The sequence below is a fragment of the Tyto alba genome, unplaced genomic scaffold (assembly GCF_018691265.1).
Source record: "Tyto alba isolate M040663 unplaced genomic scaffold, T.alba_DEE_v4.0 Super-Scaffold_100000100066, whole genome shotgun sequence".
In the NCBI taxonomy this organism is placed as follows: domain Eukaryota; kingdom Metazoa; phylum Chordata; class Aves; order Strigiformes; family Tytonidae; genus Tyto; species Tyto alba.
In genome coordinates, this window is record NW_024881266.1 from 1,085,065 (window position 1) to 1,207,178 (window position 122,114).

A 122,114-nucleotide genomic window follows, 5' to 3' on the forward strand; every position below is an offset into this window, starting at 1 on the left:
AGCCATCAACCCAAATGAGAATTCCACTTTAGAACATAATAGGTGGATGTGATGCCGTGATATTTTTATATTTCTGGGCACTACCATGAGATATAATTAAAATCTTGTTGCTAATATTTTTAGGATTCCTGAAAAGATCACTCACTGCATTATAAAGTCCTGCCCTATTTGACTTTTGTTGTGATCATAAATATAATAAAATCTATTTTAAAATTAAATAGGAATATATAGCTTACAAAAAGACCTCCACCATTCTCAAAAAAGATTTAAGTTCCATTAGTTATTCCAATTGTATAATTCTTCAGTGACCTTTCTTCAACATGTGTCAAGATTTGCAGCATTCCATCTCTTTTCTTTCTCAGGCTTTTTCATCATATATCTACAGAATAACTGTGAGTCACTAACAGCACGAGCACTGTTCACTCACACCATGATCTTTAAGACATTCAAATAATAAAAGATGGTAAACTTTCCCTCCCATTCATGTCTTCTCCTTTATCTAAGTTCTTAATAATAAGCAATATTGAAAATGCAATCAAGCCAAATGCAACAAGGAAAAGTTCTTATCAAGTCTATAGAGAACACGAATTGCAAAGACAACGATAAGTATAAATGAGTTTGGAAAAAATCAAGAGAGCCAGACTTTGGGCAACCTGTTCCTATAAATTAAAATCATAGGAACACAGGATCTGAATTTATCTTTTCAAAATTCCATTCAGTTTGGTTTTGATGCCAGTGGAACCACATAGGTTTAATTAATTAAAAAAAATATTTATTCTAAGGCTCCAAAGAAAGCTTCCAACTTATAGAATCAAATATAAGAATCGGTTTATCAGTTATCAAAAAATTAACATCAGTCTGTTGGTATAAAAAGACGATTTAAAAAATGACAAGCATGAACAGAAAGTGTTTTGAGACATCTGGTCAGTAAGAACGATGAAAATTAAGTAAGAGCAATAGGCAGATGAAGCATTTTCAAGCATCATTAAAGCTTCTTTCCTTTTGAGGGCTCATCTTCCTCAAAGAAGATTCACAAATAAATATCCTTAGTATCATCTAAAGAATACTTTTGTCATTATAGATTAAAGCAAGATTTTTCCCACACAAAAACACAAACATCATGCTATTCTACACCACTATCTGTCTTGTTCTTATTGTTAAATAAAAGTTTGTTTACTGAAGGATTTTCAGTCTTTGTGTATTAATAGTCACAGTGTCTAATCTCACTTGGATTTGCGGGACAAGATCAAGTGGTAAGCATGCAGCTCTCAGTCTGGAAGCAAAAAGTCTGTAAAATCACATCTTAGAATCATTCAAGTTGTGCGTACACTTGGTATAATGGGTAATGAACTCAAAGAGGCTAAGAGTATGTTTCATTATTGCTATGGCACCTGTCCTAGTTTCACTTTCCTCCTGTTTCGCTTTTGTTTAGTTTACAATATAACCTTGATAGTAACCATCATGCTTCATAAGTGACCTATTTCTTCTCTTCATTCATAAACACAGGATTTTTAAACAGTTCTACAGTTAATATTTATGCCAGTTGTCCAAACTCAGATTAAAAAAAAAAAAAAAAAAGGGGATTGTGGCCATCCAGTGAATAAACTGAATGACAATATCTTTGACAGGACTGAATAACCTGAAACAGTCTAACAGTTTGCTGGTTAAAGAGATCACCAATATTACTCAGTACTGCATTATCAAAACCTTATCCACCCCAAATTAAACTTAAAGTAAATATACTTCAACACTGACAAGGTAATTTAATGCCCTTAAACTAGGCAATAAGCCAGTTGTCAGCAGTTCACACTGGACATTTGTGCATCTCCAACTTGTTACTTCCCACTTCAAAATATTACACAAGTAAGTTCAGTGCTTTGCTGAAAAGATAAAAACAAGGCTTTAAATATTCTGTTTCAGCTTCACAGTTCAGTTTTGCCAATTTATACAGATAAATCAGCTCTAAGCCACTGACTGTGAGATTCAATAAGGTTCTTTCTTTAGAAAGATATAGGCCCTTAAAGTCTACTTCATGATTTACAAAAGCATCACTAATAAGTGTTCCTGTTAGAGCCTTTGACTGCGACTTTTATATGATGGGATTTGTTGTCTTCAGTGAAAGGTGATAATAACAACCGGGGACTGTAGGCATGCAAGGATTTAATTGACAGCCTGCCCTAAACACAAAGGGCTGCATGCAGTTTACTTATATAGTAGAAGCAGCAGACAGTAATTATAAATTTAATTGGAGCTCCAGTCAGGTTTCATACATGAGCCAGTATTTACAATCAGAACTGAGAACCACTCTCAGTTCAGACGATACGAGTCAGGCAGACCTCTTATCTGAGTAATTATGTTTTTGCTCCATCTCCCACTTTCACAGACACCATATTTTGGTGAATTCTGGAACATATTCTGATATTTTTTCTCCTGTTATGCATTTATGACTCATTAAACTAGATTTCCAAAGTTATTCATGTTTACAGTTATACAGATGTTCTGAAACATGCGAGTCAGTTATCTGACTACCACCACAATCAATGTCAGGTAGGCATCTTCTTGCTTAGTGTTGTTTACATTAATAGGTGCTCATCTACATATGTAAAACATTGAAATACAATTGAAAATTTGTCTCACTTTTAGGGGATGTGGGAGGAAAAGGGTAGGTTGATGTAGGCTTGTTGGATTTAAGTGAGGGATAAATTTAGTAAGAGTGTGTTCTAGCCCGTACTCAGAGACTAGAGATGGCTGGACTTATCCCTTAACAGGTAGGCCAATTACTGTCATGACTGTAGTCCTGACACCAGATACAGAAACAGCCTGTCTGCTGTAGGTTGGGTTGCATTCAAAAAGAGCAGTCAGGTTCATGAATAGTAAGCTTTATTCTTATGCAACACCTGCAGATTCTTTGAGATTGCCAGCAATAAATGCACTGAACTGCAGAAGAGCTATATAGGTCTACAGACAAAACCAATAGCAATCACAGGCTCAGTTTCCCAGGTAGGCTCTTGGCGTAGCCAAGGTCACAAATCCTACCAGAAGGCATCCTTTCTGAGTAGGGGTGAGGAGAACAAACCATTGATCTGTCCCTGCAATTTGGTATCAAATTCTCATCCCTCTAAGTTAGGCATGAACTCAGGTTGATATACAGCCACCATACTGCCAAGCATGTCAAGTGTGTGTGTGTGGGGGGACTGTGGTCAAGCCACCATTCCTTGAGCAACATCACAAAACATTTCTAGGTATAACTTCTGAGCAGTTGTGCAAAATTTTTATTGAGAAAAGCAAAACGGACTGCATGGCTTTCACCTCACTTGGTGTTTCTCCCCAGTGCATGACAGTACAAATTACTGGATCTTCACCCTATCTTGTGTCTCTGCTCTGGGCACCAGGTGTTCAGCAACATTGGGCTTTGCAATTTTCCACTGCTTTGTGCCTCCAACACTTCCAACAAGGTTCTATTATTTTAAAGAGGAAAATCACAGATACTTTAACAACTATGGAAAAGCCGCTGAAAAACACCCAATCCCCAAAACGAGAAAATCCTCTGGTAACAGTATAGCCTATTGATGGCACCAAGAATTTACCTTCTTTTCTTTTTTATTTTCTTCTGTAGGTGTGTTGAATTGTGGTTGTGAACAGTAAGAACATTCATACATCTAGAAGCAGAGCCAGGATATCATTGAAGAACAGGTGGAAGTGCTATTCAAATATTAATTAGCATACTCCACTACTTAGTAGTGTGATTATTTTCACAGACTGGGAAAGCACATGTGCGTATTTTTCACAACACAATTCAACACATTCACATAGACGTATTTGTGATTCCTAATGTTATCAATAGACTACATGATTTTCAGTGTTCTAAAACCATACAACTCCAGTTATTACTGCCTAGTAATTAGTACTGGTTAACATTCCTCCCAACATCTGCTGCTTGTTGAAATATCTGCCTTTCCCCTCATGTAGGCATTTTTTCAGCTACTGGTACCAAAGAGCTTGTAGATAGACCTACTACAGCACCAGCAAGAGGGACATATATAACATAGGTAGAATTGTCACTTTTGAGTGTGTTTTCAATAGCTCTCTTCTGGGTCTTCACCATGCAGTTCCTTCTACAAAAGTTTTTCTTCAGAAGTGTTACTGATTTTTACAAGCCCTTCTTCTTTCCCTTTGGAGTGAAGAACCATAGCATGTTAGGAATTTCCTCTGTTTTCAATTGACTTTTCTGTAATATTCAGAGTTTTTATACAATTTGCTTCTGACTGAGACTGGGGCAACCATATGACTGCTGTACTTAGTGAAAAAGGAAACATTACATACACACAGAATTACAGACAACAGAGCTCCATTAGGTCTGTTGATGCCTTCCCATGTCCATGCAGATTTACTCTCTATGGTACATGTTCTTCGTCATTTTTTGCTATTTCTTGGTTTTAAATGCCAATATGAGAAAAGAAAATGTATTGAAAAATGTGTTATTCTCTTATCTGATGCACACAGAAATTTGCTCTAGTTCTTGCAAGAAAACAAAGCAAAAGAGATTAATTTCCTTCACTTTATTTATCTGAGAAACTTCTAGATATATACTCTGTGGCTAACATCTTCAGGTTAGCAAGAGATTCATGTTGTGTAACAAGCACAGCATATCTCAAATGTTCATTCATTCATTTTTCAGTGAGCAGATATTTCTCATCTCTAATAGGCCTTTGCTAAAAAGCTAAAGTCATTCCAGAAAGTCTCATGCTCCCATATACACATTCCTAAACTCACATTATCATATATTTGAACTTTTATTTGCTTGCACAAAGTATCAGTTTTCTGTCTGCACCTGTTTTTCTTTGGCAGATCAATCTATCTCCTGTATTTCTGCTTGTACTGTTGTATAGAATGTGTTGGTGGATTGACATATTATAACATCACTAACAATACTACAGACTTTACTAAAACTAACTACAGAATGTCACCATTATTTTACCTGGTCTCATTTGTCTAACATTCAAATTATCTGAATGAAATAAATAAAACTTTAAACATGATGAAAAAAGCATATAAAGAGTTAATGGGCAATGTTGATCAACTCCAATTCTGGCAGTTGTATAAAAGGAGTGTGAATTCAGATGATGTTCATAGCTGAAAAGAGCAGATAAAGAACCCGAATCATGTATTAAATAGCAGCGAGAGGCTTAGGTGCCTATAATTGCCTGTCTTTTGTTTTGTTTTTGCTTTTAATTACTATACCACCACTTCCTTGCTTTGCTCAGGTTTATACATTCTGTACATCTGCATTCTTCACTCATCTACTGGTTTATAAACACTCTGGATTTAAAAATTCATGCAATGTACAAGGGCTGTTAAAAATTACAAGCTATTCTAATTCTCTTATTTCAATTTCTTGTGTTTATCATTATTTTGTAGGACTGACCTTGGAGGATTCCTAAAGATACTCAATATCACATTATACTCTGAGTTATTTTGAACTTGCTTTGTGTTCTCATGGATTTATATTTGAGCTTATAGTAGGGCTATGATCATGAGGAGAAAGATTTCAAATCACACCCTTTCCACAATAGATGTAAACTTGACCATCTAGTCTTGTGTTCGTACACAGAAAAGAAAGAAGTGGCCACCAATACTGAAGCCCTGACACATTAAAAATCTGATCAACCTGCAGAAATGTAAATACAACCAAACATCATCGTTACTGAGATGTGAGAAGATGTAGGCTTGAGAAAATAATGTCAGCAGTGACTTTAATTTCCTTTATTAGGTAACAGACAACCTGAGCTGCCATTGGTTGAGTCTTGTTCATTTGTCGTGTAACATCAATAACTCAACTTCAGTTTTGCGGAACACATTTGAATTTTAGTAACAAAAAAATCCCCTGACTCTTTTCTATCTGATAATACTTGAACTTACGATAGCCTGAGTACTTTTGAGATCCCAGTGACACTACCTAGGAAGTCTGAGCCTGACTATAACAGCTGTTAATGACCATGTTTGCACAATGATAACAATGGATAACTTGATAAAAAAATGTAAGCACACCGTTCAAAGGCTTTGGTTGTAGACTACAGGTTTTAAGAAGGGAAGATTCCCACATGGAAGAGCAGAGAACATATAAATATAAGGAAGGCATTTTTTCTCTTTCGCTTGACTTCCTTCCTCCCACCTCCTTCTGCCACTTCTAATTCTATGGGATTTTAGCCCAACACAACTTTCAGAAACAAATTAATTCTATTACAGGAGCAAGATGTGATACAGAGTGCGTTTGTATAGTTGTAGAGAAAAGAAGGATTTTCTATATGCCATAGATGGGTGTCCCACAGGAAACTTACTGCATAGGCCATTCATCTTTGCTTGTCAGAAAAAGCAGCACACAGTGGATTGACAGATGCTCACTGCATACCTTTGTTCTCAGTGAAGATTTATCACTCATACTAAAAACTCCCCCATCCTTAAACCGGTGAAAATGAAAGGGAAAATAAACACAATTAAAAAGAAATGCTGTAAAATAGAAACGAGTCAAAATTACATCTCTAATCAAATATTTCCTCCTGGACACTAGGCAGCTATTAGGTGTTTTGGTGCAAGCTTAAGATGCCTCACAAAAGCCCTTTATCTCCAAAAGTGCAAATAAGGTTAATGGACTCATTTTCACTCTGTAATTCTCTGTTCTTCTTTTCTGTTTTATGCAGATAATTGGAAACAACAAAGAAACATCATTCTCTAGAGCTTAGTAGGGAAAGGAAGTTCACTTCTTTCCAAAAATCCAAATTCAAGACAAGGAAGAGAAGGAATATAAAACCAGTGGGAAGAGAAGAATAGTTATACAGAAGGGCAATAGGCAATTAGCACCCACACTCCCACATACACCAGCACTCATTCATGCAGTCTACAGAAATGCCTGATCTACAGCTTCCCCTAACTCTTAGGCTTGAATAAAACATCATTGCTGTCTGTCCTTTGGGAGAATCTTAGTAGTACTGGGAGACAGTACAGGCTAGGCACAAAGGAAGAAAAAACCCCACAAATATAACAGTACTGAGCATAATTTATTCTCTAACAGAGAAATAAAGAGTCTTCATTATTTATTTTTATGGTTTACTTATGATTTTTCAAAACTAGAAAAGTCAGTCCTATGAGCAGAAGTCACAAAAGATTCCAATTTCCACATCTCCGTTATTCAAATATTGCTGTACATGATGTAAATCTCTGGATTTGGTGGTCAGTGATGAGCATTTCTATTCAAATGAATGAATAAACTAAGGAATAACCAGAATATATTTAGGAACTAGTTTGACGGAAACTGAGTGTCAATCAGGTCTGGCTTCTCTAAAAAGCCAACTTTTACAAATTGGTAGTTGGAGGCTGCTGCTAGACAGCGAGGCTGACTTTCGAGGCCTAGCATACCATTCGGTGTCTAAGCAAGTTATTCTTTAGTTAAGGCCTTCAGTGTCCACACAGTGTTTAACTGGCTCTTATTGTACCCGTTTGCCTGTACAGAAGAGGGAGGGAACACTCTGACTCAGGCTTGTTCCTGCCTGTGCCAAATTTTCTGATGTCAGGAATAAACACACAACTGTCTAAAGTCTCTGCATTCCCCCTATTATTTATGTAGTTATAACGGACTGAGTCATAATCAAATTCTAATCAAAATACTGCGAATAATATTACGGACTTTTTCAGATATCACTGCAAACCAATCTTTGTAAAAGTCAGTTTAATATTTCCAATATGTCTGGAATTTTCATCATTACATTTGGCATACATTTGGTTCTTCTTGCCCACTCAATCTTTAATCCATTTCCAATTTTGATAGATTGTCTACTTTATAATAAAACTAATATTATGGGATATATCCAGTGCAAAGTTATGACAACAACATATGAAAATTATAATTTTCCTTAAAAACAGACACTGTCTCAAAAATTCACATTCAAATATGTGGTAATCATCTTACAATAAAAGCTGTAGTTATTTTCACATAAAAGCTCTATCAAGTGTCTGCCTTAATACTTTGAAGCAGTACCCATTTTACCATAATTATTTTTCTCTTTAAATTCTCCAGTATATTTTTGAGAAAATATTGCACTGCAGCAGTGAAATGCAACCTTTACACCTTTTCTTCAGTAAAGACAACACCATTGCCTATAGTATCTATTTGCTATATTGACACCAGGAGACCAGAATACAGAGACACATACTTATTTTGAAATTAGGGAAAGGTAAAGTTTGGAGAACAAAATATTTGCATACGTGTGGTATCTCTTTCAAAGATGAAATGGGAAAATTTAAATCAGAAGAGTGTTCAGAGACTTCTAGAAATGCTACAAACACTAATTCAATGGACTGCGCTTTCTCAGTGTTTTGCAAGATCAAGAAATATGGCAGTGGGATAGGATTAATATCACAACATTGATCTTTAAAACTGATCATTTAACTTCTGCATCTGTGATGTATGTTTGAATTTTAATAATACAAAGGTTTGATATACAAAATATCTGTAACTATTGTATTCAGACCTCTAGCAAAGAAATCTACTGGATTCCTTTTCACATTTAAAATTTATCATCAGAGATTGATAATTCTTTCTGCTAGCCACCTAGCAGTTTGCAAAAAACCCCAAATTTCTACCCTCTGAATTCAAGAGGCAGTTGTCCCTTTCCTAACCAATTATACATATTCGCAGAAAAAGAATATTTGACACTTTCTTATCTGAGCTTACTCCTAATGAAACTAATGAGAACATCTCCTTTGATGACAATTACCAAGCGGTGCAAAGGTTTGAAGTTCCCCACTATTCTCACCTCTACATCCTCTTCTTGCAAATGTTACTTATTAACAGCCATAACTTGGAATGCTTATGAAGAAAAATAAGGAGGAACACATATGTGTAGAGGGAATACAACAAAAATACATTTGCCTCATAAGATGCAGATCATGAGTATAAAAATTTGGTTTCTAATATGTATCCAAAAGACTGTCTTTAAATTGCAAGTATCTTTAGTTAACAGATATATATAGCAAAATAACTAGCATATATATATATAGCAATATTTATGTGAGAGCATACTAAAATAAATCCATTCCTCAGATCCAACTCAGAAATAAAGCTTTGTCAGATTCACAGCTACAGTCAACTAAAACATAAAAGCACAGTGTTGCAAATGCAGACGTCTTATTTTGAAATAAAATTGGACATGAAGGTGAGGACAGTGCTAGAGTTTTGATATAGCTTTAGAAGAGCTTTCAGATTATAAAAGATAATAAGGAAAAAATTTACCATAATTTACACAATGGGACCATATATTTGGGTGAACAGATCTCGGAAAAACACTTCAGTGAATTCATGATTGACTTTCATACCCCATTGGAACAATATCTGCATGCACACTTTTTTTATGGAAGGAAGGTAGAATTATAAAATACAGGTCAACAATTACAGATCAAACAGATTTCAGAATACAACTGAAATAACAAGAAATCAACCAATATTTTGATTGACAAAGGGTATAAAAACGACCTGGAGAAATTAAACAATTTGTCCCTTGCAATCAAAGAGTCAGAGGTAAAAGGCATTTCAGAAGAAATCAATCAATCTTTCTCCAGAAATGTAATAATGGTCTGGGGGTTTTACTTATCAAAATTAACAGAACTTAACACTGGATGTATTATGTATGGCATTTATTTTCATTTTCTCCTATGTGTGCTTAATAACTTATTGAGAATGTCTCAGACTGTTCTGACAAATTGAAGGTACTATATTTTGACAACAGAATAATCTTCATGCTTTAGCATGTGGCAACTGGCTATGCTAGAACTCTTATTTGAAGCAATATGCTAAAAAACCCTATTCAGGATATTAGCTGAATTAAGGATATTGGAAAAGATGTAATATTATTACTAATTATAGCATCACAGTTATATTTTATTTTGATTAGATATTCACCTTGTGAGTTTGGGAAAAAAAGAAAAAACAAACAGTTTTCAATACTGATAAATTCTACATTTAAAATTTTTATTTTCTGCCTGAAGCTTTCAGATGCAACTTCACATGCGTGAGATACTTCAAAAGTACAATTTACAACTCATTTTTTGATCTTAGCACATTTGAGCTTGCTGAGAATACTGCCCAAGATTGCAGGTCATTGTTGCATTGGATGCTTTTTAAAAAACCTGTCTAGCACTACAAAAAGTAATACATCTAAGTTAAAAAACACTTAACAACCTTCCCCCTTAAGTTAGTAGTGTAACAAAAATATTCTTGGCATGCTAAATATTTTTCTTTACTATAGAAATTTAAATATATATTTTAAAAATCCAAGAGTTTTGATGGCCTTTTTTTCATTTTCAAAAATGCTAACATAGAAGAGCAAGAGGAATAAATATTAAAGCTACAATTTGCAAGAACTCTTGATTATATGGACTGCCAACAGATAGAAATACTGAACAATCTAAGGCTTCAATTTATAAGAGCTTCTTAATTACCCATAGTCATGACAGCTGTTAAAGAAATCAGCAAAAAGTTAAGACCAGATGTTTTTGTTCTCAGGATTCCAAACATTAAAAGATAAAGTTTATCCCTCTTCTCAGTTCATATAATTGAACTACTAATGGGAGGTTCCCCTTTCAGTTCAGAGATCTGAGAAATCATTGCAAGCTAGATTGACTCTTGTTACAGAACTTCTCAGAGTTTCTTTTGCAAGGATGAGGAGGTGTAGAAAGATTCTTAAAAGTGAAATAAAGTTTAGTGTTTTATGTTTTGATGAGCAGCACCCAGCCATTTTAGACATATTAAGACCTACGTGAATTAATTACATCCTGATCTCCATTTCACCTATTAAGTAGATTAAAAGAGAACAGCACTTTAAGCAGGTACTTGTTTTGATATTTTTTTACCTCCAAATAAATATTTCTCTCCAGTCTTAACTTGTAGAGGGCTGTTTGTTCGAACAGCTGAAGCTTCATCGCCATCAATGGTGAGGACGGCAAAATTTTCCTTAGCTAGGAATCGCACTTCATGCCACTGCCTGTCACTGAGACCAGAGCCTATGAAGAACAAAAAAACATTGGAACATTTTACTTAGTCCAGTATTTATTATCTTTAAGTGTTTTGTGTGTCTCAGGCTCATTATGCAAGCTTTAATGAAGGCTATTGCAGAAATGAAATCATTTTGGTGTGATAACAAGGAATTGTTATTAAAGTAAATATTACAAAAAAAAATAACATTATATCATAAATACAAGTCTTGGAACTACCAAGGAGTCCACATTTTCAGGTATAATTGTATCTAACTACAGATATTATCACTCACCTTTCCCATCAAAAGGCCATATGCCACAAGTTAGTAGTAAAGAATGTCTTAACTATTTCTATGATCAAGTTCGGAAAGAAAAATACTAATTAATCCATTTAAATATAGTAACAAGCCCAAAGGGCACATTATGCTTGTGATTGCTGCCTTTTTAAAAAGCTAGATATTTCCAAGAAAATGGAAATCAATAATAGGAAGGAGAAAGGCTCATGTGGAAGGTGAGCTCACAACTAATCCTGTCATTGTGGTGTGAGGCTAGTCACCAAAGATGAAGACATCATCACAGAGGCACTGCAAAATCAGCAAATGTCTGCCAAAACCCATAATCTTAGGGGAGCACCATCCTCCCAATACTGACAGCAGTGAAGCATATGGATATGTTCATTCACCCAGATCTTTTAAAACGAAAGCAGAATTTATATACTTCTTGTACTTCCTGTAGCATCTGGCAGGAGGACAGCTTGCCTGACATGATAAGCTGTCATTGAAGAACTGTGAAAGAGTGTTTGTTCTGGTCATTACTGTGTAGGCAAGTTATGTTGAGTCGACAAGTAAGTAGCAAACACTCTACTAAAAGCAAATTCCAAATTATAACACCTCTTAGGCATGATGTTTTCTCCACCTAGATAAAGGTGCTAAGTCACCTTACCAAAATGTCATTTGCCAGAATAAACCACAGAGCAATACAATAAGCTGTTTCTAAAATTAGGGGGAATACACAATATCAGTAGAAGTATCATGAAAGATAAACTTTCCATATATTCAAAAGAATGTTATCTTCTATGAACAAGGAATAATATTAATGGCAAACAGATATATCTCAACATTTAATTAATATTTTTTTCCCACTGCTTCCACATATTTGTCTAAGATACAAGATCAAGTCCTGAAATAACATGGAGCATTATACCTTAGAATACTCTTGGAATATTCATCAGTGTGAATAAAAGACTCAGAAGCCTCTTAAAAAATGTATCAGTAAGAAATGTTTCTACCAAAGCTTGTTCAATCTGGTGTAAGAGTAGATGAAAAACCTAATATACTAAACATGAGAAAAGTTTTCTTAATTTATAAGCTCTTTTTTCACTTTCATTACATTTGACAAACAAAGAAGAAAAAGAAACCCACATAATTAAAACCCAGATAAAATGAATTTCTACTGATAATACACTCAGAAAGGAAGATACACCTTTTTATAGACTTCCAAACAAAAATTGTTACAGTATGTGTTACTGCAACTGAAGTTTATCAGAAAATACTTAAAATGCCCTTGTATTTTGCCCATATTAAAGCATATTTGCTTCTACAAGTTGGCATTGTTCCTGTGCATTCCTGAAAAATCACACTGTTTCTGCTTTATGAACTCTTCACTGTATTAACTACAAAATGAACACGAGTTAAGTCTGTTGTCCTCTTAGCTACAGGTATTAACCATCCCTATGGATCTCTATAGTATGACAGTAACATTCTCAACTGTTCTGGTACAAAGTTGACACAAAAATTCAAGTGCAATTTTATGTTTGTTTAGCAAACCTTTTACTGCTACATTTTACTGTGGAATTTACTTATGAATGCTGATGAGGATTGCTCACTATCACTCAGCAAGTGCTCACTGTTGTCTTTACAGAACTGTGCTCCTCAGCACCTTCTATCTCTGCCACTCTTTTTATCTGCTTTTTACTTACACATGTTTTAGAGGTAGTAGTGTCAACCTTCCTTGCTTAATGGGGTAATGCTCTGTTCCAGGGACTTACATTGTTATTGGGATACATGGTATATTCTACTATAGGGTGTAAGTTTGTACAGCTGCATGAGTTAATTTTATTTTAATATTTTATTACATACCTCATATATATTGAGGAATTATTTCTGTTTGAACTTAAAAAAAGTCAAGCTTAACAGATCTTTCCATAAACCAAGACTGAGTATTAAGGCTAGAATATAGCTCTATTCAAAGAATTTTCAGCTGGAATGTTTAGAATGGAGAACATCCCAAATGCACAACAATGACTTCTCATTGCAGTTTGATTTCTCTCATCTAAGATGATCAATATATTTATCTGCATTCTTTTTTTTTTTTTTTTTTTTCTACTGTAACTTTCTGGTATACAAGTTGAGAAATAAAAGAAACATACTGCTGCCACTACAAATTCCCTGCTGAGTTCTGGAAAAGCTGGTTTCATATGCAAATTAAATATGTTAACAAAATGCATTCTCTCCATCTAGGATTTCTATTTAAATGACATTATTTTAAAAGTAGGACTCTTGAGGTAAGCACTTTGATTGAACAAGAAGGAACAGATGTTTTGCTTATTACAGACATGGAAGAAGGACTAGATTAACAAATACCAAAAAAGTACAAGAGTTTAACACATAATGGAGAATTTAGAAAGATAACATCTGGTCGAGTTATGCACTGAAGAAAACTACAAAAACTAGCAAAATACAGTTAATCTTGTGTGATCAAATCTTCCTGTAAAAGGCACTGACTCATTCAGTGGCTATTAATGAGTGCTAGATTACATAGTCTGCTGATATACATTGACAAAATTATTCTGAAGTTAACAACATAACATCTGCTACATCAGATCAGAACCTTGTAATTTTGATGTGTGAATGTAACCCAAAATTCAGTTACAATGTTTAAGAATAAAATAGGGAAAGAATAATATCATTACCAATCCATGAAGCACTAAAGCAATGTAGGGCTATAAAGCTGCATACTGGTCTTTAGTTCCTACTGTTGTAGTAAATATTTTATATTGTAGTTTCTTATAAATTCTGATTAGGAGATGAAACCCTTAATAGTCAAGGTGGGAAGACTCTAGAGAAGAGCAGAGAGTGGACACATGAACAAGCTTCAGAGGTGCTGGAAGAGAGGAGGTTTTCCTGGGTATTCAGCAATGACTGTGTGGATTCCCTGTAATCCAGGAATCCTGAAATCCAGTCAAATTTTCTCTGCCAATGGCAATACCCACCCTGTCTGGGGCTCACTGTCACTGTTTTCATTTTAGCCAGCTAGCACTATGGTTCATCTGTGGATGATGGTGTAGTTGGTATTCCTGCCTAATGGCTCTAATTCAGTACAAGTTTGCACTGGTATTTCTGACTATAGCAAAATAAACCAGCAATATTTTGTTTGAAACATTCAGCTGTGCTCAAATATACAGCAATATATGCCATTAATATTCAGTCAAAAGAAAAAAATCACCAGGCTTTAATTACTAGAGCTGTGCTTTTCTGTATTTAGCTAATCGTATTTTTAAACTGGAAAAAAAAAAACCACAGCTCTTCCTATGGTAATATTTTAGATACTATATGCAATAAGCTATCTAACTATATAATCTGTTTTAGGATTTATGATTCAGAAAAGCCCTTTTCATTTTTAATTTTATTCAGTTTTCAGCTATCCAGATGATCAATAAGATAAAAAAGTGGGAAATGAAGCCCTTGAAGGGATTTTAATGATGGAAAACTGTGTTCTCCAACAAAACCTAAACAGTTATGACAAATTTTGTCTTCATGTTTAGGCTCAGGGTTCTTTTTTAAGGTGAACAGTTGGAAGCATGCCAAAATCTTGCCCATTGGTGATTATTTATTTATACTGAGTTTTCTCTGCAAATTAATGACAGCACAAAAAGATCAACGTTCAGCTTTAAATAAATCTATAGATTTTTATATATAGGCTGTATTAAAACAAACAAACACACACACAGGAAGGTAGGTTGTTGGAGAATGGCTCAGAGACAAGGGTCCTGTGCCTTTAGCCAGTAGATTGTAAGCCTGCATGCCTCAGTTGTGCCTTGTCATGTATTAAGAAAATCTTTGAATGAACGTTAGCGCAGGCTCTGCTCATACAAAAAGAAAAAGGGGGAATTGTTGGAGAATGGCTCAGAGACAAGGGTCCTGAGCCCACTGAGCAATTGTATGATCAGAGCCTGCTCTAGCTGCTGATGCTGAGCCTCACTAGGGTTTGCCTGCAGCTGCTGATACAGGAGGAATGTCAAGGACGCTTCAGCCCTGTGTACCGTGGTGTGTCGAAAGCAGGTTAAGAGGAATTAGGAATAGTGGTCTGAGAAACCTAGTGTTACGATAACGGTGGTCTGAGAAACATTGTGTTACGGTACTGTCGTGTATTGAAAACAAGTCAACAGGAATCAGAAATAGTAGCATGAGAAACTTAGTGTTATGAGAAGCTTGTGCTGTTAGCTAACTGCAAGTAGGTGGACCGTGCGAATACGACCTTTAGAGCTTAAGCCAATCAGCTAGTGACTAGTAGGCATAATAATTATCATTGTCTATATAAATATATGTACCCTGGACCAATAAAGACACACCTAGATTGATGCTCTATCACCCACACTGAACCCGTCTCGGCGTGTCGTTCGTCCGCGGCTCCGCAAGATGGCGCCCGAACAGGGACCTGCATAGAAGAATAACACAGACGGAGCGGCGGACCCAGAAAAAAAACAGCAACGACCGAGGAATTTGAGAACGGACCCGGAGAAACACCAAATACAGCAGCGTTCAGGGTCCACGAGCTGAGACGGAGAGGTGCCGGCCCCAGCAGCCCCGGGGGAGTACGCGGAGAGAAGCCGGCTGGACCGGCCCCGAGAGCCGAGGTGGAGCGGCCCCGAGAAACGGAGGCAGAGCGTCCCCGAGAGTGGAGGTGACCAGCCCCGCAGAGCAGAGGCAGACCGGCCCCGCAGAACGGAGGTGATTGGCCCCGGAGAGCGGAGGCGGAGCGGTCCCGAGACCAGAAGTGAGTGGCCCCACGAACGGAAGCAGAAAGACACCGGAGCTGACGTGGTAAGGAGCCGACTGCGGCAGCCCCGGGGGAGGACGCGAAGGGATGCCACAGGTGGACACTGAGCGGCCCCGGGGGAGGACGCGAGGGGGCGCTGGAGGCGAGCGCAGGGTGGCCCCGGAAGTGGAAGCGGGGGGGCGCCAGAACTGACGCAGAGGGGCGACGGAAGCTGACATGGAAAGGCACTGCATACAGCGGCGGCAGAAACAAACACGGGGAAACATCAGAGACAGCAGCGCCTAGCCGAATCAAGAACGATTGGACAGTGGGCCTCCGACAGGTCGTTCCGAGGACGTGAACCGAGACAGAGGGTCGCTCTCTGCAAGGACTGCTGGCAAGAGCTGCAACTGGTGCCTTAGTCACGGAGCATCAGCAACATATCAAAGTAAGGGGGTAATTTTAGTGCCTTAAACAGGGAGCACAGGCCGGCGGGAGTATTTTTTAGTGCCTTAAACAGGGAGCACAAGCCAGCGGGAGTATTTTTAGTGCCTTAAACAGGTAGCACAAGCCAGCGGGAGTTTTTTTTAGTGCCTTAAACAGGGAGCACAAGCCAGCGGGAGTATTTTTTAGTGCCTTAAACAGGGAGCACAAGCCGGCGGGAGTATTTTTTAGTGCCTTAAACAGGGAGCACAGGCCGGCGGGAGTATTTTTAGTGCCTTAAACAGGGAGCACAGGCCGGTGGGAGTATTTTTTAGTGCCTTAAGCAGGGAGCAAAGGGCCGACGGTGCCTTAATTAGGGGTGGGTCGGCAGTAACAGTACTGTGCCTTATCCAGGGAGCACAGGACTGGAGGTGCCTTAAACAAGGAGCACCAGGTTGACGAGATGGAATAGGAGGTAGCCCTGGATTTATTACAGCGCTTTATAGAAAAGCAGGGAGTGGATTGTATAAAATCACTCGCAGGTTTAGTAGCATTAGGATGGGTCAAATGATGTTTTCAGGACCCTAATTCTCTTTTTGATGTCGACGAGTGGAGACGATTAGGTGATGTTTTGTGGGATATGGTAATAGACGAGGATAAAGCTGCAAGGAAAATGATGAAACCATGGCGGGAGGTGGTGAATAATAGTAAGCGGTGTCAGCTTGAAAAGAACCTTGCAGCTGTGGCAACTGCAAAGTTGGGGGGGGAAAGTTCCACTGTTACCCCAGATAGTGAGGCATCCGGATCTATGCTTTTTGACAGTGATCGTATTCCTGTACCATCAACAGGAGGGCCAGTTACAGTTAATGTGAATAGGGAAAGTCCGGAGGCCAGCCCCCCCCCAGTATCTTTACAGTCATGCCCCCCCCCACTCCCCCCTACCTCAGAGGCGGAGGGGCAGAGGGACGATGGCCCCTCGCTAATATGTAGCCAACAGGAGTGGCGCAAAGTAGGTGATTTATTGTGGGACGAGACTGTCACTGGAGGCAATAAAGGCAGTGAAGCATGACAGCACGGGGTGGTCTGGCGAACGATCGTAAAAGCTCTGGGGGAGATGCCAGCAGAAAAGAAAGTAGCTGCTGCTGCAATGGCGGCTGTCAGCGCTGTACCATCCCCACTGGTCCCTGCCGAAACCAACCGTCCGTCCCGATTAGCCATCTTCTTCGGGTGTAATCAACAGCTCTGCTCTATTAAGGACATGTCACCAAGTGTTCCTGTTTGCTCCGCCGTGCAAGAAGCGGCAGAGAAATCAGGCGGCGCGGGGGGACAGGTGGGAGCAGCGTGCCACCATAAACTCTGCCCGCACCCTCACCCTTCAGATGGTTCCGCCCCTGACGGCGCGTCAGCGTCTGGCTCAGAGAGAAAAGCAGCGGCTCTGTCCAAATTAAAGCAACAGGGTCACACATCGGTAATGGACAGTGACAAAGTCCAAGAACTTGAAAGAAAATTACAGAAGTTGAGCTACAGAACAGAACTCTGCATTTACAATTACAAGAAGAGGAAGCGCTGCCGGCAGCCCCACCACACCCACTCCCATCACCTTTCTCAGAACCAGCTCTGCTTTTAGCTCAGTCCCGATGGAGTGCAGTGATTCGTGATGCCTTGTTAGAAGGGGACTGGCATGCTGCTGGGGCGTTGGCCTGCCCGGTAGTGACAACAAATGGGGGACACCTGGGAACTCAAGATCACAAAATTCTCCTCGGGGGGTCTGGAGACTCCTTACGAACTTTACAACTCTGAACTGTCATTGTATGTTGTTCAACATCAACACTGGTATCAAAAACTTGTTCATGTAGTATCAGGTTCATTGTATGTTGTGGGTTCATTGCAATGTTTAGAACATAGCATGGTGAAACCTGTATTACATTCTGTATTGCATATGCTGTTGTTACAGTTGCTGACACTTTTAAAACTGTAAGGATGGTTTTCTTGCTACATAAGACTGCATAAGATTGGAACACGGACTGACAGACTGGTTACGAGACTTGGGAATTTGGATAATGGACTGATAATGGTTGCAAATCTACAAAACTTGGAAATTACTGGGTGGCTGAAAGCTTTGTTGATGCATGGACTGGTAATGCTGATTGTCATTATGATTGTCATGATGGTATTGGGGTCTGTGTGGAAATGCTTTATGAATGCTATGATTCAAACGTCAAAAGGAGTCTGGATTGTCCAAAAAAGAAAAAGGGGAAAAACCTGGTAGGAATTTTTTTTGTGGGGGGATCAGGGTTATGCACTGATCCTACAGGGTTTGGACAATCCAGGCTGGGTCTCTGATCAGAAAACTGCCACATGGTAATCCTGCCCTTGGGGTCACCTGGAAGGGCAAGAAGGAGGAAGTCAATCTAGTGCTTCCTCCCTGTTTTAATGCCTGGATGCACTAACCATAAAGTAGATTTAGTTTGTTCACGCGTGCTAACGATGCAGACCTATCACAGCACTTCCGGGTGCGTGATAAGTGCCTTTAGCCAACACATTGTAAGCTTCCATGCTTAAGTTGTGCCTTGTCATGTATTAAGAATATCTTTGAATGAACGTTAGCGCAGGCTCTGCTCATACAAAAAGAAAAAGGGGGAATTGTTGGAGAATGGCTCAGAGACAAGGGTCCTGAGCCCACCGAGCAATTGTATGATCAGAGCCTGCTCTAGCTGCTGATGCTGAGCCTCACTAGGGTTTGCCTGCAGCTGCTGATACAGGAGGAATGTCAAGGACGCTTCAGCCCTGTGTACCGTGGTGTGTCGAAAGCAGGTTAAGGGGAATTAGGAATAGTGGTCTGAGAAACCTAGTGTTACGATAACGGTGGTCTGAGAAACATTGTGTTACGGTACTGTCGTGTATTGAAAACAAGTCAACAGGAATCAGAAATAGTAGCATGAGAAACTTAGTGTTATGAGAAGCTTGTGCTGTTAGCTAACTGCAAGTAGGTGGACCGTGCGAATACGACCTTTAGAGCTTAAGCCAATCAGCTAGTGACTAGTAGGCATAATAATTATCATTGTCTATATAAATATATGTACCCTGGACCAATAACGACACACGTAGATTGATGCTCTATCACCCACACTGAACCCGTCTCGGCGTGTCGTTCGTCCGCGGCTCTGCAATCCCCCTTTACCAGACAGTCGTCCTGCTCTTCCTCCATGGGATCATTTGACTTGATGGGGTACACGGCCGTCCCTTCTTGGGTCCTTTGAAAGTCTGGAGGCCTCTGCCTCTTGGCCTGCTGTTCTCCTCTTGGATCTTTTGAAAGTGGCGGGGTTTCTAAAAAGCGGTTCTGTTGTTCCCAGCAAGAAGCACGCTCGTCTATATTTTATGCTTGCATATTCTCAATTTGATCCCAACATTCATCCCAATTATTATACAGCTTATAGCGATCACACATCATTTCAGATCCACACAGGGTACAACAATTACACTTATCACACCATATACTATTTTGACACCAATCATGCCTATGTTTTCCACACCCACAAATATCCCTGCCCAGTATGGAAAACTGAAGCATGTTACTTGAGATTACATCTGAAACATTCATTAAGACAGCACAGTGCTCTTCCTTTGACAGCAGTTAAGAACTGACCACTGCTATTAACACAGTGGTGCTGCCTCCACCATCTCATCCTCTTGTACCATAAGGAGGACTGTCCCTTTGCAAAGGGCTTAGAAATTATACCCTAAAGAACCTCTTTGGCCATTTAATAATTTACTCATTCACATAGGACATATATTTTCCTAATTCAGTACACCAAGTGACAACTTCCACAAATATTTTTTGAAAAACTGTTTTGACAGAGAATACTTCTATTTTAAAGCCATACAAACTAGCAAAGTTAATGGAGGTGAACAACTTCCTTAATAAAAACATGAGCTCTAATGTTAGATGAAAACTCTCACAGACTGTTTTGAGTTGCCACAGTTACTTGTACAAACTTCTTTGTATCCTGAAAGCTCCATCCACGGTGCTATACATGAAGGTTTTGGTTATCTATAATCCAGTTTAAAACTAGTGATTGAAAACCTAGGGAAATCCTTCAAGCTCCACAACTAAATTGTAAAATGGCAATTCCTACCTCGTACTCAACCACAATTTAGTAATCAGAACCCATACATGTAAAGAGTTATGACTAGTGTGGTACTGAAAATCTGTTTTCTGAAATGGTCTATTCCTAGTCCAGTTCCTGAACCTTCTTCTGCAAGCACTGGGAAACAAAAACAGACTTCCCACCCCATCCCCAGTCTTACTTTGTGGAAGTCTCATAAGAATTAAAGTCCTAGTCAATAGCGCAGAGAGAGACAATTTTCAGGACTAGCTGTTTCCTAAATTAAATTAAATTGTAAATTAGGACAGATAGCTTCAAGTCAAAACCAAAAAAATCAGCTGATTAGCTTATCCATTGCTGCAATATAGCAAAGTGCTGACTTTTGACATGATGAGATAAACTGCAGCACATAATCAGACATTCAAAATGACATACATAAAGCTTCACAGAAGACTGAAGCACCAAAGCCCTGTTACAGCAGCTTGCCAACTAGGTCATGCAGTGGACTACCACCAGTCCACTTAACTGTAAAAACAAAGTCTGATACACGTAGCAAAAAAAAGCTGTAAATATCTACACAGTGATTTCCTTTAAATGTTTGTTTTTCTACCTCTTAAAAAAAAAAAAAAAAATCAGGAAAAGAGCAAATTAAGAAAATGGTATTTCATTCCTTGCCTGGAAAGAAGCTCCTAGAAAGTTACTGGAATGGCAAGAAGAAGGTTACTCCTGAAGACATGACAAACTTGCCATCCCCAGGCTTACAGAGCATCACATTCACAGCTGGCATGACTTAAATTGACAGAAATACTGCAAAAGTCAGCTACTTCCTGCCCAGCCGGTATAACCTGTTTATCAGGTAGAAGGTGAATGGCACAGGGAGGGAGAGGGCGTGGCAATAAAAATAGCCAGGAGGAAAAGGACCATGATAGCAGAAACCAAGCATTTCCTTACACCAAAGATGGAAGAAGAACTGGAGACCCAGTAACTTTCCCCAGCTCTTGGAAATGCCTCATTGATTCAGTGCTAAATGTCAGAGGTGCTTTCCAGCACCTAACCCAGGGACTGCTCCCTTGGCTCACACTGTCTTGATGGCTAAGGTCAGTCTGTAAAGAAGTCAACCAAACATTTAAACTTGCTAGTTCACCAGCTGAGTTTAAGCAAACCCTCAACCCTGGTTTTAATCTAGGAAAAAAAAAAAAAAAAAAAGTCTGTGGCTCCCTGTTGCTCATCTCTCTACTTAAATATACTTCCAGCCCTTCAACCTCATTCATACACAGAAACACAATCATCTCACAAGCCATAAAACCCTCAGCAACCATTCTTACCGTCAAAACCTTGATTTGTACCATTCTAGCTTATGAATTATACTTGAAGCAATTAAAACAGTATTACCTACCTCCAGTACACAAAACCCCGGACACCCTGCTTTTCATGAACTGTAAGGTTTTTCAAAGATGTAGTAAAAATTTATATGTGCCTTTTAACACGCTCAGCTTTTAGGATGACAGTTGCAGGACTGTCACTTCTGCAGCTGTTGCAAAACAAAGGATGTTTGGGTGCTCCCCTCCTCCCCACACCCCCTTCCAGTCTTTGTATGTTGAACTGTTACAAAACTATTTCCAAATGTAACCATGCTGAATCGCCTATGTATCCAGGACACAGGCTGAACAGTTCATAACCTTCTTATATCCTGCTTAGCACAGGATATAAGGGACAGTTAAGCTGTGGGTAGTGGCAAGGCTTGAAAACATCGCCGGAGATACACTGTCATTCCAAATCCCTCCTAAGCACTCAACACAAGCAGCTGCCTTGTTCAGCACTCACACTCACTCCAAGAAACCTGACTTCCCCTCTCAGTTGTTTAAGGAGTTCAAACGCTTCAATTACTGCAGTTACACTCCAGGGCCAGGGTGACTCGAGCAGCATTCAGTTCTTTTGAACGTTAGCAATTCCTATCACAGGAGCAATCTCTTAAGAGCAAGCAGCTTGCAGACACTGGAATTCAAGGAGAAGTTTCAAGTAACATACTGAGAGCCAAAAAACAGGTGGTTCCCAGATACGTCCAGCAAAGTATCACCATGAATTTTAAAGACTGCAAAGTCTCTAGTCATAAGACACATTGCTGACAAGTTGTTGAGTGACAAGCTGAACGTCCTTCCTAGACTAAAACCTAAACAGTAGGTGAAATAGCAAGCTCCTTCTGTATACCAAGAGGACTTAAGAGAGCCTTCTCCCAGGTTTCCCCCTCTCTAATTGTACCTTCTCACACATAATTTCAGGGAAATTGCTCCCAGCAGCAGCAAACTAGCTCATATACATCAGCTGATTATGCATTACCATCCAGTACATAATTATTTAACCCAACAGGATGAGGGTGGTAATCACTAGGGGTGTCAGGAGCTCTATCTCCTGGGGGGGGGGTATACCAACAGAAGAGCCCTTGATAAATTTGAAATTAAGTCCCCAGGAGGAAGATTATGTAAAAGATACAGCCTGGGCTTTATGGGCCAAAGGCAAAGGGTTTTCAGTCCCAGTTATAAAGAATGTGTTAATACAAGGGGAAGATCAATATGCTGTTAATGATCTGCTGTTAATGCCAGGGGTAGGATGTAATTTGCTAGGTAGAGATTTACAAGTGAAGTTAGTAATAGGTGTGGTGCTGGATGAAGGAAAACTGGTGGTTAAATTACTAGAATTATGGGAGGAGAATCAGGGAGGATACTCAGGAACCAGAGCGTAAGTGTTTGGATTTTATAAGTTATCAAATGAAAATAAGAGAAGATCTGTTAGATGAACCTTTGCCCTATAGGGAAAAAACTATTTATTGATGGGTCCTCTCGATGCCTAGAAGGGAAAAGAATATTGGGTTATGCAATTATCGAGGGGCAGAAGATGGAAGTGTTTGAAAAGGGGAAATTACCTGCTGGGTGGTCAGCACAAGCCTGTGAAGTCTATGCCCTAAAACAAGCATTGGTATATTTGAGAGATAAGGAAGGGACAGTGTACACAGACACAAAGTATGCATTTGGAGTGGTCCACACATTTGGAAAAACATGGGAAGGAAGAGGCCTTATAAATACAAAAGGGAAGGAGCTAGTACACGAGCGGCTGATCAGAGAAGTTTTAGAAGCCCTGAAGCTCCCTACAGAAACTGCAGTTGTGCATGTGAAAGGACATCGGAGGGGAGCATCGATGGAAATAAGGGGGATGATTTATGGATGAAAGACTTCACAACTAAGGGTTGTAAAGCAGGTATGTTTATTCGGCGCTGGGCACATGGGGGATCGCTCCGCCACAACAAGCCTGTGTTCCCCGCCCCCCCCCCCCCCCCCCCGCTGCTCCCGCCTTGCTTATATGTTACAAAGTGTTGCATATTCATGAGACATCTATACATATTCATAACCTATCCCCGCCTGCCCTCACTTCTTATTATAATTAGGTCTCCTCCTCCTTGCGGCTGCGCAGTGAGTTCCTTTGGTCCTGGGCAGGGGTCGTGGGAGGAAGTATCTCCTCTACCTCAGTGCTGAACTTTTCATCTTGAATTCCTGCGCAGTCTTTGTCGCCTCCTGGACCCGGGCCAAACCACAGAGCTAGTTTGTGCTGGTTGTGAGGTGATCTTTTGCTAATACACACTTATTTAAGGAAAGAAAGGGGGGGGGGGGCTTTGTTTTGAACAGGTAATAGAGGTAGAGCAATACAAACAATGTATCTTGTCTCGTGCAAGCATAATACCAAATTTGATTAATATCCCATTTCAGGGAATAATTTAGCAGATGAAGTAGCCAGAAAAGCAGCTACAGAATCATCATCAGTAGTTTTATTGGTAATAACAATGGGGGATTATGAGAATTTAGCCCCAAATTTCACAGAACAAGAGAAGGTTATACTTAAAAATAGTGGGGAAAAAGATCCAGAAGGAAAATGGACTTTACCAGATGGAAGGTAGATGTTAAACAAAACATTATCATGAGAAATTCTCTCATTAATACATCAGAAAATACACTGGGGAACGCAATCGCTTTGTGATCATTTTCTTAGACAATATGGGTGTATAGGAATATATACGGAGGCTAAACAACTAGTTGATCGATGTCTGATTTGTTAAAAAGTGAACCACAAGGTAATGAGAAAAAGGTGGCTGGGGAACAGGAGCTAGCCATACAAAGCCCCCAGGTAGACTTAACAGAGCTACCTCAAATACAAGGGTGTGATACAGGGCCTAGATAGGAACAGGGGATGTAAGGGTTAATATGGGAATAGCAAGAAGGGGATGACAAGGGAAATAGTCGAGATAAGAGTTTGCTTAGATCGAACAAGATAGATAGTGCTGTGTTTGTGTTGCTCGACCACTATCTCCTGTTTAAGTAAAAAGCCTCCTCCACCCCTGAGTAAGTGAAGATTACCCCACAACCGGCACAAACCTGCTCTGCGGGTCCAGGGGGTGACAGAGACTGCGCAGGAATTCGGGGTGAAAAGTTCAGCACTGAGGAAGAGGAGATACTTCCTCCCACGACCACCGCCCAGTCCTTCACAACCCCTGCCCAGGACCAAAGGAACTCACTGCGCAGACTCAACTGGGAGGAGACCATGGAAATGCTAATTTTAATACGAAGCGGGGATAGGTGATGCATATGTATAGGCGTATTGCGAAATATTATGAATATGTAATCATTTGCTCTATAAATCTAAGGCAACGGTGCCACATGTCAGCATACACATTCGGAGGAGCGATCCCCTGTGTGCCCAGCGCTGAATAAACATACCTACTTTACAATCTACCAGATTGTGGAGTCTGTTTTCCGCACGTCAGGTGGAAGTATTTGTTGGTATTAGTGGCTCACTTAACTCACTGGGTGGAAGCAATCCCCCACACCGAGGGCAATGGCAACCATGGTATCCAAGGTGTTACTGGAAAACATTATCCCAGATATGGATTAATAGAAAGCACAGACTTGGACAGAGGAACACATTTCATTTCAAAAATTATGCAACAACTACCTGAAGCCTTACGGATCGCATGGCCGTGGCACCCCCGATGGCACCCTCGGAGCTCTGGGAGAGTTCTGCTCTGTGTCCCGGCAGGGGGAGAGCGCAGGGCGAGCTGCCTCCCGGGGCATGCCGGGAGCTGCAGTCTGCCGGCACCGGACGGCGGGCGCCATGCTGTGCTTGCCCCAGGGCATGCCGGGAGCTGTAGTTTTCGCGGGCCCGGCCGCCGGACAGCTGCGCTGCTCTCTGTGGTGCGTGGCCCGGCGCAGCCCTCTCTACCGCCGCGGCCCCCGCAGCGCGGCTCGAGGTGCAGTTTTGGTGCCGGTTTTGGGTGTTTTCCTGCGGGCTCCCGGCTGCTCCCCGAAAATGCGGTCCTGCAGCCCCGGGGCCGCGCATGCGCGGTGGGGGCGCCCTCTGCAGCGATCGCTGCTGCCTCCGCGGTTACCGGCACCGTGACGCGGCGGTGCTTGCGGAGCGGCGCCGCCTCGCCCGTCGCTTCCTCCCGGTAAGGAGCCGCCGCCGCCGCCCCGTGCGCGGTGCCGCCGGGCGCTCTGCGCGCCGATCGCGGTCCTGCAGCCCGGCGTTCGCGCGCCGGCTCTGGCCCCTCCGGCGCAGGCGCGGTGCGCGGGAGAGAGAGGGGCGCGGCGGCGGCGGCGGCGGCGGCGAGGCGAGCGAGCCCCTTGGGCTACATGGATACATTACCTGTAGTTATAGAGAAGACAGAGCCAGGTAGAGGCATGTCAAAATGTCATGAGGAAAAAAGTATAAGAGGTTGCATGAAGAGAAATTTCAATTGGCCTTAGAATAAAAAAAAATACAATTAAAGTGTTTAAACAGCAGAATATGTTGCCTACAAAATGAAAATATTAATATCTCCCTTTCTGAGGATATTTGAAATTTGACTGGATAAAGTGTTCAAAACTCAACTGAAAAACTCCTGAGCAGCCTGAGCTAATTGGACCTGCTTTCAGTAGGGCTTTGGATTAAATGACCCTGGATATTCCTCTCGATCTAAATTACTCTGTGAATCTACAAAATAATACAGGCACTTAAGATTCTTCTTACAAAAAAACACACATGGTATTATAATGATTCTTTCTTCGATGCTCAAACATGATCCAGATCTGGAGAAGGAAAGACACATGCAACAAAATATTTCTAAACCTACTAAAATAACTTTTCTATCAGACTATCTAAAAAAGATTTTAGAAAAAAAAAAAGGGGTTAGAAATGGGTTTCTCCTTCCATAATGTTTCTTTATTCACTGACACTTTATTTTATTGATTTCTAGCCTTCCAGTAATTTGAATGATTTTTTCAGCGGGCCAATATGACATCTCACTCCAAACAGCAATTTTATTTTACTCAGGAAAGAGAAATTGAATTAGCAGTTAGATCAGATTTCAAAGCCTAAAGTAAACGATACCCCATTTTAAGGTTTAGGTTCTCAGACAATGCCCAGCTGTAATTTATTGTCCATGGTTAAACTTCAGTCAAGACTTAGGTAATATTTTGCCACTTCAGGAATTTTCAGCTCAACTTAGGTGTTGGAGCCTTTGTTCCTACAGAGGGGACGTTTCTGCTGAGTCAGGGACATAAATCAGACTTTAAATTCAGAGCATTCTCAGGACTACCTGTCCTCCTGAAAAGATTTATTAGCTTTTAGTACTACCACACAGTTAGCCAAACTGCATTGGCAGTTACTTGAGGAAGTGCAACTCTGACGGACAGCCTGCATAGAAGAAAAATAATGGAAAATTTGATGAATTCAGGTAAGATAAGTGATCTTAACAGATGAAGCAAGATTGTAACAAGTGATCAAAAGGGTATGTTAGCTCATACCTGAAGGAATATACTTTAACAATTTGCTATATTTTTTGGAAATAAGTGTTCCCAAGGTGTCTGTCCCTTTACAATGAATGGGAGATCAGGGTGGTTTCCTTACAGATACCATTTTAGCATAACAGAAGGTGAGAATTTGAAACCAGCAAGTAGTTTCTCTTGAATCAATTTCTATTTTTTATCTTATTTATGGTTACATGTTTCCTATAGTTTAACCTTCTAAAATGCCTTTTGTTATCTACCAAAAAAATGCTGGTGATAAGGCTATCTTCTACATTCAAAGAAAAAAATATTCTTCAGAGAGAGGTAAGGAGAAATAGTTCATACAGGCAGGCAAGAAGGGGAAGAAAGTAATGTGGGTTGACAACAGTAATGCAGGAACATGGAAGGCTGCATGATTGATCCATTGCATTTCTTATCTGACAACATTAAGGTTTTGACCAGAGTACAGAGGACACAATTCTGAGAGCTGCATAAAAACTGCAGATATTTTGAGAAGGAACATTTACCCAGATTATGGATATTTATTTATTCATACATATTCAAATTGATATATTTAAGCAATCACTGTAATGTGCTAGTATGCACAAAATATAGATACTTAAAGGCGGCCCATGCTTTTAGGAAAACACCAGCATGTTCTGCAACACACTTTATTTCATAAATTGTCAGTGTCCAGCAGTGAGAATAGCAATCACTTGCTCTATGAAAGATCTAGAATGCACTAGTCAAACAGGTTACCCAGCATGATACTCTAGTTTTTAGTGCAAGAAAACAGATCACAAATTTTTGCCTGTCATATTTGTTGTCATTTCTAAGATTTGAAGTTCCTTTTTTCTTAAGACAAAACTCTTGCATGTTAGTGAGAAGTAAATGTTTTGACCTGAAGCAAGACATAATAATCAAACTGGACTCATATCCACAGTTTTGAAGTTGTGTTGCATTACTCGAATTGTATTTTTTCTGTTGCAGTTTTTACATGACCTATAGCTACCAGCATTTGCATCACTGCAGAAACTAATATACCCTCTCTGTGCATGATCAGTGCTTCCTGCAGCAGAACATAGTCTGAGAGTGCTTAGTGCCTGAATGGGTAACAGCAAAAAGGGAGTCGGAAGACGACACATTTATCACCCCTGATTCTTAGATGGCACAGAGGTATTTATCAAAGGTCATATAAAAGCTCCCTGGGGGACGAAAAAAACTGAACTCATTTAGGCCATATGCTGAATTTAATGCTTTGCCAACACAATACCTTTTCCTCAATTCAGTAAGGAAAATTATAACCTTTAAACCAGTGACATGAATATACACTGGACTGGGAACCATATAAACATCTCCAAGCATTATGTATATTCCTGTCAGAAATGGTGTAGTGACTTGTTGGAGAATGGCTCAGAGACAAGGGTCCTGAGCCCACCGAGCAATTGTATGATCAGAGCCTGCTCTAGCTGCTGATGCTGAGCCTCACTAGGGTTTGCCTGCAGCTGCTCGCAGCTGCTGATACATGAGGAATGTCAAGGACGCTTCAGCCCTGTGTACCGTGGTGTGTCGAAAACAGGTTAAGGGGGATTAGGAATAGTGGTCTGAGAAACCTAGTGTTACGATAACGGTGGTCTGAGAAACATTGTGTTACGGTACTGTCGTGTATCGAAAACAAGTCAACAGGAATCAGAAATAGTAGCATGAGAAACTTAGTGTTATGAGAAGCTTGTGCTGTAAGCTAACTGCAAGTAGTTGGACCGTGCGAACACGACCTTTAGAGCTTAAGCCAATCAGCTAGTGACTAGTAGGCATAATAATTATCATTGTCTGTATAAATATATGTACCCTGGACCAATAAAGACACACCTAGATTGATGCTCTATCACCCACACTGAACCCGTCTCGGCGTGTCGTTCGTCCGCGGCTCCGCAAGATGGCGCCCGAACAGGGACCTGCATAGAAGAATAACACAGACGGAGCGGCGGACCCAGAAAGAAAAAACAGCAACGACCGAGGAATTTGAGAACGGACCCAGAGAAACACCAAATACAGCAGCGTTCAGGGTCCACGAGCTGAGACGGAGAGGTGCCGGCCCCAGCAGCCCCGGGGGAGTACGCGGAGAGAAGCCGGCTGGACCGGCCCCGAGAGCCGAGGTGGAGCGGCCCCGAGAAACGGAGGCAGAGCGGCCCCGAGAGTGGAGGTGACCAGCCCCGCAGAGCAGAGGCAGACCGGCCCCGCAGAACGGAGGTGATTGGCCCCGGAGAGCGGAGGCGGAGCGGTCCCGAGACCAGAAGTGAGTGGCCCCACGAACGGAAGCAGAAAGACACCGGAGCTGACGTGGTAAGGAGCTGACTGCGGCAGCCCCGGGGGAGGACGCGAAGGGATGCCACAGGTGGACACTGAGCGGCCCCGGGGGCGGACGCGAGGGGGCGCTGGAGGCGAGCGCAGGGTGGCCCCGGAAGTGGAAGTGGGGGGGCGCCAGAACTGACGCAGAGGGGCGACGGAAGCTGACATGGAAAGGCACTGCATACAGCGGCGGCAGAAACAAACACGGGGAAACATCAGAGACAGCAGCGCCTAGCCGAATCAAGAACGATTGGACAGTGGGCCTCCGACAGGTCGTTCCGAGGACGTGAACCGAGACAGAGGGTCGCTCTCTGCAAGGACTGCTGGCAAGAGCTGCAACTGGTGCCTTAGTCACGGAGCATCAGCAACATATCAAAGGGAGTATTTTAGTGCCTTAAACAGGGAGCACAAGCCGGCGGGAGTATTTTTTAGCGCCTTAAACAGGGAGCACAAGCCGGTGGGAGTATTTTTAGTGCCTTAAACAGGGAGCACAAGCCGGCGGGAGTATTTTTTAGTGCCTTAAACAGGGAGCACAAGCCGGCGGGAGTATTTTTAGTGCCTTAAACAGGGAGCACAAGCCGGCGGGAGTATTTTTTAGTGCCTTAAACAGGGAGCACAAGCCGGCGGGAGTATTTTTTAGTGCCTTAAGCAGGGAGCACAAGCCGGCGGGAGTATTTTTTTAGTGCCTTAAAGAGGGAGCACATGCCAGCGGGAGTAATTTTTAGTGCCTTAAACAGGGAGCACAAGCCGGCGGGAGTATTTTTTAGTGCCTTAAACAGGGAGCACATGCCGCCGGGAGTATTTTTTAGTGCCTTAAACAGGGAGCACAGGCCAGCGGGAGTATTTTTAGTGCCTTAAACAGGGAGCACAAGCCGGCGGGAGTTTTTTTAGTGCCTTAATCAGGGAGCACAAGCCGGCGGGAGTATTTTTTAGTGCCTTAAACAGGGAGCACATGCCGCCGGGAGTATTTTTTAGTGCCTTAAACAGGGAGCACAAGCCGGCGGGAGTATTTTAAGTGCCTTAAACAGGGAGCACAAGCCGGCGGGAGTATTTTAAGTGCCTTAAACAGGGAGCACAAGCCGGCGGGAGTAATTTTTAGTGCCTTAAACAGGGAGCACAAGCCGGCGGGAGTAATTTTTAGTGCCTTAAACAGGGAGCACAAGCCGGCGGGAGTATTTTTTAGTGCCTTAAACAGGGAGCACAAGCCAGCGGGAGTTTTTTTTAGTGCCTTAAACAGGGAGCACAAGCCGGCGGGAGTATTTTTTAGTGCCTTAAACAGGGAGCACAAGCCAGCGGGAGTAATTTTTAGTGCCTTAAACAGGGAGCACAGGCCGGCGGGAGTATTTTTTAGTGCCTTAAGCAGGGAGCACAAGCCGGCGGGAGTATTTTTTAGTGCCTTAAGCAGGGAGCAAAGGGCCGACGGTGCCTTAATTAGGGGTGGGTCGGCAGTAACGGTACTGTGCCTTATCCAGGGAGCACAGGACCGGAGGTGCCTTAAACAAGGAGCACCAGGTTGCCGAGATGGGACAGGAGGTAGCCCTGGATTTATTACAGCGTTTTTTAGAAAAGCGGGGAGTGGATTGTATAAAATCACTCGCAGGTTTAGTAGCATTAGGATGGGTCAAAGGATGTTTTCAGGACCCTAATTCTCTTTTTGATGTCGGAGAGTGGAGATGGTTAGGTGATATTTTATGGGATATGGCAATTGATGAGTATAAAGCTGCAAGGAAAATGATGAAACCATGGCGGGAGGTGGTGAATAATAGTAAGCGGTGTCAGCTTGAAAAGAACCTTGCAGCTGTGGCAACTGCAAAGTTGGGGGGGGAAAGTTCCACTGTTACCCCAGATAGTGAGGCATCCGGATCTATGCCTTTTGACAGTGATTGTATTCCTGTACCATCAACAGGAGGGCCAGTTACAGTTAATGTGAATAGGGAAAGTCCGGAGGCCAGCCGCCCCCCAGTATCTTTACAGTCATGCCCCTCCCCCCCCCCCCCCACCTCAGAGGCAGAGGGGGAGAGGGACTATGACCCCTCGCTAATATGTAGCCAACAGGATTGGCGCGAAGTAGGTGATTTATTGTGGGACGAGACTATCACTGGAGGCAATAAAGGCAGTGAAGCTCGACAGCACAGGGTGGTCTGGTGAACGATCGTAAAAGCCCTGAGGGAGATGCAAGCAGAAAAGAAAGTAGCTGCTGCTGCTATTGCAGCTATCGGAGCTATACCATCCCCACCGGTACCTGCCGAAACCACTTGTCCGTCACGATTAGCCACCTTCTTCGGGTGTAATCAACAGCTCTGCTCTATTAAGGGCATGTCACCAAGTATTCCTGTTTGCTCCACCGCGCAAGAAGCGGCAGAGAAATCAGGCGGCGCGGGGGGACAGGGGGGAGCAGGGTGCCACCATAAACTCTGCCCCCCCCCCCCCCCCCTTCGGATGGTTCCGCCCCTGACGGCGCGTCAGCGTCTGGCTCAGAGAGAAAAGCGGCGGCTCTGTCCGAATTAAAGCAACAGGGTCACACATCGGTAAGGGACAGTGACAGAGTCCAAGAACTTGAAAGAAAATTACAGAAGTTGAGCTACAGAACAGAACTCTGCATTTACAATTACAAGATGAGGAAACGCTGTCGGCAGCCCCCACCACACCCACTCCCATCACCTTTATCAGAACCAGCTCTGCTTTTAGCTCAGTCCCGATGGAGTGTGGTGATTCGTGATGCCTTGTTAGAAGGGGACTGGCATGCTGCTGGGGCGTTGGCCTGCCCGGTAGTGACAACAAATGGGGGACACCTGGGAACTCAAGATCACAAAATTCTCCTCGGGAGGTCTGGAGACTCCTTACGAACTTTACAACTCTGAACTGTCATTTTGGTGTTTCAACATAACACTGGTATCAAAAACTTGTTCATGTAGTATCAGGTTCATTGTATGGTGTTTCAACATCGACACTGGTATCAAAAACTTGTTCATATACTATCAGGTTCATTGTATGTTGTGGGTTCATTGCAATGTTTAGAACATAGCATGGTGAAACCTGTATTACATTCTGTATTGCATACTCTGTTGTTACAGTTGCGGACACTTTTCAAACTGTAAGGATGGTTTTCTTGCTACATAAGACTGCATAAGATTGGAACATGGACTGACAGACTGGTTACGAGACTTGGGAATTTGGATAATGGACTGATGATGGTTGCAAATCTACAAAACTTGGAAATTACGGGGTGGCTGAAAGCTTTGTTGATGCACAGACTGGCAATGCTGATTGTCATTGTGATTGTCATGATGGTATTGGGGTCTGTGTGGAAATGCTTTATGAATGCTATGATTCAAACGTCAAAAGGATTCTGGATTGTCCAAAAAAGAAAAAGGGGGAAAACCTGGTAGGAATTTTTTTTTGGGGGGGGGATCAGGGTTATGCACTGATCCTACAGGGTTTGGACAATCCAGGCTGGGTCTCTGAGCAGAAAACTGCCACGTGGTAAGCCTGCCCTTGAGGTCACCTGGAAGGGCAAGAAGGAGGAAGTCAATCTAGTGCTTCCTCCCTGTTTGAATGCCTGGATGCACTAACCATAAAGTAGATTTAGTTTGTTCACGCGTACTAATGATGCAGACCTATCACAGCACTTCCGGGTGCGTGATAAGTGCCTTTAGCCAACACATTGTAAGCTTGCATGCTTAAGTTGTGCCTTCTCATGTATTAAGAAAATCTTTGAACGAACGTTAGGGCAGGTTCTGCCCCTACAAAAAGAAAAAGGGGGAATTGTTGGAGAATGGCTCAGAGACAAGGGTCCTGAGCCCACCGAGCAATTGTATGATCAGAGCCTGCTCTAGCTGCTGATGCTGAGCCTCACTAGGGTTTGCCTGCAGCTGCTCGCAGCTGCTGATACATGAGGAATGTCAAGGACGCTTCAGCCCTGTGTACCGTGGTGTGTCGAAAACAGGTTAAGGGGGATTAGGAATAGTGGTCTGAGAAACCTAGTGTTACGATAACGGTGGTCTGAGAAACATTGTGTTACGGTACTGTCGTGTATCGAAAACAAATAGCATGAGAAACTTAGTGTTATGAGAAGCTTGTGCTGTAAGCTAACTGCAAGTAGGTGGACCGTGCGAATACGACCTTTAGAGCTTAAGCCAATCAGCTAGTGACTAGTAGGCATAATAATTATCATTGTCTGTATAAATATATGTACCCTGGACCAATAAAGACACACGTAGATTGATGCTCTATCACCCACACTGAACCCGTCTCGGCGTGTCGTTCGTCCGCGGCTCCGCAGTGACTCACATGCAATCATCTGTTTTAAATATGTTTATTTAAAGAGTATGTAAACAGCCTGTTTATATTTACGAAATGCTCTATAGTTCTGCAAGACATGAAAGCAGTTTTATTTGAAGGACAGGTTTGCATCATTGCTTACTAGGAAAAATTCTGGAATATTTGGGCGCTCTTTTGTGTCATCAGCTATTTGGGGAAAATGGTTAATTTGGAGCAATAAGGTAACAGTGAATGGATATAAATTTGTACATGTAGGAATGCTGACCAAAATTTAGCTCAGTAAGAATAACTAAATAAAATTCTGATACTGCAAATTGCATGCAACTGGTTCACTTCCAACACAGAGATTAAGAAAATACTTTTTTGCCACAGTAAGAATTCAAAAAATCTGTGCTAAATTATCAACAAAATCAACAATTCAAGTCTTCAGGTAACTTGCAAGAAAGTGGCAAGACTTCACACAAATATGCAATTAAAATAAAGATAAAAGAGAGAAATCGTTCTTATTGGTGTCATTTTTGTTTCATTAGAGTAGTTAGTTTTCAAGGTTAATGAAGGATAGATATGCTCTCCTAATAGTCTTGGATTATACACCCAAAAAGACACGCAGAAAATGAGTCACAAATCTTTGTCAGATAGCTGGAGTTTAAACCATGAATCCACAAGGTTATAAAATAATCTGAGAAAAATATTTATAAACAATCCTTCAGGACACAATTTATCTTTAAAAATCATTGATGCAGCTGAATTTCCAAAACACTAATGATACCCTCAAAATCGACACGGAAAGTCTGTAATTTTCACAGAAAGCTTCCTAAAATGAATAGATTTAATTATTTTCATTTCAACAGCTCTTTTAGTTTAATATTGGACCATAAAAAAAAAAAAAAATCAGAATAAGTAAGTTTTTAAAAAGGCAGGGTTTGGTTTAGCTTTCTGTTTGAGATCGTGATAAGGGACAAATACATTCAGGAGTAAATCATGAGCTTGCAGAGGGTATGATGACTTGGAAGTTACCTGTGCTATAGCATAAATATATATTCATCCACTATAAATAAAAACATCTAGGAATCTTTGGCAGCAGGCTGGCCGACATGGTGAGGTAGGATTTAAACTGAGGGACTTGGGGGGTGGTGTCCAAAGTGGTAACACTCATGCCGTTGTGACCAACTGGGAAATAAAGCAGGCCAACCGGAGCAGTGACAAATGTTCCTCAGCTGCCTCCCAAGATGACAACTGGAAGACCAACCACCTCAAGTGTATGTATACCAACACATGCAGCCTGGAGAACAAACAGGAGGAACTGGAACTCCATGTCCAATCATAAAATTATGATATCATAAGAATGACTGAAACATGGTGCGACAACTCAAATGACTGGAGGATCACAATGGATGACTATAAGTTGTTTTGTAGTGACAGGCAGTGCAGAGCCACGGACGAACGACACGCCGAGACGGGTTCAGTGTGGGTGATAGAGCATCAATCTACGTGTGTCTTTATTGGTCCAGGGTACATATATTTATACAGACAATGATAATTATTATGCCTACTAGTCACTAGCTGATTGGCTTAAGCTCTAAAGGTCGTATTCGCACGGTCCAACTACTTGCAGTTAGCTTACAGCACAAGCTTCTCATAACACTAAGTTTCTCATGCTACTATTTCTGATTCCCGTTGACTTGTTTTCGATAAACGACAGTACCGTAACACAATGTTTCTCAGACCACCGTTATCGTAACACTAGGTTTCTCAGACCACTATTCTAATCCCCCTTAACCTGTTTTCGACACACCACGGTACACAGGGCTGAAGCGTCCTTGACATTCCTCATGTATCAGCAGCTGCGAGCAGCTGCAGGCAAACCCTAGTGAGGCTCAGCATCAGCAGCTAGAGCAGGCTCTGATCATACAATTGCTCGGTGGGCTCAGGACCCTTGTCTCTGAGCCATTCTCCAACAATTCCCCCTTTTTCTTTTTGTATGAGCAGAGCCTGCGCTAACGTTCATTCAAAGATTTTCTTAATACATGACAAGGCACAACTGAGGCATGCAGGCTTACAATCTACTGGCTAAAGGCACAGGACCCTTGTCTCTGAGCCATTCTCCAACAATTCCCCCTTTTTCTTTTTGTAGGGGCAGAACCTGCCCTAACGTTCGTTCAAAGATTTTCTTAATACATGAGAAGGCACAACTTAAGCATGCAAGCTTACAATGTGTTGGCTAAAGGCACTTATCACGCACCCGGAAGTGCTGTGATAGGTCTGCATCATTAGTACGCGTGAACAAACTAAATCTACTTTATGGTTAGTGCATCCAGGCATTCAAACAGGGAGGAAGCACTAGATTGACTTCCTCCTTCTTGCCCTTCCAGGTGACCTCAAGGGCAGGCTTACCACGTGGCAGTTTTCTGCTCAGAGACCCAGCCTGGATTGTCCAAACCCTGTAGGATCAGTGCATAACCCTGATCCCCCCCCAAAAAAAAATTCCTACCAGGTTTTCCCCCTTTTTCTTTTTTGGACAATCCAGAATCCTTTTGACGTTTGAATCATAGCATTCATAAAGCATTTCCACACAGACCCCAATACCATCATGACAATCACAATGACAATCAGCATTGCCAGTCTGTGCATCAACAAAGCTTTCAGCCACCCCGTAATTTCCAAGTTTTGTAGATTTGCAACCATCATCAGTCCATTATCCAAATTCCCAAGTCTCGTAACCAGTCTGTCAGTCCATGTTCCAATCTTATGCAGTCTTATGTAGCAAGAAAACCATCCTTACAGTTTGAAAAGTGTCCGCAACTGTAACAACAGAGTATGCAATACAGAATGTAATACAGGTTTCACCATGCTATGTTCTAAACATTGCAATGAACCCACAACATACAATGAAACTGATAGTATATGAACAAGTTTTTGATACCAGTGTCGATGTTGAAACACCATACAATGAACCTGATACTACATGAACAAGTTTTTGATACCAGTGTTATGTTGAAACACCAAAATGACAGTTCAGAGTTGTAAAGTTCGTAAGGAGTCTCCAGACCCCCCGAGGAGAATTTTGTGATCTTGAGTTCCCAGGTGTCCCCCATTTGTTGTCACTACCGGGCAGGCCAACGCCCCAGCAGCATGCCAGTCCCCTTCTAACAAGGCATCACGAATCACCACACTCCATCGGGACTGAGCTAAAAGCAGAGCTGGTTCTGATAAAGGTGATGGGAGTGGGTGTGGTGGGGGCTGCCGACAGCGTTTCCTCATCTTGTAATTGTAAATGCAGAGTTCTGTTCTGTAGCTCAACTTCTGTAATTTTCTTTCAAGTTCTTGGACTCTGTCACTGTCCCTTACCGATGTGTGACCCTGTTGCTTTAATTCGGACAGAGCCGCCGCTTTTCTCTCTGAGCCAGACGCTGACGCGCCGTCAGGGGCGGAACCATCCGAAGGGGGGGGGGGGGGGGCAGAGTTTATGGTGGCACCCTGCTCCCCCCTGTCCCCCCGCGCCGCCTGATTTCTCTGCCGCTTCTTGCGCGGTGGAGCAAACAGGAATACTTGGTGACATGCCCTTAATAGAGCAGAGCTGTTGATTACACCCGAAGAAGGTGGCTAATCGTGACGGACAAGTGGTTTCGGCAGGTACCGGTGGGGATGGTATAGCTCCGATAGCTGCAATAGCAGCAGCAGCTACTTTCTTTTCTGCTTGCATCTCCCTCAGGGCTTTTACGATCGTTCACCAGACCACCCTGTGCTGTCGAGCTTCACTGCCTTTATTGCCTCCAGTGATAGTCTCGTCCCACAATAAATCACCTACTTCGCGCCAATCCTGTTGGCTACATATTAGCGAGGGGTCATAGTCCCTCTCCCCCTCTGCCTCTGAGGTGGGGGGGGGGGGGGAGGGGCATGACTGTAAAGATACTGGGGGGCGGCTGGCCTCCGGACTTTCCCTATTCACATTAACTGTAACTGGCCCTCCTGTTGATGGTACAGGAATACAATCACTGTCAAAAGGCATAGATCCGGATGCCTCACTATCTGGGGTAACAGTGGAACTTTCCCCCCCCAACTTTGCAGTTGCCACAGCTGCAAGGTTCTTTTCAAGCTGACACCGCTTACTATTATTCACCACCTCCCGCCATGGTTTCATCATTTTCCTTGCAGCTTTATACTCATCAATTGCCATATCCCATAAAATATCACCTAACCATCTCCACTCTCCGACATCAAAAAGAGAATTAGGGTCCTGAAAACATCCTTTGACCCATCCTAATGCTACTAAACCTGCGAGTGATTTTATACAATCCACTCCCCGCTTTTCTAAAAAACGCTGTAATAAATCCAGGGCTACCTCCTGTCCCATCTCGGCAACCTGGTGCTCCTTGTTTAAGGCACCTCCGGTCCTGTGCTCCCTGGATAAGGCACAGTACCGTTACTGCCGACCCACCCCTAATTAAGGCACCGTCGGCCCTTTGCTCCCTGCTTAAGGCACTAAAAAATACTCCCGCCGGCTTGTGCTCCCTGCTTAAGGCACTAAAAAATACTCCCGCCGGCCTGTGCTCCCTGTTTAAGGCACTAAAAATTACTCCCGCTGGCTTGTGCTCCCTGTTTAAGGCACTAAAAAATACTCCCGCCGGCTTGTGCTCCCTGTTTAAGGCACTAAAAAATACTCCCGCCGGCTTGTGCTCCCTGTTTAAGGCACTAAAAATACTCCCGCCGGCTTGTGCTCCCTGTTTAAGGCACTAAAAAATACTCCCGCCGGCTTGTGCTCCCTGTTTAAGGCACTTAAAATACTCCCGCCGGCTTGTGCTCCCTGTTTAAGGCACTTAAAAATACTCCCGCCGGCTTGTGCTCCCTGTTTAAGGCACTAAAAAATACTCCCGCCGGCTTGTGCTCCCTGTTTAAGGCACTAAAAATTACTCCCGCCGGCTTGTGCTCCCTGATTAAGGCACTAAAAATACTCCCGCCGGCATGTGCTCCCTCTTTAAGGCACTAAAAATACTCCCGCTGGCCTGTGCTCCCTGTTTAAGGCACTAAAAAATACTCCCGGCGGCATGTGCTCCCTGTTTAAGGCACTAAAAAATACTCCCGCCGGCTTGTGCTCCCTGTTTAAGGCACTAAAAATTACTCCCGCTGGCATATGCTCCCTCTTTAAGGCACTAAAAAAAACTCCCGCCGGCTTGTGCTCCCTGCTTAAGGCACTAAAAAATACTCCCGCCGGCTTGTGCTCCCTGCTTAAGGCACTAAAAAATACTCCCGCCGGCTTGTGCTCCCTGTTTAAGGCACTAAAAAATACTCCCGCCGGCTTGTGCTCCCTGTTTAAGGCACTAAAAATACTCCCGCCGGCTTGTGCTCCCTGTTTAAGGCACTAAAAAATACTCCCGCCGGCCTGTGCTCCCTGTTTAAGGCACTAAAAATACTCCCACCGGCTTGTGCTCCCTGTTTAAGGCGCTAAAAAATACTCCCGCCGGCTTGTGCTCCCTGTTTAAGGCACTAAAAATACTCCCGCCGGCTTGTGCTCCCTGTTTAAGGCACTAAAAAATACTCCCGCCGGCTTGTGCTCCCTGTTTAAGGCACTAAAAATACTCCCACCGGCTTGTGCTCCCTGTTTAAGGCGCTAAAAAATACTCCCGCCGGCTTGTGCTCCCTGTTTAAGGCACTAAAATACTCCCTTTGATATGTTGCTGATGCTCCGTGACTAAGGCACCAGTTGCAGCTCTTGCCAGCAGTCCTTGCAGAGAGCGACCCTCTGTCTCGGTTCACGTCCTCGGAACGACCTGTCGGAGGCCCACTGTCCAATCGTTCTTGATTCGGCTAGGCGCTGCTGTCTCTGATGTTTCCCCGTGTTTGTTTCTGCCGCCGCTGTCTGCAGTGCCTTTCCATGTCAGCTTCCGTCGCCCCTCTGCGTCAGTTCTGGCGCCCCCCCGCTTCCACTTCCGGGGCCACCCTGCGCTCGCCTCCAGCGCCCCCTCGCGTCCGCCCCCGGGGCCGCTCAGTGTCCACCTGTGGCATCCCTTCGCATCCACCCCCGGGGCTGCCGCAGTCGGCTCCTTACCACGTCAGCTCCGGTGTCTTTCTGCTTCCGTTCGTGGGGCCACTCACTTCTGGTCTCGGGACCGCTCCGCCTCCGCTCTCCGGGGCCAATCACCTCCGTTCTGCGGGGCCGGTCTGCCTCTGCTCTGCGGGGCTGGTCACCTCCACTCTCGGGGCCGCTCTGCCTCCGTTTCTCGGGGCCGCTCCACCTCGGCTCTCGGGGCCGGTCCAGCCGGCTTCTCTCCGCGTACTCCCCCGGGGCTGCTGGGGCCGGCACCTCTCCGTCTCAGCTCGTGGACCCTGAACGCTGCTGTATTTGGTGTTTCTCCGGGTCCGTTCTCAAATTCCTCGGTCGTTGCTGTTTTTTCTTTCTGGGTCCGCCGCTCCGTCTGTGTTATTCTTCTATGCAGGTCCCTGTTCGGGCGCCATCTTGCGGAGCCGCGGACGAACGACACGCCGAGACGGGTTCAGTGTGGGTGATAGAGCATCAATCTAGGTGTGTCTTTATTGGTCCAGGGTACATATATTTATACAGACAATGATAATTATTATGCCTACTAGTCACTAGCTGATTGGCTTAAGCTCTAAAGGTCGTGTTCGCACGGTCCAACTACTTGCAGTTAGCTTACAGCACAAGCTTCTCATAACACTAAGTTTCTCATGCTACTATTTCTGATTCCTGTTGACTTGTTTTCGATACACGACAGTACCGTAACACAATGTTTCTCAGACCACCGTTATCGTAACACTAGGTTTCTCAGACCACTATTCCTAATCCCCCTTAACCTGTTTTCGACACACCACGGTACACAGGGCTGAAGCGTCCTTGACATTCCTCATGTATCAGCAGCTGCGAGCAGCTGCAGGCAAACCCTAGTGAGGCTCAGCATCAGCAGCTAGAGCAGGCTCTGATCATACAATTGCTCGGTGGGCTCAGGACCCTTGTCTCTGAGCCATTCTCCAACAAGTCACTACACCATTTCTGACAGGAATATACATAATGCTTGGAGATGTTTATATGGTTCCCAGTCCAGTGTATATTCATGTCACTGGTTTAAAGGTTATAATTTTCCTTACTGAATTGAGGAAAAGGTATTGTGTTGGCAAAGCATTAAATTCAGCATATGGCCTAAATGAGTTCAGTTTTTTTCGTCCCCCAGGGAGCTTTTATATGACCTTTGATAAATACCTCTGTGCCATCTAAGAATCAGGGGTGATAAATGTGTCGTCTTCCGACTCCCTTTTTGCTGTTACCCATTCAGGCACTAAGCACTCTCAGACTATGTTCTGCTGCAGGAAGCACTGATCATGCACAGAGAGGGTATATTAGTTTCTGCAGTGATGCAAATGCTGGTAGCTATAGGTCATGTAAAAACTGCAACAGAAAAAATACAATTCGAGTAATGCAACACAACTTCAAAACTGTGGATATGAGTCCAGTTTGATTATTATGTCTTGCTTCAGGTCAAAACATTTACTTCTCACTAACATGCAAGAGTTTTGTCTTAAGAAAAAAGGAACTTCAAATCTTAGAAATGACAACAAATATGACAGGCAAAAATTTGTGATCTGTTTTCTTGCACTAAAAACTAGAGTATCATGCTGGGTAACCTGTTTGACTAGTGCATTCTAGATCTTTCATAGAGCAAGTGATTGCTATTCTCACTGCTGGACACTGACAATTTATGAAATAAAGTGTGTTGCAGAACATGCTGGTGTTTTCCTAAAAGCATGGGCCGCCTTTAAGTATCTATATTTTGTGCATACTAGCACATTACAGTGATTGCTTAAATATATCAATTTGAATATGTATGAATAAATAAATATCCATAATCTGGGTAAATGTTCCTTCTCAAAATATCTGCAGTTTTTATGCAGCTCTCAGAATTGTGTCCTCTGTACTCTGGTCAAAACCTTAATGTTGTCAGATAAGAAATGCAATGGATCAATCATGCAGCCTTCCATGTTCCTGCATTACTGTTGTCAACCCACATTACTTTCTTCCCCTTCTTGCCTGCCTGTATGAACTATTTCTCCTTACCTCTCTCTGAAGAATATTTTTTTCTTTGAATGTAGAAGATAGCCTTATCACCAGCATTTTTTTGGTAGATAACAAAAGGCATTTTAGAAGGTTAAACTATAGGAAACATGTAACCATAAATAAGATAAAAAATAGAAATTGATTCAAGAGAAACTACTTGCTGGTTTCAAATTCTCACCTTCTGTTATGCTAAAATGGTATCTGTAAGGAAACCACCCTGATCTCCCATTCATTGTAAAGGGACAGACACCTTGGGAACACTTATTTCCAAAAAATATAGCAAATTGTTAAAGTATATTCCTTCAGGTATGAGCTAACATACCCTTTTGATCACTTGTTACAATCTTGCTTCATCTGTTAAGATCACTTATCTTACCTGAATTCATCAAATTTTCCATTATTTTTCTTCTATGCAGGCTGTCCGTCAGAGTTGCACTTCCTCAAGTAACTGCCAATGCAGTTTGGCTAACTGTGTGGTAGTACTAAAAGCTAATAAATCTTTTCAGGAGGACAGGTAGTCCTGAGAATGCTCTGAATTTAAAGTCTGATTTATGTCCCTGACTCAGCAGAAACGTCCCCTCTGTAGGAACAAAGGCTCCAACACCTAAGTTGAGCTGAAAATTCCTGAAGTGGCAAAATATTACCTAAGTCTTGACTGAAGTTTAACCATGGACAATAAATTACAGCTGGGCATTGTCTGAGAACCTAAACCTTAAAATGGGGTATCGTTTACTTTAGGCTTTGAAATCTGATCTAACTGCTAATTCAATTTCTCTTTCCTGAGTAAAATAAAATTGCTGTTTGGAGTGAGATGTCATATTGGCCCGCTGAAAAAATCATTCAAATTACTGGAAGGCTAGAAATCAATAAAATAAAGTGTCAGTGAATAAAGAAACATTATGGAAGGAGAAACCCATTTCTAACCCCTTTTTTTTTTTCTAAAATCTTTTTTAGATAGTCTGATAGAAAAGTTATTTTAGTAGGTTTAGAAATATTTTGTTGCATGTGTCTTTCCTTCTCCAGATCTGGATCATGTTTGAGCATCGAAGAAAGAATCATTATAATACCATGTGTGTTTTTTTGTAAGAAGAATCTTAAGTGCCTGTATTATTTTGTAGATTCACAGAGTAATTTAGATCGAGAGGAATATCCAGGGTCATTTAATCCAAAGCCCTACTGAAAGCAGGTCCAATTAGCTCAGGCTGCTCAGGAGTTTTTCAGTTGAGTTTTGAACACTTTATCCAGTCAAATTTCAAATATCCTCAGAAAGGGAGATATTAATATTTTCATTTTGTAGGCAACATATTCTGCTGTTTAAACACTTTAATTGTATTTTTTTTTATTCTAAGGCCAATTGAAATTTCTCTTCATGCAACCTCTTATACTTTTTTCCTCATGACATTTTGACATGCCTCTACCTGGCTCTGTCTTCTCTATAACTACAGGTAATGTATCCATGTAGCCCAAGGGGCTCGCTCGCCTCGCCGCCGCCGCCGCCGCCGCCGCGCCCCTCTCTCTCCCGCGCACCGCGCCTGCGCCGGAGGGGCCAGAGCCGGCGCGCGAACGCCGGGCTGCAGGACCGCGATCGGCGCGCAGAGCGCCCGGCGGCACCGCGCACGGGGCGGCGGCGGCGGCTCCTTACCGGGAGGAAGCGACGGGCGAGGCGGCGCCGCTCCGCAAGCACCGCCGCGTCACGGTGCCGGTAACCGCGGAGGCAGCAGCGATCGCTGCAGAGGGCGCCCCCACCGCGCATGCGCGGCCCCGGGGCTGCAGGACCGCATTTTCGGGGAGCAGCCGGGAGCCCGCAGGAAAACACCCAAAACCGGCACCAAAACTGCACCTCGAGCCGCGCTGCGGGGGCCGCGGCGGTAGAGAGGGCTGCGCCGGGCCACGCACCACAGAGAGCAGCGCAGCTGTCCGGCGGCCGGGCCCGCGAAAACTACAGCTCCCGGCATGCCCTGGGGCAAGCACAGCATGGCGCCCGCCGTCCGGTGCCGGCAGACTGCAGCTCCCGGCATGCCCCGGGAGGCAGCTCGCCCTGCGCTCTCCCCCTGCCGGGACACAGAGCAGAACTCTCCCAGAGCTCCGAGGGTGCCATCGGGGGTGCCACGGCCATGCGATCCGTAAGGCTTCAGGTAGTTGTTGCATAATTTTTGAAATGAAATGTGTTCCTCTGTCCAAGTCTGTGCTTTCTATTAATCCATATCTGGGATAATGTTTTCCAGTAACACCTTGGATACCATGGTTGCCATTGCCCTCGGTGTGGGGGATTGCTTCCACCCAGTGAGTTAAGTGAGCCACTAATACCAACAAATACTTCCACCTGACGTGCGGAAAACAGACTCCACAATCTGGTAGATTGTAAAGTAGGTATGTTTATTCAGCGCTGGGCACACAGGGGATCGCTCCTCCGAATGTGTATGCTGACATGTGGCACCGTTGCCTTAGATTTATAGAGCAAATGATTACATATTCATAATATTTCGCAATACGCCTATACATATGCATCACCTATCCCCGCTTCGTATTAAAATTAGCATTTCCATGGTCTCCTCCCAGTTGAGTCTGCGCAGTGAGTTCCTTTGGTCCTGGGCAGGGGTTGTGAAGGACTGGGCGGTGGTCGTGGGAGGAAGTATCTCCTCTTCCTCAGTGCTGAACTTTTCACCCCGAATTCCTGCGCAGTCTCTGTCACCCCCTGGACCCGCAGAGCAGGTTTGTGCCGGTTGTGGGGTAATCTTCACTTACTCAGGGGTGGAGGAGGCTTTTTACTTAAACAGGAGATAGTGGTCGAGCAACACAAACACAGCACTATCTATCTTGTTCGATCTAAGCAAACTCTTATCTCGACTATTTCCCTTGTCATCCCCTTCTTGCTATTCCCATATTAACCCTTACATCCCCTGTTCCTATCTAGGCCCTGTATCACACCCTTGTATTTGAGGTAGCTCTGTTAAGTCTACCTGGGGGCTTTGTATGGCTAGCTCCTGTTCCCCAGCCACCTTTTTCTCATTACCTTGTGGTTCACTTTTTAACAAATCAGACATCGATCAACTAGTTGTTTAGCCTCCGTATATATTCCTATACACCCATATTGTCTAAGAAAATGATCACAAAGCGATTGCGTTCCCCAGTGTATTTTCTGATGTATTAATGAGAGAATTTCTCATGATAATGTTTTGTTTAACATCTACCTTCCATCTGGTAAAGTCCATTTTCCTTCTGGATCTTTTTCCCCACTATTTTTAAGTATAACCTTCTCTTGTTCTGTGAAATTTGGGGCTAAATTCTCATAATCCCCCATTGTTATTACCAATAAAACTACTGATGATGATTCTGTAGCTGCTTTTCTGGCTACTTCATCTGCTAAATTATTCCCTGAAATGGGATATTAATCAAATTTGGTATTATGCTTGCACGAGACAAGATACATTGTTTGTATTGCTCTACCTCTATTACCTGTTCAAAACAAAGCCCCCCCCCCCCTTTCTTTCCTTAAATAAGTGTGTATTAGCAAAAGATCACCTCACAACCAGCACAAACTAGCTCTGTGGTTTGGCCCGGGTCCAGGAGGCGACAAAGACTGCGCAGGAATTCAAGATGAAAAGTTCAGCACTGAGGTAGAGGAGATACTTCCTCCCACGACCCCTGCCCAGGACCAAAGGAACTCACTGCGCAGCCGCAAGGAGGAGGAGACCTAATTATAATAAGAAGTGAGGGCAGGCGGGGATAGGTTATGAATATGTATAGATGTCTCATGAATATGCAACACTTTGTAACATATAAGCAAGGCGGGAGCAGCGGGGGGGGGGGGGGGGGGGCGGGGAACACAGGCTTGTTGTGGCGGAGCGATCCCCCATGTGCCCAGCGCCGAATAAACATACCTGCTTTACAACCCTTAGTTGTGAAGTCTTTCATCCATAAATCATCCCCCTTATTTCCATCGATGCTCCCCTCCGATGTCCTTTCACATGCACAACTGCAGTTTCTGTAGGGAGCTTCAGGGCTTCTAAAACTTCTCTGATCAGCCGCTCGTGTACTAGCTCCTTCCCTTTTGTATTTATAAGGCCTCTTCCTTCCCATGTTTTTCCAAATGTGTGGACCACTCCAAATGCATACTTTGTGTCTGTGTACACTGTCCCTTCCTTATCTCTCAAATATACCAATGCTTGTTTTAGGGCATAGACTTCACAGGCTTGTGCTGACCACCCAGCAGGTAATTTCCCCTTTTCAAACACTTCCATCTTCTGCCCCTCGATAATTGCATAACCCAATATTCTTTTCCCTTCTAGGCATCGAGAGGACCCATCAATAAATAGTTTTTCCCTATAGGGCAAAGGTTCATCTAACAGATCTTCTCTTATTTTCATTTGATAACTTATAAAATCCAAACACTTACGCTCTGGTTCCTGAGTATCCTCCCTGATTCTCCTCCCATAATTCTAGTAATTTAACCACCAGTTTTCCTTCATCCAGCACCACACCTATTACTAACTTCACTTGTAAATCTCTACCTAGCAAATTACATCCTACCCCTGGCATTAACAGCAGATCATTAACAGCATATTGATCTTCCCCTTGTATTAACACATTCTTTATAACTGGGACTGAAAACCCTTTGCCTTTGGCCCATAAAGCCCAGGCTGTATCTTTTACATAATCTTCCTCCTGGGGACTTAATTTCAAATTTATCAAGGGCTCTTCTGTTGGTATACCCCCCCCCCAGGAGATAGAGCTCCTGACACCCCTAGTGATTACCACCCTCATCCTGTTGGGTTAAATAATTATGTACTGGATGGTAATGCATAATCAGCTGATGTATATGAGCTAGTTTGCTGCTGCTGGGAGCAATTTCCCTGAAATTATGTGTGAGAAGGTACAATTAGAGAGGGGGAAACCTGGGAGAAGGCTCTCTTAAGTCCTCTTGGTATACAGAAGGAGCTTGCTATTTCACCTACTGTTTAGGTTTTAGTCTAGGAAGGACGTTCAGCTTGTCACTCAACAACTTGTCAGCAATGTGTCTTATGACTAGAGACTTTGCAGTCTTTAAAATTCATGGTGATACTTTGCTGGACGTATCTGGGAACCACCTGTTTTTTGGCTCTCAGTATGTTACTTGAAACTTCTCCTTGAATTCCAGTGTCTGCAAGCTGCTTGCTCTTAAGAGATTGCTCCTGTGATAGGAATTGCTAACGTTCAAAAGAACTGAATGCTGCTCGAGTCACCCTGGCCCTGGAGTGTAACTGCAGTAATTGAAGCGTTTGAACTCCTTAAACAACTGAGAGGGGAAGTCAGGTTTCTTGGAGTGAGTGTGAGTGCTGAACAAGGCAGCTGCTTGTGTTGAGTGCTTAGGAGGGATTTGGAATGACAGTGTATCTCCGGCGATGTTTTCAAGCCTTGCCACTACCCACAGCTTAACTGTCCCTTATATCCTGTGCTAAGCAGGATATAAGAAGGTTATGAACTGTTCAGCCTGTGTCCTGGATACATAGGCGATTCAGCATGGTTACATTTGGAAATAGTTTTGTAACAGTTCAACATACAAAGACTGGAAGGGGGTGTGGGGAGGAGGGGAGCACCCAAACATCCTTTGTTTTGCAACAGCTGCAGAAGTGACAGTCCTGCAACTGTCATCCTAAAAGCTGAGCGTGTTAAAAGGCACATATAAATTTTTACTACATCTTTGAAAAACCTTACAGTTCATGAAAAGCAGGGTGTCCGGGGTTTTGTGTACTGGAGGTAGGTAATACTGTTTTAATTGCTTCAAGTATAATTCATAAGCTAGAATGGTACAAATCAAGGTTTTGACGGTAAGAATGGTTGCTGAGGGTTTTATGGCTTGTGAGATGATTGTGTTTCTGTGTATGAATGAGGTTGAAGGGCTGGAAGTATATTTAAGTAGAGAGATGAGCAACAGGGAGCCACAGACTTTTTTTTTTTTTTTTTTTCCTAGATTAAAACCAGGGTTGAGGGTTTGCTTAAACTCAGCTGGTGAACTAGCAAGTTTAAATGTTTGGTTGACTTCTTTACAGACTGACCTTAGCCATCAAGACAGTGTGAGCCAAGGGAGCAGTCCCTGGGTTAGGTGCTGGAAAGCACCTCTGACATTTAGCACTGAATCAATGAGGCATTTCCAAGAGCTGGGGAAAGTTACTGGGTCTCCAGTTCTTCTTCCATCTTTGGTGTAAGGAAATGCTTGGTTTCTGCTATCATGGTCCTTTTCCTCCTGGCTATTTTTATTGCCACGCCCTCTCCCTCCCTGTGCCATTCACCTTCTACCTGATAAACAGGTTATACCGGCTGGGCAGGAAGTAGCTGACTTTTGCAGTATTTCTGTCAATTTAAGTCATGCCAGCTGTGAATGTGATGCTCTGTAAGCCTGGGGATGGCAAGTTTGTCATGTCTTCAGGAGTAACCTTCTTCTTGCCATTCCAGTAACTTTCTAGGAGCTTCTTTCCAGGCAAGGAATGAAATACCATTTTCTTAATTTGCTCTTTTCCTGATTTTTTTTTTTTTTTTTTAAGAGGTAGAAAAACAAACATTTAAAGGAAATCACTGTGTAGATATTTACAGCTTTTTTTTGCTACGTGTATCAGACTTTGTTTTTACAGTTAAGTGGACTGGTGGTAGTCCACTGCATGACCTAGTTGGCAAGCTGCTGTAACAGGGCTTTGGTGCTTCAGTCTTCTGTGAAGCTTTATGTATGTCATTTTGAATGTCTGATTATGTGCTGCAGTTTATCTCATCATGTCAAAAGTCAGCACTTTGCTATATTGCAGCAATGGATAAGCTAATCAGCTGATTTTTTTGGTTTTGACTTGAAGCTATCTGTCCTAATTTACAATTTAATTTAATTTAGGAAACAGCTAGTCCTGAAAATTGTCTCTCTCTGCGCTATTGACTAGGACTTTAATTCTTATGAGACTTCCACAAAGTAAGACTGGGGATGGGGTGGGAAGTCTGTTTTTGTTTCCCAGTGCTTGCAGAAGAAGGTTCAGGAACTGGACTAGGAATAGACCATTTCAGAAAACAGATTTTCAGTACCACACTAGTCATAACTCTTTACATGTATGGGTTCTGATTACTAAATTGTGGTTGAGTACGAGGTAGGAATTGCCATTTTACAATTTAGTTGTGGAGCTTGAAGGATTTCCCTAGGTTTTCAATCACTAGTTTTAAACTGGATTATAGATAACCAAAACCTTCATGTATAGCACCGTGGATGGAGCTTTCAGGATACAAAGAAGTTTGTACAAGTAACTGTGGCAACTCAAAACAGTCTGTGAGAGTTTTCATCTAACATTAGAGCTCATGTTTTTATTAAGGAAGTTGTTCACCTCCATTAACTTTGCTAGTTTGTATGGCTTTAAAATAGAAGTATTCTCTGTCAAAACAGTTTTTCAAAAAATATTTGTGGAAGTTGTCACTTGGTGTACTGAATTAGGAAAATATATGTCCTATGTGAATGAGTAAATTATTAAATGGCCAAAGAGGTTCTTTAGGGTATAATTTCTAAGCCCTTTGCAAAGGGACAGTCCTCCTTATGGTACAAGAGGATGAGATGGTGGAGGCAGCACCACTGTGTTAATAGCAGTGGTCAGTTCTTAACTGCTGTCAAAGGAAGAGCACTGTGCTGTCTTAATGAATGTTTCAGATGTAATCTCAAGTAACATGCTTCAGTTTTCCATACTGGGCAGGGATATTTGTGGGTGTGGAAAACATAGGCATGATTGGTGTCAAAATAGTATATGGTGTGATAAGTGTAATTGTTGTACCCTGTGTGGATCTGAAATGATGTGTGATCGCTATAAGCTGTATAATAATTGGGATGAATGTTGGGATCAAATTGAGAATATGCAAGCATAAAATATAGACGAGCGTGCTTCTTGCTGGGAACAACAGAACCGCTTTTTAGAAACCCCGCCACTTTCAAAAGATCCAAGAGGAGAACAGCAGGCCAAGAGGCAGAGGCCTCCAGACTTTCAAAGGACCCAAGAAGGGACGGCCGTGTACCCCATCAAGTCAAATGATCCCATGGAGGAAGAGCAGGACGACTGTCTGGTAAAGGGGGATTGCAGAGCCGCGGACGAACGACACGCCGAGACGGGTTCAGTGTGGGTGATAGAGCATCAATCTACGTGTGTCGTTATTGGTCCAGGGTACATATATTTATATAGACAATGATAATTATTATGCCTACTAGTCACTAGCTGATTGGCTTAAGCTCTAAAGGTCGTATTCGCACGGTCCACCTACTTGCAGTTAGCTAACAGCACAAGCTTCTCATAACACTAAGTTTCTCATGCTACTATTTCTGATTCCTGTTGACTTGTTTTCAATACACGACAGTACCGTAACACAATGTTTCTCAGACCACCGTTATCGTAACACTAGGTTTCTCAGACCACTATTCCTAATTCCCCTTAACCTGCTTTCGACACACCACGGTACACAGGGCTGAAGCTTCCTTGACATTCCTCCTGTATCAGCAGCTGCAGGCAAACCCTAGTGAGGCTCAGCATCAGCAGCTAGAGCAGGCTCTGATCATACAATTGCTCGGTGGGCTCAGGACCCTTGTCTCTGAGCCATTCTCCAACAATTCCCCCTTTTTCTTTTTGTATGAGCAGAGCCTGCGCTAACGTTCATTCAAAGATATTCTTAATACATGACAAGGCACAACTTAAGCATGGAAGCTTACAATGTGTTGGCTAAAGGCACTTATCACGCACCCGGAAGTGCTGTGATAGGTCTGCATCGTTAGCACGCGTGAACAAACTAAATCTACTTTATGGTTAGTGCATCCAGGCATTAAAACAGGGAGGAAGCACTAGATTGACTTCCTCCTTCTTGCCCTTCCAGGTGACCCCAAGGGCAGGATTACCATGTGGCAGTTTTCTGATCAGAGACCCAGCCTGGATTGTCCAAACCCTGTAGGATCAGTGCATAACCCTGATCCCCCCACAAAAAAAATTCCTACCAGGTTTTTCCCCTTTTTCTTTTTTGGACAATCCAGACTCCTTTTGACGTTTGAATCATAGCATTCATAAAGCATTTCCACACAGACCCCAATACCATCATGACAATCATAATGACAATCAGCATTACCAGTCCATGCATCAACAAAGCTTTCAGCCACCCAGTAATTTCCAAGTTTTGTAGATTTGCAACCATTATCAGTCCATTATCCAAATTCCCAAGTCTCGTAACCAGTCTGTCAGTCCGTGTTCCAATCTTATGCAGTCTTATGTAGCAAGAAAACCATCCTTACAGTTTTAAAAGTGTCAGCAACTGTAACAACAGAATATGCAATACAGAATGTAATACAGGTTTCACCATGCTATGTTCTAAACATTGCAATGAACCCACAACATACAATGAACCTGATACTACATGAACAAGTTTTTGATACCAGTGTTGATGTTGAACAACATACAATGACAGTTCAGAGTTGTAAAGTTCGTAAGGAGTCTCCAGACCCCCCGAGGAGAATTTTGTGATCTTGAGTTCCCAGGTGTCCCCCATTTGTTGTCACTACCGGGCAGGCCAACGCTCCAGCAGCATGCCAGTCCCCTTCTAACAAGGCATCACGAATCACTGCACTCCATCGGGACTGAGCTAAAAGCGGAGCTGGTTCTGAGAAAGGTGATGGGAGTGGGTGGGGGGGGGCTGCCGGCAGCGCTTCCTCTTCTTGTAATTGTAAATGCAGAGTTCTGTTCTGTAGCTCAACTTCTGTAATTTTCTTTCAAGTTCTTGGACTTTGTCACTGTCCATTACCGATGTGTGACCCTGTTGCTTTAATTTGGACAGAGCCGCTGCTTTTCTCTCTGAGCCAGACGCTGACGCGCTGTCAGGGGCGGAACCATCTGAAGGGTGAGGGTGCGGGCAGAGTTTATGGTGGCACGCCGCTCCCCCCTGTCCCCCCGCGCCGCCTGATTTCTCTGCCGCTTCTTGCACGGCGGAGCAAACAGGAACACTTGGTGACATTTCCTTAATAGAGCAGAGCTGTTGATTACACCCGAAGAAGATGGCTAATCGGGACGGACGGTTGGTTTCGGCAGGGACCAGTGGGGATGGTACAGCGCTGACAGCCGCCATTGCAGCAGCAGCTACTTTCTTTTCTGCTGGCATCTCCCCCAGAGCTTTTACGATCGTTCGCCAGACCACCCCGTGCTGTCATGCTTCACTGCCTTTATTGCCTCCAGTGATAGTCTCGTCCCACAATAAATCACCTACTTTGCGCCACTCCTGTTGGCTACATATTAGCGAGGGGCCATCGTCCCTCTGCCCCTCCGCCTCTGAGGTAGGGGGGAGTGGGGGGGGGCATGACTGTAAAGATACTGGGGGGGGGCTGGCCTCCGGACTTTCCCTATTCACATTAACTGTAACTGGCCCTCCTGTTGATGGTACAGGAATACGATCACTGTCAAAAAGCATAGATCCGGATGCCTCACTATCTGGGGTAACAGTGGAACTTTCCCCCCCCAGCTTTGCAGTTGCCACAGCTGCAAGGTTCTTTTCAAGCTGACACCGCCCACTATTACTCACCACCTCCCGCCATGGTTTCATCATTTTCCTTGCAGCTTTATCCTCGTCTATTACCATATCCCACAAAACATCACCTAATCGTCTCCACTCGTCGACATCAAAAAGAGAATTAGGGTCCTGAAAACATCATTTGACCCATCCTAATGCTACTAAACCTGCGAGTGATTTTATACAATCCACTCCCCGCTTTTCTATAAAGCGCTGTAATAAATCCAGGGCTACCTCCTGTCCCATCTCGGCAACCTGGTGCTCCTTGTTTAAGGCACCTCCAGTCCTGTGCTCCCTGGATAAGGCACAGTACTGTTACTGCCGACCCACCCCTAATTAAGGCACCGTCGGCCCTTTGCTCCCTGCTTAAGGCACTAAAAAATACTCCCACCGGCCTGTGCTCCCTGTTTAAGGCACTAAAAATACTCCCGCCGGCTTGTGCTCCCTGTTTAAGGCGCTCAAATATACTCCCGCCGGCCTGTGCTCCCTGTTTAAGGCACTAAAAATACTCCCGCCGGCCTGTGCTCCCTGTTTAAGCCACTAAAAATACTCCCGCCGGCTTGTGCTCCCTGTTTAAGGCACTAAAAAATACTCCCGCTGGCTTGTGCTCCCTGTTTAAGGCACTAAAAAATACTCCCGCCGGCTTGTGCTCCCTGTTTAAGGCACTAAAAAATACTCCCGCTGGCTTGTGTTCCCTGTTTAAGGCACTAAAAATACTCCCGCTGGCTTGTGCTCCCTGTTTAAGGCACTAAAAAATACTCCCACCGGCCTGTGCTCCCTGTTTAAGGCACTAAAATTACCCCCTTACTTTGATATGTTGCTGATGCTCCGTGACTAAGGCACCAGTTGCAGCTCTTGCCAGCAGCCCTTGCAGAGAGCGACCCTCTGTCTCAGTTCACGTCCTCGGAACGACCTGTCGGAGGCCCACTGTCCAATCGTTCTTGATTCGGCTAGGCGCTGCTGTCTCTGATGTTTCCCCGTGTTTGTTTCTGCCGCCGCTGTATGCAGTGCCTTTCCATGTCAGCTTCCGTCGCCCCTCTGCGTCAGTTCCGGCGCCCCCCCGCTTCCACTTCCGGGGCCACCCTGCGCTCGCCTCCAGCGCCCCCTCGCGTCCTCCCCCGGGGCCGCTCAGTGTCCACCTGTGGCATCCCTTCGCGTCCTCCCCCGGGGCTGCCGCAGTCGGCTCCTTACCACGTCAGCTCCGGTGTCTTTCTGCTTCCGTTCGTGGGGCCACTCACTTCTGGTCTCGGGACCGCTCCGCCTCCGCTCTCCGGGGCCAATCACCTCCGCTCTCCGGGGCCGGTCACCTCTGCTCTGCGGGGCCGGTCTGCCTCTGCTCTGCGGGGCTGGTCACCTCCACTCTCGGGGACGCTCTGCCTCCGTTTCTCGGGGCCGCTCCACCTCGGCTCTCGGGGCCGGTCCAGCCGGCTTCTCTCCGCGTACTCCCCCGGGGCTGCTGGGGCCGGCACCTCTCCGTCTCAGCTCGTGGACCCTGAACGCTGCTGTATTTGGTGTTTCTCCGGGTCCGTTCTCAAATTCCTCGGTCGTTGCTGTTTTTTTTCTGGGTCCGCCGCTCCGTCTGTGTTATTCTTCTATGCAGGTCCCTGTTCGGGCGCCATCTTGCGGAGCCGCGGACGAACGACACGCCGAGACGGGTTCAGTGTGGGTGATAGAGCATCAATCTACGTGTGTCTTTATTGGTCCAGGGTACATATATTTATATAGACAATGATAATTATTATGCCTACTAGTCACTAGCTGATTGGCTTAAGCTCTAAAGGTCGTATTCGCACGGTCCACCTACTTGCAGTTAGCTAACAGCACAAGCTTCTCATAACACTAAGTTTCTCATGCTACTATTTCTGATTCCTGTTGACTTGTTTTCAATACACGACAGTACCGTAACACAATGTTTCTCAGACCACCGTTATCGTAACACTAGGTTTCTCAGACCACTATTCCTAATTCCTCTTAACCTGTTTTCGACACACCACGGTACACAGGGCTGAAGCGTCCTTGACATTCCTCATGTATCAGCAGCTGCAGGCAAACCCTAGTGAGGCTCAGCATCAGCAGCTAGAGCAGGCTCTGATCATACAATTGCTCAGTGGGCTCAGGACCCTTGTCTCTGAGCCATTCTCCAACAATTCCCCCTTTTTCTTTTTGTATGAGCAGAGCCTGCGCTAACGTTCATTCAAAGATTTTCTTAATACATGACAAGGCACAACTGAGGCATGCCGGCTTACAATCTACTGGCTAAAGGCACAGGACCCTTGTCTCTGAGCCATTCTCCAACAACCTACCTTCCTGTGTGTGTGTTTGTTTGTTTTAATACAGCCTATATATAAAAATCTATAGATTTATTTAAAGCTGAACGTTGATCTTTTTGTGCTGTCATTAATTTGCAGAGAAAACTCAGTATAAATAAATAATCACCAATGGGCAAGATTTTGGCATGCTTCCAACTGTTCACCTTAAAAAAGAACCCTGAGCCTAAACATGAAGACAAAATTTGTCATAACTGTTTAGGTTTTGTTGGAGAACACAGTTTTCCATCATTAAAATCCCTTCAAGGGCTTCATTTCCCACTTTTTTATCTTATTGATCATCTGGATAGCTGAAAACTGAATAAAATTAAAAATGAAAAGGGCTTTTCTGAATCATAAATCCTAAAACAGATTATATAGTTAGATAGCTTATTGCATATAGTATCTAAAATATTACCATAGGAAGAGCTGTGTTTTTTTTTTTCCAGTTTAAAAATACGATTAGCTAAATACAGAAAAGCACAGCTCTAGTAATTAAAGCCTGGTGATTTTTTTCTTTTGACTGAATATTAATGGCATATATTGCTGTATATTTGAGCACAGCTGAATGTTTCAAACAAAATATTGCTGGTTTATTTTGCTATAGTCAGAAATACCAGTGCAAACTTGTACTGAATTAGAGCCATTAGGCAGGAATACCAACTACACCATCATCCACAGATGAACCATAGTGCTAGCTGGCTAAAATGAAAACAGTGACAGTGAGCCCCAGACAGGGTGGGTATTGCCATTGGCAGAGAAAATTTGACTGGATTTCAGGATTCCTGGATTACAGGGAATCCACACAGTCATTGCTGAATACCCAGGAAAACCTCCTCTCTTCCAGCACCTCTGAAGCTTGTTCATGTGTCCACTCTCTGCTCTTCTCTAGAGTCTTCCCACCTTGACTATTAAGGGTTTCATCTCCTAATCAGAATTTATAAGAAACTACAATATAAAATATTTACTACAACAGTAGGAACTAAAGACCAGTATGCAGCTTTATAGCCCTACATTGCTTTAGTGCTTCATGGATTGGTAATGATATTATTCTTTCCCTATTTTATTCTTAAACATTGTAACTGAATTTTGGGTTACATTCACACATCAAAATTACAAGGTTCTGATCTGATGTAGCAGATGTTATGTTGTTAACTTCAGAATAATTTTGTCAATGTATATCAGCAGACTATGTAATCTAGCACTCATTAATAGCCACTGAATGAGTCCGTGCCTTTTACAGGAAGATTTGATCACACAAGATTAACTGTATTTTGCTAGTTTTTGTAGTTTTCTTCAGTGCATAACTCGACCAGATGTTATCTTTCTAAATTCTCCATTATGTGTTAAACTCTTGTACTTTTTTGGTATTTGTTAATCTAGTCCTTCTTCCATGTCTGTAATAAGCAAAACATCTGTTCCTTCTTGTTCAATCAAAGTGCTTACCTCAAGAGTCCTACTTTTAAAATAATGTCATTTAAATAGAAATCCTAGATGGAGAGAATGCATTTTGTTAACATATTTAATTTGCATATGAAACCAGCTTTTCCAGAACTCAGCAGGGAATTTGTAGTGGCAGCAGTATGTTTCTTTTATTTCTCAACTTGTATACCAGAAAGTTACAGTAGAAAAAAAAAAAAAAAAAAAAGAATGCAGATAAATATATTGATCATCTTAGATGAGAGAAATCAAACTGCAATGAGAAGTCATTGTTGTGCATTTGGGATGTTCTCCATTCTAAACATTCCAGCTGAAAATTCTTTGAATAGAGCTATATTCTAGCCTTAATACTCAGTCTTGGTTTATGGAAAGATCTGTTAAGCTTGACTTTTTTTAAGTTCAAACAGAAATAATTCCTCAATATATATGAGGTATGTAATAAAATATTAAAATAAAATTAACTCATGCAGCTGTACAAACTTACACCCTATAGTAGAATATACCATGTATCCCAATAACAATGTAAGTCCCTGGAACAGAGCATTACCCCATTAAGCAAGGAAGGTTGACACTACTACCTCTAAAACATGTGTAAGTAAAAAGCAGATAAAAAGAGTGGCAGAGATAGAAGGTGCTGAGGAGCACAGTTCTGTAAAGACAACAGTGAGCACTTGCTGAGTGATAGTGAGCAATCCTCATCAGCATTCATAAGTAAATTCCACAGTAAAATGTAGCAGTAAAAGGTTTGCTAAACAAACATAAAATTGCACTTGAATTTTTGTGTCAACTTTGTACCAGAACAGTTGAGAATGTTACTGTCATACTATAGAGATCCATAGGGATGGTTAATACCTGTAGCTAAGAGGACAACAGACTTAACTCGTGTTCATTTTGTAGTTAATACAGTGAAGAGTTCATAAAGCAGAAACAGTGTGATTTTTCAGGAATGCACAGGAACAATGCCAACTTGTAGAAGCAAATATGCTTAATATGGGCAAAATACAAGGGCATTTTTAAGTATTTTCTGATAAACTTCAGTTGCAGTAACACACACTGTAACAATTTTTGTTTGGAAGTCTATAAAAAGGTGTATCTTCCTTTCTGAGTGTATTATCAGTAGAAATTCATTTTATCTGGGTTTTAATTATGTGGTTTTCTTTTTCTTCTTTGTTTGTCAAATGTAATGAAAGTGAAAAAAGAGCTTATAAATTAAGAAAACTTTTCTCATGTTTAGTATATTAGGTTTTTCATCTACTCTTACACCAGATTGAACAAGCTTTGGTAGAAACATTTCTTACTGATACATTTTTTAAGAGGCTTCTGAGTCTTTTATTCACACTGATGAATATTCCAAGAGTATTCTAAGGTATAATGCTCCATGTTATTTCAGGACTTGATCTTGTATCTTAGACAAATATGTGGAAGCAGTGGGAAAAAAATATTAATTAAATGTTGAGATATATCTGTTTGCCATTAATATTATTCCTTGTTCATAGAAGATAACATTCTTTTGAATATATGGAAAGTTTATCTTTCATGATACTTCTACTGATATTGTGTATTCCCCCTAATTTTAGAAACAGCTTATTGTATTGCTCTGTGGTTTATTCTGGCAAATGACATTTTGGTAAGGTGACTTAGCACCTTTATCTAGGTGGAGAAAACATCATGCCTAAGAGGTGTTATAATTTGGAATTTGCTTTTAGTAGAGTGTTTGCTACTTACTTGTCGACTCAACATAACTTGCCTACACAGTAATGACCAGAACAAACACTCTTTCACAGTTCTTCAATGACAGCTTATCATGTCAGGCAAGCTGTCCTCCTGCCAGATGCTACAGGAAGTACAAGAAGTATATAAATTCTGCTTTCGTTTTAAAAGATCTGGGTGAATGAACATATCCATATGCTTCACTGCTGTCAGTATTGGGAGGATGGTGCTCCCCTAAGATTATGGGTTTTGGCAGACATTTGCTGATTTTGCAGTGCCTCTGTGATGATGTCTTCATCTTTGGTGACTAGCCTCACACCACAATGACAGGATTAGTTGTGAGCTCACCTTCCACATGAGCCTTTCTCCTTCCTATTATTGATTTCCATTTTCTTGGAAATATCTAGCTTTTTAAAAAGGCAGCAATCACAAGCATAATGTGCCCTTTGGGCTTGTTACTATATTTAAATGGATTAATTAGTATTTTTCTTTCCGAACTTGATCATAGAAATAGTTAAGACATTCTTTACTACTAACTTGTGGCATATGGCCTTTTGATGGGAAAGGTGAGTGATAATATCTGTAGTTAGATACAATTATACCTGAAAATGTGGACTCCTTGGTAGTTCCAAGACTTGTATTTATGATATAATGTTATTTTTTTTTTGTAATATTTACTTTAATAACAATTCCTTGTTATCACACCAAAATGATTTCATTTCTGCAATAGCCTTCATTAAAGCTTGCATAATGAGCCTGAGACACACAAAACACTTAAAGATAATAAATACTGGACTAAGTAAAATGTTCCAATGTTTTTTTGTTCTTCATAGGCTCTGGTCTCAGTGACAGGCAGTGGCATGAAGTGCGATTCCTAGCTAAGGAAAATTTTGCCGTCCTCACCATTGATGGCGATGAAGCTTCAGCTGTTCGAACAAACAGCCCTCTACAAGTTAAGACTGGAGAGAAATATTTATTTGGAGGTAAAAAAATATCAAAACAAGTACCTGCTTAAAGTGCTGTTCTCTTTTAATCTACTTAATAGGTGAAATGGAGATCAGGATGTAATTAATTCACGTAGGTCTTAATATGTCTAAAATGGCTGGGTGCTGCTCATCAAAACATAAAACACTAAACTTTATTTCACTTTTAAGAATCTTTCTACACCTCCTCATCCTTGCAAAAGAAACTCTGAGAAGTTCTGTAACAAGAGTCAATCTAGCTTGCAATGATTTCTCAGATCTCTGAACTGAAAGGGGAACCTCCCATTAGTAGTTCAATTATATGAACTGAGAAGAGGGATAAACTTTATCTTTTAATGTTTGGAATCCTGAGAACAAAAACATCTGGTCTTAACTTTTTGCTGATTTCTTTAACAGCTGTCATGACTATGGGTAATTAAGAAGCTCTTATAAATTGAAGCCTTAGATTGTTCAGTATTTCTATCTGTTGGCAGTCCATATAATCAAGAGTTCTTGCAAATTGTAGCTTTAATATTTATTCCTCTTGCTCTTCTATGTTAGCATTTATGAAAATGAAAAAAAGGCCATCAAAACTCTTGGATTTTTAAAATATATATTTAAATTTCTATAGTAAAGAAAAATATTTAGCATGCCAAGAATATTTTTGTTACACTACTAACTTAAGGGGGAAGGTTGTTAAGTGTTTTTTAACTTAGATGTATTACTTTTTGTAGTGCTAGACAGGTTTTTTAAAAAGCATCCAATGCAACAATGACCTGCAATCTTGGGCAGTATTCTCAGCAAGCTCAAATGTGCTAAGATCAAAAAATGAGTTGTAAATTGTACTTTTGAAGTATCTCACGCATGTGAAGTTGCATCTGAAAGCTTCAGGCAGAAAATAAAAATTTTAAATGTAGAATTTATCAGTATTGAAAACTGTTTGTTTTTTCTTTTTTTCCCAAACTCACAAGGTGAATATCTAATCAAAATAAAATATAACTGTGATGCTATAATTAGTAATAATATTACATCTTTTCCAATATCCTTAATTCAGCTAATATCCTGAATAGGGTTTTTTAGCATATTGCTTCAAATAAGAGTTCTAGCATAGCCAGTTGCCACATGCTAAAGCATGAAGATTATTCTGTTGTCAAAATATAGTACCTTCAATTTGTCAGAACAGTCTGAGACATTCTCAATAAGTTATTAAGCACACATAGGAGAAAATGAAAATAAATGCCATACATAATACATCCAGTGTTAAGTTCTGTTAATTTTGATAAGTAAAACCCCCAGACCATTATTACATTTCTGGAGAAAGATTGATTGATTTCTTCTGAAATGCCTTTTACCTCTGACTCTTTGATTGCAAGGGACAAATTGTTTAATTTCTCCAGGTCGTTTTTATACCCTTTGTCAATCAAAATATTGGTTGATTTCTTGTTATTTCAGTTGTATTCTGAAATCTGTTTGATCTGTAATTGTTGACCTGTATTTTATAATTCTACCTTCCTTCCATAAAAAAAGTGTGCATGCAGATATTGTTCCAATGGGGTATGAAAGTCAATCATGAATTCACTGAAGTGTTTTTCCGAGATCTGTTCACCCAAATATATGGTCCCATTGTGTAAATTATGGTAAATTTTTTCCTTATTATCTTTTATAATCTGAAAGCTCTTCTAAAGCTATATCAAAACTCTAGCACTGTCCTCACCTTCATGTCCAATTTTATTTCAAAATAAGACGTCTGCATTTGCAACACTGTGCTTTTATGTTTTAGTTGACTGTAGCTGTGAATCTGACAAAGCTTTATTTCTGAGTTGGATCTGAGGAATGGATTTATTTTAGTATGCTCTCACATAAATATTGCTATATATATATATGCTAGTTATTTTGCTATATATATCTGTTAACTAAAGATACTTGCAATTTAAAGACAGTCTTTTGGATACATATTAGAAACCAAATTTTTATACTCATGATCTGCATCTTATGAGGCAAATGTATTTTTGTTGTATTCCCTCTACACATATGTGTTCCTCCTTATTTTTCTTCATAAGCATTCCAAGTTATGGCTGTTAATAAGTAACATTTGCAAGAAGAGGATGTAGAGGTGAGAATAGTGGGGAACTTCAAACCTTTGCACCGCTTGGTAATTGTCATCAAAGGAGATGTTCTCATTAGTTTCATTAGGAGTAAGCTCAGATAAGAAAGTGTCAAATATTCTTTTTCTGCGAATATGTATAATTGGTTAGGAAAGGGACAACTGCCTCTTGAATTCAGAGGGTAGAAATTTGGGGTTTTTTGCAAACTGCTAGGTGGCTAGCAGAAAGAATTATCAATCTCTGATGATAAATTTTAAATGTGAAAAGGAATCCAGTAGATTTCTTTGCTAGAGGTCTGAATACAATAGTTACAGATATTTTGTATATCAAACCTTTGTATTATTAAAATTCAAACATACATCACAGATGCAGAAGTTAAATGATCAGTTTTAAAGATCAATGTTGTGATATTAATCCTATCCCACTGCCATATTTCTTGATCTTGCAAAACACTGAGAAAGCGCAGTCCATTGAATTAGTGTTTGTAGCATTTCTAGAAGTCTCTGAACACTCTTCTGATTTAAATTTTCCCATTTCATCTTTGAAAGAGATACCACACGTATGCAAATATTTTGTTCTCCAAACTTTACCTTTCCCTAATTTCAAAATAAGTATGTGTCTCTGTATTCTGGTCTCCTGGTGTCAATATAGCAAATAGATACTATAGGCAATGGTGTTGTCTTTACTGAAGAAAAGGTGTAAAGGTTGCATTTCACTGCTGCAGTGCAATATTTTCTCAAAAATATACTGGAGAATTTAAAGAGAAAAATAATTATGGTAAAATGGGTACTGCTTCAAAGTATTAAGGCAGACACTTGATAGAGCTTTTATGTGAAAATAACTACAGCTTTTATTGTAAGATGATTACCACATATTTGAATGTGAATTTTTGAGACAGTGTCTGTTTTTAAGGAAAATTATAATTTTCATATGTTGTTGTCATAACTTTGCACTGGATATATCCCATAATATTAGTTTTATTATAAAGTAGACAATCTATCAAAATTGGAAATGGATTAAAGATTGAGTGGGCAAGAAGAACCAAATGTATGCCAAATGTAATGATGAAAATTCCAGACATATTGGAAATATTAAACTGACTTTTACAAAGATTGGTTTGCAGTGATATCTGAAAAAGTCCGTAATATTATTCGCAGTATTTTGATTAGAATTTGATTATGACTCAGTCCGTTATAACTACATAAATAATAGGGGGAATGCAGAGACTTTAGACAGTTGTGTGTTTATTCCTGACATCAGAAAATTTGGCACAGGCAGGAACAAGCCTGAGTCAGAGTGTTCCCTCCCTCTTCTGTACAGGCAAACGGGTACAATAAGAGCCAGTTAAACACTGTGTGGACACTGAAGGCCTTAACTAAAGAATAACTTGCTTAGACACCGAATGGTATGCTAGGCCTCGAAAGTCAGCCTCGCTGTCTAGCAGCAGCCTCCAACTACCAATTTGTAAAAGTTGGCTTTTTAGAGAAGCCAGACCTGATTGACACTCAGTTTCCGTCAAACTAGTTCCTAAATATATTCTGGTTATTCCTTAGTTTATTCATTCATTTGAATAGAAATGCTCATCACTGACCACCAAATCCAGAGATTTACATCATGTACAGCAATATTTGAATAACGGAGATGTGGAAATTGGAATCTTTTGTGACTTCTGCTCATAGGACTGACTTTTCTAGTTTTGAAAAATCATAAGTAAACCATAAAAATAAATAATGAAGACTCTTTATTTCTCTGTTAGAGAATAAATTATGCTCAGTACTGTTATATTTGTGGGGTTTTTTCTTCCTTTGTGCCTAGCCTGTACTGTCTCCCAGTACTACTAAGATTCTCCCAAAGGACAGACAGCAATGATGTTTTATTCAAGCCTAAGAGTTAGGGGAAGCTGTAGATCAGGCATTTCTGTAGACTGCATGAATGAGTGCTGGTGTATGTGGGAGTGTGGGTGCTAATTGCCTATTGCCCTTCTGTATAACTATTCTTCTCTTCCCACTGGTTTTATATTCCTTCTCTTCCTTGTCTTGAATTTGGATTTTTGGAAAGAAGTGAACTTCCTTTCCCTACTAAGCTCTAGAGAATGATGTTTCTTTGTTGTTTCCAATTATCTGCATAAAACAGAAAAGAAGAACAGAGAATTACAGAGTGAAAATGAGTCCATTAACCTTATTTGCACTTTTGGAGATAAAGGGCTTTTGTGAGGCATCTTAAGCTTGCACCAAAACACCTAATAGCTGCCTAGTGTCCAGAGGAAATATTTGATTAGAGATGTAATTTTGACTCGTTTCTATTTTACAGCATTTCTTTTTAATTGTGTTTATTTTCCCTTTCATTTTCACCGGTTTAAGGATGGGGGAGTTTTTAGTATGAGTGATAAATCTTCACTGAGAACAAAGGTATGCAGTGAGCATCTGTCAATCCACTGTGTGCTGCTTTTTCTGACAAGCAAAGATGAATGGCCTATGCAGTAAGTTTCCTGTGGGACACCCATCTATGGCATATAGAAAATCCTTCTTTTCTCTACAACTATACAAACGCACTCTGTATCACATCTTGCTCCTGTAATAGAATTAATTTGTTTCTGAAAGTTGTGTTGGGCTAAAATCCCATAGAATTAGAAGTGGCAGAAGGAGGTGGGAGGAAGGAAGTCAAGCGAAAGAGAAAAAATGCCTTCCTTATATTTATATGTTCTCTGCTCTTCCATGTGGGAATCTTCCCTTCTTAAAACCTGTAGTCTACAACCAAAGCCTTTGAACGGTGTGCTTACATTTTTTTATCAAGTTATCCATTGTTATCATTGTGCAAACATGGTCATTAACAGCTGTTATAGTCAGGCTCAGACTTCCTAGGTAGTGTCACTGGGATCTCAAAAGTACTCAGGCTATCGTAAGTTCAAGTATTATCAGATAGAAAAGAGTCAGGGGATTTTTTGTTACTAAAATTCAAATGTGTTCCGCAAAACTGAAGTTGAGTTATTGATGTTACACGACAAATGAACAAGACTCAACCAATGGCAGCTCAGGTTGTCTGTTACCTAATAAAGGAAATTAAAGTCACTGCTGACATTATTTTCTCAAGCCTACATCTTCTCACATCTCAGTAACGATGATGTTTGGTTGTATTTACATTTCTGCAGGTTGATCAGATTTTTAATGTGTCAGGGCTTCAGTATTGGTGGCCACTTCTTTCTTTTCTGTGTACGAACACAAGACTAGATGGTCAAGTTTACATCTATTGTGGAAAGGGTGTGATTTGAAATCTTTCTCCTCATGATCATAGCCCTACTATAAGCTCAAATATAAATCCATGAGAACACAAAGCAAGTTCAAAATAACTCAGAGTATAATGTGATATTGAGTATCTTTAGGAATCCTCCAAGGTCAGTCCTACAAAATAATGATAAACACAAGAAATTGAAATAAGAGAATTAGAATAGCTTGTAATTTTTAACAGCCCTTGTACATTGCATGAATTTTTAAATCCAGAGTGTTTATAAACCAGTAGATGAGTGAAGAATGCAGATGTACAGAATGTATAAACCTGAGCAAAGCAAGGAAGTGGTGGTATAGTAATTAAAAGCAAAAACAAAACAAAAGACAGGCAATTATAGGCACCTAAGCCTCTCGCTGCTATTTAATACATGATTCGGGTTCTTTATCTGCTCTTTTCAGCTATGAACATCATCTGAATTCACACTCCTTTTATACAACTGCCAGAATTGGAGTTGATCAACATTGCCCATTAACTCTTTATATGCTTTTTTCATCATGTTTAAAGTTTTATTTATTTCATTCAGATAATTTGAATGTTAGACAAATGAGACCAGGTAAAATAATGGTGACATTCTGTAGTTAGTTTTAGTAAAGTCTGTAGTATTGTTAGTGATGTTATAATATGTCAATCCACCAACACATTCTATACAACAGTACAAGCAGAAATACAGGAGATAGATTGATCTGCCAAAGAAAAACAGGTGCAGACAGAAAACTGATACTTTGTGCAAGCAAATAAAAGTTCAAATATATGATAATGTGAGTTTAGGAATGTGTATATGGGAGCATGAGACTTTCTGGAATGACTTTAGCTTTTTAGCAAAGGCCTATTAGAGATGAGAAATATCTGCTCACTGAAAAATGAATGAATGAACATTTGAGATATGCTGTGCTTGTTACACAACATGAATCTCTTGCTAACCTGAAGATGTTAGCCACAGAGTATATATCTAGAAGTTTCTCAGATAAATAAAGTGAAGGAAATTAATCTCTTTTGCTTTGTTTTCTTGCAAGAACTAGAGCAAATTTCTGTGTGCATCAGATAAGAGAATAACACATTTTTCAATACATTTTCTTTTCTCATATTGGCATTTAAAACCAAGAAATAGCAAAAAATGACGAAGAACATGTACCATAGAGAGTAAATCTGCATGGACATGGGAAGGCATCAACAGACCTAATGGAGCTCTGTTGTCTGTAATTCTGTGTGTATGTAATGTTTCCTTTTTCACTAAGTACAGCAGTCATATGGTTGCCCCAGTCTCAGTCAGAAGCAAATTGTATAAAAACTCTGAATATTACAGAAAAGTCAATTGAAAACAGAGGAAATTCCTAACATGCTATGGTTCTTCACTCCAAAGGGAAAGAAGAAGGGCTTGTAAAAATCAGTAACACTTCTGAAGAAAACTTTTGTAGAAGGAACTGCATGGTGAAGACCCAGAAGAGAGCTATTGAAAACACACTCAAAAGTGACAATTCTACCTATGTTATATATGTCCCTCTTGCTGGTGCTGTAGTAGGTCTATCTACAAGCTCTTTGGTACCAGTAGCTGAAAAAAATGCCTACATGAGGGGAAAGGCAGATATTTCAACAAGCAGCAGATGTTGGGAGGAATGTTAACCAGTACTAATTACTAGGCAGTAATAACTGGAGTTGTATGGTTTTAGAACACTGAAAATCATGTAGTCTATTGATAACATTAGGAATCACAAATACGTCTATGTGAATGTGTTGAATTGTGTTGTGAAAAATACGCACATGTGCTTTCCCAGTCTGTGAAAATAATCACACTACTAAGTAGTGGAGTATGCTAATTAATATTTGAATAGCACTTCCACCTGTTCTTCAATGATATCCTGGCTCTGCTTCTAGATGTATGAATGTTCTTACTGTTCACAACCACAATTCAACACACCTACAGAAGAAAATAAAAAAGAAAAGAAGGTAAATTCTTGGTGCCATCAATAGGCTATACTGTTACCAGAGGATTTTCTCGTTTTGGGGATTGGGTGTTTTTCAGCGGCTTTTCCATAGTTGTTAAAGTATCTGTGATTTTCCTCTTTAAAATAATAGAACCTTGTTGGAAGTGTTGGAGGCACAAAGCAGTGGAAAATTGCAAAGCCCAATGTTGCTGAACACCTGGTGCCCAGAGCAGAGACACAAGATAGGGTGAAGATCCAGTAATTTGTACTGTCATGCACTGGGGAGAAACACCAAGTGAGGTGAAAGCCATGCAGTCCGTTTTGCTTTTCTCAATAAAAATTTTGCACAACTGCTCAGAAGTTATACCTAGAAATGTTTTGTGATGTTGCTCAAGGAATGGTGGCTTGACCACAGTCCCCCCCACACACACACACTTGACATGCTTGGCAGTATGGTGGCTGTATATCAACCTGAGTTCATGCCTAACTTAGAGGGATGAGAATTTGATACCAAATTGCAGGGACAGATCAATGGTTTGTTCTCCTCACCCCTACTCAGAAAGGATGCCTTCTGGTAGGATTTGTGACCTTGGCTACGCCAAGAGCCTACCTGGGAAACTGAGCCTGTGATTGCTATTGGTTTTGTCTGTAGACCTATATAGCTCTTCTGCAGTTCAGTGCATTTATTGCTGGCAATCTCAAAGAATCTGCAGGTGTTGCATAAGAATAAAGCTTACTATTCATGAACCTGACTGCTCTTTTTGAATGCAACCCAACCTACAGCAGACAGGCTGTTTCTGTATCTGGTGTCAGGACTACAGTCATGACAGTAATTGGCCTACCTGTTAAGGGATAAGTCCAGCCATCTCTAGTCTCTGAGTACGGGCTAGAACACACTCTTACTAAATTTATCCCTCACTTAAATCCAACAAGCCTACATCAACCTACCCTTTTCCTCCCACATCCCCTAAAAGTGAGACAAATTTTCAATTGTATTTCAATGTTTTACATATGTAGATGAGCACCTATTAATGTAAACAACACTAAGCAAGAAGATGCCTACCTGACATTGATTGTGGTGGTAGTCAGATAACTGACTCGCATGTTTCAGAACATCTGTATAACTGTAAACATGAATAACTTTGGAAATCTAGTTTAATGAGTCATAAATGCATAACAGGAGAAAAAATATCAGAATATGTTCCAGAATTCACCAAAATATGGTGTCTGTGAAAGTGGGAGATGGAGCAAAAACATAATTACTCAGATAAGAGGTCTGCCTGACTCGTATCGTCTGAACTGAGAGTGGTTCTCAGTTCTGATTGTAAATACTGGCTCATGTATGAAACCTGACTGGAGCTCCAATTAAATTTATAATTACTGTCTGCTGCTTCTACTATATAAGTAAACTGCATGCAGCCCTTTGTGTTTAGGGCAGGCTGTCAATTAAATCCTTGCATGCCTACAGTCCCCGGTTGTTATTATCACCTTTCACTGAAGACAACAAATCCCATCATATAAAAGTCGCAGTCAAAGGCTCTAACAGGAACACTTATTAGTGATGCTTTTGTAAATCATGAAGTAGACTTTAAGGGCCTATATCTTTCTAAAGAAAGAACCTTATTGAATCTCACAGTCAGTGGCTTAGAGCTGATTTATCTGTATAAATTGGCAAAACTGAACTGTGAAGCTGAAACAGAATATTTAAAGCCTTGTTTTTATCTTTTCAGCAAAGCACTGAACTTACTTGTGTAATATTTTGAAGTGGGAAGTAACAAGTTGGAGATGCACAAATGTCCAGTGTGAACTGCTGACAACTGGCTTATTGCCTAGTTTAAGGGCATTAAATTACCTTGTCAGTGTTGAAGTATATTTACTTTAAGTTTAATTTGGGGTGGATAAGGTTTTGATAATGCAGTACTGAGTAATATTGGTGATCTCTTTAACCAGCAAACTGTTAGACTGTTTCAGGTTATTCAGTCCTGTCAAAGATATTGTCATTCAGTTTATTCACTGGATGGCCACAATCCCCTTTTTTTTTTTTTTTTTTTTAATCTGAGTTTGGACAACTGGCATAAATATTAACTGTAGAACTGTTTAAAAATCCTGTGTTTATGAATGAAGAGAAGAAATAGGTCACTTATGAAGCATGATGGTTACTATCAAGGTTATATTGTAAACTAAACAAAAGCGAAACAGGAGGAAAGTGAAACTAGGACAGGTGCCATAGCAATAATGAAACATACTCTTAGCCTCTTTGAGTTCATTACCCATTATACCAAGTGTACGCACAACTTGAATGATTCTAAGATGTGATTTTACAGACTTTTTGCTTCCAGACTGAGAGCTGCATGCTTACCACTTGATCTTGTCCCGCAAATCCAAGTGAGATTAGACACTGTGACTATTAATACACAAAGACTGAAAATCCTTCAGTAAACAAACTTTTATTTAACAATAAGAACAAGACAGATAGTGGTGTAGAATAGCATGATGTTTGTGTTTTTGTGTGGGAAAAATCTTGCTTTAATCTATAATGACAAAAGTATTCTTTAGATGATACTAAGGATATTTATTTGTGAATCTTCTTTGAGGAAGATGAGCCCTCAAAAGGAAAGAAGCTTTAATGATGCTTGAAAATGCTTCATCTGCCTATTGCTCTTACTTAATTTTCATCGTTCTTACTGACCAGATGTCTCAAAACACTTTCTGTTCATGCTTGTCATTTTTTAAATCGTCTTTTTATACCAACAGACTGATGTTAATTTTTTGATAACTGATAAACCGATTCTTATATTTGATTCTATAAGTTGGAAGCTTTCTTTGGAGCCTTAGAATAAATATTTTTTTTAATTAATTAAACCTATGTGGTTCCACTGGCATCAAAACCAAACTGAATGGAATTTTGAAAAGATAAATTCAGATCCTGTGTTCCTATGATTTTAATTTATAGGAACAGGTTGCCCAAAGTCTGGCTCTCTTGATTTTTTCCAAACTCATTTATACTTATCGTTGTCTTTGCAATTCGTGTTCTCTATAGACTTGATAAGAACTTTTCCTTGTTGCATTTGGCTTGATTGCATTTTCAATATTGCTTATTATTAAGAACTTAGATAAAGGAGAAGACATGAATGGGAGGGAAAGTTTACCATCTTTTATTATTTGAATGTCTTAAAGATCATGGTGTGAGTGAACAGTGCTCGTGCTGTTAGTGACTCACAGTTATTCTGTAGATATATGATGAAAAAGCCTGAGAAAGAAAAGAGATGGAATGCTGCAAATCTTGACACATGTTGAAGAAAGGTCACTGAAGAATTATACAATTGGAATAACTAATGGAACTTAAATCTTTTTTGAGAATGGTGGAGGTCTTTTTGTAAGCTATATATTCCTATTTAATTTTAAAATAGATTTTATTATATTTATGATCACAACAAAAGTCAAATAGGACAGGACTTTATAATGCAGTGAGTGATCTTTTCAGGAATCCTAAAAATATTAGCAACAAGATTTTAATTATATCTCATGGTAGTGCCCAGAAATATAAAAATATCACGGCATCACATCCACCTATTATTTTCTAAAGTGGAATTCTCATTTGGGTTGATGGCTATATTTTACTGCATAAAAATAGTCGTTCATGTTTCTGCTTTTGAACTGTGTCGTAAACCTCTGGGACATATCTACAAAATGATACAACCATGTGTGCACACATGTGCGCACATTAAAAATGTGTTGAATGGAACCAGTTTAATTTTATAAAGAAGCTTAAACACTTTCTCCTAGTGCTTCAACATTTTGATGTTCAAACAAAGGTGCAGACTCCATAGGTGGTGCAATCTACCTGTAGAAACAAGTCCTGAATGTCATACAAGCATGTGAAATTTGAAGCTTTCTGTTGCTGTTTCCGTTCCATGCTTGGACCTGTAATAGGCAAGTACTTACACTAGAACTAGATTATGCCCTATGCAAGGTCATTTTAGCTTTCCATTGAAGCCTTTCAGCATTACTGTTCAGGCACTGTAACTGACACCTGTCTGCAAAAAATTGACTTGGTTTGCATGCATACTTTGTATAATTAATATTCTGACATCTGAAATTACCTCATAATGTAAAATTGATAAAGACAGATTTTCAAAAATCACATTTGATTAGGAGAGTAGAAAAGTACTGCAACCAAAGATCTCCATGGCAATTTTGCAGTAAAATTTTTGTTAATTGTGTTGGAGAAATTTCACAAATTTTTAATATCTTTTGAATGTGTTGTGTACATTATAATATTGCTATTAGAAATGTACTTGCAGCTACTCTTGACTCCACTGTATTCTTTACACAGATATATTTAAGAAAGACTTTGACTAGTAAATCTATTTAGTACATCATTACAGCTAGGCAACTATCCTAATCTTTATAGTTTACCCTTTACATTTGTTTCCTTAATCAAGAACAAATGTGCAAGGGCTCCTCTTGGCTCTCAGTGATAACTCAGATTTTACTGTGTTGAAAAAAAAGTTAGTCTTTTCAACATTGTGATACTAAAATTCAGGGTAATCTTAAGGAAATTTGTTTCTATCCAACATATTTTTAAAGTTTGGAATGTTGCATGAAGAACATTTTTCCTTAACCATCATTTTTCTTGAAACTGCTCTGAAACTAGTTTCATTTTCACAGCTCACTCCATTTTCTGCTTTGCTACTTTCAGAAAGTGCAAGGGCAAGAAGAATCTGATTATTAGCAGTTTCAGATGCAGCCTTAGAGTTTACTGCTCTACAGATCACAATGACTGTGACTCACCTTTTTAATGCTATTGTTCTGTAGTTTCATTAACTTTGAACATCTTACAAGCTTGCAAACTATATGTAAGATGTCTTTGCTTAGTGAAATAAATAGTAATGTTTTGCCTGTATCATAAGTCCAAGAATGTTTCAAAAATACTTTGCTTGTAATGAAAGTAAAAGAGAAATTAAGATAATAATAATTCTACAAAGTGCATGTATAATTAATTAGAAAGTAGATTACTATATGTGTAGGGTTTACAATAAAAATATCTATTAAACAAAAAAATCACTAATACAAACATGTATAAAACTTTTTTTAAAAAATACATGAGTGTATCTCATTCCCTTTTTCTGCCTCATATTGTCAAGCTCACTACTTAAAAAGATGAGGTGAATACTTTAATCTGCATGGACTTTAATTTTGTGCTTCAGGCAAAGCTTTTGTTTACTTTAATGAACCCTGATATTGTATAATGTGTTATGTTATAGAAAAGCACTATTTATAATTTTTAAATTATTGTATTTCATCACTGAAATGAAAATTTCCTAAAAATCTTCTCTAACATAGTGGAGTAATTTTGTATCTATTATCTCTGGTAACTAATTTTCATATTTATCTTAGTTGTTAAGTATGGATTTGATCTTTTCAATAATTTGTTTTCTAGCCTAAATTAACAATTGCAATGTAAAAGTGATTTTCCCTTTTATTCTCCTAAAAGTCTACCCTGAGGGAAATAAAGCTAGCAATTTGGAGAGGGTTCAATACATTCTAGCATGTCTGTATGTGACTCTTAGCAAGACGTTTAATATCTGCTGTTCAGCTCAGTTACCTAAAAATTAGATTAAAAGTACTAATTTGATGATGACTAATTAAAAAATGGCTGTGGACAACTTTTAATTTGGCTCTATTTGCAATACTTGTGTATTAATTTTCCTTGAATATTCAAGTTCTACTTTTTTATTACTTGAAATAATTATAAAATGGTTATTTTAAGCCCCAATGACTGCATATTTACTGAAAGTGTTTTATGTTCGCCAGTTTCAACATCTGAGCTGTTGTAAAAGCAATACTGCATGAAAAAAGGAAGAGTTTTATGAACAAATATGCTGTTTGAAATATAAGTTGTGTTTGCTAGATGTGTAAAGACATTTAGAATTGTTTGTCCCCATTTTGGAAAGCTTATATTCTTTCCAGAAATAATGAATTGCAAATTGTATACACATATATATGTGGTATAAAAATACCGTCTTGTGATTTCCAGTTTGTGATAGGTTAGTTAGTTATATAAATGACTCAATCAGATAACGGGGACAGTACTATGTGACTTACGGACAAAACCAAAGCAGAATGAAGTTTTAATTGAAAGTATAATTTCACTTTGTAAATTGAAAACAAATTACTTATTTACCCACTGATGAAATTCAGAAATCATTTCCTATAATAAATAAATCCAAGAATTTTATTATCTCTTTTATGAACAATTTGCTGACTTTTTTTTCCCATTGAAAACATTTGCTGCATATGTATCTTTTGATAAATTACTTAGGGTTCCATTTTAATATATTAGAATTTGAGAGAATTATTGAAAGACTTGTTTATGAGGTATTTGTGAGTCAGTTTAGATTTATAAGAGTGACACAATGCAAATAAAATTTTCAGTTATTGTTACTGATACTAGTATTATTACAAATTAATCATATTATGCACAAGGGATAAAGATAGTACATCCAGGAATATGCTTTTAAGATGCACTGAAATGAATACTCTTGAAAGAGTAATATGACTGAATCTTCCTACTTAATATATTTTTGACAAGCAGTTAATTTACAGAGATTGTAGAAAGAGATTAGTATTAATAAAATATCTAATAATATAAAAATGATACTGTTCAAGAAATAAATAATTTTAGGTAAACATAAAATATAATGAATTCTTGTTTTACTAATAGACAAGGACAAGATATTTTTTAAGCTGAGGGAAGGTTAATTTTTTGACTCAAGAAGAATAAAATAATAGGTATTTTATAATTTTATGAGATTTTCTTCTGTCTCCTAAATAGCAGTTGTATAGAAAAGAAGAAAAAAGAATATACTTCATTATTTCAGGCTCGTTATTTCACAACTTATAAAGACAGGGATACTTCAAGAAAAACAAACCTTGTATTTCTTCTAAGAGTTTTTGTGTCATGGAGTTATATATTTGCATATCTCAAAATCTTATTTGCAAATTGATAGGTGGTAGTAATTGGCATGAAAGACTTCAAATATGCTGTATTGTGTATATCCATAATGAAACAGATTTAACCTTAGAGGTAGTGAAGGGATGCACCATTTTTTCACAGCTAGGCTTTGTGATGTACTGATGCTGCCAAATTTTACAGAATCATTGCCAAAATATAAGTGCCAGAGATAGATGATGAAGTAATATTTAGGGGAAGAAAAGAAACGTCATTCTTAAAATATTACTTTGAATTATATGAAAGCTCACAATCTTAAAATGTTCAGTCTTGCAGTATAATAGAAATTACATTAATTAATCTGCTTAAAGCATTACTGAAAAGTGCTTAGCTCTGTGATCAGAACACTGTATAGATTACAAACGGGGATAAATGCTGTAGAAATCAATTATTATTTTCAATGTATATTTTACCATGTCCACTCATCAATATGAGCAAATTCTGTGTTTTCAGGAACAATGTGATTGAAGGGATGCACACCACTTACTGGCCTCTAACTTCACGCTAATGCCAAGACAGTATATTTTATAAGAGAGTGATTAGAGGGCCAGATTGTATTTATTCTTTTATTCCATACTCTGTATTTGCATACATTTTAAAATAAAAATAATTTACCTTTTGTGGGAGTTCAAAGGTGAAGGATAAAAATTATTCTGATACTTAAGCAGTCTGTATTTCAATCTGTCTTGGAAGCTGAAGGAAAACTGGCACAATAAAACTTGTGGTATATAAAGGATGTTGAACTCCGCAGATGCTAGCACCATTGTTCTGTGCGCATGTGAATTACAGATGGAGAAAGAAGAGTGTAGCCAAGTCATTTCTGGGTGTAGACAAGATAATCTAAAGCTGTAAGTAGACAGTTATTCATAATTTCCAGTGAAATCACAACTAATATCCAGGGTACCTTCAGGACTTTGCTTTCTGAATTCATGACCATGCTGCTGTCTCTACTGCCTTTCTACAGGAGGTATAGAAGCAAAAGCCAGTTAAGGGGCACTAAAATAGTAACAGTGTCCCAGAACTAACACATTTGTGTGTCTGTCATTGAGGCAGTTCTTTTATAAGAATTAGTGCTCCTCGATGCTTTCTGACTTAAAACTAACAAAAAATGTCTTGCAGCTTTTAAGAGTACAAATGTAATCAAACTTAAATTCTTTTGTATTTTTATTTTTTACTTTAATTCATTATTATTCAGGTCATATTGTAGACAGCTGATTATGGTGCGATGAACTTACTAATTTGTCAGTGGAAGGACTCTTTTTTCAAGCAATTCAAACATCTCATTCCCACTTAAATCTAAGTCTGGACAATGTATGCTGGATAATGTGTGCATCTCATAATTTCTTCCCCTTCATTCTCTGGGTTAATCTGATTCTAGAAACACATTTATTTCTTAAATAACTGAAATACATTTTTGAGAATGTGCATTTACTTTGTATTCTGTCTCTACACATTATCATGATTTTTTACTTGGAATTGGTTATGAGGCCCTGAATTCCTTTAGCAGAATTCTTCCTACTATTCTGCCTTGCACTTTTCTTCCCTCCCCCTGATTTTTGACTCCATTCTCCTCCCCTCTTTCCTGGAACACTGCCCAGTATCTCTCAATCATGGTGAAGAGATGAATGGTTTCTACTGCAAGAAGAGAACATGAAGCCCGAGCACAGTGCACTCTAATTTGTCTCCTGTCTGAATGTAAAGCAGGCTCTATCACCCAGGCTGCCAGGCGAGCTTGAGGGATGGTAGCTCTGATAGGTTTATCATGTGTTCTCATCTCTAAGGAAGCTAAATGAAAACATAAAGTTCCCAGGCATTGATTGGGTACATACTTATAACATATTACTGCTAGCACTAAAATTTAGATCCACACTGAATTGTCAGCATCTTTTTCTTTTTAAAGGAACAGGATGTTTGTACTTACAATCACAAAGACAGCAATTTGGATGAAGTTGTCACATGTCAATACAAATTAATTTAAAAATGTAAAATATTTTACTGAACAATTATTTTCTTTTTGGATGGAGGCAAAAAAACTTCACTTTCACTTAAGCATACTCCGTACACACACCATCTCACTGAATTTTTAAATTACACTTTGGTGTATAGGTTGGAAGGACTGATGCTAATGATGGCCCAGAATTGGAAGTTTGCACATTTTTCATAAGTCACAGAAGACTGCAGGAGAATCAGCCTGTGAGACAGAAAAAAAAAAAAAAAAAAGGTATATGAAGAAGTATAGTAAGCCACTGCAAACACAGTCTTATCACCAAACTTCCTAAATTAACTTCTCTTGTCTCTCTTGGATTTCCCCCCACCCCCTATTGTTTCCTTCAACAGGTTGAGTTGTTTTGTTTTGTTTTGTTTTTTTCATTTTATTCCATGTCCTTCTCTCTCTGCCTTTACATAGAAATACTTTTCAATCCAAGCTGATTTTTTCCTCTTACTGAGAAAAATGTGCTACAGCTCCACTTAGGAAAGATCCCTAAAAGATTTAACTACTGACCACTTTGGAATTAGCAATGTTTTTACTAACTTCACTATAGTGATAAATCTTGTGGAAAACTGTACTGGAAAACATAGGTATTGCTTAGAAATTTAACAGGGTGATTTCTCCTTGTGTGTATTTTTACTGTGCTTCAAAAACAAATGGACCAACACTGGTGAATCATAAAATGGCTAATTATGCTATTTAATGCTGAATTACACCTACAGTAGGGACTATTTCCCTAGTAAATTCTAGATAGTTCTGACTACCTCTGACATAATTTCTGTGCTGTACCATCACATGCTACAGAAGTCCTTTAACATTAAGGCAGATACAGCCTGAGAAATTACAGTAAGAAGAGAACTAAAGATTTTGCACATAGGAACGATGCTTTCCATGAATAAAACAGTCTTTTGTTGAGAGGTAATCACAATAAATTTAGATTTCCTATATCCAATTGTTTTGTTTTCCTTAGCTGAAAATATAGGCAGTTTCTCTGTCCCCTGTGTCCCTCCCAGGAGTACACAGTGATCTGGCAAACAGGAATGCAGATGCCAACAAAAGGCCAAATGTAAGGATGACACTTCCCAGAGGCGAAATTAAAATATAGATTAGGTTGATATTTTTGGATAGACAAGAGTGCCACAGGAGGAACTAAATAGCCTGTTCTATGCTTATGCTTTAATTCGGAATGCTGCTGTTGTTGAACCTTGATTATTCTCCTCTCCATGTTTTAGGAGTATATATTTTCTAGCATGTATATTTTATAGATTACTAAGATAAACAGTAAATTACTGTTAAACTTAAAGAGATGTTCCTTCTTCTATAAATCATCTGTAAATGAACAGTTGAAACTTTCACATTAAGGATCTTATTAGATCAACCTCAGAATGTCAGTTGAACAGTGCAGTTGTCTTTTAGTCTATACCTCTAGGTATCCACTTTCATAGTTTAATTTTTACTGCAGAGGAGAGTTGGAGAATGCAACTCTCCAGTTCCTTGTTTGGCTGTAGTACTCTGCAGCAGATCTGATAGAATTTGCATTCCTGCAACTTTCTCTTTTGAGTGTAAGACTAGTAGGTCATAAAATGACATGATTTGTTTTTTTCAGGAAAACTAATGATTCTGGAGAGAAAGGAATACTCTAAAATTTCAACAAACTAATCAAAGTATATATGAATGTATCTCTATTAATGTCATGCTGCTCTGTTTACCTGAACTCATAGCACCACAGAGATGTGACCATCCCTCAGGGTGAAAGGAACTGCCTCTATTTTCAGAGATCTATCCCATTTCATCCTACTGGTAGTTTTGTTTGTTTGCTTGTGTTCATCGGTTTTCATGTTCTATGCAAAAGTTATTTTAAAGGTTGACTGGACAGAAGGCAAATTCATCAAAGCTAATAATTCCGGTATTGTTCCTTAACAACTCTCAAATGTTTGGTGAGAAGAGGCTTTTGTCATTTTATTATTTCCTGTCTTTTCCCCAGATAGCTTTCTTTTGCATTAACCCACACACTTCCACAGTTCGTACAATTCTCAATACCCAGACAAATAACAGTTTTTATAAATTACTGCAGAACTGCTCTAAAATCCATCATTCTCCTGTAATAACCTCAAGTAAGTGTAAGTATAGGTCCACCGAAATCCCTAGACCTGCCTGCTTAGGCTGTTTAATTAGGCATGCAGTGAAGAATCATGCTTACATGGCCTGACATTCATGTCTCCAGAAGATGAGCAGTAGCTATGTGATGGGAAATACATGTGGAACAAAGAGCAGTGATTTGTGATGGAAATTAAAAAAAAAAAATGCCCTGATAAAGTTAATTGGCTATCATTTATTCTTTCTGAAGAAGTTATATGTAACAATTTCATTTTTAGAAGACAGCTAATTAGGTGATGCATTGCTTATCAAATGCATTAAACTATTGATTTCTTGTGAAATCAGTGTGGGACAAAAATAGTCTGTAGTCCTAGTAAACAAAAACAGAGGAACTCCTTCTGGCCCTGAAGATTAAAGGTGATTAAATAAAAGATGTGATATTAGCGATGATGAGAAGGTTTAATCTCACAGTATTAAATAGTGCAGAGAAGATGAATTAGAACTGAACTTTTTAACAAAACAAGGGAGAACTCCAGTGTAACATCCAACAAATTAAAAATAAAAGTGTCAGGGTCATGCAACAATTAGATTCAAGTGCTCAAATTCTGGTATGTTTTTCAAGCTTGTATTTTACTCTGTTCTTAATTTGTTTGGCAGCTTAAGTCTCTTCCCTTTCTGTGTGTTGTGTTGAGAACAGTAGCTCTTTTTTTTTTTTTTTTTTTTTTTTTTTTTTTCCTTTTGCAGTCGGTTTTCTTGAAGATGGATCATACTGACATCCAAACCAGGAAAAGACCAGACACCACGAGTTCATAAAACTGTTGCCAGTGTTTTCTGTTATTCAGAATTTGGAGGTGCAGGGCTCTGAAATACTAAACTAATCATTGCAATTTACTGAATGGGCTCTGCAGTTTCTTGGGATAGGGTTATGCCAGTGAGGTGGCCTCAGATGATAGAACCTGTTCACAACAGTGGTCCTGAAGTGTTTGGTTTTCTTCTGTCTTCTACGCCTCTCAGAATCTGGGGCTACAAAAGCAGATGCAAAGCGTTTGCCTCCTGACTTACATCCAAATATGTTAAAGGATGGCCCAAGAAACTTAAAGCCTATTTGATTAATAAAAGGAATTATTCCTAAGTGTGATATCTGCTTAATTTGGATTTTATTAATTTAATTCTTCCTTTACATTGTTTAGTTGTTTTTATGTTCATGTTTCTTGACAAATCATCTTTGTGTTCTTGAGGTTAGACCATTTCAATGTGTTAAAATTGTCCTCCTTTGAAAAAGTAAAAGATACTGTATAAAACTCCAGGAAAGGATCAGAGTGCCTGAGCTGTGACTGTGTGAAAAAGGTTCTTCTTGTGGGTAACTAACAACATAAACTGAGCTTCAGGCCCTTATCACTCTGTTCCAGATTATTTACTTTATTTGAAATCATAGACAGTGTATTGTTGGTAAAGGTGCTTGTCATGTATCTCATGGCTTATCAAAGGTTAGTCATGCAAAAGGCTGGGTTTAGTTATATCTATTAGAAGGTTTTGTGAAGGGGTTAATGTATGTCTGTCCTCTGGTTAGATCTCAGCTGGGACCTTGGTCTAATGTTTTCTTAGATTATGAATATTAGCCTTTCTTTTGAATAGAGCTAAGATATATGGAAAATCATCTCAACTACTTGTCTCATGGGGAAAAATTTAAATGTCAAGCAATAGGATCAAAAGCCTTTAAAATTGGATCATGTTCTGCAAACAAACATGTTTATGAGCACAGCAATGTTTCTTTTCCAAAAGTGCCTACAGCCTACATAACTAAAACGCATGCTGCTTTCACAGCCTGTGCTAGATGTGTTCAGCTATCAGGAACCTGTGAATCGTTTCCTGGATCTCAACTACCACAAAAAAGCTGTGACATTTGGCATCACAGTTTGCAGTGTGAACTGCATGATTTGACATAGGCAGTTCATTATTCTTGACCCCCTGTTCACCATTTGCCATGCACTAAAAATAGGAATACATGGAGACCCCTCAAAGAATTGATGGTTCATCTCATGTAAGAGAAAGTCCTAAAAATACAGCTTGAAGGAATGTAGCAAAATGTTTTCATGATATAAAGAGAAAGTTGTTTTGGTTGTCACTGCTCTGCCTTTCATAAACTTCCACAAATTCTGGGAAGGATCATATGGAAACCCCATGCCTTGTTCCTTTTGGCAAGTGATAGGGGAAAAGGAGTCGTTGCTTTCATTGATGTGTGTGCTTCTGCTTGGGACTGCCCACTTTCTCTTTCTTCCAGCACTTGTCCTCAGTCATTGTAGTTTCAGTGTCATTCTATTCACAACCAGCTTCTCTGAATTATCATCTCAAATTGGAACAGATAAAGTGGCAGAAGTATAACTCCAACCTCTGACCTGTAATGAAAGGGATGGAATGCTCTGATGAGCCCTGCTCCTGGGCTGCACCAGTCTAAGCTGTGTGGCAAGAGGTCAGATGTGCAGAGATCATCTCAAAGGTCTTAGGTTTAACTTCTCTGAAGTCCCAGTTTTGGTATAATTTGCTCAATACATTACTAGGTATCCATGTGTTCACATAAAACAGTAGTAGATGGTTGAATTAGTCAGGACATGGATCACAGCAATTGGAACTCTCTAAACAACCACCAGCCTGGGATATTTGTGATGAGGTACTCATGCAGGAAGAAAACAGTCTGGTAACTGCTGCTCTACTCTACTATTCCTCTACTTTCTGTAAGTGAAATTCTTCTTTTTCTAATTTTATTTCTTAGTGATATATTTGAACTGCTTTAAATTGTATTAAGTAGTTAAACGTGAAAGGAAATTAAATTTATCAGAAACTTTGGGAGTCCTGATGGAAGTATAGGGCAGGGAGAAAGCTCTCAGATTATGTTATACTGACTTCATAATTGAAGCAGCTTTTTGCTGTTGCCTTCTTCTTGCTTTTCTGGATCACATGGATATTAGGTTATGGTTATCCTGTCAAATTAGACCCATCTCCCATGTACATATGCCCTACAGATACCGTTCACATTTTTTTAAGAGTTTCTCCTCAAGAGTTCTCTCTCTTGTATATTTTAGAGCTCCATAAGCAGTTTTCAGTGTTTACTGGAAGGAAGCTTGTGGAAAATATTTTTGTATATATTGAAACTGGGTTTGTATAATCTATGAAATGAATAGAAATTCTGATTTATCTTGACATTCTTTCATGTAGAGATTTAAAAAAAAGTTGTGAACAATGTCTGTAGTCTGCCTCAGACTACTAAAATAAGGTCGCAAATGAATGTTCATCATCATCACTGTAGGCAACATCTCTGTATCAGGAATAAATTCAAGTAACATCTGGAAGGTGACATGAAAAATAGTAGATCTGTGTTAGTTTTATTCAAGAGTATAATGTAAAATTAAGAAATTAACTACAGATACTTGTGCATTCATGACATTTAGCTTCACTACTCCACATTTTCATAAAGGAAATATATTTACAGAGTCTTCTTCCTTGAGGGTACTTTCTACTTTCTTACAAGCTACATAGAGTGTTTTCAGTAGTCATGGCAACTTTCCACCTTCATCTGAGAAAGCACTTTGACATTTTTTCTTCAGTATTGTGTTTAGGCCCAGAGGAAAATTGAGCACCAGCCAGCCGCTCATTCCTTCCCTCGTTGCAGAGATGGAGTGGGGAGAATATGGAGCAGGAATCCTCAAAGAATCCATCTAAGGACTGGGGAAGAAAAAAGAAAACATCACGTTAATTCAAATGCTAACCAGACAACACTTAACAGACAAGGTGGGGACAGTGAGAACCACCAACCACATCCAAAACCACCTCCCCCACCCCTCCCTTCTTCCCGGGCTCAGCTTTGCTCCTGATGTCTCTGCTTCTGCCCCCAGCAGCACAGGGGCAGGGGATGGGGGTTACAGTCAGCTCGCTGCTCCTTCCTTCTCGGGAAGTGAGGTGAACACCGCACACCCTCCCCTGCCCGTGTGGCTCCCCTCTCACTGGAACAGTCTTCCACAAACATTCTCTTGCATGAGTCCTCCCCACAGGCCATTGTTGTTCCCATGCTGCTCTAGCGTGGGTCACCCCTGCATGTTGCAGTCCTCCCAGCACTGAACCGCAACAGTGAGGGCCACTTCTCCCCTGAGGGTCCCAGCTCCTTTAAGTGCAGATGCCTGTCTTGGTGTGGGGTCCTCCACAGGCTTCTGGTTGGCCTCTACTCCACCTTGGACCTCCATTTGTGTCAGGGTGGGCAGCCCTACTTTCTCACCACAGGATACAGGGGTCTCTGCTCTGGTGCACCTCTCCCCACATCCTTCTGCTGACCTTGGTGTCTGTCCTTCTCACAACTCCTCCTCAGAAGGTCCCCACCCTCTCTCCGGTTCCCCTTCTTAAATACATTCTCACAGAGGCACAGTTCGGCCTGGTTAGAGGTGGGTCCGACTTGGAGCCGGGGGAGCTTTCAAGAAGCTTCTCACAGGAGGCCACTGCTGTGCCCCCTCCCCTGCTACCAAAAAAGAAAAAAATGTTCCACAGAAACCCAGCACACAGGACATTGACAAAAGGTCTGTTACCCTCAGTTTTGGTTACTACTAAGCAAAGGAAACAAAATTTGGAGTACATTTGGTAAAAGAAGAAACATTCTCACGTGCCTCTAATCAGGTCAATTACAGTCATGATATAAATATACTGATTTTTAAAATTACAAATTATATAACCACTGATAAAAATACAGTATCTGAAGTTATATATTTTGCAATAGTATCAAGTTATTAATTTTTCTTTAGTCATTCATTGACTGAAGAGCGTCATGCATTAAAGCCTAGTGCTTTAAAGAGGAAGTAACATTTGAAGTTAGAGCAGATGGAAAAAGGAAACTAACAACTCTTATTTGGTTATTTTGTTACTTTGGCTGTCTTTTAGTAATGTTACTTTTAGAGGATTAAACTGTAAAGCATCTTCGGCATATTCAGCCACATGAAGCATTTGCACTAAACCCCAAACCATGTTTAATTAACTTGGTTTCATTAAAACCTTTCACTAAAAGCACAACATTCAGTCTATTTCGTTTCAAGATTTGTGACTCTCCTCTTAACACAAATAATTTTCACTGGGGAGGGATGTTTAATATATGGTTTTTCCAGCATTTTGGTGGGAAGATGAAATGAAACTCATCGATCCCTGTGAGTTTCACTATGAGACAGTAATTTTCTTTAGAGAAGTCCTGTATGTGGATAGACGCAAACAGAATTTTAAAGATATTCATGCAGTCCAGTGTAAATTAACCTGTTGAAATTTATATATAAACATCTTGCCCATTAAAAATCTGGATAGGCTTAAAATGTAGTGTGAGTAAGAGAGAGTGTTAACTGAACTGATGATATACTTGATGTTAGAGTTGGAACAATACAATTTTTAGGAACGGAAAAGAAGAAACAAAGTGGAAATTACACTTCCATTTGTAAAACTTTGAAGAGGAAAATCTTTTTCTTAATGCATTTGCTGGCTTTTCATGACACCAGATGCAGTGCTGCATAAAGTTTGGTGAATTGTACTGTCTTAGTTTCATTTTAGTCTACCACCTTTATTGCCATGTGTAGTGTATCATCTTATCTAAAATCACAAGGTGCTAAATAATGTCACTCATACCTGGGAGTGACAGTATATACATCCAGGGATCAAAATGCTCAAACATTTAGCACAACATATGCTGCCTGTGTAAATTTTCAATGTGAAAATACCTGATTTATCTCTGAATAAAGCAGCAAAAAAAGAAATCCACAGTTACCACTCTTCATCTCTGCTGTTCCCAAGTGACAGGCTAAACAAACAGGAAAAAAACCCTTCTGTTCTCTATTCTCCTCCCTCTCTCCCTATCACCACCACTGCACATAAGTTTTCACTGTCACATTACAAAATGCAGGAACAGAACGCTAACACAGTTTCTCACTTATTCAAGATACCTAATGATATTGGCGAGTTAGCCAGGGTGTCCATTAATTCCCTCTGTGGTCATATATGGGCAGCTGAATATGATCCAAAACCACCGAAATATTTTACACTCTAGGCTCTAGAAAGCTGATACGTTGAAGATTAGGTGACCTATCTGAAGGCTTTACAGACTGTGAATGAACAGACACTTCTTATTTGCTGTTCATGCTGCAAAATCTTCATCATGCCACTGTGTGTTTTTTAAGTTTTCTGGGGACAAAATGATCTTTAACAGAATGTGCTAGTGTTACTATGGGTTCACAAAATGATCTTTAAGGTATTTTTATTCTCATGTGAATTTACTGTTAATAAACACTAACTTATTACTATTAATAATAGTAATAGTATATACTATTTAACAGGATACTTCCCACCTTTTGTGTATTCCGATGGACACAGCACCTGGCATAATGCACATCATGACTGGATGTCACAGATGCTATCAGCATTGCTTACAAAGGAATAAGTATTAATGCATCTGCCTTGTGCAGGTAGCAGATAGGAGACACACAGTAAGAATATGTGGTCATTGCCACAGTGGAAAGAGTTCACTAGTGGAGTCTCAAAATAATTCTGTACTGAGAATTTTTACATGTTCACTAAAAAAAAATTGAAAGACTGAGTGAATAGCCAGACCACAAATTTTGCTTTCAGTACTGTCACATTCTGGGTAGTGAAGTTATTCAAAAACTAACAGTGAAGAATTTCAGAATTATCTTAAAAGATTGATGAAATAATAAATGTAGATAAAATTTGATGTAGAGGAAATTTGAACAACGCACAAAAAAGGAATCTCTACTTTATAAATAAATTAATGGGCTCTAAGTTGGCTTGCCATTTAGGAGTGTGTTCTTGGGGTATAGCAGAAAATAAATCAGAACTCTGTAGTGGTTAAAAAGGTAGCTGACATGATTAATTGGGAAAGACATAGACAGAAAATTAGAGAACAGCATTGCATAAAGGTGTGGAATGCCTCTATCTTCAAATCAGAAGGTGACATAATCACTTATGAGACACCTTCTGTACAAAAAACCAAAAATGGACTAAGACTGGAAAATGTGACTGATATGATAGATCTCTTTAAAATCAGAAGCATCTGGGTGAAGAGGTTGTGGGGTTTTTTGGTACAAGAATTAGGAGACATTACATGAAATTGGCAGACTTTTGCCTCAAAACTCAGAAAAGAAGGTGATCTTTCAGATGTTGTGTAGTCAAGCTATGGCACTCCATGGCATGAGATGCTGGGAATGATAAAATGTGACCAAAAAGCAGCTGTATTTTTTTCCTTTTATTCCCATTGAGAACTATTAAAAAACACCTTTGATTCAGGCAGTCTCTGATCAACAACTTTCTGAAGGTCAACAGAATATTATGGAGAAGTATCATTGCACAGTAAGGCACTGCTAAAGAGAGAGTTTTGGGATGGATAGACCAGTATGGCATTTCTCGCCTATGTAAAAATTTAAATGGACAAAAGCCAAATTCTTCTGTCCTTATTGGAATTGATGTGAAGGTGGTGTGTTCATACTCAGGAATGATCTACTATGTCATTCTCAGAGGCAATCTATCAGTCTAAACCACACTATGTGCTAAATTAGTTCAGCTGGTTTTCACTCAGTTTGAAATATTAACAGAGCAAAAGTACAGCTTTTCAGTGCATTTTAAAAAGAAGCTCATGTTTGTTATCTATACATTAGGTAAATTGAGTTTTTAAGATTTTAAATGTGTTTTCAGTCCTCTTCTGTAAGATTCCATAGAATAATTATTTGTTCTTACTAAGGGATGAGTCTAAAATGATCTCTGTCATGGCTCATTTCTGGTACATCGAAAATGCCATTTAAAAAAGTTTTAATATGACCGAGGAGAAAGTCTGATAAAAGAAAAATAAACATATCGATGTGGTTTACTCTTTGTGTATACAACTAACACTGCCACTATTGTCAACAGTTTTAAAGATGCCAAGTATTTCATAATCTGGATTACAGGCAGTAGACTTTACTTAAAACATATGAATGAAATAGAAAGGTCTTGGTCATGCCATCTGGCACATGGCACTTGTCCAAGTGAGAAAGTTCTAAATAAAGAGGAGATAAGGCCAAATGGCTCTAAGTGCTAATGATATATTTTTCTGTAAATAACGATCATGTCAAACACTGTGAGTTTTGTATATTCATGGAAATACAGAAGGTGGACAAAGAATGCACCATCCTGAGGAAACAGCTGTTGCAGAAGTCATGCTATATCTATCGATTGATCGATCCATTCAATAGATACAGGGGCTGTAGTCCTGGTGCTTTTCTAGTTTTTTTCCAGGCAAAACCACATGAAGATAACATATGTAAATATCATCCAGTTATCATAGTTTTTATTTTCTGTTTCATCACTGAGCGACCCTCAGCTCTGTTGCCAGACTTGGCCTTGGATGCATCAGTATTGTGTGGCACCATGGCTATGTAATGCTTTGGAGTCTGTCAGCTACTTGAGCTTTTCAGTTCATCTCTGAAGGTTATGGTCCCCACAAATAAAACAATTAGACTGGATTGTATATGGGCACTCTAGAACTTCTGTAGTTTCTGATAGTTTTCTAGTATCTTGTCCATCTGCCTGCATACTTTCCTGAGCGACTGGCCTTCATACTTCACCAGGCTTTGGGGATTAAAGGTAACAGTTTGAGAGTTAAGTACACTCTTGACATTATGTAATCACCTCTTCTACCCACACAGCATTCTACACTGTGATTTCCACAGTGCATCTACATATTTTATGAAAATATATAAGCTGTTCTCTTTTGATCCTGCGATCTCAACTTCAGCTCCACATCCCTTATTTTAGGACAAAAATACTGCAGAGGAATCATAATAAAACAGTAAGAAACCTGCTTTCATGCTATCTGGCAAGACATTAGCTATCAGCTGCGTGGGCTTTGGATTGATACACACATTTTTGTCCTACATGAGCTTGCTGTTTCAGTTTTAGCATAGCAGTAGATGAGCTACCCTGCAAGTAGTCAGGCTGGGGTACTAGAGTAATCTACCGATGTCAGTACAGAGCTCAACATGGTCTAAGCATCTGCTTATTTATGTAAGAGAAAAAGGAGATAGGGGACTTACTGGCAAAGGCATCTGACTTCCATGTTGTATTTTGTCTGCTACTGTTACAGTAGCTAGCTTATTTATGGTAATAATTTCAGTGTAGATTAGCTTCTTGTCTCTGAGTATGTTTAATTGACTCCAGAGGATGGCCATCTCTTTCAACCTCCTCACTCTAGTTTTGATAGGATTTCTTGCACAAACAAGCACTTTAAACTGTCCTTGGGGGATTTCTGGGGAAGGAAGTCTGTCAGCCCTGTTTACCTGATTTACTTGACCTGAAGTCAGACAAACTTAGCATTAATGGGACAGGTACAACCATTCTTGTGGAACCTGGTAGCACACAGCAGATGTCAATGTAATTCTTCACTGTGTCCATGTTTTTAAAGTCCTTGCATCTGTGACATTACTGGAGATAGCTATTGGCTTAGAGTACCAGATAAAAAATATTCTTCCATAAAGAAAATTCTTAGTACTGCTGTGTTCTGACTGATGTCCCCCTCTGCTCATCTTTCATAAATAAGCAAACGTCACGCATATTCTCATGTCAATTTCCCAGTTTTGCCACTGTAAAAAAGCCAGTGCATGCAGGCTGGACAGAGACACAGACAGAGCACTTTCCTGGTTAAAACTGGTTCTCACTGCATCTTTTGAAGGTAAAATAAAATCCTTGGATTCCCAGCTCTAAAATAAGCCCAAATGAGTAGAAAACATGTGTACATGTGTCCTTCTTAAAGAAAGAAAGCTTGATAAAGATGAATGAGTGGATTATTATATTGCATAGGTAGTAATTGCTTTCATCATATTGCAGAATTATGTCTGTGTTGGGTTTATGTGTGGTGGGGTTTGATAGTGGGGGAGGGGGCTACAGAGGTGGCCCCTGTGAGAAGCTTCTCAAAGATCTTCAGCCTTGGACTCACCTCTGACCAAGGCTGACCCAATTAGTGACGGTGGCTGTGCCTTTGAGATTACGTATTTAAGAAGGGAAACATGGGAAGGGGAGTTGGAGTTGTGAGCAGGACACCTCTGCAAACACTGATGTCAGTGGAAGCAAGGAGGTAGGAAGAGGGGAGGTGCACTGGAGCAGAGACCCCTCTGCAGGAGAGGGCAGGCTGTGCCCTGCAGCTCATGGAAGTCACCAGTGGAGCAGATGCCCACTTGCATCCTGTGGAAGACCTAACGCTGGAGCAGAGGACTGTGCCTGGAGAAGGCCAGGACTCTGAGAGAAACCCATGCTGGAGCAGTTCATCACTAGGATGACTGCAACACATGGGAGGTACTCACACTTGGAACAGTTCAGGAAGAGCTGCAGGTTATGGGAAGGGCCCCACATTGGAACGGGGGAAGAGTGTGAGGAGTCCTCCTCCTGAGGAGGAAGGAGTGGCAGAAAAAATGGGTGATGAACTGTCATCATTCCCCATCCCCTGCCTCCTGCTCTGCTGTGGGGCAGAAAGGACAGAAATTGGGAGCAAAGCTGAGCCTGGGAAAAAGGGAGGGATGGCGGGAAGATGTTTTTAAGATATGGTTGTATTTCTCACTGTCCTACTCTGATTGGAAAATTAAGTGGTGGTGGTGTTTAGATTAAACTGATGTTCTTTTTCTTCCCCTGAGGAGTCTGTCTTTTGCTTGTAACCATAATGGGTTAGCCATCCCTCCCTGTCCTTATCTAAGACTCCTGAGCCTTTTGTTTTATCTTCTTCCCCCCATCCCTGAGGGGGAAGGAGTGAGGGAGCAGCTATGTGGTGCTCACTTGCCCTCAGGGTCAAACCAGGACAGTCTTACATTTTATTTTGGAGAAATCACACTTTGCTCCTTTCTATTTTGAATATAAAAATGGGGTTAAAAAATAAAATCATTAATTCATAAGAAGTGGTTTCTTGATGGAAATTGAATTGCTTATGGACGTACAAGTTTTTGTAGCTACCTCCAAAATAACTGGGGTCACAGTTAATGCAGTTCCTTGTGCAGACTACTATCCACAGGAATGCTAAATATCACACGATGCTATATGCTGAGCAAATTATCTCCATTAATGCCTTTTGGGGATGTGATATGCATTGCCAAAGACTGCAAAATGGATTTGTCTCTCAGAACAGCACCCTTGCTGGAGGAAATTAAGACTTTTTTTTCCAGACAGAAAGCCAGCAATACACTAGCAAGCACTACAAACAACCCATTTATAACAGATAAAAGTGTGGCTAAATTCTGTGTAATAAAACATTCAGATGTTATCACGCAAGTACTGAGGAGTAACTAGCCTATTATATTATTATTATTATTATTATTATTATTATTATTATTATTATTATTATTATTATTATTATTATTATTATTATTATTAATTATATTATTATTATTATATAAGATATAGCAACAAACCACTTAGTGAATAGTTTTGTCATAGAAGAAAATCCTCAGTTAAGAGTGACAAGAGGAAGTTAGTATATACCTAAGTATGTGAGTCCCTAGATATCCATATCTCTAATTTCCATGTGAATGGCTGCTTACTGTAGGTTGCTCTTGCCAGTCTTCTGATTGTTAATACTTGTGCACATGCTAGCCTGTCCCATCCATACCACTCACTGACATATAAAGCCTCTTAACATAAGAATCAGTGCATAGCTCTGTTTTTCAATTGCCTGTTTAAATCACTTTCCATAGCAAAGCTTAATCACCTGTTTGCAGGAGGAGGGAGGGAATAAGGGGGGATGGGGGAATGGGGTGGGATGAGAATGGTAATGGGATCTGGGTTTTTCAGTAAAGGTTTTCTTCTGATTCAGATAGCAGTTTGCAAGTGAGTGGCTAAAAGGGGTCTAGCCATTTGAGTTGTAAAGTTTTTGACATTTCTGGATAAATGCCCTTTTAGAGGCATTTTTTAAATTTATGCGACCTTTAACATAAGCAGAACTATCAAGGCCATGTTCTTTTCTGCTTTTCTCAACAAAACCATTCACTTCCTTTCCTTTAATTTCTCTTTCATTTTTCTGGAAACTTCTGTTACCAGAAGTGGTCTTTAGTCTATCCTTTTAAGTAAATTCTGCAACTCCAGGTGAAGAACAAGATTTCAATATCTGTCTGCCAGATGAGAAGCACTTTATATAAAAAAAATCAGGATCACTTGTACTATTTTGATTTTAGAGAAGGTTAACGTTCCTGAATTTCTTGGCTAGCTCTGATGAAGCAGTACAGCTTGTTGGAACTTAATAGTTTGTTTTGAACGCACACAAGCCTGTTTTTTCACTTGTTAGCCTTGTAGCACATTTCTGTGAGTACTATGACATTTGGTGTTCAAGGACAAACCATGCACTGTGTTTTGTATTGAAATGTGAATCAACATCCCTAAACCTGTAAATGTTATTGAATATGTTTGTTAAACTGGCATCTCTGCAGAGACCTGAATTGGAGAAGATGCCATCAGAGCAATTGTTCCTTTCCATAATTCATTGAGAAACCAGATTCTAAGTATGGTAAAATCCAGGGACTATTTACTCAATAACAGTAAGTCTAAGTGAAGTCTGAATAGTATTAAAACATGTCCCTCTCTGTGTCCTAAAAACAAAAAGGAAAGATGGACTGGAAAAGATAGTTCTAAAAAAACTATAACCTAATTATGCTATATACTTTCATGAAGTAAAGATGTAAATATACAAGGTATCCTTTTCAGAAGAACTCTGCATTGTAAACTTATTTTTCTATTTTAAGAGTAAAATATTTTGCTGCAAATAAGATATTTACTGTTATATTTACTTATTTTTAGGTTTGAAAGAGATTATTACATTTAATTCTAGACATAATTTAACAGAAACAGAAGTCCCAGGTTTTTCTAAAAGGAGCAGAACTATGAAACCAGGTTGGTTATGGACTGTAGCCCTCCATGACAGCATTGACCAGGTTTTCCTCATTTCTCTTGTGGGCTCACCTCTGTGGTATTCTCATAACTCCCACTTCTCTATTTTCCTTTTAGTTTCCAAACTGCACAAAACGGATTAAAAATGGGAAGGAAAGGGGAAATTAACAAGGATGTCTGGTGAGCTTTCCACTGAGAACAAAAAACAAACCAAACCAAACAAAAAAAATATTTGTTTCATGTGACAAATAACTGTGGTTAGTTCTAGAAATCACCTGCTCCAACTCAGTAGTGAAGAATATATGTATGTGGTAGATGGTATATAGTGACATACTTGAGGAGTGAGGAAACCTGATGCATAGGTTGATATCAAGACATGGATCACATTTAAATTTATTTTAAAAGCTGTAACTCTATGAAAGGCTCATTCAGTGTGATTTCTAGAGGTCTTAGCTTTAAAGTTATAGGCTTCTTCACAACTGTTTTTGTTTATATTCAATGGTCACTGTATTTTAATTATTTTTGCTCATTTCCCTTTGTGTTAATAAGAAGCTAAAAGAAAATAGAAATAAATCAAACTGTCTTCAAAGCAGTTATTTAACATTCTAATAATGTGCAGAAAGACAATTAGAAATCCTGTTGTGTGTAAAACACTAAAAATAGAATAATATTTAGTTTCTGTTGATAAATGCATAAATGGATTGTATAGCTCATTGGTTAGGGATTGGAGACAATTATTTAATCAGTTTGGCTTTAATTATTGTGCAAAAATAAAAGAGGATCTATAATAAACCCAAGAGCTCAGTTAGGATAATATAGATAATATGTGCATACATTACAATAGAACAGTAATTCCAGTTCAGTATTTTTCTAATACAGTGTAGAGAAAAATCTATATTGGGAGGTAATCGGTAATCTTTATTTTCCAGGTGATATCCTTAAAGAAGTTCTGAAGGCTCCAGTAAATCTTTTTTATCTTTACTTAAAGGTAAACCTATGATCCCCGAAAAATTTAGCATATGAAATTCTTAAAGTAAGGAGAGATCTGTGGCTAAACTGGTTCTAAAATTGTGTCCAACCTTTGTTTATGTAACTCTGTTCCTTAGAGCATCTATAATTAATTAGAAATTAAAATTTGTAGATCAAATTGAATCAGGTGGAGGTTTTCAATCATTCTTTTTTTTTTGACATAAATTCAGGTTATTTAGCTTTTATAAGCAAGGAAATTTAAGAAAAGGTCTTGATTGTTTTATTGGTAAATATCCCTTTTCAGCAGGGCTAAAGGGCAATCAGCTCACTACATTGGGCTACTAAATCTTTAAAACTTTGAAAAAATATCTTTTGGATTATTTTTACTTTATATAAACACTATAATGAGATGAGATGTTATCAGTATTGGAGAACATTGTGTTTGCTGAAATTTACTGGCCTAATAGTTCCACATCACTGGCTTTTAAAATATTTTTGTGACTATTAGCAGTTTTTAATTGTTGAATGTATTATTCTTTGCCTTTCAAAAAAAATGGTGAACATGACAGCAGAATTGTCTCTTACTGTCTGAAGTACTGAATATTTGTCATGATTTACTAAATTTTTACTCATAGACTTGAAATTAGACATTTAGGAAGAAACTGGTAATCTGGACTTTTCCTGCGAGAAAGTTGAGGATGAAATCTCATTTTACCATTGCTTGACTGGTTTTAGGCAAGATACAAACTGATATCACTTATGCCCAATCATAAACAATATTTTGCCAATTAAAAATGTGTCCACTCCTCTTTTAATTCATATTATTCTGTGTCAGTTTTAACAGTTTTAACTCATTTTTCCTCTCAGTTTTTCTGATAAGTAGTGAATATATTTTTCTTACCAAATGCTATAAGGCCTGTTTTAGACTTCCTAATTAATTCCACATGCTATTCCTTTTAAATATATGGAGAGAAAATAGACTTTCCAGTTTCCTTCAGTGTATTACAAATACTTTTAAATTAATTCTAGATTCACTAAGGGTGGAAGGGACCTCTGGAGACTGTCTAATCTCTCTGCTCAAAGCAGGGTCAGCTAGAGCATGTTGTTCAGGATCATGGCTAGGAAGGTTTTGAATATGTCCAAGGATGCAGATGCCATCTGTGCAGCCTGTCTCGGTATTTGACCACCCTCATAGTAAAAAAGGTATTTCATAGATTTATATGGAATTTCCTGTGTTTCAATTTGTTCTGTCACTGGTAGCAGAGGAACTGAGAAGACTCTGTCTCTCTGCTCATTACTCCATCCCAGCAGGTATTTGTACACATTGAAGGCTTCCTTGAGCCTTCTCTTTCTGAAGTTCCTTCTCTTCCATTGTTCCTAAACAATGTCAGCTCTCCCTGGATCTCCTTATCAGCTGCTCCAGTCTCTTAATCATCTTAGTGGCCCTGTGCTGAACACACTCTGGTTGGTCTGTGGCTTGTTTGGGTTTTCTTTTGGCTGTACATCTGAGAACCGGACCCAGCACTCCAGTTGTGGTCTCACCACTGCTGAACAGAGGGAAAGATTACCTCCCTTGACTTGTTGGCAGCGCTTTTCTTAAGGCACCCCAGAAACTGTTGTACATCCTTTCTGCAAGGGCATATTTCTGGTTCAGCTTAAGTCTGGCAGGACTCTCAGGTCCTGTTCTGAAAACCTACCTTCCAGCTGGTCAGCTGAAGTGTGTATTGGTGCATGGGCTTATTTTTCTCCAGATTTGGGACTCTATGTTTCCCTCTATGAACTTAATGATAACTGTCAGCCCATTTTTCCAACTTGTTGATGTCTTTCTGAATGGCAGCACAACCATCTGGAGTGTCAACCACTCTTCCTAGTTCTGTATCATCTGCAAAATTGATGAGGGTGTACTCTGTCCCATCAGCCAGATCATTAGTGATGATGTTAAGAAGTATTGGCTTCAGTATTGACCCCTGTGGTATACCACTCATGACTGACCTCAAACTGGACTTCATATGGCTGATCACAATCCTTTGAGCGCAGTATTTAAACAATTTTGTTCACCTCACTTTTCACTTCCCTAGCCCTTCATTTGTTTGTGATGATGTATTGGGAGACCAACCAAAGCCTTAGTAAGGTCAAGACAGACAATGTCCAGTGCTCTTCCCCATCCACCGAGCCAGTCATTTTGTTGTGAAAGCCCATCTGGTTGGCCAATTGTGATTTGCCCTTTGTAAATCCATACTGACTTCTCCTAACTGCCTTATTGTTCTTCGTATGTTTCGAAATGGTTGTCAGGATTATCTGCTGTACCACCTTCCCAGGGATTAAGGTGAGGCTGACCAGCCTGTCATTCCCCAGTTCCTCCTTCTTGCTCTTCTATAGGTAGGAGTGAGATTTGACTTGCTCTGATCCTCAAGAACCTTTCCTGCTCACCGTGACCTCTCAAAGATAATTGAGAGTGTCTTCACAATGACATTGGCTAGCTTGCTCAGCACTCATGGCTGGGTGCATTCCATTAAGTGTCATGGATTTATGTGTATGCACTAATACAATCCTCCTGAACCTATGGCAAGTCTTCCTTGCTGCAGACTTTTCCACTGGTCACAAGGATCTGAGTTTGCTGAAGGAAATCTTACCAGCAAAGATCAAGGTGAAGAAGACATTGAGTACTTTGACTCCCTCCATGTCCTTTGTCACCACATCCTCTGCCCCATTCAGCAGCAAGCCCACATTTTCTAGAGTTTTCCTTTTGCTGCTGATGTACTTCTAGAAACCTTTCTTGTTGTCCTTCATGATCCTTGCCAGATTTAATTCCATATGGGCTTTGGCTTTCCTGTCTTTGTACCTGCAAACTCAAATAGTCTGTCTGTATTCCTCCTGGATCACCTACTCCTGCTTCCAGCTCTTGTATGGTTCCTTTCATGCTTGAGTTTTGTCAGGAGCTTCTTGTTGATACATTCAGTCCTCCTGCTACCTTTGTTTGATTTCCTACATGTGAGGATAGACCATTCTTGAGCATGAGGTTGTGATCCTTGAAACCAGCTCTCCTGGATCCTTTTCCTCACCAGGACTTTATCCCATTGGATTCTTCATAGTATAATGGTTTTCTTTCCTCAAGTCTACATTTGTCATCTTGCTTTTTGTCTTGTTCTTTCCTCACAGGATCCTGAACTTTGCCATCTCATGGTTGCTGCAGGCAAGGCTGTTCCCAGTCTTCATTCTGAGCAGTTCTTCCTTGTTTGTAAGTGTCAGGTCCAGCATAATGTCTCCCCTAGTCAGCTCCTTGAACACTGTGTCAGGAAACTGTTGTCAACGCACCCCAGAAGCAATGAATTTACAAACCTGGATTGCTTTTGCCCTGCTGTGTAGTGCCTCCAGTGAGTATCAGGGTAGTTGAAGTCCCCCATGAAGACCAGAACATGAGAAGAAAGCTTCTTCTACTTCTTCCTTATTGGTTGGGCTGTAGCAGACACACACAACAGTGTCAGTTACGTTTGTGTGCCCTTTAACCTTGGCTCATAAGCTCTCAGCTGGCTCATTATTCATCCCGAGGCAGAGCTCCATGCATTCCTGTTGCTGACTCACATACACGATAGGTGTATCTCCTTGCCCACATGACACACCTTTCTTAAAACACCCTGTATCTATCCAATGTAACATTCCTGTTGTATGAGCTATTACACCACATCTCCGTGATCCAAATGAGATGATAGCTCTGCAATTACACATCCACCTCAAGTTCCTCCTGACTATTACACATCTCACACGCGTTAGTCTACAGGCACTTCAGATGGGCACCAGTCATGCTGATTTCCCAGAAAAAAATGTAAGAGCTTTAGGCATATCAGCCTAAATATCTCATCATTTGTCTGTCTGTCAACTGAAAGGCCATGGTCGTTAAATTGTCATTACCATTGAAGTTATTAATGGGAAGAACCTTGAAAGTTTGAACGTTCGTTTGAAAATCCCAAAGCTTATTAAACTATTTTAAATCTGGTTAAAATATCACTCAGAAAATGGCTTTATGTATGATTTCTCAGAGTTCTAAAAATGGTCTCTGTCTGCTTCTAACTGATACCAGAGAGTTTATGTGATTTTGAAGTAAAAACATGAAATATATTTCCGTTAGAACAATATTGATCTTGGACTTTAAAGGTTTTAGACTTCTAGCAGATCTTTCACTGAGCATGGACTGAGTTCATAATAAAATCCAAAACACAGAGAAGGCAAGTGGTTTTGAGTTCTGCTGTGAACATTAATACAGCGCTAGTTTGAGTCCTTGTTAACAGAGCAGTTTAATTCTCTGTTGTTAGTCTAGTGAATATGTATAAATTGCAGTGCCAAGAGTAAGTAGCATAGTAAAAAAATTGTCCCTTAATTGTAACAGTTTTGAACTGCTTGATAATAGTTGGTATCTTTTAGCTGGTTAAAGCATTTATAGTGGGAAAATATTTCCTGGTAAAATGACAGTGGATTACACAATAGTTGGGTTCTGAAGCTTCTGTCACTTTATTTTTATGGGTATTAACATCTAATTATATACTGCTTTAGTCTGATCAGTTGACAACAATTTGCAAAGGAATTGATCAGAAACTTTGGTCCAGCATTACAAATTCCTCCCCATTTGCAATAGTTAAACACAACAGCAAGTGCACAGAATGTTTTGTGCATCCAACTATTTGGGAGAGTAATGCTTTCAGTTGGATTCCTTGGCCTGTAAATGTAACTCTTCCAAAGGGGCAGAAGGAATCTGTGTGTGAGAAATATAATCTAATTGTGTCTGTGTCAAGGTTTGGTGACTTCAGTTCATGTTTAGAGTATATGGGAAAAAAAAGGAGGCAGAAAGACCAGACTGAAGTAGGATTTGATCTTTCTCTTTGTAGGTGTTCCCCTAGGGAATTAAGAGTCATTTACCATCCTGTTTTGGTAATAGGATACTGTTTTCAAACTTTCTGTAATACAATAATGCAAACAGCAGCAAGTAGTGCTATTATGTGTTTCTCAACCAAAGAAGTTTCACTTCAAATATCTGCGGTTTGCTTCAACTCTAATAAATAAGATTGTAGCACTAGCAACAAATTAATTCTTAGTGTGTATTGATGTGATCATGTATCCAGAACTCAGTAAACATAAAACAAAGTGAATCAAAAAAATGCCCAAACAATAGGCCTCAAACCAGTTGACTTCTGAGTGAATCCCCCGACCAGCAATCAGCACCTTATCAGCAGCACGAAGCAACCAGCATCTTATCAGCGTGAAATGCACCCCTGGGAACAATCCCTGGGAACTAAGTAAACAACAGGAACTAACTCTAAATCCCAAATGTAAAGAAAACCAGAAACTGCTCAGACGTTCCCGGATCCTGGCCAGATCCGGACACGCCTGAGTGAGGCACGTCAATCTACCAGCTATCTCCCCTGCATTTTGTACAGATTTGTTTGTTAATCTGTACAAAAGCCGGGCCCCCTCCCAGCACAGACGCAGACCTCCCCTACGAGCGGACGCCCTGCGTGGGACTTCCCAGCTGCCGGGACAGGCTCTGCGACCCTTGGCTGGGACGGGGCTCCCCAGCTGGTGCACGGGCGGGGGGACGGTGAAGTAGGAGGGCAACTGGTGATGGATCTTTATTAATCACTATAGCCAGCTTTATGTAGTAATGACTGGGTGCATTACCTCGCTTATTCTTTCTGCTGCTTTAAACTAAATAAAATAAGCCTATTTATTTAGCTTGGTGTCTGTGTCCTTTGTGTTAACCCCATCAATTGGCAAAACACAAAGATATATAATAGTATAAAAATATTCTATTAATATATAAATAGATAAATGTGGTCAGACAGAGAAGGCGGTAAGTTGTTGAAATATTTTTTCTAGTTTTTCAAATTTATGCTTGATGAAGTCAGAACCTCATTATTAATTTTAAAACTTGGCTTTCAATGGTATAATATATTTCTTCTGCAAAGACAAGGGAAGGGGTTAAATATTCCTATCCTTCTGTTATCATTCCTGTCACTAAAATAATCTGGAGTTTGGACCTAAGAACTGCATAAAAAGGAACACATTCCGAGGCCTTGCTCCCTGAAGTCACACCTAATTTTATGCTATTAACTAGTAAAATTGGAAATTGGAGGAGCAGTAAAGACCTATTCATGATAACTAACAGTGGCAGAATCAAGCAACTGACATCTACAGGTTTCCAGAAAGAGCAAAGGTGAAAGCTGAGCATTCTTTACTGAAAAATAATAAATAAGATAGTATATATAGGCTTTTATAATGAGAAACACTTCAGTAGGTAGTGTTTCTCAAAGGAGACAGAAATAATGGCATACTAATGTCTGTATTTAGAATATCTTAATAATTTACAATAGATTCAAATGTTCAGTATTTCATCCGTTGCCAAATGTTGGACTCTGGGTTTTACTTTGTTGTTTGTCTTGCTGATTGATTCATTTCATCACTGGACTCTGTTAGCTTAGATCAGCTGAATATGCATCTTCTCAGTCATTCTGAGTCCAAAATTTGCATTATAAAGTTCAATTCATGCTTAAAATCGTAGAGTAGTTTGTTTGGAATGTGCCTTTGGAGGTCATGTGGTTCAGTTCTCCTTGTTCACAGCAGAGCCAAATTCAAAGTTAAATCACATTTATATAGTGTGATGGGTCTAAAACCCACTGTAAGCCTTGGCTTCAAACACAGGAAATGCAGCTACTGAATTTCTCACAGCTTATCTTATTTTGTGGCCTTTTCTTTCACTAATGCTTCATAACTAATACTGTAATGAGAGTGAAATGCAAACAGTAATCCCTGAGTGATCTGACTTCACTCACCTTAGAGTGTTCCAAAATCAACCCACACTATTTTTCCAGAAAAGTATTGTTGATATTAAATTGCTAGCAACATGGTTTTTAAATCCTTGGAGTCATTAAAGTCTTTGCCTAATAAAAGACTTCAGGCTTTGGCTTCTGTGCAAATCTTTGTTGGTGAGGCAATTTAAAGACTTTATTGAAAACTGCATATTCAGAGTAACATCTCTAGATATTGCATTTAATTTTCTTGAAAATGAATTAGTTCTCATAAATGAGTGGCTCAGTTTGGTCACTGCAAGAGCAATTCCCTCCTCTGTTTCTAAAGCAAGGAACATTCCCCTGCAGATTTTCAATTTTCAAAGGCATAGAACTTGTGGAAAAAACATTATAGATTCACTTAAATAGTATTCATAAGAATCTCCCTGTCTCCCGTCTTTTACTGTATTCAAGAGCAATGGCAGGCAAGTGTATGTTTATAAAAGATAAGGTGGTAGCTCAGACTGTTGCATAAGCAGTCAGTTGAAGCAATGGGTCCACCCTCTTGTTAAGCCCAATGCCATTGGATATTTTTTAGTTTTCTTTTCCTGCTATTGCTTCCTCATGCCATCAAGGTCAGACCTGCCAGTAGAAGTGATTCCTCCAATTTGTCCTCCTTTGGAACCCTGTATAAGTACACTGAAGTGAATTTGCCTATGTTTCAAGGTTACAGAAAACACAGTGAGTCTTAAGTTTAGGAGTTTCTAGTGGCATGTTGCTACTAAGGTATGTCAAGTGGTCTGAAAATGATTTCCATTCTCAAACTGACCTTGCAGACACTTGCATTCATAAACTGTCCTCCAAAATCAAAATACATTTAAGGTAACTATTAAATCTGCATGTTTCCCACAGTTATGAATTAGCCTCTGTGAATGGTGGACTTAGGACTCAGTTTATATTTTACCTATTCTCACTTTATAAAACTTTTTATAAACTGTTAAAATAATTTAACAAAATTTAAGTCAATTGATATTTGAGATGTCCACCCTGGAAAGAGGCCCCTATCTTCAAGTATCCGTTAATGTATGATTCAGCATCAACACAAATATGCCTACACACTAAGCTGGGATTGAAAATACAAACCACACTAATTCTGTTCCTGCTGAAGTAGTATGCTCATTAAAGCTTCTTTGCTTTGCTCACTGGGAGCAAACTTGAACACATACTGCATAAAATACAATATGCATACCTTGTACAAAATATGCAAATCTGAAAGGCAATGATCCTGTGGTTAAATAGAAAGTGAAATATGAAGGTTTTCCAATAATGTTATGATAATTGAACTATGTATTCATTCCCACCTGGCTGTGAAATAAATTGCTATGGATTTGCAGTAAAATCTAAATGTCCCTATATTATTAGGAAAGCAGACCTGAAACTATTTCTGGGAAGATCTTTCATTAAAGACCCTTCATTTAATGACAACAAACATTAATGACAAAATATCAAAATGAAATATGGGAAAATAGTAGTAATGTAGTTATGACTAAATGTCAGTTGTTGACAATTATTTTCCATTTAAAATAATCTCACTTTTAGAAAATAACTCCAATTGTTAAGGTTTCTAGCTCAATATCTTTGACCATGTTAATTTTGCTAACTCCAGATCTTCAGCCACTGTTTGTGTCTTTTTCCTAGTTTCAGTTCAAAATGGTTGTGACATTCAGCACTAATGCACATGCTTCATGTAGCACAGAGCATGCATTCCTGTACTGTGACTGAACAGTCATCTTGGCATTCACTGAAGCTTATCAGTTTTTTCCTCTCTTCATATTTAATAGAAACCTTTCCTCTTTCTCTCTCTCTCCCTGCTGAAGTACACACAGATCAATTCCAGATGTGTTGTTTGCCCCCTCGTTCTCCATCAAATGTGCATCTCTTTCCTGCAGGTCAAAAGACAACATTTCATACAATACAGTAACTGGCTGGCAGAGTCACAAGCAGCTGACCCTGAGGGGATTCTTGCAATGATATTCCTCTCTTTTTTTCCCATTGTTGGTTATATAACAGTGAGTCTTCAGACACTTGTTTTTTCTTGGGTTTGAGTCCTCTTGATTTACAAACTTCTAAAGATATAAGCTCTAACAGTTCAAAATATAAAAGAAAATAATAGACTTAAAACAGTAATTTGAACATTAGCATTATTTGGGGGAAGAAGTGTTTTCTTAACACTTTCAGTTATAATTCTGTAATTAGCACTTTTCCAAAAAAATACCCCTCAGTGTAACAGAGAATTGGGGTTTTTAAAATTTATCTATTGAGACTTCAGTGGAGGCTATTTGTTTACTTATGATACTAGAGTGGTTGTATCCTGAGCCCTACAGCACTAAAAGAAATTAAATCTGGTTCTCTGCTCTGTTTTAAAGATCTGAGTCCATCATCTCCAGTGCACAAAAAGAACTGAACCCTAAAATGAGCTCTTGATTTTTGATTTCACCTTATAGAGATACATAGTAGACACCTAAGAAATTATTGCTGAAGGGAAGTTTGAGAGAGATTAAAAGGACATCATAGATGTTTGGGAGTACTTTTTAAAAGATTTAAATGCTTACGTAGCAGAAAAATATTTGTCAGCTTAATAAAAAACTAATATAGGTCCTTAATAAACCATGTCATTTTAGTCATACTAGGTTTTATTTACCTGTGGTTTTATTTTTTTCCCTCTCATGCTTGACCCAGAATTTAAGTGAAAAATGCTACTGAAATATGACATTGCAATGTTGTCCATCACCTGTTTTGTCTACTGAAATGTTGCCTGATTAAAAAAAGTCTAACAATATTTAAAACATAAAACTCAAATCAACATTATTTTACAGGATTCTTTTGAACTGTACTTTGAAAACTGTATAAATAGTTGACATCTGGGGTATTTTTATTGTAAAAGAATTAGAGTATCTTTTTTTTTTATATAATCAAAGAGAATAAGTTAATATAGGAAAGATAAACTTTCATATATTCTGATACATCTCTGGTCTGGGGATACCTGGGACTCAGGAGACTTAGACAGCACCTGGGCTAGCAGAATTCAGATTTCATACTAGAAACTGCCAGATAACATGCAAAAAATGGAAGTGTGGATATGCATCAACCAGAAGGATTGTGTTGAAACAAGGAGGAACTGAGAGATCCAGGGATACGTAGTTACTGCAGTGAAGGGACGCTTTGAGTACCTAAATGAAGAAACATTTCCAAGAGCAAAGACCATTCACCAGCGAGTTCTAAAGGCAGACAGATATGAAAAATAAGCAACTATTAACTGATTGCTTATCTCTCTTGTCAGTCAGTGTTCTAGTAGTATAGAAGCTGGGAAAAGTGACAACACTTTATGAAGGATAACAGGAAGGGCATGAGAATAAATCTGATTTCTGAAGTGAAGGCAAATCAGTAAAAATCTGATATTGAAATACTTTTTGCATGGAAAAAAAGAATCTACGTGATTCTTGTAGAGGGGCTCACAGCAATTCATGGCAGTCAGTAAGCATATGAGTAAACAACAGTCCAGCTGATACACCTGAATTTCAAAAAAAGCTTTAGACTTAGTTCATTCTCACAGGTTCTTCAAGAAACTGAGCTGACAAGAGATAAAAATGGGAGCTAATACCACTATAAATGAGTGATGTATCCTCACCTTTTGAATATTTTGCGCATTTTGATATGGTCAGCTCATGTTAGAAAGATATAGTAGAGGTAGAAAAGGCTTATGGGAGGGGTGACAAAACTGATCAAAACTTTGGTATGAGAAGAAAAGAAGAACAGAAAAGGCTCCTCATTTTGCTCTTATATCAGGAGGGGTGTGATCTGGTTTGCAGTCATGCATGGCATGGAAAATGTACATAGGAAATGATTATTCTGTGTTTCTCACAATCCAAACACTAATAGCATATTTTAAATGAATGCAAGTATATTCAAATGTAAAATACTTCTGCAGACAGTGTAAGTGATTTCAAAGAGCAGTTATTTCACTTCATAGAAGAAAAGTCCATCAACAGCTATTAAATAGAAGTAAGGTGTGCAAACTGCCTCAAGGTGTCGCTTTATTGCACACAACAGGAATTCAAGAGAGAGTACACCATGGGACATATCACCCTGTGCTTGCTGTGTTCGTATGTTTTTTCCTGAGAATCTACTTCTGGTCACTCTTAGGGACAATGTGGTTATTTTTATGTTTATACAAGAATAAGAAAGTTGAAAAAAAAGTTGTTATTGGAGAAAATGGGAAGTAATAAACAGAAAAGAAAGAAAGCAGTGAGCCATGGAATAGAGATGCAGATGGGCAGAAGGCAAGATTGTGGCAGCAAATGGAGTGAAAAACTGAGAGGGGAATTTGCAAAAAGGTAGAAAGATTAAATATACATTAAGGAGAATAGAGACTTCAAAGAATGGTGAATGAATACATGACAGTGGAAATGGGAGAAAATCTTGTCTATCTGAATAGTGGAAATTCACAGTAGTGAGGAAAATGTTTTATTGCTTTTTCTTTTTTATTGTATGCAGAGTCTTTTCAGATCATCTGAATATAGTAGCATGTTATGCATGGCTTAATAAGAGAGTATGATACTTTGGAGATTAAATTCTCATGTGCTTGGAGCCTAATCTCCAGTCAGGGCTATTCATCTATATGCAGGGGAATTTCACTTGTAGCACCATGTCAACCAAACAGCTGCGTTTCTGGACAACTAGGGTCACCTATAAAGTTCAAATTCTGACAAATCTAATAAGATAATATCAAATGCATTCAGATCAAAGCTGCCTACTTCTAATCTTCCTGTTTCCAGTTTTAACATGAGTCTCAGGATGGAGTAGCTCAGCTGAAAACAAAAATGACATGTATCTCTGCATAGGATAAATCCCTAACATATAAAATCCTTGCATTTTAAATCTGAGAAACAACCTTGTTCTAAAATCCTTATTAACTGTAATTCTTACATTACTTACTGTTCACATTACCAAAGTACATAAGGGAATAGTCTTTATTACCATATAAAGTTTTTCACAGTTCAATGTAAACTACCAACAGAAGTCAACCTAAGAAGACATTCTTTTAACTATGGAAGAACAAAGCTAGTTCTCAGCTCGTGACATTCCTCTAGGTTGATTAACAGTAGCTGAAGGTGTAATGTTGGTATGCTTTTCTTTTCCTCTTTGCAGATCAGTTGTTTGCCTTGATACAGTACTCTTTATGCAAATATATAAGCATGATTAATCAGTATGAATTATTAGAAAGAGCTTGAAAGATAAATTTTCAGCAGAATGTTTAAATGCTTCCTAGAAGATAGAGTTCCACAAATTAGGGCAATAGTGGGCAAGTAATTAGACATCAAATGCGCTAGGGATGCATTTCCTATCCAGTCTGCATGTGTAAATGCCATTAATTGCAGATATGCACACACCTTGACAGCAAAATTTGCAGCAGGTGTGCAGAAAATGATAGAACACAACTTTGCCTTTCTTTTCAGGCTATGGAAATGGTAAATTGAGGGCAAAACTTCTGAAAGGTTGTATTTGTTGCTTTAATCATAACAATATCAATGCTTGTCAACAGATATCCCAGATATCAGAAGTATCAAGACCTACCAGCCTAAGGAAGAGGTGTAGATCCAATATTCATACAGTTTCCATGGAGAGTGTTAGGGTTTTGCAGGGGCCAGTCAGCAGACTTGCCACGATGGTGTCTTCTAACACCGTTCTGTGAAATAAATTGAAATAAGTTAAAATACTGCTCAACGTGTCAAGTATACTTGATTACAACCCAGATAAAGAAGGACATATTACATATTATTTCTCCTGAGAGTAATATTATAATTTTTATTAGTGTAATCATTTTAATTAACTATTCATGTTGTGACAGCTTCTCCTCGCCTGGACCTAATCATTAGACAATATTTTAAATGGCATTTTAAGTACACAGTGCTGAAATTCAATACTGGTGTCAAGTCAGATGTCTGTGTGCTTTATGGCATTTTCAATATAATTTTACAGTATTAACAGTGTAGACTCCTGAGGGAATGCACCCAATAAAAAAAAGCAGTGTAGAAATGTGGCTAACAGAATGTTTGTGCATGTTATCCTGTTGACATTCTTTATTCACTCAAGTTAATGGGTAGAAGTGTACAATTTCCTGTAGGAAAAGACAGCAGAGCCAGTGCCAGTATAAAATTCCCAGTGCTAATTAGAAAAACATCTGTAGCTATTTGGAAATAGAAGTAATCAAACTTAATTATGAAAATTTATTTAAAAAAGACTTTTGGCATATTCTTTCGATTTTGTTCTATCAAAGAACTACTGATAGAATGACAGAAAAGGGAAGTATCTGTTAATTTTTTGTAACCTAGTGTCAGCAAAAATGTTAATCAAATTAGCCTATGTTTTATAAGTTGCTGCACACAGCTACAGTGTTAAAACTCATCTTTAAAAACTTCCTTATGTTTTGCTACTTGTGCCAAAAAAATATTGAAGTATGTTTTCTCTGCACAGAATCCTAAATTTGAGCCTTTGTGGTCTAGATACTGGGATTTTGAAGGGAAGGAAAAATCTAAATTATTAAAAGGTATATTCATTATTAAATATTCTCTACACTTTCAGATACTGTATCTCAGATATAGTTTAGAAACACAGGGCTAGAGAGTCATGGTCTTCTGTTTCCTTTAATTCTGTGTGGTAGATACTTAATCCAAGAGGTTCTGGGCCATTTTCTCTACATGAATTAATCTTCCATCATAAAATTCCCAGTGCCCTAGTCCTGACTTTTGATCACAATGCAAATTAATAAGACCTGAATATTAGTAATGACAGCAAAAGAATTGGAGAGATCATGAGGCAGCACCAATGGTCTAATCCTGCAAGAGGCATTGATAGGTTTGAATTTTCCCATGATCCTGGTGAATAGATCTTGCCTTCAGAGATCTTACCTTTAAGCCACTCCAGAAATATCTGTCATTCCAGCTAGCTGAGCATTTTAAATGAGCAGGTCAAGGGGATTCACTCGAGAACTTAAAACCTCTGGGATCACTGTGTCAGATTTAGTCTTGCTGTGGCAATTTAGTGCTTCACAGAATGGTGAAAATACATTGAAAGTCTACTGATACATCAAGGAGGTTTTTTTAAAAAAAGCAACTTCCAAATCTATATATGCCCTTACAGGTAACCAACAGAAGATCTGAAGTATTGTATTAGTACAATACAAACATGGTATAAACATGATGAACAGAGAAATCAATTTTTTTCTCTTCTCCTTCGGAATATCAACAATTTACACAACAAAGGTTTCATATCACAACCTTGATTCAGAAGTTGAAAATCACCCTAAGCTGCCATTAATTTCTCAAATATATCTTAAAACACTATAAATCCTTTCCCCCTGTTATCTGATTTGCTAAGTCATCCCTAAGTTTTCTCTCTGAATTATTAGAAAATATCTATTTGTGTTCCTGAAAATAGAGTGTGTAAGGAGGAGTAGACAAAATACGTATGTGCAAATATAATAATAGGTGCACATCTGTTGTACTGAACTTAAAATCTGCCCTTGTTGGAGAGTAGGATATGAATAACATTTTGGGAGATGGTATTGACCTAGGAAGCTACATTCAAGAACTTGGTTGAATAGTTTCAATGTAAGCGTTGCTCATAGCTTTGTTGACTTGTAAATATTTGTGAAGGCGTCAGGGTTGGAAAAATAGGGAACATCTCTGTTTCTAAAAAGTAATGCTTGTATTCTATAAATAGAATTCTGATTTCACTGTTGTATGACAAGTTAATATTGGAGTCATGTAAATTCGATAGTTATTGTTTCTGTTTTTTTGCTATAGTTACCTAATTTTCTCAAAACACATAATTAAAATTTCATTTATAAATCAGGGTAGATAATTTATGTAAGTTTTTAGTTTTCAAGTAATCATATTATTTTCCAAAGTTTTTCTTCTCTTGAGCAGCAGCTATATAATTCTTATAATGCGCTTTCTGCTGCCTGTGGAGAATCTTCACTCTCCAGCCAAGTGTTCCTTGGCTTGTGTGTATCAAAATATTTACTTACCTTTTGTTTGTAAATTAAGTGACAGAACTGAATGATGTCACCTCTTAACTCATGAGATTTTGAGTTAAAATTGCAGTGATGTAGTGAAATAACAGATTCTGTTTATGTGGTCAGTGTTAGCTTTGATAGCCGGTGGCCTTAGAAATGAGCAGGTAGTACATCTCCATCTGTATCACTGTGTTTATTGTTCTGATAATTAAATTTAGGTTTTTTACTTGAGATCATTGCTATCCAGTATTTTCTCTGTAATGTTTTTTTGATAGACTTCAAAGTCTTTCAAAATTATATAAGTAGCTGCTTTTTATCCTTGCCAATCAGATAAATTTGGTGGAATCTAGTTGACATAACTCCTAAAAATGCATACTGACAAAGCTCTCACCTCTTTCCTGAAGACCAACACTGATATAAGTGTGTATGTATTTTCCACATTTTCCAGTGATATACACCCATCTGCATCTTTACTTGATTGTAACAATGGATATTTGGAAGATTCTTGACAATAACTGAACTTTTTGAGTGCAAATTCTCTTTCATATGTGCGAATATATGCATGTGTGTAAGTCTTGTGTGCAAGACTTCAGTTTTTACATAGTCTCTGAATGCCCTCATTTAGATAGGTCTTGGCAAGACCTTTGCATTGAAGTGCTTTATTAGACTCCAGTGACTAGCCTATGAATCACAGAAGCCTTCACTCTCTTCATGTCTTAAGTGGACACACTTAAATTAGTTCTCAATATAAACCTAATTTTTTTAAAATAGATTAACTAGGTTTTTTTATAAGGTAGGATGGCTCTTCTAAGAGAATTCAGATGTCTGTAATGGTTACCTGGATTACAGAAGACAAAATAATACAGGCAGTATAATCTGATCATTCTTAACTGGAGTTCAGATCAAGAAATTTCGGACTTCCCATTCTAAATGCTATCAATTTCTGCCTTTCTCTGTCCTTGTCTTAAAAATAGGCCTCTGCTAACACCTCTTCCTTGTGCTTAAGTGTAATTGGATTTAAATGTTAAACATTAATGATTGGCAAATCATGTTTTTTGCCGAGTTGTATTTTCCTCAGATGCACTGCCCAGACCAACTTGAAGAAATAAATCTTGATAATTATCATTGTATGTGCAGTTGCTTGACTCTAGCAATGTGCTGCTTTCTCCCTTTCACTTTTTCTCTCCTTTTTACTCTTGCCATATTTACATCTCGAGGAAAATTGAGTACAAATATTCCTATGTTTGTCTCTCAGATTAGAACTGGACTTTAATTGTTTCTTTTCCTTTATGAACATTATAATAAACATCAAAATATACCCGAATATTCCTGCTTAAAAAATGTGTCCTATGTATTCTTATCCACAAATCAGTGTTGTGGTTGTTGACTTCTGCAAATCACCAACATGGGAACTACATATACCATATGTAGACATATAGAAATAGAACCTGATTGTAACTGGCATTGTGCACAAGCACACTGATTTCTGATAAGAACATGAAGAGTGAAATGCAAATACATGTTTCTGTATGTAGCAAAGTTATATGGTTGTTGGGCTAAAAAATCTATTTCACACTGATTGCTGACTGTAATAAAAGAAAGCCTCTTGTTTATTTCTGAGGAACACTAGAAATGGTACAAGGAAAAAAAGGAGAGAAAAAAAAAAGTTAGATCTCTGGATATGTGATCTGACGAAGCCTAGAAATTATATACACAGTCATTTGCCACCTGTCTGGATAATTTATTTAAGTATTGTTTGTGTCATGTTTAAGGCTAGCTTTCAATCACATGTGCGATGAGGACTTCACTACTGCTACTATATCCTCTCAAGGTAGACAAAATTTGTTGATAATTAAATCAGATAGAACGTAGTGCTGGTCTCCTGTGCTCTGTTGCCTGTGCTATTTAAAGCCATAATATCAAGACAATTCTACCTACAAGATAGGAAGATAAATAATTTGAGAGAATAAGCCTTTTATATTGAGCTTCCATACATAGACTTATGTATATGCTTGTGCTTGCTTGAATAAAAACTTGTGGGCTTAAACTACATATGTAAAAACATTCCTCTTTTTTTCAGTGACACGTATGATTTTAGCCACATGAAACCCTACATGAAGTCAGTGGAGTGGTTTAGATTCTCTAAGCCTCTTTATTACTTTGCCAAGAGGTGCTAAGTGTCATATTTGTTTTCCTTTGTGATCATTTGATTACACATATTTGCTGTTTTCATCACTTCAGGTACAATGCACAGAAAGCTGGTCTTTCACTTTAAACAAATTCAGAGGCTCCAAGCCATACTCAGAGAAAATCATTGCATTTATCTTAGTCTTTTCAAAAGCAAGCAAATCTTTAAATGTTATTTTGTTAAGATACAAAATTATGAATCAGATGGGTCTGCTCAGTCAGTGAACAAGTTAGTGATTCTTAATAGCCATGTAAGCCTCCTGGTTCTCAGCTGTTTCATCTATTTTAGCTTAATTACTTCGTGAAATATTTTGGTCCCTCTCTCTGTCATGGACATTCATTTGCTGGCTTGTCCCAGGCTCAAATTCCAGCATCTCTGTAATAACCTTTACAGTCTTTGTCTTTCTCTTATCTCCCCTGAAAAAATCCTTATGTTCCAAATTAAAGCAGTCACCCATGTCTTACACAACATAACTCTCCCCTAAATCCTGCAGTCTACCTTTTAGCAGAGTTCAGCTAGAGTTAAATCCCTCATCTTTTTGCCAAGCTTCCCAAAAATGCCTGTGTTTCACAGACAAGAAAAAATTATATCATCCACAGTTCTTACCTCCTCTGCTTCAATTTTAACAAAGATCTACTAAGGGAATCCATTCTCCTCCCTGTAACGAGGAAGTCTGTTCACCCCAGAAAATGGAAGTATAATCCTGCACAAGATTTTGATAAAGTTGCCATGGAGCTTTTTTTTTGTGTAGTTTGGCTCACCACAGCAGAAAAGAGAGAAAAAGGACTGGAGAAAGGCAACCCTGTTTTGCCAGATGAGTAACAGGGTCTGCAGAGCCTGTCCTCAGCTAAGTTGTTGCTCTTTTCCTCATTGTCTCAAAGTAAATGTTACTTTGGTTTTGTGATTGAGAGACAAAGAACAACAGAAGGATAGGAGGCACAGAGGTTAGATGTAATTCTCCTTTCTTCCTTCATCCCTTCCTTTCTCAGCCTCTTTCCTCAGATGCATTTCATACTCCTTTTAACTACCAATGCATTATGCTGTTTAGAGTTTCAACTGTGTAGGAAAAAACCCTAACTAGAAAAAGTTTTTAACATTTGGCACTTACCAAAAATACCCTGAAGTCTCACTCTGCAAAGAACATAACATGCCTGCAAAGAACATAATATGAACAAAGTGGACATTAGGACAATTTACATTAAAATTGATTTTTTTTTTCTTTCCCAATGGATACTAGAGAGTGTGTGTGTATATGTCTGGAATTTCATGGCATCCATACAGTCAAAGTGAAAGAAAACTCTGGCCTTTTTGTATATTTTAACGGATCTATTTCAATAATTTATATTGTTTAAATGAAACTATCATAGCTATAGGAAAAAGGGAACACCTGACTGAGTTCAAATGCAAAAATGAAACAACACACCAAGCAGAAGCAGTGTGAGGGTTCAAAAAGGAACATAGAGTCATTGCTCAAGCATGCAGGGTTGGAACTGGGAAAGCCAAAACTCAGCTTGAGTTGAAGGGATATGACAGCAGGGATGTGACAACACCAAGAAAGTCTTCAGTAAGTATAACAGCAGCAAATGGAAATGAAGAAAAATGTGATTCCACTGATCAGTGGGATAGAGAGCTAGGGACAGAGGACATGGAAAAGGCTGAGATACTTTTTGCCTTCCTTCCTTTGGCCTTTCTTGGTAAAGTTTGCTTTCTGGCCTCCCAAGCCCCTCTGACTAGTGACAGAGCCTGGGGCAGTTAAGTCCACATCACAGAAATACCAGATCAAGGACCACACATGCAAATTGGATGTAGAGAAATCTGTGGAGTCAGGTGGGCTGGATCCAAGAGTTCTGATAGAGGTAGCCAACCTCATTATAAGGTTGCTGTTAATGATCTTTGAAACGTTATGCTAATTTTGGAAGATACCTGAGATTGCTCTCTATCTTTGGCTCCATGGATGAGATAACATTGAGAATAGTGAAGATTGTATACCTTGAGCTTAAAAAGGCCTTCAACACAGTCTGCATAGAATCTTTATAGGACATTGGTGAAATACCGACTGGATAGATGAACTATAAGGTGGGGGAAAATTGACTGGACATCAGGCTCAGATGGTGGCGATCAACAGCACAAAGTCTAAGTGGTGACCAGTTACTAGTGGCATTCTTCAGGGACAGATGCTGGGGCTGATACTGTTTGATGTTTTTATAAACAACCCGGGTAATGGGATGGAGTGCACCCTCATCAATTTGTGGATGATAGCAAACTAGGGGAAGTGGTTGGTATGCTGGAATTTAAGGCTGCTATTCACTTGGACCTCAATGTGCTGGAGAAATGAGTTGACTGAGATCTCCTCATTTACAGTAAAGACAAACTCAAAGTCCTGCACCAGGACTGAATAATCCAGCACATCAGTCTGATCTGGTCATCAACTGGATAAAGACTTCTGCAGAAAAGAACCTTGGGTGCTCAGGGACATGTTGAACATAAGCAGAAGTTGTGCCCTTGTGGTGAAGGCAGCCACAGGCATACTTAGCTGTACCAGCAAGAGCAGAGTCAGCACACTGCAGTAAGTGATTCTTCCCCTCCATCATCCCTGGCAACACCACATCTGGAGCTGTGATGGTTTAATCCCAGCTGGCATCTCAATCCCCCCGAGCTGCTCGCTCATTTGCTCCCCATAGGTGAGATGAAGGAGAGGATTGGAAGGGTAAAAGTGAGAAAACTTGTGGGTTGAGATAAAAACAGTTTAGTAGGTAAAGCAAAAGTGGTGCATGCATGCAAAGCAAACCAAGGAATTCATTCACCCTTCCCATGGGCAGGCAGCTCAGCCATCCCCAGGACAGATGGGCTCCATCACATGTAACAGTGACTTGGGAAGACAGACTCCATAGCTCCAAATGTCCCCCCTTCCTTCTTCTTCCCCAGCTTTTCATTGCTGACCATGATGTCATATGGTATGGAATATCCCTTTTGTTAGTTGGGGTCAGCTGTGTCCCCCCCAAATTCCTGTGCACCCTCAGCCTGCTCTTTGTTGGGTGGAGTGAGAAGCAGAACAGGCCTTGACTCTGTATAAACATTGCTCAGCAATAAGGAGAACATCTCTGCATTATCAGCGCTGTTTTTAGCACAGATCTAAAACATTGCCCCATACAATCTACTGCGAAGAAAATTAATTCTATCCCAACCAAAACCAGCACAGGAGCACATTGTGTTGAGTCCCCCAGTACAAGAAAGGCAATGACATGCAAGTCATTGCAAGTCAAGCAGAGGATCAGCAAGAGGGTTAAGGGCCTCAAGCACTGATGTATGAGGAGAGGCTGGCAGAGACAACTGGGTTTATTTAGCCTCCAAAGAGAAGGCTGAAGGAAGATCTTCTTGCTGTCTACAGCTGCCTGCTGGGAGGGTGTAGAGAAGATGGATCCAGACTATTCTTGATAAGACAAAAGGGAACAGACTGAAGTTGAAATGTGGCATATTCTGTTTAAATACAAGGACATTTCTCAACTGTGAGGGTGGTCAAACATTATAACAGTTTGTCTAGAGAGGTTCTGAAGTCTGTATCCTCAGAGACAGTCAACTGGACTGGATAAATCCCTAAGTAACCTGTTGTAATTTGACCTCCTCTGAAGAGCATTTTGGATCAGATCATCTCCAGAGGTCCCTTCTAAAGGAAATTATTTTATGATTTTATAATAATTGTTTTTTTCATAAGTGACTGTAAATTAGGTCTTTATTTTCACACTCTCTGATGCATCACTAAAACAGCCAATATCAATACCAATTGAAGGTAACTGCCTGATACCTGTTAAAGATTTTAGTTGAGATTCTGTTGAAAATAAATCTTAAAATTCATCCATCATAATTTCTATAATTATTTGGAACTTTTAAGAGTATAAATATTACATCAAACAACAAAACAGAATTTGGAAAGTTAAGATTTCTTTTATATTTGGGCAGCTGTAGTATTCTTTATGTCGCTTTCGTCAACACACTGAATTGCTTCAATCATTTTGGAAGGAATCATTCAGTATTACAGAAAGAAGAAATCTATCCTGGATGTGGCATATCAATAAAAATATTGTCATTGTGTACTTACCAGAGTATATTTCCAAGAAAACAAAAACCAAACTTTATTTCAAGGAAGTAAGCACAATTCTTTTAATATATAGCATATTTTCTTCAGATGTGAGTCAATCAATATATACTATCACACATTTTAAAGCACTTTCAAGAGAAATTTTAATGAGCCTAATACAATTTGTCACAGTTAATTCTTGTAACTTGTTATTCAAAAAAACTCACATTGACTTTGAGCCACTATTGTATGATGCCTTTGCTGCTATGCCTGCTGTGCATTTGAATACACAGAGTGTTTAAGAGATCTCCTTGGCTCCATTGGACTTGATATTAATACTGCGAGTAAAATAGAATGTTAAGGGTTATGCTTCTTAAGGGATTATTTTGTGGTTTCAGTTTAAACTTACATTCAAGTTCTTTGAAAACAAATTGCCTGGGGATTTTTTATTAAAAAAGGATAATGAGGGTAAAGTAGTTTCTGTATATTACTTTCTAGTATTTTCCTACTGTACACACACCTTGTTTCAAGTGAACAGACTTGTAATAAAGTAAAAGTTCAGTGATCTGAGAAAGTAGAAATGCACCAATGCACCATAACCCAACAGCTGGAATTATTTTCTTTAGTTTTCTGATTGTACAAGGTCAAAGACGAGTTTCTAAAATGATAGTATTTTCATCTCTTTTTTTTTTTTTTGAGAGAGAGATAGAGCATCAAGTTTGAAAATGATAACAAAATGGTGATCCTTTCTAATAATCAAATTTTAAGAGTAAGAGACAAGTAGACTTTTGTTCCTTTCCATTTAGTTAAATGTTTGCACTCATAATAGCTTTAAATAATTATGGAGATAACAGAAAATGGATTTTGTTGTTCTTGTTGTTGGCTAGAGTTCATTCTGATTTATTATATGGATTGCTTTCTATTATTAATACAAGTTGAATATGCACTGCTGCAAGAGTGCTTTCCACTTATAACAATGTTAAGGGTTGCTAATTTTTCACGTGAACTGCAGGTACAAATTATGTGCTACAGATAAATTAGCTCTGATTCAGAAAAGAGAGTATGTGTATTTACATTGTTGAGATTCTTTGTTATTTCTTTCTAAGTTTGGAAAGACAATCTGCTGGCAATCTATTTTTATATTTGTGTTTCTAAGTATAAATAAGGTTAAATATTTTTTAAATCATGACCACCTTAAAAAAACAACCAACCAACCAACCAATCAAAACCAGATAAAAAGTTCCATTCTACTACTGAGTTAAAGATGTGCAACACCTTATTAAGTTAAACTATCCAGTTTGCCCAAATGGGTATGTAATTCCAAGAGTTTGTAAATATCTCATAATACAAGCAAATGGCGTAACTAATCTATTAAAAAGTAGGACTATTAATCACATTGCTATGTATACTTTTAAAGTATTGGAATGACCTTGTTATTTTCCCTCTTTATCCTGCTATTCTTTCATCTTGTCTTCATCTAATTCATAGTAAAAAATGTAACTGATAAAAAAGTACCATGGTATGTCTTTACAGTTATTATAAAATGAAAATGTAATAAGTGAAAATTTGTTATAGTTTGTAATGCTAAGATTTTAAAATTAATTACCTTTTTTTTGCATGTGATTCTAATAAGCTGTAAGGATAGCCATTACTATGAATTTATTGACTGTTTATAGAGATTCTGTTAAGCACTACAGAACTTAATGTACTTAATTTCATTGCTCAGATAATATAATTTAATGTGAATCTAAGAACAAAAATATGATTAATCAAGGAAAATCTAAGCTTTGCAAAATATGAAAATTATTAAGATAGCTTTAAAAATATCCAAATAATTATTTTTTAGTTTGTTCATTAAAGATTAACAATGTTAATCTTTAAATCTACCTGGCATATTTAATGGACATCCTTAATTTTGACCTCTAGAAACTATCTATATGGTTATATACTTGTCACCAATGGTTAAAATGCTAAAGTTAGTTCTGGAAGTCTGAAAAATAAATTTAAGGTGTTAAAAGTCTGGAAGGTGCTGCTAGCAGAAGTGTCAGAATAGACATTTAAGATGTGCTGATTATTTGAATGCACTTCAAATCAGATCGCTCTTCAAATTCTAAATATGTAGAAACATTTATTAGCAGCAAAGCTCCAACAAAGTCTTTGTGACCAAGAGATAATTCTGTTGGTTATAGTTGATAGTAGAAGCTAAGTGAGATAATTTGGAACACTGGCAAACATGGAGTGAATGGAATGAAACTAGCAATGGCATGTTTAAGGTACCTAAACAAAAACTCAGTTCTGAACTGGTGCTGTTTACCACAAAGTGATGTATTGCTGTCATACAAACTGTAGCTCACAGTGATTTTGCTTGGGTGGCTAGCCACTCACCACTAGATACTTTCATTTTGACATCTTTGTTAACTGAACTGGGAAAAAAAAAAAAAAAAAGTTCGTTAAAATATAAATCTCTTAGATGAAAGTTGGTGGGAGTATATAACATGAATCTATAGCTGAAGTGGCCCAGCGACTTCTATACTACTGTTTGAGACTGAAGTAAATACACTTTAGTGATATTGTAGCCAGAACTCTGTACTACATAAAAATACAAAATAAGTTCATGTAGGAGCAGCAGATAAGATTACACAATTAATGCCAATAGTGTAACTTCCACACTGTACACCTCTTAAAGGCAGTAAACAGTGATTGAGTATTTTATGCTGCTTATATCTTCCTAAGTATAATTATCTCCAGCTGTCCCTAGACATTTCTTGTCTTTATGGGGGATTTTCTGTAGAAGTAAAATAGAACTTTGAAAATCTAGTGAACATTTATTCTCTTTGTTATAAAATTGAAAGCCTATGAATAGCATATTGTATGAGTGAAGTACAGACTTGCTGCAATTTGACCATTACATGGCTTTCTGTATTTTCTAATATATCCAATAAAATACGGTAGAAATTGCAAGAAAGCATTAGATTGACTTAAGTTAGCTAAGACTGCTAATAATGATTATTCTTACTGCTTCTCTCCATGTCAAAAAGTGATGACTGAAACTTGCTGCTATTGCTCTTTTTTTCCAGTTATTTGAAGGAGGATTTTGTCTAAACAGGAAGATCAGGACAGCTTTTGAGTTTATTTCAAAACAGAGTTCTTGCTGATTTCATATTTTAGGGTTTCAGCCATACATGTACCACATTTATTTCATGGGAACTCACTTGTAAGGGTAATAAAATTTTCATTTTAAAAAAGCAGAAGACATTTACATTGGTTTTAATTTGTCAGATGATACACAAAGAATTTTATTAATTTGTTTCACTGTTCCTGCACCATGAAACAGAATTGCCCTTGTACTAAAAACCACCAGAGCATAAAACTGTGCTTGAATGCTTCATAATAAGTGAACTGTTTTCTAACAACGTATTTTTTTTTTTCATTTGTGTCCCATTTCAATATATTATTTATATTAACTTTATTACAATCTCAGTGTCCAGATTGTTTTGATCACTGTCAGTAAGGGATTAAAATGTATGTAAAATTTTCTCTTTTATTTTAAAGTAGTTGTTTGTCTTTTTAATGTACTTTTCCTGAGGACTCTTTATTTACATCTTAAGTGGTTGACTACTCTTGAACTCCATTGAAGTATGCAGGAAGTGGAAGTATTTAACAACTGGCAAAATCAAGAAGTTTCTGAAGAAAAAGAGAAAAAGCAACCTCTAGCCACTTTAAAAAATGAACTTCCCTCAGTCAAGAAAACAACACCCTACCTCGCATTCAACATCTGTATTTCTACAAATGAAACAATTAAGGCAATAGTAAAGATTAATTTATTAGAAAATGCCTCATTCAAGAAGTTTGGAACTTTCTCTGCAAACACACACAGAAAAATTTTAGTTCCCATTCTGGTTTGCCTTTTTGCACTCCACTGAACTGGGAGACTCTGAAGTAATGTTTATTTTCGGAATAGTTCATACAGTTGCTAGACATGGGATCCAAATGTCTTGGCAAATCCCATCCTTAGTCCTCATATTCCCTAATACAGAATTATGAGTGGAGTTGAGACATGATTGTTGAAACCTCCTGTACTGGTCCCATATTCCTTCAAATACTTGTAATGTTTATGTGTGTGCTTTTTTGAACATTTCTGTAGCTCTACAGAGATGCAATTAAATGAAAAAAAAATACTTATTTTTAATACACGCTGTTTATCACTTCTGCAGTTTGTTTAGTTTATTTCATGCTCTTGAAGAAGGAATACTTCTAGTTTTTCAAAGTTATAATTAGGTGTATTCATTTAAAGAAGTAAAATACCAAGAACCATCTGTATACAAACATCAGCCCATCATTAGCTTAAAATAAAACAAAAGACAAAATAAAAATATAATGATGTAGTATTCTTACAAGCTGTGGAGAAAAACTATCTTCTTGTCACAATAGAATCTGCATTTTGTTTCAATGGATATCAGTGTTTCACATAGGGATACAAAATAATCTCTAATTGTATATTCAGAGTCCAGTATGATATTTCATTCTTATGTCAGATCTCAGAAATGAGTAGTGCATCAGATGTTTAATGACATGTTTTGACTGTATGTTCTTTTGCTATTATACCACAAACCTGAATGTGTTCTTCCTTCAACTTCCTTTCTTATAATGTCTTTGATAGAATCTTACTCAGTTGATTGGAAGAGAGACAAATAGATCTTGACACTGGAAAAGAAATACTGGGTTTTGTTTCATAGGTATTTTATTATACCTATTAAAATTATTTGATTATATTAAAATGATATCTAACATAGAATATAGTATGTATCAAAACTATAGATTTTCTAATTTTTCCTGCAAGTTTGAATTAAAATCAGGAATTGGATCTAGAAATTTGGCTGTTCTGTGTTTGGTAGGTCAGAACGAAGTCCTGGAAACAAATTTCCTTGAACTTGGGAAAACTGAGATTCAATTGGCGTCTGACCTTTGCAGGATAGTCCATCTCTTTGGAGATACATAAAAACCTGTCCTCTTCTAGTTCCTTACATGACTAGAGACAGCACAGGCAGGATCAGGAAGACAGGCAAAGACATGAGTGAGCCAATTATAATCTTCATCCATTGATAGATACAGCAAAATTCAGAATCCCAAACTGACTAATGCTCAGTGTACACCAGTCTCCTGGGTAATAGAGGAAAGACTGATTTATGTAGTTATGGTAGGAGTGGCACCACCACAAGCCAGTCCAGCCGATGACTCCTTCCTACCCCAGACCGTGGATCCCAGCCTAGGGACCCAGGGACTTGGGATCTCTGCCCAGGCTGAGGGATCCAGCTGCTCCTTTCCTGTTTGCAGGTTCAACCAGTAGCAAAGTACAGAATGTGTCCCAGAGACCAGCAATAACGATGTGCTAATATAGGGTCAGTCAAGAACTGGTACTTCAGATTCAGTGAAGCTGAGAATCACATATTGAAATGCTTCTGTGGTTAGTTCTCAAATGCTATCAGTATTGGTAGTAATTTGTTGGAACATATAGCTGAACCTAATCATACATTAGTGGCTTAGTTATTTGGTTCATACATTTTTTGATATGAAGAGTGAATTGTGGCTCTAGGTTTTGATCTTTTTTTCAGTTAGTTCTTGAAGGATGGTGGATAATCTTTCATTATATTCAGATATATCCATATAATGTCCTTGGCTTTGCTGGATTTGTATCAATATTATTAGGAGTTTACCTCAGTGTTGGTAACCTTGAATTTAATATTTAAAACAAAGGAATTGTGGAAGTGCTTTGAACCAGAAGATGATACACAGGTTTCCTGCACAGCTCTGCTAACGCACTGACAATCATAATGACCATATGTTTGGTGTTAGTCTGGGGCTCCTGATGAGGAGTTATAGTGTAGTTTCAGTGACAGTTTGAAAAACAGACAATTATACTGAAAGTGTGAGCTGTTTAAATATAATTGGAGAAAGCATCTGATAGGAACATGCAAATATTGTGCTTGCATTGACCAAACAAATGAGAATTAACTTGTACTTTCTGTCGCTCTCTACTGTTGTCTGTAAAGCCTCAGATGAATCAGTTTAATCAGTCACTGGAAATAACAAGTTAAAAAAGTGGAAGGCAGGTTTCTGAAAGCCCTGTCCTCTTTTCATCAGATAGTCATTAGCCAATGCACATGCTGGGGAGAAAATATAAATCCTGTCCCTACAACCTGACTGTTCTGCCAATCCAAAATAACGATTCCCACAGTCTAGGACTATTTTGGTGGGGGGCAGTTGGTCTGATGAGGTTATTATGCCCTAGTTAGGCAGTTGGGGGATCGCTAGGACTTTTTCCTTCTCCATCTGATGTGTATTAGTGTGAGACGGTTATTTATCTTTCTCATATCAGTTTTGGCTCCCTGTAATAATGTCATAATTTTTCTCCAAAGGTGATATGACCTCAAGACAAACCTTTGCCCAATTTCTTGAAATACTTGTCAGAGCTAACTTTTAGCATGGTCAGTGCTTAATTACTATAACATCATTGATTAATTCTGTGGCCCACCAGTGAACTCTGAAGTGAATGCTTATTGAAGTGAGTCAGGAAAATTTAGGAGCTACCAGCAGTAATTTTAGCTGATGGGAAGACAGTTTTAGAAAATTTTAATAAACATTATTGGTCATATGAATGTTCTGGCAAACCGTTTCAGTTAAAATTGGTCTTAATTATATTTTTAGGAAGACTTATGTGTATCTGGGCTTTTTTTTAGTAATAGGTGCCACATTAAGCAGCATGTGTCCTCAAGTCCCAGATGCTTGTTTCTGCTGCCTGTTCATTTCCCTCTCTTTAGTCAATCTATTTGTGTGGCACATGAGAAACTGTATTCAGGAACAGAATTTAAAATTACATTAATTCCTTTTTCCTGCTGCTGTTCAAACAGTATCAATTTAATAATCTGTTATTCTCTTGTCTCCACAATAGCTGTTTCCATGCTATTGAAGAAGTCAGTGAGGCATTAGGGATCAGGAAGCTGAATAAGAAAGTGGGAGCTGTATAATCTGTTTTAGCTACCAAAAGAAGTGTGTGTGATTTTTTTCACCTGTGTCTGTCAGCCATGCAGAACTGTAAGGCTAGTCATTTTCCTAGCTGAAATTTGCAAAACCATTATGCATTTTTCAGACTTTTAACCTTCTTTACCAAGAAACATTTGTCAGCCCCTCTCTCTTCCTTCCTGCTCTCATCTTAAACAGATTCTGTCGAATTATTTTCTTGAAGCTTTTTCAGGGAGTTCTTTGTCAAAGATTTATAAGTAGCGTATGAGGCTCTCCACTTACCAAGGGCATTTTTCTCAAGTAAATTAACACATTCACTTCTGAAGGGCACTGAGTTAAATAATTACATACAAACATCCTCTGTCTCCCTGCCTTTTAGCCTGAGTGAGGAGAATAACGAACTCCAGCAATTCTATAAGAGTCAATTGAAATTGTGTATTGCCGATACAAGTGCGTTTATATATCTTCCTAGCAACTGATCACACATAAACAGGCTTGATTGGTTACATGCATTCTTCACACACTGTCCACGTGCCTAAGACTAACATTTGATTGGTTATTACTCCCTGTCCATAATACGCCAGACAACTCATTGGCTACAAGTTAGTTACTGCTATCCTAAGCCTATTGGTTAATTAAATCTTACAAGCACAAACACAGTGTTCTATACACTTTTATCTCAGGGCAGAAAACTTTCCACTGTTTAAGAAACGAACAGATGTTTTCCATTAACCGTCACCTTGCACCTTTTCTTCAGACAAAGCTCTTGTTTTTCTCATTCCTGTTTGATACTCCTAAGGTTTCTGGCTGACGAAGGTCAAGATGTCCTCATCATTCAACAGCTATACAGCACTCTCAGTTCTTCCTCCTCTTTTTGCGTCCCTTTTGCAATGTAGCCAAAGTCTTGCTCTTGTCCAATGTGTCCTCCAAAAACAATCCCACAGCCTGAGTCAAGATACTAGTTCATTCTCACCACTTATAAACCACCTTCAGAAAGACAGGCAAATGAATATTCAGAGCAAAAATAAAATACTACAGAACATCCTCAGATTCCTCAGAAGTGGGTGAGGACATTAGATTTTAGGGTTAGTTTTAAGTTTACAGAAAGTTTCCAGTACAGTTATTCATTGCCCAGCGGCTTAGTTCTAGAGAAAGCTGAACTGGAAATTCACTTCATGGAATATATGGAATACATTTATCTCAGAAAAATGAGAATGTGATTCCTAGAATATAGCAAGGAGATGAATCATTTTCCTATTCCTTTAATGACTATATGAAAAGTAATGAGAAACAACAATAATGGGCTAGGAGAGAAGAAGGGTAGCAGAAGACTTTCATCCTGTACACAGAAACTAATGAAAGTATCATTAGCTGTGCTTTATAAATTCTTGCAGGCAGTTGCCAATGATTTAACTCAACAGCATTTCAATGTAATCTAATAACTGTATAATATTTCCTTCCCACCTTGCCTTTCTCTTCCCCAGCTAGAAAACCTGTCATTTTCTGTGAAAAAATACTGGCTTGAGTAATAGTATATGAAGTTAATAATGCTTTTTATTCTGCTGGTCTGCAGGGTTTCCTATACAGATGAATGACTCGGATCACTCGCTATTTCAGCATTCATTTCAAGGATGCATGCAGTTTATTCATGTGGATGATCAGCTGGTGGATTTACACGCAGTGGAGCAAGGCCAGCTGGGAAGCTTTGCCAATGTCACCATTGACATGTGTGCCATTATTGACAGGTAAGTTGTGGAGACATCACTGACACTCTGATACACTGATACCTGTCTTGCATATTCTGAAAATATACAGTGATACAGGAAAGGTGGTTCTGACGCTGCCAGTGATCACATCAAGGCAGTCCTACCTTTTTAGCAGTGGGAACCATGCTTAGATGATGGAGATTATGGCTTTATGTTGTAGATCAGCCAGGGTGCAGTGGAAAGCATACCTCCAGTCTCCCACTCAGGCAGAGAAGGAGTTGAAAAACTCTCGTAAAACAAATTCAGCCCACAAGTCAATAATATGGCTGCCTTGAAGAGAAGGAACTCTCCCAAAAGGTCACAGTTTGTCTGTTTCTTAGATGAATGTTATGGAGATCTTTTTGCAACTAAAAGTTGTTCTTCCTGGCTTCAGTGCCTTCTTGGCTTCACTGAATTCCTTAGAGAACTAAAATATGTCCACATACTTGCACAACTGTACATGTAATAAATGCTCAATCTTTATTAAAATAACGTTTAGTGGGTGGGTTTTTATCAAACTGAGAAGAGTAATTAAAATTATGGCAAGCTTTTGCTTTGAGTCTTACCTTTTCAACCACTTACCTGTGTTAATTTCTGTTGCACCTGATAAATAGTTTTTTTCTTTCTCGGCAAAAAAGAAATACTAGTAAAGACAGAGAAAGGGCGAATAGCCCAACTCCTGAACACAGGAAAATTGGTTTGTCATGAAAATTACCTACATATTAAACCCATTGCAAGTCTGCTGGAAAGCTGAAAATGGCTTTTCAGAATTCTGCTTTGGAAGAAGAAAAGATTACAAGAGCATTGAACCCTAGAATAATTCAGGTAACAATCAACACTGGGATTCATGTGCTCTAAGTCCTGCTCATGCAGGGCCAGTTTC

General features: G+C 39.3%; 2 protein-coding genes across 2 annotated transcripts in view; one reads left to right on the plus strand and one right to left on the minus strand.

The window, feature by feature from the left end:
- Positions 1-22,164, minus strand: part of LOC122154404 (contactin-associated protein-like 2) — a 73,714-nt gene extending 51,550 nt beyond the window's left edge. Inside the window, exons 1-2 of the mRNA XM_042802709.1 lie at positions 21,988-22,164; positions 10,903-11,052 (exon numbers count right to left, since the gene is read on the minus strand). Of these exons, the coding sequence (XP_042658643.1) occupies positions 10,903-11,052; positions 21,988-22,024 (187 nt within the window). The 5' untranslated portion in view covers positions 22,025-22,164. The remainder of the gene's footprint in view (positions 1-10,902; positions 11,053-21,987) is intronic.
- Positions 22,165-47,654: 25,490 nt separating this feature from the next.
- LOC122154396 (contactin-associated protein-like 2) lies at positions 47,655-121,231 on the plus strand (the record flags this gene model as incomplete). Its single annotated transcript, XM_042802641.1, has 3 exons — positions 47,655-47,831; positions 58,915-59,064; positions 121,060-121,231. Coding segments are annotated over exons 1-3 (359 nt in total), but the record flags the coding sequence as incomplete, so codon positions are not given.
- Positions 121,232-122,114: the final 883 nt, after the last annotated feature.